The sequence below is a fragment of the Castor canadensis genome, chromosome X (assembly GCF_047511655.1).
Source record: "Castor canadensis chromosome X, mCasCan1.hap1v2, whole genome shotgun sequence".
NCBI classification, from domain to species: domain Eukaryota; kingdom Metazoa; phylum Chordata; class Mammalia; order Rodentia; family Castoridae; genus Castor; species Castor canadensis.
Window position 1 is genome coordinate 11,976,931 of NC_133405.1, and position 144,179 is coordinate 12,121,109.

At 35.0% G+C, this 144,179-nt stretch overlaps 1 non-coding gene across 1 annotated transcript; it reads left to right on the forward strand.

Annotated features, from left to right (window-relative positions):
- The first annotated feature begins 96,957 nt into the window (after positions 1-96,957).
- Positions 96,958-97,121, forward strand: LOC141419943 (U1 spliceosomal RNA). Its single transcript, XR_012444667.1, has one exon. It is a non-coding gene; the product is annotated as a U1 spliceosomal RNA (small nuclear RNA).
- The last annotated feature ends 47,058 nt before the right edge of the window (positions 97,122-144,179 follow it).

Sequence of the window (144,179 nt, forward strand, 5' to 3'; positions counted from 1 at the left end):
ATGTATTTTAAAGGGTGGTGTTGGCATACCAATTTAAGCCCTAAACTTGAATTTGGAAAATAGCCCTTACATAAATGAGACTCTCATTTGCTGGAAGCAATTTTTTATGGCTTATTTTATTGGTGTATTGAAATAAATTAAAGAAAACCAGCATTTCTCATAGAGGAGAAATTAAGAGCATGACCTAGAGTGAGCTAAGAATCAATTTCAATAACTTGGGAATTTGGCAAAATTATTTATTTAAATTTGCTTTATCTTAAGTTTCTTATTGGTAAAATAGAAATATCAATAGTACCTACATCCATGGGTTATTTGAAATTTAAATTATGCAATGTGTGAAAATATTTTATATGGTATTTGGTAATAGTAGTCACTCAATATTTAAATGAAATTTGAAGATTTATCATTTCATATAATAATACTTTATCACTTATATCTATTAGGTACTTTAGCTTTGCATTCTATATTCATTATATTCTCCTTTGCCTCAACCTGAAACCAGTTACAGTGTTTAAAAATGGGAAAGTGGGAGAAAAGAAAGAGTAACAGAGGGTGATTTTGATCAAAGTATATTATATGCATGTATGGGATGCATGAAATCCTTTTGTATAGTTAATATTTAAATATGTGTGTACATGTGTACATATTCAAAATGATTTTTATTCAGTAAGTTAAGAAGTATGTAAGGGTGTGTACATAATGAGTGCATTTGTGTATGCCTATATACACATATGAGCATTTTTCAGATTTATATAAGCAAAATGACATTATGGAAGTTTACATAAAAATAATTAAGGTGTTATATCAAATGTGGAAAACAGAAGCAACAAGCGATTATTTGAATTGTTTATAACATTTGAATCATTTTATATTTGAGTGTTTTTAGAAATTAAAATAACTGATATAAAAATAAAAAGAAATTAATTGAAAGTGAAATAAAACTATAAATTGAAATGAACTCTTTTTAAAAGCTGAGCTGTTATTACTAGTATTCATTACTGGAGGATTTCCTGAAAACTTACATTCTTACAGTCCTATAAGCTAATTATTTTAAGTTGTTTTCAAGAAGAAAGAACATCATGTGTTGTAAAATGAAATCATATGGAAGACCTATTATTTATGTAAATAGAAGTAGCAGTAGTGTTTTTAAAGTAGAAGTAGGGGTGCAGACCCCTAAAATGTCTTTTGCCCTGTTACCTCCAAAGGAACTCTGGTACTTAGAAATGTGAAATTTAAGAGTTTTAATGTAACTGCTGCAGCTATTCTGAAGCCATTCCCTGAATCAAGCCAGGCTTCAGAGGGTGGAGAACTCGATCACATTTATCTGGCCCCTATTGAATTGCTATTACAGACCCATGCATTGCTGTCATGCACTTCTAATACTTCGAAGGTGGACATTCAATACAGTGGTACGAAATTCATCAAGGTATTTAGTGTATGAGTGCTGCGAAGAATTGTATCCACCACACACAGTGACCTTATCAAGTGGTATCAAGTGACCTTATGTACAGAGGTTTTCCCAGACCTCAGTGCCAGGAAGTTATGTTTCACCTGAGAAGCTGCTATATATTATTTCTTGTTTTGATCATGCAAGTCTTTCTTTTTCTCTAAATCTTGGAATGTTGAACAGCAAATTTGTAACTTATCTTTAGCAATTTTATGTAATTTTCAGCTATGCTCTTTTATTTTCTTAATATATATTTCATCCTAAATGGCATTTTTTTCTTTCTAATTTTTCTTTTTCTTTTTTTTATTCATATGTGCATACAATGTTTGGGTCATTTCTCCCCCCTTCCTAGATCTCCTCCCTTACCCCCCAACCCCCTCTCTCTCCCCCCCAACCCACTCGATACCGGGCAGAAACTATTTTGCCCTTATCTCCAATTTTGTTGAAAAGAGAGTATAAGCAATAATAGGAAGGACCAAGGGGTTTTGCTACTTGAGATAAGGATAGCTATACAGGGAGTTGACTCGCATTGATTTCCTGGGCATGTGTGTTACCTTCTAAGTTAATTCTTCTTGAACTAACCTTTTCTCTAGTTCCTGGTCCCTTTCTCCTATTGGCTTCTGTTGCTTTAAAGTATCTGCTTTAGTTTCTCTGCGTTGAGGGCAACAAATGCTAACTAGTTTTTTAGGTGTCTTACCTACCCTCACCCCTCCCTTGTGTGCTCTCGCTTTTATCATGTGCTCAAAGTCCAATCCCTTTGTTGTGTTTGCCCTTGATCTAATGTCCACATATGAGGGAGAACATACGATTTTTGGTCTTTTGGACCAGGCTAACCTCATTCAGAATGATGTTCTCCAATTCCACCCATTTACCATAGAATGATAACATTTCGTTCTTCTTCATGGCTGCATAAAATTCCATTGTGTATAGATGCCACATTTTCTTGATCCATTTGTAAGTAGTGGGGCATCTTGGCTGTTTCCATAACTTGGATATTGTGAATAGTGCTGCAATAAACAGGGGTGTGCAGGTGCCTCTGGAATAACCTGTGTCACAGTCTTTTGGGTATATCCCCAAGAGTGGTATTGCTGGATCATATGGTAGATCAATGTTTAGCTTTTTAAGTAGCCTCCAAATTTTTTTCCAGAGTGATTTTCCTAGTTTACATTCCCACCAGCAGTGTAAGAGGGTTCCTTTTTCCCATATCCTCGCTAACACCTGTTGTTAGTGGTGTTGCTAATGATGGCTATTCTAACAGGGGTGAGGTGGAATCTTAGTGTGGTTTTAATTTGCATTTCCTTTGTTGCTAGAGATGGTGAGCATTTTTTCTGTATTTTTTGGCCCTAAATGGCATTTTATTTGCTACTCTTATTACCTGTTTGTCCTGAACTATAATTTTCATAATTTTGTCAGTATATGCATTTTCTTTAGCTGTCTCAAATTCTTACATACACTAAACTATGTCCCACCACCTCATGGTATGAAAAGAGCTTAAAGTAGGAGAAAAAGGGCTGATTTGTCTTCAGTAAGAATGTTTCAAATAGGGTTTGGTGTTGTGTTCAAGTGGTAAAGCACCTGCCTAGGGGGCATCAGGCCATGAGTTTAAATCTTGGTACTTACATAAACAAAACAAAATAAAAAAAAAAGAGAGAGAATGGTTATGATGGATTTTGGATGAGAAAAAATGTGAGGGAAGGGTATCCCCAGGAGGAGAGGACAATGTGAGTATAGGAACTGGAAAAGACAGAACATGAAATTCATGCAGGAGATAATAATACTTGAACAGTCTTAGAAGAGCCAACTAAACTCTCCTGAACATATTTAAAAACAGAAGCAAGTAAAAATTCCTTTAAAGGGACAATGTGTGTGGACATGATGTACTTAACTCAGAGAATATTCCTTAAGAAATTTTACCTTCTATTTTCCAAGAGGTACAAATATCTATCTCTAAACAGCACATTAAATTAGACAAATATTTCTGCCTTGCTATCTTTTATAATCTCCTGAAAGGGAGGAAAAGAAAATGTTTAATCAATCCATGCATTTTAGACTAGGTAAACATTTTCCCACTGCCCACTTATTGGCCAAGTAAAGTAGTCTAATTTCCATAGTTCCAACTCCTTCCAGGCAGATGAAGTTGTTGAGCATTCACTTTGGAGACAGAACAATATGAGAGACAGTGTTCTCTGAGGTTTAGGAAACTTTGCACAGAGTTTACAATAAATCTAAGATGATATCAATATCAGACATTAAGGATTCTGTGGAACAACATGTCAACAAATTTGATTCAATATAGGGGAAGAAACTCTGCATTACTTAGTGCTGAGTGAACACTTTAGCTAAACTTACATTCCTCTATAAAAAGCTTTTACATTACATATTAAAGTCTTTAGCTCACTGGGAATCTTGCCAGAAGCTTCCATATCTGGTAACCTCTAAAAAATGGCAATGAGAATAATGAACGTTGAATGCCAGCTTCTTACAAATAAAGTAGCTGTGTTGCTAATAAATACTGAGTTTCATACACTCATGCAAAAGATTTCTCTATTAATATACTTGATTTTTATTTTCTGTAACTGTTTCTTAAGAAGTGAAAAATACTAAGAGATTCCACACAGGAGCTCAGTTACAGTATTTTGACCAGTTGCCTTGAAGCAGGATGTAACATTAAGTCTACATAGAAAATAATCTGTAATAATTGAGACTAATATTTCAGTGCTTACTCCCTGAGTTATGTACCTTTAGTGACTCTTCATTGCCTTGAGCACACTGTCTAAATATCTTCGCAGGACAAACTTAACCCTCCTTGATCTAATCTTTGTTTAGCTGTGCAAGCTGAGAAGGAAGGGTGGAATACCAAAGAACTTAGCTACATTTGTTAGTGAAAACAGACAGCTAGATGTAGGACCTCTCTATGACCTTAGAGACAGGTAAGTCTTCCTGTTTCTTCCTTGATGTCTCTCACAAACCAACCTTTATGTTCCTAGTTCTCATAACTACAACCTCGTGTTTTCTACCTGCATCAACCTTCCACTTTCTGCTCAACCTGAATTTTGGCCTCTTCTTTAAAGTTCTGTCTCTATTTCTTCAATAAACTATTTCCATCCTATTAATCCATTTATTCAAACTGAGAATCTAAATTTTAACAATTTTATTTCCCTTCATAGGTAACTACTTAGCTATAATCCTTCCCTTTGATTCCTAACTCCACTATAGTATCTCCTGTGTCTTTACTGAAACTTGATAACATTCAATTACTTGATGGCCTTAATGGAATAGCCAGGGTAATCTAGGAAGCTGAGAAATGTTCATAAGATTGTTCCTAATGAAACAATCCTTCTGCTTTCAGATAACCAGTTACTTCTAGGAAAATAGGTCTTCTGTTTCCAGATAACCCATTAAGATACAACATACTTTCAGAATAAAAGTTTTTCATAAATTAGGGATATTTGTAATAAAATGATGATGATAATGATAACTGAACATTACTATGTACTTGTTCTTTGGAAGGCACTCTGCAAAATATTCTAAATGAATTGTTATTTAGTACGCACAACAACTGTACAAGACAAATACCATTATCATTTCTATTTTGAGGTTGTGTGATTTTACAAATCATATGAATGGGAAGTTTTCAGATTGCAGTTAGAACACAGACATATCTTGTAGCTATAATCACCCTTGAGTAGTACAAATTATCTGGGAAAATTCTAGTCTGATTTATAGATATCTGTAGAAAGAATGAATTAAAGAATGTATTGATGCCTGGTAACGAGGGGGTGGGGGGGGACAGGGAGATGGCGGGGGGGGGAAGGGAGAGGGCAGGGGGAAGGGGGGAGAAATGACCCAAACATTGTGTACATATATGAATAAAAGAAATTAAAAAAAGATTATATGAAATAATGAATGAATATTTTTAAAAGATGAAGATATCAAATTTCTCCATTTTTCCTTTTGTCATAAATGAAGTAATGTGGCAAAATTTTGAGTTTATTAAATATGGGTGTTGCATATATATTAATTATTTGATTTTCTGTGTTTTTGCATGTTTGAAATATTTTGCAATTAAAATGATCAAAATGGAAAAAAAGAATGTATTGAATGATTAATGTAAGAATGGATGAATAAAATAAACTGAGCATTGTATAACATATTCTAAGAATATAAAAATGTATTGTTTCAAAGGTTATAGTAACTCCCTGTCCTTTCATGATGAGGTAAATAAAATCCTGCCCCAAATGCAGTGGCCATTAAAATAGAAGTTACTCATGATCTTAAAATATCATTTTACCAGCTATAGTACCTGACTTCCTGTATACAATAGAGATATTTTGTTCACAAGTATCATATCTGCTTTTTAAATTATTGAAGCAGTGTATTTAAATAATATTTTGTATTATTTGTGCATGGTTTTAGAGTTTTCTCTATTTGAAGAAAGTTCCAAATTCTAGCATTTTCTGGTTGTACCAGTGCCAGTTAGATCATTAGAAATTCAGTGTTCTTATCTGTAGAATAGAATTTGTATCACAGGATTTGTTTTAGTTTTGTTTTCCTTCCCTTCCCTTCCATTCTTTTTCCTCTCTTTTTGGTGATGTGGTCTCACTATGTGGTCCCAGTTGGCCCAAAAAATCAGGATTCTCCTACCTCAGGCTCCACAGTGCTGGGACTACATAAGCCACTACACCCTGCCCATAGGGTTTTATTTTGTATCTTTAAATTTTTTAATTTAAAAATATTTTCATGTTACTGTACTGAGTGTACATTATGACATTTACATAAGTTTTTACAATATATCATTGCTGAATTCACCTCCTCCATCACTCTCCTTTATCCCCCTGTATCTTTTATTTCTATTTTTCAGCTTATAACAGTATTTGGTTAATGCATGCTTAAATTAAAATTTTAATTTACATTGTGACATACTTTTCAAAATGTTTTCACTAAAATTATGTTAACTGATCATTTAAGAAGTCTAGATATAAGACTTAAATATAGCAAATTTGATCTTAGGAAATTTTTAATGCATGTCAAGCTCTACATTGCTTCTTCTAATTCTTAACACAAACATGGCATGGAGGTACTAGCATACAGGTGAGGAAAATGAATTTCACCAATATTATGTAACTTACTCAAAAGTATTCAGTGAGTCAGTAGTAGAACTGTGAATCAAGTGCACTTTGTGTTGTTTTCCAATCTTGTCTGCAGTGCTTCCCAACTTTGATCATGTGGTTACTTAGCTCATTTTTGATAATACAGTAGACCTTATTGCCTTCAGAGCCAGCTTGTATGGGTCCAAATTCTGGCTCATTTACTTACCAGCTGTCTGAAATTAGGCCTCAGTTTTTTCATGTATAAATAATGATGACTCCCTGGCATTTACTTCATGGGAATGTACTAAATATCAAATGTAATATATATACAGCATTTTAAATAGTTTGTGCTACAAATTCATCACTCGTAAATATTAGCAAGTATTTTCTGGTGTAAACGTTAGACATTTTGGTTTACTTATATATGACAATTTTAACTCATTACTAATTTATATAGCTTGTTTTGTGACTTAGTGGAACAAAAATAATTTACAAAACCAAGTTCTGTAAGAAGAGAATTGACTGATGCAATATCCTTGCACTACCATCTACTTCTAAATAATATTTTAGTCAGAGGTCTGAAGTTTCCTTTTTCGGAATTAAGAGACTTAGTTACTCACAGAGTAAATGCTACTCAGTAAACAACTCAGAAGACAATTTACCACTGTACCAGACTCCAGTTTCACAATTGGAGTAGTATTGATTTTTAGATTAATAATTCCGTACACACATTGATGGATGCTCCCTATTGCCTTCAACGTAAGTGTGGGCACTTGATTCCAAAAGTACTTATGTTCTTCACATCTATTGATTTCTATGAGATTTTCTGACTTATCAATTAATATGAGTACTAATTAAAATAATAGTAACTACCACTTCATAAGTATCTACAATGTTCCCAGGTATGATTTACAACCTTTATATAATGATATAAAATAAAAATAAAAATAATCTAAACCTAAGTATAGACACAATAGAACTTACTTTTTATTTATATGACTTAACCTAATTAATTTTTGTATCCCATACCTACCACTTAAAGTATCAGAATGCTTGAGAGGCAAAAACTGAATCACTGTTATTACCTATAATGACACTCTCTCAGCCTCATATCTGAGTTCAGATCTTAGAAAGTGCCAACGAGTTGGCTGAGAATAGCATCACTGAGTAGAGTGCTGATACATCTGTTTTTTAGAGCCAATAGTCCACTTAAGCAATATGATTCTTGCAGGAAGCTATTGAGACATCCCTTATTTCTCCTTGTAAGCACTTCCAGTATGACTCTTGGTACTATTTCTGCAGCATACTCTAAAATTTGGAAATGCTTCTGCTGTTTGCCATGTCACATTGGGGCTGGATAATCACTGCTGAACTGTTTATGCTCCATTTATTGAGACACAATAGAAAATCATTTTATTTCTGAAATCTTGCTGTCTTCTTAAGTCATCACAAAGTAATAAGGTACAAATGTTTTTAATGATTAGACATCTCCAGCATTCATCTCCTGCTTTGTTTACAGCCACATGAGGTCCCTTGATCCAACAGATAACCAGCTCACAGACTCTGTGATGTAATGCATGTTTATTGTTTGAAGCTGCTAAGATTGTGGGAGTTGTTTTTATGTAGAAACAGATAACCAATGAGGATAAAATGAAAATTGGTTTCTTTTCTCAATGTTTTTCTCATTTCCTATAGACTGGATTTGGAAAGCAAAGCCAGGAATTCTTCCCTTCTTGAAGGAGCTTTCTGTCCTTTTACAGATACAAAATAGATCAGAATACTTGTGAAATACTTATAAATCAGAGGAGAAAACAGTTACTATTTCAAAATTACCATCCCATATCATACTACTTTCCTACTGATTGTTTGATATTATACCCATTTGTAGGTAAGAAAATCAAAGTTTCAGAGATGTCAAGTAATTTTTCAAACGTCACACAATTAAGTCTAAAGTCAGTCATGATTTTTCATTATCACTAGAAAAAAGGATGAACCAGTATTATGAAAGAAGAAAAATAATTAGCCTTGCAATTCTTATGGGGCATGCAATTTGTGTTTGTATGAAGAAATACACTAAAAAAGAATGGTTACTTTAGAATAATTTGAAATAATACTATAATGAGTATACAATTTGACATTAGACTTGCTTGAATCTGCCTCCTTATGAAAATCCTAAATGGAACACAGTAATTTCCATAAACTATGTTGGAGTAATTAGGAAAACTTCAGACAAAAGACCAACATTTTCAGCTTCTTAGCTTTTCATACTTATTCAATTTCTAAATTTCTACCCTATATTGTTCTTTGGAAAAACATGATTTAATATTGCTTTCACTTATGAAACTGTTCATAGCATTAGGTCCTTATCACATTTTTCATATGTAATGAGTATTCATGATGGTGTTTCTCTTCATTGCACTTGCAGAATTGAAATCAAAGCCAGGAAAATATATTATGTTCATTCTAACTTGATATGTTGATTCTATGTACATTTAGTAATGCAACAAAATTTGGGCACCGTGTATGTAAATATTTCTTCATACAGTATTTCAATATTAAACACTGATTATTTGTATGCCTTATCTATTTCATAATGTGGAAAATTTTAGTTGTACCTTTCTTCTCTATAAGCTTCAGAGCCCTGTATGTTCTAATTGGACCTTGTTTAAATAGGGTGGAAAGAAAGGGAAGGGTGTAGTTAGTTACTTCTGAGTTCTCTATCAAAGGAGGCCTTCAAAAGTCTTAAAAATATTTGTTATATTTATTTAACAAGTTCATGGCACATTTAACTTCTACATGGCACAATCCAAAAACTTCACAAGTATCATGACAAACACAAAAACATATTCTATTTCATTTGTAGAGTTGAGGAAAAGAAGACATAGGAAGGTTGAATTGTCCAAGGTTGAATAGATACTAGCAGCCAAACTGGCACTCCAAAATGTGTGCACACTGGAAGGTCCATAGCCTTAATACTGCACTGTGCCATATGGGGAAAATGAGTCATTTTAAAGATGTTTCAGAACTTACATTCATTCCTCTAATAGTATATTGCTAAAAATTCATACATATTTGATATCCACATATATTATTCACACACTATGCACTTGTGGCTAATGCTACTGAATAACCTCAATGATCCTTCTCTTATTTAAGAGTGCATTGATACATAATATCTCCTGCAAACAAAATGCACAAAAGCATGGCATTAAGCTACATGGGTGGTGGTGGACAGAGGATGACAATTTCAAGGCCAGCAGAGGCTAAATTAGTCATCACCTTAATTCAGAAACAAAATCCAAAGAAGTAATCTTGAGCAATAGCTATAGCCATCTTAATTTTAACGAAGGTGCCAAAAACATTCTTGGGAGAAAAATTGTCTTCAATGAATGGTTTTAGGAAAACCAGATAAATACAAGTAAAAAACTGAAGCTAGACTCCTATCTAAAAACACTGTACAAAAATTAATTCAAAATGTGTCAAAGACATTAAAATAATACCTTAAACTTTAAAGTAATAGAGGAAAACATAGGGGAAATCTTTGAAGATGTAAGTCCAGGTAACACTTTTCTGAATAGGACTCCAATTGTAAAGGAAATAAAAGCAAGAATTCACAAATGTTATTGCATCAAATTAAAAAGCTTCTTTCTGTAGATTAAAGGAAACAATTACCAAAATCAAGAGACAATGTACAAAATGGGGCAAAATCTTTGCCAGCTGTTGATTGGACAAAGAATTAATATCCAGAATATAGAAAGAACATAAAAAATTAAACATGAAAAAAATCCATTTAATAAATGGCCAAATGAATTGAATGGACTGTTCTCAAAAGAAGAAGTACAATGGGCCAATAAGCACACAAAGAAATGTTCAATACAGTTAACTATCAAAGAAATGCAAAAAAAATGACACTGAGATTCCATTTCACCCAAGTCAGAATGGCTATCATAAAGAAACCAAACAAAAACAAATACTGGTCAAGACAAGGGGAAAAGTAAATACATATACATGTTATGTGGGAGTGTAAATTAGTGTGATATCTATGGAAATCAGTATAGAAATTCCTCAAAACACTAAAAATATAACTACACTATTCTTGGTCATGTATCTGAAGGAACATAAGTTAGCATACAGCAGAGACACCTGCACATCCTTATTTACAGCGGTATTATTCACAAGAGGTGAGCTACGGAATCAGACCAGCACACCATCCAATGAATAAGTAAGTAATATGGTATATACACACTACTGAATATTATTTTACCATACTAATTTCATCTAAGAAAATGGATGGAACTGGAGAATACAATGTTAAGAGAAATATACCATGCTGATAAATTAAAATATTTCATGTTCTCTCCCATATGTGGAAATTGAATGTAAAAAAGATGAATGAAAGGTATATAAAATGGGGGAAATGTTTAGGGATAGGAACCAGCTTGTGGGGTGAAGAAGAAAGGAGAGGGTATTGTGATAGTGTGATTAATATGATTGAAGTACTTTATACACATGTATGAAAATAGAATAATGGAGCCTAATAAAATTGTTTTAAAAATAGAGGATGAGTAGACTCGCAAATGACGACTAGGAAAAAAATCAAACACTACAAAACAGCAATATAACAGAAAATATTACATACTCTTCAATATTAACACTGAATGAAATAATGTTCAGTCTCCAACCAAAAGATAAAGAATGGTGGGTTGGATCAAAAAGCAAAATTTGACAATTTGTTCTCTACAAGACACTTCTCACTGACAAGATAAACATTGGCTTTATTTGAAAGGATGAAAAATATTTCGCAGAAAATGGACCTGAAAACAAGTAGAAGTATCAGACAAAGCAAACTGCAAACCAAAATTAGTCAGAAGAGACAAAGAAAGTCATATCATGTTAGTAAAGGGAACATTCCATCAATAGGAGATAATTATTAACATATATACCCCAAATGTTGGTGCACCCAGTTTCATTAAACAAACACTACTGGACTTATAAGTGGAAATAGACCCTCAAAACAATAATAGTAGGAGATTTTACTATTTTACTCTCACCAACTGTCTGGTCATCTAGACAAAAGATCAAGAAATAAACTTCAGAGTTATTGAGCACCATGGACCAAAGTCTGATAACAGACTTAACAGACATCCACAGAATATTTTATCCAGCATCTGCACAATACATATTCTTCTCAGCAGCACATGAAACATTATCAAAAATATATCATAATTTGAGATGTAAAGCAGTCTTAGCAAATACAAGAAAATTGAAATAACACCCTGTACTCTAACAGAATGCAATAGAATAAAGCTACAACTAAACAGTAAAAGAAGCTGTGCAAAAATTTCCAAATACAGGGAGGTTGAATAACACATTGTTGAATGACCACTGGGTTATTAAAGAAATAAGGGAAAAATTTTAAAAGATTCCATAATTGAGTGAAAATGAAAACACAACCTGTCAGGACTTTGGGATACAGCAAAGGCAGTATTAAGAGGAAAGTTTACAGCTATGAGTGCCTACATAAAAGAAAAAAACAGTTTGTTCATTGTTGGTATATCGAAAAGCTAATGATTCTTGTAGGTTGATTTTTGTATCCTGCCACCTTACTGTAGCTGTCATGGTGTCTAAGAGTCTTTGGGTAGAGGTTTTGGTTCTTTAAGGTATAGGATCATATCGCCTGCAAATAAGGATATTTTGACGGTTTCTTTACCTAATTGTATTCCTTTTATTTCTTCTTCTTGCTTAATTGCTTTGGGTAGAAATTCCAGTACTATGTTGAAAAGTGTTGAAAAGGAGTGGGGATAGTGGACATAACACATGGGTACATGAGAGCAATAGTAGGAATCTTTCTGTATAGCTATCATTAACTCAACCAGCAAAAACACTTTGTCTTATCTCTTTTCTTAAACAAAATCAGTCACAAGGGCAGAACGGGACCTGCCTGAAACTGAGGAGGGGAGGGGGGCAGGGTGGAGAAATGATCCAAACAATGTATGCATGTAATAAAAAAGACAAAAACAGCAACATCTCAAACGAAGAGTCTTATGATGTACTTCAAGTTCCTAGAAAAGCAAAACCAAATGAAACACCAAATTAGCAGATAAAAAGAAATAATGAAGACTGGGTCAAAAAATAGTGAAATGAAGACTAGGAAAACATACCAATATCAATGAAACAAAAATTTGGTTGTTTTCAAAGAAAAATAAGTTTGATAAAACCTTAACCAATCTGATTAAAAGGAAGAGGGAAAAGGCTCAAATGAATACAACTATAATGAAAAAGAAATATAACAAATTCCAATGAAATCCCAAGCATTCACAAGGAACATTATTAAAACCAATATGAAATTACATGGGAAATCTAGAAGAAATAGTTAAATTTCTACATGCATCTGTCCTACCAAAATTGAATCAATAGACTATAAACAACTTAATATAATCATTAACAAACTTGAAGCAATAATAAAGAGTCTTCCAATAAGAAAAGCCCAGAATCTACTGGATTCACTTTTGATTTCTAACAGATCTGAAAAGAACAAATAGTCCTCAAATTTTCTTTCATATTAGTTTTATACTGATACCAAAACCGGACAAGGACACAATGAAAGAGAGAGCTATAGACCAAGTTCATTGATGAATTGGATGTGAAAATTCTCAATAAAATGTTTGCAAATTGAATTCTCCAGCAGATTACAAAGACAATAAACCATGATCAAGTTGGCTCCATTGCAGGGATGCAAGTGTAGTTCAACATATTTATATCAATAGATATAATAAAATACATAAACAGAATCAAGAATAAAAATCACATGATCATCTAAATTGATGTAGAAAAGGCCTTTGACAAAATCCTACATACTTTTATAATTAAAGCTCTGAAGAAACTAAGAATAGAAGGAATATAGCTCAATATAATAAACATAATAAAGTAAAATATATGCAAACATATAGCCAGTATCAAACTAAATGGGGGAAAACTGAAATCTTTCCTCTAAATTAACAACAAGTAAGGATGTTCCCTGTCCCCACTACACAAAAAATTAGTAGCATTTCTATATGCCAATAATGAACAGGCTGAGAAAGAAATAAGTAAAACAATACCATGCACTATGGCCTCAGAAAAAACTACCATAAATTTAACAGAGATGAAAGATCTCTACATTGAAGACTATAAAACCCCAAAGACACCTGAATATGGAAACACCTCCAATGTTCGTGGATTAGCAGAATTAATATTGTAGAAAAGGCTATACTACCAAAAGCAATATACAGATTCAATGCAATGCTCAAGAAAGTACCAATGTCATTCTTTGCAGAAATAGAAAGATCAAGTCAAAAATTCACATGGAAACATAAAAGACACTGAATAGTAAAAGTAATCCTGAGCAAAAAGAGCAATGCTGGAGGTATCACAATACAAAAATCTAAATTATACCACAAGGCTATAATATCAGAAACATCATGATATTGGTACAATAATTTACCTGAAGACCAATGGAACAGAATAGAATATGCAAAAATAAACAGACACAGCTACAGCCATCTAATTTTTGTCTAAGACTCCAAAAACATACACTAGAAAAAAAGTATCATCTCCAACAAATGGTGCTAGAAAAACTGCTTATCTACTTGCAGAAGACAAAAATCAACACAAAATGGGTCAAAGATCTTAATATAATGGATGGAAATACTACAGGAAAACAATGGAAGTTAGAGTCAAAAATTATTTTCTGAGTAGCACTACAAATGTTCAGAAAATAAGAGCAAATATTGACAAATTAAACAATATCAAGTTAAGATTTTTTTAATCAAAAGGAAGAATTACCAGAATCAATAGACAACCAACATATTGAGAGAAAATCTTTGCACCTATTCAATGTATAAACAATTAATATCCAGAATATATAAAGAGCTCAAAACTTAAATAGCAAGCAAGTAAATAAGTCAATTAATAAGTGAGAAAATGAATGGAACAGACTATTCTCAGAAGAATTTCAAAATGTTGATAAATACATAAAGAAATCTTCAACATCCTTAGCTATAAAAAAAATAGAAATCAAAACTACACTGAGATTCCATTCCACCCCAGTCAGATTGCCTATCATCAAGAAAACAACAACAAATGTTAGCAAGGTTGCCAGAGAAAGAAGCCTCATATACTGTTGGTGGGAATGTAAAGTGGTGCAACCACTATTGGAATCAGTATGGAGGTTTCTCAGTACACTAAAAATAGTCCTACTAATGACCCCAACATACCCCTCTTGGGCGTATAGCTGATGAATTATGAATCAGTTTTCAAGAGAGATACCTGCATGCCCATGTTTGTGGTAGCTCTGTTCACAATAGTCAAACTGTGGAACAACCTAGATGCCCAACACGATGGATTACACCATATTGTATATGTCTATATTTATATGTATATATAATATTATACAAAACAGTATATATAGCATATTTACTGCATATAGTATTATTCAGTCATAAAGAAAAATGAAATTATGTCATTTGCAAGACAATGGATGGAACAGGAAATCATGATGTGGAGGGAGACAAGGAAAGTTCAAAAAGGCAAATATCACTTGTACTTACTCATCTATGGAATCTAGATGCAAAATGATAATGAGGATGATGATTATGATGGTGATAATAGGACATGAATGTAAAAGGTGGACTGTTGGGGGTGGAAATAGGAGGGTCTGGGAGAATGTAAAGGATAAAAACTTAATTCCATCATCTCAGAACCTCACAGGCTTGTGAACAAGCTTTTAATACATTGGTTTTGGGGTGTCACTTATCCCAAAAGTAATTCTCTCTCCTCCAGCACCCTACTTTATTTACTCCTTATCTCCTTCCCTGCTTTGTAAAAAGGTGGGGAGAATTAAGAAAAGAGAGGAAGAATGTAATCAAAGTACATTATATGCATATACACAAATATTAGAATGAAATGCGTTTGTACAATTAATATATGCTAATAAAAATGTAAACAAAAGGGCTGGGTGTTTGTCTCAAGACATAGAGTGATGGAGGTCCTGGTTTTTAATCCCACTACCACACATAAATAAATAAATAAATAAACAAACACAACATTGCTTTATTATCAGAAAATATTCTTTTGAGTTTCGACTCTTCCCTTAAATATGTCTTCAAAATGATAGACTACTGGATACCAACATTTATTTGTGTCTTACTAGCTATTGTATCCTCATCTTCTTGAACAGTGTGACTTGAGGAAATTAAGTTCTCAAGAATTCTTTTTGTGGAACTGAATTAATAATGAGTACTGCTGTGTTACATAGGAATTATCTGTTACATCACCAGATGAGTTATGTAACCAAGCACGTATGTTCCCCATGTTTAACACAGAATTAGATATAACTTGCTTCATATGAATTATTAGAAACAATGCATGGCACAAAGAAAATAGAAAAAAGAAACAAGTTTTCCAGTAACATCATATGCATACCAAGTCATAGATTAGAATTTTTACACATTATTTCTTGGTTTTGGTACATTGTACTATACTATTCAGTCATGAGGATAAAGTATTATCTAAAAACCTAGGAAGCTGAAAATTTAAATAGGATCAACAACAAAGTGAGTCCCACTTGAAAAATTTGAAAACTTATCCTATAGTTCCAAAATACTTTCCTATGAATGAAGTCCAGTTTTTTTCATTTTCATCAAATAATCAGAGAGACCCAAAATGATCTTATCATTCCCCACATCAGATGTTTGTATTTTTGTTCTTTCCATTGCAGATGTTATTAGGCACAATTGTATGTATTTCTTTTGGCACCACCATTTGTTGAAAAATAATTATTTAAGTGTCCTTTATTTTTTAATTAAAACAGAGATGCTTTCATGGCAACACAGCCATATTCTTATCCTTTATGACCCTCTGACACTTCTCCTTCTCCTCCTCCTTCTTTTCAAATAAGTATGTAAAAAAAGAACAATAATAACTTGCAATTTTTGTAGCATTTTTAAATTGCATTGTCTTACAAAACATTTGAATGCTCATTGCTGGTCATTAGAACTTCTTATATTTAGCATTATTTTATCATATTATATATTATTGGTTCCATTCATTAAAAAGTGCATGTCGTTCAAGTTCTCAAAAATTTGGAGTTCTTCTCCTTCCCTAAATAGTTTTGATGTGGTTTAGAAGACTGGGCTGACTTGGATTTGTTTCTTTGATAATTGATCAAAGTAATGGAAAAATTGCCCTCAACCTTATTTTCCTCCTCTTCAAATTAGAATTCTGTTAAAAACTCAAGGTTGTTCAAACCTCTAACAATCTCAGTAGAGTTGGTAAAGTTTCCAAGACTCTAAATTATTCATTTCTAAATAAACATCTACACTATAGGAAGTATAGCCAATACAAGAAAACTGAAAAAAGTCCTTTGGGATTTTTCCATATTTCTCAAAAGTTTTAGGTGACTTTTCATACTCTCATTTATTACTCATATAAATATTCTTAGTAGTAAGGGATTCTTTTCTCTTCAGAAGGGGAGAAAATTGGGAAGGAATTCTACAGGTGACTTAGTTGAAGTTCTTAGTTCATTCATGTATGGATAAAATGAAAATATTAGAACAAAGATTGTCTTATTCTCAATGTCTTTCTTTATGGTAAATCTAAGCAAATGTGAGATAGATTTCCCTGTGGGGAGACTGCAAACAAAGACATACTTTCCCCTGAGATGTTTTCTCTTTTTACTTAAATAAATGATCAAAATTTACCTGAATTTTTCTATTTAAAATGCTGTGTATAGTGGCTCAGTTGAAAAGATAATGGGTTTTATTTTCTCCTGTTTCATCATGTTTGTCAGTGCTACTGTCAATACATTTCATTGGAAATGTATTGGATTAAATACCCAAATAGCTGATGATATGAACATTTCTCTGCTTAGCAAAATGGCCTTTAATTTTCATGAAAATATAGAAATCAAGTAAAACATTAATAATATTTTAGGACCAAATTTTAAATTATTTTATTGTGGTAAAAGTACCTGTAAATAAACTAGTGATGTGGTATATATTGTGACATCATTTCAAATGACCACCTCCAAAATAGTGAATGTGTTTTGAAATGAATTTTGAGAGAAATATTTGTTAATCATATATTTAATGAGGGGTTAATATTCAGAACATACAAATAACACAATCAATTCAACAATAACAAAAACCAAATTGAGAAATGGGTACAGGACTTAAAGAGGCATTTCTATGAAAAAGATTTACAAGTGGACAATAAAAGATGTTAAGCATCATTAATCATCAGGGAAATGTAAATCCAAACCTTAGCAAAAACTACCCCATAGACATTAGGATGGCTATTATCAAAAAATATAAAATAGAAGTTGACAAGATATAGACAAATTATACACTCTTATGAATGTAAAACAGTGCATTCATTCTGGAAAGCAATATATAATGGTTCTTTAAAAAATTAAAACCTCTGCATATGTAGCCAAAAGAATTGAAAGCAAAGACTCAAATAGTTATTTGTATATTCATGTTTATGGCACCTTATTCACAATAGCCAAAAGGCAAAAGCACCCAATTGTCCGTTGACAGAATACATAAATAAAATGTGGCTTATATGTCAAATGTAATAGTACTTATATGTAAAAAAGAAAAAAATACTGACATATACTACACCATGGATGAACCTTGAAGACATTAAGCTAAGTTAAATAAACTTACAATGAAGGACAAATACTCTATGATTCTAATTATATGAGATACCTAGAATAGTCAAATTCATAGTGATAAAAAGTAGCATAGTAGTTGACAGGGGTTGGAGTGGACGAAGCTAGAAAATTATTGCTTAATGGGTACCCAGTTCATGTTATTGAAGTAGAGTGAAGTTCTCAAGATTGATGGGTATAGTGGTTGCAGTGCAATATGTATATACTAATAAAGGATATATGCAAGTAGTTTAAGTTGAGCTTATTCATAAGTAAAATGCCCCTTAATATTTAGAGAAAAATATAAAAGGATATGAAAAATCAAATGAATAGATACAAGGATGAATAAATGAATAGCTGAGCAGGCAAAACTGAACTGTGTATATGTCTGTGTCCACGTGGATCAATTGTACTTATACAGTCAATAAAATATTAGTCTCAAACTTGTTATATCAAAATATTAGTCATAATAACAAGGTTTAAGGAGATTAGTCAACTTGAACAGGTTCAGCATTGCAAGTAAGATTAAAGATATTATATAAACCAGGATATGCTAACTACTATAACCATTAAAATTATAATGTACTTTAGATCTGTAGACTCATTCATCCTATAACTGCAACTTTATACCCTATGATCTACATTTCTCCATTTTCCACACATCCTTCCCTGGTAACTTCCAGTCTACTCTCTGTTTTTTATGCATTCTATTTCTTCATAAGTAAAATTATGTAGTATGTTTCTTTCTGTGCCTGGCTTATTTCATGTAGCACAAAAAAGAGAACAAGCAACAAAATGGCAGCTTACAGAATGAGAAAATGTTTGAAAACCATTTATCTTATAAGACTGTAATATACAAAATATGCCAGAAGAATGCCTTAAGTGGCAGAGCACCTGCCTAGCAAGTGCAAAGCCTTTCATTCAAACCCTAGTCAAAAAATATATATATATACAAAATATAAAAGGAATTCATAAGTAACAAAACTAGAAATTGGCAAAAGTCTTGAATAGAAATGTTTTTCAAAAGAAGATAAATTAACAATGGGTATGTTTAAAGATGCTCAACATTCACTAACATCAAGGAAATGCAAATCATACCTCACATCTGCTAGCATGTGCATCATAAAGCCAAAGGATAATGTGTTACTGAGAGTATAAAGCAAAGGAAGACTTTGCACTGTGTTTGTAGGAGTATGAACTGGCAAAGGCATTACATGAAATAGTATAGAGGCACCTCAAAAGTTAAAAATATATTACTATAGGATCCAACCATTCCTTTTCTGAGTGCAAAACCAAATGAAATGAAATCAACACCCTGTATAAATGTTTGCACTCTCATGTTCATTTCAACATCATTTATAATAGACAATGTATGGAAACAATCCTAAGTATAAGTAATTAAGAAACCATAAGAAATAAAAATTGTAGCATACACATATATGTGAGTACATACATATATATTATTCTTCCTTTAAAAAGAACACACTGTCATTTGCAATAACATGGACAAACCAGAATACATTATTTTATTTTTCTCAATTAATTATTTGCACTGATTAGCTTAGAAAAAAATTGTCATTTGAATGGAAAAATATCCAGATATTTTATTTACTAGTAGCCTCATGGATTAAGGCACCCATGTAGGTGCCTTAAGGATTGAGGACATAGAGATACTGCTAATAATGGGATATACCTGTCCAGAAATATCTACTTTTTTTACTTTTATTTTTTTATTCATTTATTCACATGTGTATACATTGTTTATGCCATTTCTCCTCCCTACCCCCCACCCCCTTTCTCTCTCCCCTATTCCCCTCACTTCCCAGCAGAATCTGTTCTGCCCTTATCTCTAATTTTGTTGAAAAGAAAGTATAAGCAATAATAAGAAAGACATAATTCCAAATTGTAAATGTGGAAAGGTTAAGGGAAATAGAAAATCACCATTAGAATATTAAAGTATAATTTTTGCAAGAAAAACACACCAATGACCCTTGATGCTCACTAAAGTTACTGAGCAAAACTTTTGGGAGAAATGGATTATACTCATATTCTCAAACTGTTTGTAATTGTATGGTAAGAAACCCATCAGATGCTCTCTTAACAAAGTGTTCAGTGTTTGCATCATCAGAAATAAGAAATAGCCACCTCACAAAACACTTGATAAGTTGCACTAAAAAGGTCATCTCACCTCTGTAGCATTTTTCACCAAAATCTATAATCGCAGTTTAATCATGTTTGAACTTTAGTTATCCAAATAGAGGGAAATTGTACAAACAACTAACTAGTACTTTTCAAAACTATTATGGGTAATAAAAATAAGGAAGTATTTAGGATTCTCATAGAGTTCAGACTAAGGAGAAATGACAAATAAAAATGAAGTGCTGCATTGGATCTAGGACTTGGGAAAGGTTATTAAGGGAAAACCTAGTGAAAACCAAAGAAACTGTAAAGGTTATTTTATAGCAATGTTCGAATGTTAATTTCTTGGTTTTTATAAATGTACAGTGGTTAAATAAGGTATTAACTTTAGGGAAAACTGAAGCAAGGGCAGTTCACAAAACTTTTGCAACTTTATTATAATTCTAAAAGTATTTCAAAATAAAGTTACAAAAATAAACATACACAATTGGTCTAAAATTGCATCGGTTTGGGCATGGTGCTTTTCCAAGTGAAAATTTGAAGTGATTCCATAACTTTATTTGTGTTATTTCTTTCATGCTGTCTTTGATTCCATTCATCTGTTCATCACTTTGCAAGTACATGTGAAGAGAATTTTTCTCATCTTACAAAACATTAAAGTAAATACAATGAATAATTTGTTTACCTAAAATATGTGAAAATCAGCCTTCCTTCTATATGTCTCAGAATTACTGGTTTTCTATTTTGATTATAAGAAGTATTTATTGAAGATGAAGTTGGGTAACATGGGACATTATTGAAATTCAGCTTTCATTTCACTGAGTACTTTAAAAGCAGCAATATATTTATCTCTTAAACACTTTAAAAATTAGCCTCTGTAATGTACAATGAAAGGACTAAATCTGATAAAATTGCATTGTATTTGGGATTTTTGTTAAATAAGCAGATTTTAACTGTTCTTCATCAAAAAAGTAATTATGTGAGATGATAGATATATTAAACAGCTTCACTAAAATAACCATTTTATTATTTATATGTATGAATAACGTCATGATGTAAACTTCACATAAACACAAATATGATTCTTTTGTAAATTGGCTGCTTCAGAGTGTTCACATTTAGTGTTTTGATCACAAGAGGCAGTTCTGACACAGAAGTTTTAAATAATAATGATGAAAATAGTGGTGGCAAACATTTAGCGTGCTAGGTGGTGTGACAAATAGCCTGCATGTGTTACCAAATGTATTAGGAATTATTATAAATTATGTGTTGCTAATATGTATTGAGAGTATCATTATTTATCAGATTCTGAAAAATATTGTGGAAAATTTATTTAATTTGAGTCTGATTACAAATCTTAAATAGGTAACCTAGACCTTCTTCTTATACAGATTGAAAAAAAATTGAAGCTTAGTGATGCTAAATAATTTTCTTAAATAGAGGCATACATGATAGAATAGACAGGAAGCTCCAACTTAGGCAATCAGCATTTAGAGTTTTCACTCTTAAAATATTATAAAATGCTGTTTCCATAAATTTAACAATGCTTATCAGTGAGTGGGGAGGTTATCTAAGAAATTCTTTAATTCTAGAACAGAAGATCACAAACTTGGCTGTTCACTATAATCATCTGGGGGAGCTTTTACATCTCCAGATTCCAGGCTGAAGCACATATCAATAATATCACAATTTTCTGGTTTAATGTTTGATTGCTTCCCTGAGGAATGCCAATGTAACTCCAACTTTGAAAACCCATGCTCCAGAAATTACTGCATGATTTTAGAAAATGCCAGTGAGAGAGGACATAGGTAAGATAAGGACACAATATAGAATTCAGAAGCTAACAATATATTTGCTATTGAAGAGACTAATAATTAATGAAAGAAAAGTTTTCCCAATATTTCAATAAGAATATATTTCTCTGATAAATGGATTATGTGTTCCATTATGACAACGTTTTCTATAGACTTTTTGCAATGAGATATAATTATAAACTTAAATAATAATTGGTGGCTCAAGCAATAAAGTACCTGTTTTGCAAGAACTAAGTCCTAAGTTGAAACCCTACTCCCAATAGAAAAGCTGAGAAGGAAGAATTACTCAAGGGGATAACCATGCACAAAGTTGGTTTTCCCCCAAATATGATTTATATCTTTTTATTTCACCATTTGGCAATTAGCAAATGGAATTGCGTTATTATTCTCTCCACATGTGTTTTCCTCTAATGTATCTAAACACCAGTAAATAAATTATGGTGATATTTTCTCTTTTTCCTCATTTCTAATGTTCTTTCATTATTTGTTGCATGCCTATGACATTATCACTAATTTATTCTTATTATTTTTAAATATAGATGTTCTATTTCTGTACAATTTAGTGAGAAGGTGAAGCCATTATCTAAATCATTCATGCAAATAAAGAGCAATTTTAAACAAAATTCCCTGTGTTCCACCAGGGCATCAGAATTCTGGAAATAAATTCCCTCAAATTTCTAATTAATGTATATATAGAGAAAGAGCATGCATCATTCTGCTAATGCCTATGACAACTATGTCCTTTATGGCTTTTACTAAAAACATTCGTGTTGATGGAGATAGGAAATGCAGATATTAAATGCTCTTGTTTGGTTGCAAAAAATGTTGTGATAAAAGAGATTTGAAAAAAATGAAGGCACAATGTTACAGAGTAAATCTTGGAGATCTTGACCTTGAGCAGTGTCATTTCAAGGCCCTGATGATTAAATGAGACAACTAAGGAAAGGACCAAACTATCTAGCTCTGCAGGGAGTCTGATGCCATTCAAGCACCCTATGACACTGGTGTAAAGAATTCTTACTACAGATGATAGTAGTCTCTCAAAAGGCACTTTGGAAGCAGAAATAGTGATCTTCCTTTTGGAGTTGTCCTGAACAGAGGTCACTGGCTAAGAGCCATGAGAATAAGAGAGGGAGTGAAAGACCATCTCAGGTCAGTTGTGAACATATACACAACAGTTCTTTGTTGTTCCCTAGAAATAATTGAGTCTACTTGGTTTGGAAGAGTTTTATATTCCAGTCAATAGAGGCTTGAGCTGTTGTAAATTAGACATTAAAATTTAATAAGTAAAGAAAGTCAATGTGACCTCATTTTATACTCACAGCATAGTGAAACTTGCCTATGCAAATTACAGACATAAAGCAAATCCAGTGAATGCACATGGGTATATTGTGTTGATTAAACCACTCAACCCACTACTAGTGCCCCCAATCTCTACCAAATAAAGCAATAGCCTCATATCTTCATGGAAATTTTAGAGAACAAACAAGTTCAAATCTGTTCAGCAAATATTTGTGGAATAAGTATTGTTTATAAGGTATTTTTAGAAAGATAATACAGAATTGTTCATGGTGCAGTCTGCCATAAATTAAGGTGAATAATCTAAAAGTGAGGTTTTAAAATGTTTCTGTTTTTTACCAAATATTATGCTCTCATTAAATCTTGAGTATGTTTCACACATTGTGTGTGAGGGTAGAAGCAGAAAATATTCAAAGTGCAGCTAGTGATGAAGAGATAGAGCTCCATTACCTCAGAACAACACATAAGCAACCCCTACCTCTATTGCTACTGAGCAATTTGGCCATAGAAGGAAGAAATAAGTGCAAAGGGGAATGACATCATTAAGAAGTAAGAGTTTATCCTAAGTGATTAAACCTTGAACTAAGCAGTAATAGAAGGTAACATTATTTGATTTTCACTTACAAACTACTGAATTATATTGAGTATGGTAGAAAGGAAAAAGTGTGTCTATTTGCTCCATGCAGATGTGGCACTTGAGAGCCATATTGATTTGTACTATCTGTAATATAGACACACTTCTACATGCCCAAATTTGTGACTATAGGATTTATGTTTAACCACATTACTTTCAAAATAGCAAGTTATTTCACTAAATTCACTTATATCTAGCTGGGTTTGTTGAAATGCCAAGAGTATATAATATGGTGTATGTAAGTAGAATCTGGCCAAACTGGCATATTAGTCCCAGAAACAATGCATTAGAATATAAATAAAGAGGTGCTATTCAGTGGATATGAAGCTTAACTGATGCAAGATGAGTAAGTCCTAGAGATCAACTATACAAAATTTTGTCTACAGTCATAAACTGTAACATGTAGTTAAACATTTACTAATGAGGAGATCCAAGATGCAGGTTAGAGTACAGAATCAGAATTCCTGAGCTCTGTGACTCTAGAAACCACCTCAAGATGTGAGAGCTACACTTTGATAATTCTGATTGCTTTGAGCTAAAATAATAACTGCCGACACATTAGGTGCACATAAAATTCAAGGACTAACCTTTAAAACAGACTTTAATTGCACCTAACAGCTAGAAAATCCCAGTGTGGCACAGTCAACAGGTTGTGTATGCCTTGGGAAAAGAGCCCCTTGGCTGTTTCTCTCCCCTTTTTTTCCTCTTTCAATAAGCAGAAGATACAGCATCAAACAGAATCAAACTCTGAGACATCCTGGACTCCAACACCATGGAAAACATCCCTATGCCATTCCACACTGAACCCAGTTCCAGCGAGTGTCTGCCTTGAGAAAAGCTGTACACAATTTCACCCCACTGGCCGGTTTCAAAGCTGCCTGTGTTAACCTGCAGAATCAACAGGTGAGCAACATGCACTATACGAAAATCCCCTACCCACCCTACAGGAACATAACAGTGTAGCCCCTGAGCAGATTGAACCCCCACCAACAAAACTGAAAAACATAAGTAGTAAAATGTAATCTAACACCAGTAGTGGGGTTTGGGGGGATCACTTAACCTGCCCCAGAGAATGGGGGTGGGACAAGGTTCCAAACTCTCAGTGATCACAGGAAGGAAAAGTAACAAAGCCTGAGAGTGGGAGTGAGGTATCAAGCCAACCTCCAAAGTGAGGCTGTGGTGGATCTCTGAAGTACTCACATGGGACTTAGGGTGATACTCAAAAGTGAATTGCCCCACCTTGCTGGGGGAGGACCTGATCAGCCAGAGTTGCAGCTGTAGGATAACACAGCTTCTGCCTGGCAAAAACAGAATCAGATCTGACAGCCTTTCATGAACTGGCATTGAGTTACCTCAAGTCTGAATTGCAACCTTCCCTGTGGACAGAAGGAACCAAATACTTCTCACAAGCCAGTCACCTGGTAAGACCACTTCAGAGCTTCTTCTTGTAATGGATCACCCATAAGACCAAGGAGAGTAGGAAAAAGAAAAGAAAAAAACCCTCCAGCCATCTCCACAACAATCTGTCTGACAAGAGGGGCAGCACCCTTCCCCACAAAGCACAGAATACCAAGCACCAATACCAGGAATGGATGCCAAAGAAATAAGAACAGAACTTTTTACTATTGCTGTACCTGTTTTTTTCTGTATTATTAACTTCACCATCACTATTTTCTTATCTCTATTCATACTCCCTTCACATTCTCTCCTTTTCTTGTGCTAAAATCCATTGCTCTCCCTCTCAACTACTTCTGGCCCTTCTTTTTCCCATTCTCACCTTGCTTTCCTATCCTTCCCCAACCTGTAACCACACTACTCCTCCCTGCTACACACTCACCACCTGGTGACTAGCCTACTGTGCCAAGTATACACACCTTCAGTGAAGGACTGAAGGACAGACTGCAGGAGGTCCCAAAAGATGATAAGTGGTCAGGGAGACATTTCTCCTGCCTAGGAAATGCCTGTTTGCATCTGAAAGGCATCTCCAGCCATCAGGCAATGCAAAAATAGGCTATAAAACCCCACTCCCTACCCTGGCCCATGGGATCACTGGTTTCCTGGCCCCCTGGATTCCCAATATGCAGTCTTTCTCTTCTCTTTTCTCCAACTAAATTCTCTACAAATAAAATCTTTCCGACCTCTACTGTTGGAGTCTGTCTGTTCTTTTATCCTCAGAGCAGGCTCAAGAACCCTGAGCACCTGAAATTCCTGCGCATGCATCATATTTAGCGATGCGCGAAGGGACCAGCCATCACCTGAGGTCAGTGTAGGTTGTGCCAAACTGGGAAAGACAGCCTAAGAATGTGACCATGAGCATCTGGCACTCCACTGGAGTCTGTTTTCAAGGAGAGACTGCCCACCACGGCCTAGCTAAGGTAGAACTATCAGGTTGACCTTTTCTCCCTCTCTCTCTGTCATGTTAAGGAGGGTTTCTTCCTTGGGAAACTGAGCAAAAGGTCCAAGCCCACTACAGCTGTATGGCAGGCAATCTGAGGAAACTCAGAGGCCAGGCAAGGGTTTATACTGCACTGCCAATGCTACCTGGGAAGAACTCGACTTCAGTGCACCAAGGCTTTTTCTTTTTTCCTCTCCTTAAACACTGACACTCTCTTTCAAGATATGACCAGCTTAAGGGGAGGTCTGAAAACAGTCGGTGGAAAGGAAAGTTTGTCTTCAAGCCACAAAAGGTGTTCTGGCCCAGGCACTCCCAGGTGTCACCCAAAGGCTGGAGATGCAACTTCCTGACCCGCTCTGAGGCCCCAAAGGTGGCTAATTCTTGGACCCCTCCAGCCATGTCTGTGGCAAACAGACAATCAGGTCTCTCATGCTTTCTTCATTGTTTCCGTGGCCCGAGAGTGGAGGTCACCTCTTGCTTCCAGTGCTCCAGTACTGCCTTTGGCAGGATTGACCTGGACAGCAGGGATGATCAATAATCCCTCATGTGTTGAGCCTGGAAACTCTCTTTTTCCCCAACCCTCAGCCTCTCCTTCCCCTTTCCCAAGCAGTTCAGGATGAGTGTCCCCCTCCCCACCTTTACTGTAAATAGCAGTGAGCTTCTTTCTTCAGGGAGTTTGGGAAAAATCCCTAAAGGCATCAGAAAGTGATAGTCTCCAATTTAGGTTTAACTGTCTTTGTCAAGCATCAGGTTAACTGGTTAAACAGGTTCCGCAGCCTGCCCTCAGGGAAAGAAAAAAAAACAGTTAAAGGGCAAAAACCTCAGGTCTCTGCTTTTTTGGCCCTTACAGGAGCAAAAGCCTCCAGATGCTCTCTCTCTCTCTCTCTCTCTCTCTCTCTCTCTCTCTCTCTCTCTCTCTCTCTTTCTTTCTCTCTCTCTCTCTTCATAAAAAGCATATATGCCTCACAGGATATATAGGGGGAACAAAAGTCTATTTCATCAAGAGTCCCCACCCATGCCTCTAAAGGGGTCCTCCTTCTGGCCATGCAAGCCCTCTTGGTTACTTTGATAGAGTTACTTTTTAATTACAAGCATTCAGCTGATAGAGGAGAACTAGGGCTACCTGGGTCTTGGGGCAAACAGGCAAGTCAAAATAGATGAGAGATTGGTCAAAGATCATCTCGGGGGGGTGGGTACAACTGAGATATCTATCTGTAAATCCTCCAAGGCTTTACCCACAAGGGGCACCTGAAGGAGCAAGGGAGAGCTGGATGCCATCTCCCACTAGAGTTTCTCCTCATCTGGGGATGCTTAGATAAAAGGAGAAACCTCTGTTAAGGTGACCAATTTTCCCTTGTTTCCCTTTTTAGATGGGAAATCAAGCCTCAAGGATCCAGGAAGGATCCCCCCTTGCCTGCTTATTAAAACAGTGGAAAGATCTTGATCCAGAAAGTCTTCAGCAAAAGCCACTCAAGTTTTACTGCACCCAGGCTTGGCCACAATATCCTCTGGGAGATGAGGAAAGATGGCCAGAAGGAGGGAGCATTAATTATAATACCATTCTTCAATTAGATATGTTCTGTAAAAAGGAAGGAAAGTGGATAGAAGTTCCATGCTAGATACCCAGACCATGGTAACCCTTAGCAAAAAGCTTCAAAACTCCCTTGAACAAAAAAACCCATCTAATGCTCCACCAGCTCTCCCTCTTCCCCCTTACCCAGCTACCTCACACACCTGACATCATCCCACAGAACTCTACCCCCTCCAGTTAATTCCTGGGGGGGGACAGAGCTCATGTTCCTTTTATAATGAGTGAACTTAAAGAAATAAAAAAGGATTTAGGAAATTACACAGAAAACCCAGATCAGTACATCCAGGCATTTAGAGAAGTCAGCCAAAACTTTGAACTGAGCTGGAAAGATGTAATGCTATTGCTATCTCAGACCCTCACTTCTCTGGAGAGACAGTGGGTTCTAGATCAGGCAGTCACAGCTGGAGACAATTATCACTTAGATAAAAGCAGCCCTACAGGCCTATCTCATACTAGGCCCTCACAGGAGGAGGAGGGGGAGGAAGAAGAAAGACAAAGACATTGGATACCTAGAAGGGAGCCTCAATTCCCAATTCCAACAAGACATCGGGCAGTGCCTAGGTATGACCCTAAGTGAGACCCTGAAAATGACAAAGATGAATAGAGTCATAACCATTTGGAAGGACTGAAGGACAGACTTCGGGAAGTCCCAAAAGGGCGATATGTGGTCAAGGAGACACTTCTCCTCCCTAGAAAATGCCTGTTTGCATTTGAAAGGCATCTCCACCCTCAGGCAATGCAAACTAGGCTATAAGTAAAACCCACTCCCCACCCTGACTGACAGGATCACCAGTTTCCGGGTCCCCCTGCATTCTCCAACATACAGTCTTTCTCTTCTCTTTTCTCCAACTAAATTCTCAATAAATAAAATCTTTCCAACCTCTGCTGTTGGAGTCTGTCTGTTCTTTCATCCTCAGAGCAGGCTCAAGAACCCTGAGCACCTGAAATTCCTGTGCATGCATCATATTTGGCGATGCACGAAGGGACCAATTTTCACCTGAGGTTGGTATAGGTTGTGCCAAACTGGGAAAGACTGCCTAAGAATGCGACCATGAGTGTCTGGTACTCCGGTGGAGTCTGTTTTCCAGGAGAGACCCCCCCACCACGGCCTAGCTATGGTGGAACTCTCAGGTCGACCTTTTCTCCCTCTCTCTCTGTCTTGTTAAGGAGGGTTTCTTCCTTGGGAAACTGAGGGAAAGATCCGAGCTCACTACAGCTGTACGGCAGGCAATCTAAGGAAACTCAAAGGCTGGGCAGGGGTTTGTACTGCACTGCCAATGCTACCTGGGCGGAACTTGACTTCAGTGCACCAAGGCTTTTTCTTTTTTTTCCTCTCCTTAAATGCTAACACTCTCTTTCAAGATCTGACCAGCTTAAGGGGAGGTCCGAAAACAGCCAGTGGAAAGGAAAGTTTGTCTTCAACCACAAAAGGTGTTCTGGTCTAGGCACTCCCCGGTGTCACTCAAAGCCTGGAGATGCAACTTCCTGACCCGCCCTGAGGCCCCAAAAGCGGCTAAGTCTTGGACCTCCCCAGCCATGTCCGTGGCAAACAGACAATCAGATCTCTCATGCTTTCTTCATGGTTTCCGTGGCCCAAGAGTGGAGGTCACCTCTTGCTTCCAGTGCTCCAGTACTGCTTTTGGGCAGGATCGACCTGGACAGCAGAGATGATCAATAATCCCTCATGTGTTGAGCCTGGGAACTCTCTTTTTCCTCAACCCTCAGCCTCTCCTTCTCCTTTCCCAGGCAGTTCAGGATGAGTGTCCCCCTCCCCACCTTTGCTGTAAATAGCAGTGAGCTTCTTTCTTCAGGGAGTTTGGGAAAAATCCCTAAAGGCATCAGAAAGTGATAGTCTCCAATTTAGGCTTAACTGTCTTTGTCAAGCATCAGATTAGTTAAACAGATTCCACAGCCTGCCCTCAGGGAAAGGAAAAAAAAAAACAGTTCAAAGGCAAAAACCTCAGGTCTCCGTTTTTGCCCCTTACCAGAGCAAAAGCCTCCAGATGCTCTCTCTCCTTTCATAGAACACATATATGCCTCACAGTATATATAGGAGAACAAAAGTCTACTTCATCAAGAATCCCCATCCATGCCTCTAAAGGGGTCCTCCTTCTGGCCATGCAAGCCCTCTTCGTTACTTTGATAGAGTTACTTTTTAATTACAAGCGTTCAGCTGGTGGAGGAGAACTAGGGCTACCTGGGTCTTGGGGCAAACAGGCAAGTCAGAATAGATGAGAGATTGGTCAAAGATCATCTCAGGGGGATGAGTGCAACTGAGATATCTATCTGTAAATCCTCCACAACTCTATCCATGAGTGGCAGTGGAAGGAGCAAGGGAGAACAGGACGCCCTCCCCCACTAGAATTTCTCCTCATCTGGGGACACTTAGATAAAAGGAGAAACCTCTGTTAAGGTGACCAATTTTCCCTTGTTTCCCTTTTTAGATGGGAAATCAAGCCTCAAGGATCCAGGAAGGATCCCCCCTTGCCTGCTTATTAAAACAGTGGAAAGATCTTGATCCAGAATGTCTTCAGCAAAAGCGACTCAAGTTTTACTGCACCCAGGCTTGGCCACAGTATCCTCTAGGAGATGAGGAAAGATGGCCAGAAGGAGGGAGCATTAACTATAATACCATTCTTCAATTAGATATGTTCTGTAAAAAGGAGGGAAAATGGACCAAAGTTCCATAAGTTCAATTGTTTTTTTTTCCTAAGACCACCCAGAATGGCTAAACAAATGCAGGCTACATACCCAGACCATGGTAACCCTTTGCAAAAAGCCCCCAAACTCCCTTGAGCAAAAAACAAACCCATCTAATGCTCCACCAGCTCTCCCTCTTCCCCCTTACCCAGCTACCTCACACACTAGACGCTGTCCCACAGGACTCTACCCCCTCCAGTTAATTCCTGGAGGGGACAGAGCTCATGTTCCTTTTATAGTGAGTGAACTTAAAGAAATAAAAAAGGATTTAGGAAATTACACAGAAAACGCAGGTCAGTACATCTAGGCATTTAGAGAAGTCAGCCAAAACTTTGAACTGAGCTGGAAAGATGTAATGCTATTGCTATCTCAGACCCTCACTTCTCTGGAGAAACAGTGGGTTCTAGAATAGGCAGTCACAGCTGGAGACAATTATCACTTAGATAAAAGCAGGCCCAACAGGCCTATTTCATACTGGGCCCTCACAGGAGGAGGAGGAGGGAGAGGAAAAAGAAAGACAAAGACATTGAATACCTAGAAGGGAGCTTTGATTCCCAATTCCAACAGGAGATCAGGCAGTGCCTAGGTATGACCCTAAGTGGGACCCTGAAAATGACAAGGATGAATGGAGCCATAACCATTTCATCCACTACATTCTTGGACTAAGGAGAGCCAAGGTAAAACCTCTTAATTACTCCCAAGTCACAGCTGTACAGCAAGGGCCCTTAGAAACTTCAGTAGCTTTCCTACAGAGACTTAAGGATGCTTTACAAAAGCATACCAACATTATGCCAGAGTCACAGGAAAAGGAAATCATCCTAAAAGATAAATTTCTAACACAGTCAGCACCAGATATCGTAAAAAGCTTCAGAAATTGGTGGACTGAAGGGAGCAGAGATCTGGACCAATTGGTCCATGTAGCCACATCTGTATACTATAACAGGGACTTAGAAAAAGAAAGGAAGGACCTGGAAAGGGAAAAGAGAAAGGATAAGCGGCAGGAGGCTCTGATCACAGCGCTCAGAGGCTCCCCTGGGGTGAAGTCCAAACCCAAGGACATGCTTTCAATGTGGATAGGCCGGCCATTTTAGGAGGGAGTGCCCCTGGAGAAAGCTACCTCCCGGACCCTGCCCCATTTGTCAGGGAAAACATTGGAAGGCACACTGTCCCCGGTTCTCAGGGGAACCGAGGTCAGAGCCTCCCACCCAATGATGGGTCCCGGGGCCTCCCATACAGGCTTCTGTAACCACTGTTAAAGCAGCAGAGCCCCAAATTAAGCACAAGGTCAGCCTCCTTATCGATACTGGAGCCAGCATCTCAGCTATTCCTTTCTCTCCCGGACCCAGGTCCTCCAAGAAAATTACTGTTCGAGGCATATCAGGCCAGCCTCTAGAGCGTTATTTCACTCAGCCTTTAGCCTGCTCCTGGGGAGATTTCCATTTCTGTCACTCCTTTTTAATTGTCCCAGAAACCCCTACTCCTCTACTAGGGTGAGACCTTCTATCCAAATTGGGGGTACAGCTACTTTTACCCCCAAGAGAGTACTTTTGCTTGCCCCTAATAGAGGAACAAGTAGACCCCACGGTGTGGACGGATGGACACACTGTGGGATGGGCATGAACAGCTGCCCCTGTCCTAATTCATCTCAAGGACCCCTCCTGGTTTCCCCATCAAAAACAATATCCTTTAAAGCCAGAAGTTAAGGAGGGGCTAATTCCCATAATCAAAGACTTAAAGAGACAGGGACTGCTAATAGAATGCTCCAGCCCATGTAGTACTCCTATTCTCGGTGTCAGGAAGGGACCTAACAAATGGAAGCTAGTCCAGGATCTCCACCTGATCAACAAAGCAGTAGTGCCTCTCCACCCTGTAGTTCCAAATCCCTATAATCTTTTAGCCCAAATACCTCCGGGTACTGCTTACTACTCTGTCCTGGATTTAAAAGATGCCTTCTTTTGCATTGCCTTACACCCTAAAAGTCAGCCTATCTTTGCCTTTGAGGACCCCACAAGAAAGTCTGGAAAGGTCACTTGGACTGTCCTCCACCAGGAATTCAGAGACAGCCCCTACCTCTTTGGGTTAGCTCTAACCCATGACTTGGCAGAATGGCAATATCCACAAGCTACTCTGATACAATATTTAGATGACCTCCTGCTCTGTGGACCAAATGAGCCTGTCATTTCAAGAGCCACTGAGTCCTTACTAAACTTCTTGGCAGATAGAGGTTATAAAATCTCTTATGAAAAAGCCCAATTGTGTCAGTCTAAGTTTATATATTTAGGTCTTGTCCTGGAGAAAGAAATGAGGTCTCTAGGAGAAGACAGAATCCGTCCAATCCTGACATTTCCTCTACCTAAAACTCTAAAGCAATTGAGGGCCTTTTTGGGGGTCACAGGATACTGTAGAATTTGGATCCTGAGATATGCAGACCTAGACAGGCCTTTATATCAAATCCTTAAGGAAGCACAGGAGGATACCCAGCCCTTTATTGAGTGGGATGACAAGTCAGAAAGTGCATTCCACAGGTTAAAGAAGGCTCTTATGACAGCTCCTGCCATGGGTCTCCCAATACAAGACAAGTTTCAATTACATGTCTATGAAAAGGGAGGACTGGCCTTGGGTGTGGTGACTCAGCTCTGGGGCATCACTCTCCAGCCAGTAGGCTACTTAAGCAAAGAGTTAGATCAGGTAGCCAAGGAATGGCCAGGATGCCTTAGAGCAATGGCCACAGTAAGCCTTCTAGTGCTTGAAGCTCAGAAACTTATCCTAAACCATCCCATAATGGTTTATACCCCACACGAACTAAGGGGAATTGTAAAAGAGAACTTTGGTTATCTGACAACCATCTACTTAAATACTAGACCCAGCTTCTGGGAGGGACAGAAATAACTTTAAGGACCTGTCAGAGCCTAAATCGTGCATCCCTTCTACCAGAGGCAGAGGGAAATCCTGAACACTTGTGTGAGGAGGTACTTATGGAAAATTATGTTGCCCGACCTGACTTAACTGATCAGCCCTTAAAAAACCCATATCTAGAATTGTACACTGATGGTAGTTCCTTTGTCAAGAGTGGTGTCAGACATACAGAGTTTACAGTTGTGACATAATTTGGCATCCTCAAATCAGGTCCTCTTCCTCCTAAGAGAAGTGCTCAACTGGCAGAATTAGTGGCCCTAACAGAAGCCCTAATTCTGTCAAAAGAACAGAGAGTCAACGTCTATACAGATTCTAAGTATGCCTTCCTGATCCTGCATGCTCATGCAGCCATTTGGAAGAAAAGAAATGCTAACTACAATAGAAACAGCTTCCCATACAAAAAAGGGAGGTTACTCTAACAGTTTTAGGGAGAACAGCATTACTTGCAGCCTTTGCTGGAATCAGTTATGGGGTGATTGCCAATCATGTAACTGCAAAAAACCTAACCAAAGTGGTAGAGGACACCTCAGACCAGGTAAGCCTTGCCATTAAGGACATGCAAAGGTCTTTGTCATCCCTTGCCTGTATGGTAACAGACCACTGCCTGGCCCTATATTTTCTTTTGGCTAAACAAGTGGGGGTATGTGCCATCGCCAATACCTCCGTTACACATATATAAACACTTCAGGCATTGTAGAGGAACATGCAGATTACATTCTCCAACAGGCTAAATGGCTCTGGGAGCAATCTCTTGAAACTCAGGTTTCTACTCAGGTATGGGAACAAATAAAATCCTGGCTCCCCTCCAGGACTTGGTTCCTACCCTTTCTGGGGCCTATAGTTGCCCTTGTCCTCTTGCTTGGGTTTGGGCCTTGCATTTTAAACATACTTGTCAAGTTTGTTTCTTCTCGCCTAGAATCCATCAAACTACAAATGCCTCTGGTGGATATGAAAACTACTTACTACCGCAGTCCCCTTGACAACCCTGCTCGTGGTCAGCCCTGACGCTGTGGGCCCCTTCATCCTCCCTCTGTTAGCAGGAAGCAGTTACTAAACAGACTTTCCTTGTCCCTATCCTTAACAACAGTTAGGGTGACCATTGAGAGTGGGGAATGAAAGACTGAAGGACGGACTGCAGGAGGTCCCAAAAGGTGATAAGTGGTCAAGGAGATACTTCTCCTCCTTAGGAAATGCCTGTTTGCATCTGAAAGGCATGCAAAAATAGGCGATAAAACCCCACTCCCTACCCTGGCCCATGGGATCACCGGTTTCCGGGTTCCCCTGCATTCCCCAATATGCAGTCTTTCTCTTCTCTTTTCTCCAACTAAATTCTCTACAAATAAAATCTTTCCTGTCTCTGCTGTTGGTGTCCGCCTATGCTTTCATCCTCAGAGCAGTCTCAAGAACCCTGAGCACCTGAAATTCCTGCGCATGTCATCCATGCATCATCTGCCCTCTGCAATCCCTGACACAAGCACCCTTCACAACAGTCCAACTACAATGAAACACACACAAGGGCCACAAAACCCAACAGCACCCATGTCACTTCCCCCACCCACCTAACTCCAATTTCTGCCCCCCTTTTAGTGCCACCTTTACCAAGTATCCAAGTTTCTATCTCTAGCTAAACAAACATTATCACCCAACTCCCACTGTTTATAGATATTATCTCCTAGGGTTTTCTACATAATAGATAAACAACTGGTCTGGCATTGAAACTGTGAATCTGATACTGATAATTTACATCTCCAGGCCAGGAAAAGAAATAGCACATCAACCTAGCCAACAAATAAGACAGAAACAACACAAAAATTAAATCAAGGAAGGAAGACAGGCAATTACAACCACCAACTTGCCAATCAAGAACATTGTTGCACAGCACCAACTGAAGTGACAGGAAGAAGAGGAAGGGAAAGAAACTATACTCCTCAAAAAAAATAATATAATGGAGGATTTAGTGGGAAATGAAGAAAATGGATGCCCAATTCCTGACCCCAACAAAACAATGATAAATGTCACTAAGGACCCCAATGATGCCCACAAAAAAATCCCTTGATGAGGAAACCTTGGGGAAAATCTGAGAATTTTATGGAGAAGATACTAGACATGGTTAACCAGAATGTATAAGAGTCGCTTAAGAAATTTCAAGATACCAAAAATAAAGAACATGAGAAGACATGAAATCAAATAATTGAACTCAGAGAGAATTTCAACAAACACCAAAGTGAAACAAAGGGCACTACAAAAAGATATATTTATATGAAATAAAGAAGACAATACAAGATATAGAAGAGAAGTTGAACAAAGATATGGAAAACCTCAGAAAAAAGAATCAAACAGAAATCCTGGAAATAAAAGTTCATTTTGTCAAACAGAAAACACAGTGGAAGGCCACTCCAGCATACTGCAACAAGTGGAAGACAGAAACTCAAAGCTCAAAGATAAAATATAAATTAAAGAAAAAACAGAAAAACCCTTGGTCAATCAACTCAAGAGCTGTGAAAGGAATATGAAAGAAATAAATGACTCCATCAAAAGACCAAACCTACAAATCATGGGCATTAAAGAAGGAGAAGAGGTGCAAGCCAAAGAGAAATGTAATATAGTTAATAGTTATAATAGTTAATAAAATAATAACAGAAAATTTCCTAAATCTTGAGAAAGATTTGCCCATTCAGGCACAGGAAGCCTCCAGTACACTAAACAGACTTGACCAAAATATAACCTCTCCACAGCATATTATCGTTAAAACAATTAGCACAGAAAACAGAGAAAGAATATTGAAGGCTGTAAGAGAGAAAAAAACAAATGAAGTATAAAGGTAAACCCATCAAAATAACAGCAGATTTCTCAAGAGAAACCTTAAAAGCAAGAGGGATGTGGAGTGAGGTATTCCAGGCACTGAATAAGAATAATTTCAGCCCTGAGATACTCTACCCAACAGAACTATCATTCAAAATTGAAGGAAGAATAAAAGTTTTCCACAATAATCAGAAATTAAAACAATATGTGGCCACCAAGCCAACACTACAGAAGATTCTACAAGAAATTCTGCACACAGATGATGAAAGTGAACAAAACCACAAGAGGATGGGAAGTATTAAACCACAGGAGAAGAAAAGACAAGTAAACAGAGAGTAGTAGCATTGATTCAGCAGCACACTGTCAAATCCTTAAACAATGAAAAGAACTAAATGGCAGGATTCATCACGTACCTATCAATATTAACAACTAATGTCAATGGACTCAACTCCCTTATCAAAAGACACTGTTTGGCAAACTGGATTAAAAAGGAAGATACATCAATCTGTTGTTTACCAGAAACCCATCTTATTGACAGAATTAAATGCTTTCACAGGGTGAAAGGCTGGAAGAAGATTTACCAGGCCAATAGCCCCTCAAAACAGTAAGAATTTGTGATACTCATATCAGACAAAGTAGACTTCAAATTTGGGCAAACAAAACAAAGAAGATCACGTCATACTAATAAAAGGTGCAATACATCAAAAGGAAATAACAACTATCAACCTATATGTACCCAATGTTAGTGTACCCAACTTTATCAAACATACACTAAAGGACTTAAAAGCACATATGGACTCCAACACAGTGGTAATGGGAGACTTTAATACCCCTTTATCACCATTAGATATATTATCCAGACAAAAAAATCAACAAAGAAATCCTAGACCTACATGATATCATAGACCAAATGGACCTAACTGATGTCAATAAAATATTTCATCTGGCAGCAAAACAATATACATTTTTCTCAGCAGTCCATGGAACTTTCTCCAAATCAGGTAATATCTTAGGACACAAAGCAAGCATCACCAAATACAAGAAAACAGAAATAACCCTCTGCATTGTATCTGATCACATTGCATTAAAACTAGAACTCAACAATAAAAACAAAAGCAGGAAAATATGCAAATAATTGGAGGTTGAATACAACATTGCTCAAGGATCAGTGGAGCATAGTCGAAATAAGATAACACCACCTTCATCAATATAGCAGGATACCAACTCAACTTACAAAAATCATTAGCCTTTCTATAGACCAACAATGAACAAATTGAGAAAGAATATAGGGAAAAAATTCCATTTAAAATAGCCTCAAAAAATCAAATACCTAGGAATAAACTTAACAAAGGATTTAAATGACCTCTAAAAGGAGAACTACAAACCATTGAAGAAAGAGATCAAAGAAAACTACAGAAGGTGGAGAGATCTCCCATGCTCATGGATTGGCAGAATCAACATAGTAAAAATGGCTATACTACAAAAAGCAATCTACATGATCATTGCCATTCCCACAAAAATACCAAAGAAATTCATCACAGAAATTGAAAAATCTACCCTAAAGTTCATCTGGAAACACAAAAGACTGCAAATAGCCAAGGCAATACTGAGCAAAAAGAGCGATGCTGGAGGTATCACAATACCCAACTTCAAACTGTACTACAGAACCAGAGCAATAAAAACAGCATGGCACTGGCACAAAAACAGACATGAAGACCAGTAGAATAGAATAGAGGACCTGTATATGAATTCATGCATCTATGCCCATTTAATTTATGACAAAGATACCAAAAATATGTGATGAAGAAAACAGCCTATTCAACAAATGCTGCTGGGAAAACTGGATATCTGCCAGCAGAAAATTTAAATTAGGTCCATGTTTTTCATGCTGTACTACTATCAACTCAAACTTAATATCAGATCTGAAATATTAAAGCTAGTACAGGAAAAAGCAGGGAATAAATTGGAAGCAATAGGTATAAGCAAGGACTTGCTTAGTAGAACTCAAGTGGCTCAGCAACTAAGAGAAAGGATGGACAAGTGAGAATACATGAAATTAAAAACTTCTGCACAAGTAGAGAAATTGTCTGTAAATTTGAGAGGCCACCCACACAATGAGAGAAAATCCAGAAAAGACTGATAACCAGAATATAAAGGAAGTTCATAATCTGAACTCTTCCAAAATCGATGAACCAATAAAAAAGTGGGCAACTGAACTAAACAGAACTTTTTCAAAGGAAGAAGTCCAAATGGCCAAAAAACACATGAAAAATGCTCATAAACCCTGACTATAAAGGAAATGCAAATCAAAACCACACTAAGATTCCACCTCACCCGTGTTAGAATAGCCATCATCAAAAACACCACCAACAATAAATCTTTGCAAGGATGCAGGGAAAAATGAACACTCATACACTGATGGTGGGAATATAAACTAGTGCAACCACTATGGAAAATCGCATGGATGTTCCTTGAAAAACTAAAAATAGATTTGCCATATGATCCAGCAATGTCACTCCTGGGGAAATACCTGAAGGAATATGGGTCAGGTTACAACAAAGGTATCTGCACGCCCATGTTTACTGCAGCACTATTCACAATAGCAAAGCTGTGGAAATAGCCAAATGCCCCACTACTAATGAATGGATTAAGAGAATGTAGTATTTATACACAATGGAATTTTACTCATTCACAAAGACGAATGAAATTTTATCATTCACAAGTACATGGATGGAACTGGAGAACATCATCTTAAGTGACGTTAGCCAGGCTCAGAAGGCCAAAAATCGCATGTTCTCCCTCATATGTGGACTTTAGATCTAGGGCAAATGCAGTAATATTATTGGACATGGGTCATACACTAAGGAGAGAACATGCATGGGAGGAATAGAGAAAGGAAAGGAAACCTGAAACCTGAATGTGGTTTGACGTGCTCACAATATAGGAGCGAATAAAGTCATCTTAAACTGGTAGATGCCACTATGGGAAGAGGACCAGGAAGTAGTGAAGATGTCAAGTAGAGATGAATTAATTTGGGTTGTAATACACGTATGCATGGAGAAAACACAAGGAATCTTCTTGTATAGCTACCTTTACCTCAAATGAGCAAAAATGCCATGTTTTTCATATTATGTTTTATGTTTATTCTTCAACAAAATTGAGAACAAGAAGGTGGAACAGGTTCTTCCCAGAGGCTGTGGGGGTGGTGATGGAGGGAGAATGTGGCCCAAATAATGTATATATATGTAAGTAAATCTAAAAATGATAAAATAAAAATTTAAAAACTTACTGACAAGGGGGCTAGGACTATAGCTTAGTGGTAGAACACTGCCTATCATGCACAAGGCCCTGGCTTTGATCACAGGCCCCAGGGAAAAAGAGTTACTAAAAGTATAAGCCTCATTTTTTTCTTACCACAATTTAAAAGTCTGGCAGAAATAATATAAGTAGGCACCTCAGAGGCTCCTCTCCTGCCCATAGCAGTGTCCTATCTAGTTCCTTTACCTCTATTTCATCCATTTCCAATTGTTTGCCACAAGTATTTATCATCTAGTGCACACACACACACAGAATGACACATACACTAATCTTTGCCTCTCATCTGCCTCCTTAAATTCACCCACAGATTTCCATTACTTTTCTAATAAAATCACAATTTCTAACTTTAATCTATTCTTAGATTTTATGTAAACAGAGGTAATGCCCCTCCCTTTCTCTATATCATATTCTTCATTGTTCCTTTAATTCAGCTCTGCTGGTTTTATTTCATTTTTTCACTGGTAACATTCCTTGCACCTGTAAAGCTTTCTGCAATAACTTCCTCCTTTTAATCAACATGCCACATTATGGTTTATTTAATTGACATCCTTTGCTCAGATTTCAGTCGCTAACTTTGCAGAGTCAATTGGGTTCTCCTATGTAGACTTACATACATAGCATTTATCACAGTGTGTAATTACAATTATATGCTTAAGTGAATCTATGTTACATCTATGTTGTTCACTATAACATTCCTTTTTTGCAATATTGGAAATTGAACCCAGGGCCTTACACGTTTCTACCACTTGAGCTATATCTCTAAACCTTTTGTTTTTTGTTTTGTTTTGTTTTTGTGATAACATCATACTAACTTTGCCTGGGCTTGCCTCAAATTCACTATTCTCCTACATTCTCGTTTTGAGTAGCTGATAGGCATGTGCCACTACACCTGGCTCAGTATCATCTTCCTAAAGACTAGCATGCTGCCTACTCATAAAACATCTCAAATAATTATTATTTGAATGAATGAATTAATGTATGAATTATGGCTCAGAGAAAATAGTAAGTCAGTCCAGAGAAGAACTCAAATGAAAAATTAGCAAGGACAAATTACAATGAAAGGTACTAGAGAGAGCACTGTGATTCAGTGCATGACCTCTGCTTCACTAATCAGTTTGACCATCTACTAGAGGTTAACTTTTGATATTTATGTTGCAATTTCCTTATTGTAAGAATAGAGACAAGAATAATTACCTACTTCACAGGGTTATGGAATGATTAGATTAAATTAGATATTATATATGCAGTTTTTAGTACAGTTCCTATTTCTTAATAAGTGCTCAAAATAAGAATAACTACTATCCTTGTTCCTATAATGTATACTTACATACATTATGTATATAATGCACAAACATGTTAAGTTTCATTAAGGAATGTTTTGAGAAACTGTCATCTGTCCTAGTGGGAGTACTTAACCAGAGACCACCAATTCTAAGGATGACAAATTATGTCATAAAACTAAAATATAAATTTCAAGGGGAGGTTTAAATTTAGTACCTACCTACAAACTAAGAATTGAGTGATGGGCTAATGTCCTGGTAGTATGCAGCTAGTGAACATGAAATTTATAAAGCAATGATCCTCATATTTCACTCAGTAATCTTTGATATACTGAGAATTTTGAAACAGAAACTTTAGGAATGTAAAACCAGCCAAGAACCCAATCCCTGTTGATAATATTCTTATGCTTACAGTAGAGATGCTGTTGATACTATTGAAGAGTGTCTTCTTTACAGGGCCCCTTACAAGGTTTGTCCCAGTCCTAGAAAAAATATCAATTATGCCTCTTTGGGAAATGAATTATATAATCAATCATATGTATTTGTTGTTTTGGCTTCCAGGAAGCTCAGCAACAATTACTTGGTCCAATAAAAGCAAAGTGTGGTCTGCAATTAATAAGTCAACAAATAACATAGCTTTTGAAAGAAATAAGCTAATTGTGTTATAATATGTTTGCATAATTACAAGTTCTTCCACAGTATTTGCTACATATGTACATTTTCATCATTATCTGACTAATATTTGCCTCCATACTGGAGAGTAAATTTTATGAGGAGGAAAAGTATTTAATGTCTATTTCTAAACCCATAGCTTCTGATACAATTTCTAGCAAATGGTATATACAAAAAGTATTTGTCAAAGAATGCAAGTTCACAGAAACTTGTATAGATATACATATGCATAAATATATAGATAGACAGACACACTTCTCTCTCTCTCTCTCTCTAAGAAACTTTTACTGTGCTGTCCACTTTGGGAAAAAGTAAACTAAATTAACATATTGAATTGGCATTGTATAGAAATTAATAGCCATATCAGTCTAGAATTCTTAGATTTTTTTCATTTGTACAGAGTAGCACTATATATTAAATATGCAAGATCTTAACAACATGGCTTTTATTATAGAAACTAATAAAGTATTTTTTATTTTATTTTTTTTTTCATTTTTCTTTTATTATTCATATGTGCATACAAGGCTTGGTTGATTTCTCCCCTCTGCCCCCACCCCCTCCCTTACCACCCACTCCACCCCCTCCCCCTCCCACCCCTCAATACCCAGCAGAAACTATTTTGCCCTTATCTCTAATTTTGTTGTAGAGAGAGTATCAGCAATAATAGGAAGGAACAAGGGGTTTTGCTGGTTGAGATAAGGATAGCTATACAGGGCATTGACTCACATTGATTTCCTGTGCGTGGGTGTTACCTTCTAGGTTAATTCTTTTTGATCTAACCTTTTCTCTAGTTCCTGGTCCCCTTTTCCTATTGGCCTCAGTTGCTTTAAGGTATCTGCTTTAGTTTCTCTGCATTAAAGGCAACAAATGCTAGCTAGTTTTTTAGGTGTCTTACCTATCCTCACCCCTCCCTTGTGTGCTCTCGCTTTTATCATGTGCTCATAGTCCAATCCACTTGTTGTGTTTGCCCTTGATCTAATGTCCACATATGAGGGAGAACATACGATTTTGGGTCTTTTGAGCCAGGCTAACCTCACTCAGAATGATGTTCTCCAATTCCATCCATTTACCAGCGAATGATAACATTTCGTTCTTCTTCATGGCTGCATAAAATTCCATTGTGTATAGATACCACATTTTCTTAATCCATTCGTCAGTGCTGGGGCATCTTGGCTGTTTCCATAACTTGGCTATTGTGAATAGTGCCGCAATAAACATGGATGTGCAGGTGCCTCTGGAGTAACAGTCTTTTGGGTATATCCCCAAGAGTGGTATTGCTGGATCAAATGGTAGATCGATGTCCAGCTTTTTAAGTAGCCTCCAAATTTTTTTCCAGAGTGGTTGTACTAGTCTACATTCCCACCAAGAGGCCACGAATAAAGTATTTTTTAAATAAGGAAAAGAATTAAAGTTCACAGTAACTTTTTGACTTTATTATGTGTACTAAAATTATCCCATTTCTGGCTTCATCTTACCTTTTCTTCATTAATTTTATTTTAATTTTTTTACTTCTTTTTAAAAATCAGTTATTTTTCATCCTTATAAAAGTGACAACTACAGCAGAATAAAACATTGTAAAATGTAGGACAATATGTATAAATTAATTCATAATCCCTCTAACCAAAGACAACTTCTAATGTGGTTTACACTTTCTAGAACACTGACTAAATGTATTTTATACATACACACAAGTATACACAGACATCTAGGGATGAATGTGTATATGATTCATGCAACACATGTTCCAACTATTTTACCTGCTATGAAAACTTTCCCATCCATTAAACATTGAGAAGAAATTATTAATTAATTTGTGAGTTTAATTTTTTGGTTTATATGGACTTTTGTGGAATTTAATAAATTATTTTTGGAACAAGGATATGTATAACTAAGTACATCAGAGACTGAACTGAGAAGGTCAGTGTAGGGCAGATGAAAAATGGATTAAACCCTTATGTATGAGGCTTCCAAAACTAGATCCTTTTTATGTCTTCAACCTAAGCCCAGGGTCAATCAATGAATCTGGGCAACAATCTTGGAGTAAAATAGGCTCAACTAGGCTGATGGTGTGGCTCAAAGTTAAAGTGCCTACCAAGTGTGAGGCTCTGGTTCAAATCCCAGTACTGCCAGAAATAATAAACAAATAGATAGATAGATAGATAGATAGGTAGATAGATAATATAGGCTTAACTGGCAAGGGAACCACCCTGTATTTTCTGTGCTAATTAGCAGGTCATAGATGACCATGAGAGACATCTTAGGTGACACACTGATACTAGGATTTCTTGCCATGATTACAGTCTATCTTTCCCAACACCTCACCAACGCAGTTGTGAAATCACATTATTTTAAGTCAGAGAAACTGATATCAGTCAGTTTGTGTAATACGAGGTCCCCAACTTCAGTCTCCCTTTTGAGAAGACTAATGTCCAATTAATACTTATCTGCACAATAGAACAGGTGAAAATCTTAAGACTTGGGAGTGAGGCTCAGTTATTCTTTTGGCCAAAGAACAAACCAAAAGAAACAGCATTAGAAGGTAAAGAGAATTAGGTTCACTTTGATCGTGGTACCCCTTCATGCTGTTATGGTGCCACAATGAAAGGAATCCTTTGGCCTACAGGTTCTATAATGGTGAAAGGAGTGTGTGATGGGTAAATAACTTCTCTGGTATTCTAGTCAAACTTAGTAGGAGGCCCACTTCTATCCCATCTTATGGGCAACCCCAGAAATATTATAAGGGCTAGACCGACTAACTGAGGTCAACTAGAAATAAACCAAGTTAGCATTACCCTAACAGCAAAGCCAGACAGGATACTACAACAAAATGAAATTAAAGCCTAATTACCATGGTGAACATGATTTCAAAAAACAACAGCAAAGTACCAGAAAACCAAATTCAACAACATGATAAAAGGATCATTCATCTCAATCAGGTGGGATATACTTCTAGGATGCAAGGATATTTCAATATATGAATATCAATAAAATCCATGTACCACATTAACTGAATGAGAGATAAAAACCATATGATCATTTGTAAAGATTTAGAAGAAACCATTTGACAAGATTCAATGTGCTTTGATTATAAAACCTCTCAATAAAGTATGTATAGAAGAAATGTATCTCAACACAATAAAGAATATATGACAAGACCACAGCCAATGTCATATTGCAAAGTGAAAAATTGAAGGTTTTTCCTTTATATCAGGAACAGACATTTTCATATCTTCTACTCAACATAGTATTCCTAACCAGACAAATTAGTCAAGAAAAATAAGTAAAAGTCAACTAAATGGGAGAGTTGGGTATAAGTGAAATTGTCTACTTGCTGATATAATTGTATATAGAAAGAACTGTAAAAATTCCATAAAAAGCTATTAGACTTTATAAATTCAACAAAGTTTAAGGATAAAACTAAACATTAAAAATCAATAGTATTTCTACCTGGGCATGGGGATCATGTCTACAATCTAAGATTGTTTAGTTTTATCCTTCAACTTTGTTGAGGAAGGAGAATCAGGAGTTGTAGCTGGCCTGGGCTACATAATAAGACCCTATCTCCAGAAAAAATAGTATGTCATGAGTTTAAAAATCAATAGCATTTTTATACCCTGAGAAGTAATGATATGAAAAAGAAATAAAAAAAAATACCATTTACAATAGCATGAAATGCTTATGCATAAATTTAGAGACAGATTGGAAGAGTCCATACAAGGAGAAGTATAAAGTTTAGGTGAAAGCAATTGAATTGGATGCAAATAAATAGAAGGATATTTCATATCTTGAATTGGAAGGTTAACATTGGTAATACTATCCAAAGCAATACACTGATTTCATTTAGTCATTTTTCATAGACATAAAAAAAGCAATTTTAAAAAACTGTGTGGAAGTAAAAATACTCTGAATAGCTAAAATAATCTTGAGCAAAAAGAACAAAGTCAGAGGCATCAGTACACCTCTTTTAAAAATCTGTTACAAAGCTGTAGTAATCAAAGTAGCATGGCATTGTCCTGAAAACAGAAATATTGACCAATAGAACAAGACATATATCCCCGAAACAAGCCCATATATTTAATCACTTCAGGATATGTATGCTAAGTGAAATAAACCAGATAATGGAGGACAAATAATGCACAATAGAATGCTGGTTATTAGAAGCTAAAAGGTAGGGAACCGAAGGCATTTCTCAAAAGATACAAAGTTTGTTACACAAGAGTAGCAAGTTTTAGAAATCTATTGCCCAGCAAAGTTTTATTATATTTAACAAAAATGTATTACACATTTCAAAATTGCTAAAGCAGTAGATTTTAACTGTTTTCACAACAAAAACACTTTGTATAATGAATATATTAATTAGCTTGATTTACCTTTTCTGTATTGCTCACATAGATAAAAATTACATTACACCTCATAACTCTATGCAATTTTTGTCAATTTTAAAATATGTCAGCAGAAACACTGTGTAGTTTTATTTTTATGTTTCTGTATAACCTCCCTCTAGATACAGCTCCTCCATTAACTATGGGGTTGCACTTTGAGAATGTTTCTTTGTCATTTATGCATGGTATTTATTATTTACCACATGGAAATCATATGATTTATATTTAAAAGTTAAACACCAGCATTAATACCACCAAAGAGCTGGTATTCCATTCCTTACAAATGTCATAACATGCTACAAATAAAACTGCAACAGGTAATGAGAGGGGAATGTAGGAAAAACATGTAGGTGGGTGAATATGTTTCAAATACTGTGTATACATGTATTTAAATGGATAAGTAAGACTTGTTAAAACTATTTCAGAAGGGATAAAAGAAAATAATGGAGGGTGCTAATTCAACTATGATGTATTTGATATATTGTAAGCACGTTTGTAAATAGTACAATGTACCCCCAGCAAAACATAAAAAGAAAGAAAATTGGCTTTGAGGCTGTAAACATCTTGACATATTCCCAGAGTGCTCTTCCTGAAGCACAAAGTTTTTTACATTGTCTGCTGTTGAAGAATGTCAAGGAACAATTGCCTAAGATATAAATAAATAAATCATTACAGTATCTCAATTTTTTATTATGACCCAAGTCTATGTCATCCCTACTTCTTTACTTGGTAGCCAGGCAGTCTTTAGGTAGTGATTAGAATTTAGTATAAGGTAACAATGCAGTTAGGTAGAAATGATACACTGGAGATCCTGCAGCTTTTGTTCTGGAATCTGGAAAGCCTGTAATTTTTCCATTCTATTCTGGAAAATCAACACTTTCACACACACACACACACACACACACACACACACACACACAGAGGCATAGACATACCCATACACAAACACAGAAAGAAATTGGCCATCATGTGATTTCCATGTCTAACTGCTTGTAAAAATTATCTCATGAAACAAATGAATCTTTTATAAAGTACTTCTCTCCACCTCTTCTCTAGTGACCATTTTGGAGACAATTTAATAACTTGTGCAAATATTCCAAGCTTTTCTCAGAATGCTGAATGATGTGCCAGTTTCTCAGCAACAAAGACGAATGGAGAAAAGAGCTGAGCTAGGACTCCAAGGTCATGAGAAGTTAGAGAATAATAGTAAGAATTGGAGGTGAGGGGAATACCCCAGCCGTAAACCTTGAAGTCTAGATTTGAAGTCAGGGTCTCCAGGCCCAATTATAAAGTGTGAAAATAGGTATTATTATCTGGTACCAATGAGCCAAGTTGAAACTCCTGAGGATGTGAACAACATTCTTTGTAACTTGTCACCTGCCTACTACTGAGGTCATCCCTGACATTTCATCTCCAAATAATACAGGTTTCAAGAATTTTCTGACTCTCTTATTCAGGGTCTGTGCTGTTTGTCTCATCTAACATACCTTTCACATTCCCTGCTTATCTAAACAAGCTCTATGTAATGTTTAGACTCTGTAAGAGTGTTTCCTGATGTAGGGAAAGCTTCCTAACACTCCCAGCAACCTGCTGAGTTGCCTTGCTTCTTTAATTTGACAATAGATGTGCATTTCCTTCTCCATAGATAGGAGACTATGAACTTTTATGCATGTGTATACCCTGGTCTTAGCATAATAGACAGTTGGTTACATGGATGCTTAGGGTAAGTCAATACAGTCAAGTCAAAGTTTTTATTGTTTATAATCAGTCTATTTGGAGCAGTATCCCCAAGAAATAATTAATGAAATGGAGACTAAGACCTGCTATGTTGGTCAGGTATTTGTCTACCTGAAGGACACAGTTTAAAGGAGGAAAGATTTATTATGGTTAATGGTTTCAAAGTTTTCAGTCCATGGTAGGATCATTCTATCATTATGGGCTTGAACTGTATACATATATACTTGTATACAAGTATACTTATATACTTGTATACATATATACTTGTATACAAGACTATGGACTGTGTGGAGGAGGAAAATGCCATTCACCTCATGGTGGAAAGGAAGAAGAGCATACAAGATAGTGCCAGAGCAAGATACACCATTCAAAAAGAAATGCCATCTGTGACCTACTTCCTCCAACTAGGTGCCACCTTCCACCTCTCAATTATCTGTTGACATACTGACTCCATCAATTGATTGACCCACTGATGAAAGAGTTCTCATGATCTGATCACTTGCCAAAATTCACATCTCTGATCATTGTTTGCATTGAGAACCAAGCTTTCAATATGTGAGCCCTTTGGTTGGGGCACTTCGTGTACAATTTACAATAACAGACAAAAGAGATAGATAAGAATTAGCTAGGATCTACAAGGCTGGTTAATTTAGAATAAGACTTTAACTAGGAATCCAGTTTTTCAAACTAGTCCAACCAAAGGAAGGCTATAAGAGAAATTACCAGCTTGATGAGAAAATGAGGTTTGACATTGGCCAGGGTCACGTGAGAGCACAATCAGTTTCAGACACTCCTTGCTGTTAGGTTCAAGGACTTAAAGATTCTGAAAAGGATAGGAAGGGCACTTGAAAACTGGTGGAACTAAACTTATAGGCCAGGACTTAGGGACTTTGGATGACAAAGGAAGCAAAACAGACAATGTAGGCTAGTGCCTCAGCAAGAGCAGCTCAGGAAACAGCCTTCAGAGAAAACCTACTAGCTCAAAAAAGCAAGTTCTGTTCTTTGAGCTTTACTTTCTTCTTCAGCAAAATGGGAATAAAAGATCAGTTCATGGGTCTATTTGTTTATACTAATTAATATGTATATAGATAGTTAGCATAGTCCTCAGTGCCCAGTAAGCAGTGAAATGTTATTTTCCTTTATTTCTTTTTCTCCTCTCTATTTAAATCAAATCCATCTACTTTAAGTCCTGAGTTAACCCAGTATTTGACATTTTCAACATTCAAAACAGTTTTTATAGATTCTAGAATGAAAACGGGATATTTCTCTTAGCATAAATGTTAAGATTTCTCTAAGTGATAGTGACTGTGTGAATAAAGGTAGCTTTAGTCTCTTATTTTAATACAGCAAAAGCCTAAAATAAATAATATTTTCAAAGAAAAAGTATACTTATATTTATTTCCTATGGCCTTGAGTGAATAAGTAGGGTTTGTGTGTAGAGGTCACAGAGAAATAGAATTTGATTTAATATAAGAAAATCTTCCTAACAGAGAGTTGACTAATGATGAAATGTGCTCTTTTAAGAGCTAGCAAGTTATTAGTTCCTGCATGTCATCACGAAGCACCCATGTGTTGGGGATGTAGCTCAGTGGTATAGTGCTTGCCCAGCATGTACAAGGCCTTGATTTCCCTTACTGCAAAATAAAAGAAAACAACAAAACAAAAAATAATATTAAGGGGTTATCAAAAATGGTAAATCAACCATTTATCTGGGGGTGGTAGCACGCATTTGTAATTGCAGCATGGCTGAGGCAGGAGGATCACAAGTACAAGGCCAGCCTCGGTTACATAGTGAGATATTCTCTCAAAAAACCTAATTAAAAAAAAAAGAAGAAACACCCATGTGCATACTCCTATGGACTATTTCAGAAAGGTGCCTTACATACATTCTAAAAGTTCTTCCTGATATTACATGGTATGAATGTATAAATGTTATATATATTAATAAGTAAATATATTATACATTATATTAATCAGTTATAAAGAATACAGTCACAAAACTCTGGATTATATATTGCTTAAATTGAACAGTTTTCAGGTCTTTCAAAGTATCATTTCATATTTATCTTTGTCTGACATTTGCAAAACACCAATGAGAGACTATTAAAATGATTGACTCTTCATAGTATTATTTTTATTTTTACACTTTCAAGAGCATACCTTCTATTCTTTTAGGAACATAAGTAGATCAAAAATGAGTTGGTTCCACAAAACCATGTTCTTTGCATTAAGAAATGCTTAAATATTTATGCCCCATAATCTGTACTTATAGAAACCCAAAGTATTTTTATTAATAATAATTCTAAAAACATAAATAAACCAAGATTGAATATTGCATTTGCAAGGCCAACCTTTGGACAAATGTGAACTTGTTTATACATGCATAACTACATACATATATATATGCATTTATAGAAAGACAACTATATTGTCTGTAAAAAATTTGTAAGTAGAAAAATAGAGTAAAATATCCTGTCACAAATATCTTCACTCTATGATAATAAATTTCTGATAGTTTTATAGGAAAAGGTAAGATTTCAGTTTGAAAAGGTACCAAATACACAAAGATATCAACAAATGAAGGATATTCACAAAAGACAGTCTCATCATTTTTATCTGATATAGTTACTGAAAATGTAGCACTGATTATTTCCTTCAATAAAATTTCCAAATGGCTAAACCAGGAAGATGCATGTAGAAAGCACTGAAGGAAACTGATTGACATTCTCTGTCATTCTTCTAGAATTAAGAGAAATAGAACTGGATGGAATAAAAATAATTTTGTAGTAACCATCTGGTAGCAAAAGCAAGCATGCTCACATTTTTGCTTCCTGGAAAAATTTCACTGAGAAAGACAAAGGATTATCAGTTAGTCTGAAGGGAGGAATAAGATGATCATATTTTATATATAAATATATATACATATATATTTTTCATAAGTGTTGTGCATTTCTTATCAAGTGACTTCTTGGAGTCTCTTCAAGCACATATTCTTTAAATAATCAAAATAGTCTACTGAGAAAGTCTCAAATAAATGCAACACATTTTGGGCATTCCACTAAGCAGGGACTTGTAATATCTTTGTTCTTTAATTAATTTTTTAATTTAAAAATGTGAAAATAGGCTTTCTTCTATAAAGTCCAAATGAAAAACTAAACTCCCAAAGCACAAGGTCCATTTTCAGCTTCATCAGCTGTAGAACATGAGAAAAAGTTCTATTATGAATAGGGAATACAGAAATAATTCACTATGTAAACTATTGAAAAGTGCCTCTGGTGTTAGGAAATAGCCTTTGATGTTCAGAAATGGCCATTGAGTCACACACAACTGCAGTGCTTTATTTTTCAATGCAGTCTAGTTTGATATTATAACAGAGCATTCACACATTAAAAATATTCTCTCAGATCATCGCTGTTTCAATATTTTTGAGAAAATGTACCGGCTGTTAAAGATAACCCATAATCTGCTTTTTGATAGCACTGATTAGTAGTATCTCTTCTAGAATTTTTAAACATGGGACCTTGCATTGTGAACATTTTTGTAGCTGAAGATTTTCCCTTGGAAAATTATTGACATTCATCAATGTAAATGTGTGTCAATGGTTTGTTCCTTTTATTCTTTCTTTCTTTTTGCTCCTAGTACTCGTATATTTGCTTACACAAATACACCAGAAATCTTCACTTATTCATCTTTTAATGGTAATGGACATTAAAGTTGCTTCCAGATTCTGCCATTTTAACTAAAAATGTTGTAGAAATGCATTTTGCCTTTTCTCTTCAGAAACTATTTTAATAGTGGAGTGGATGGATAATGTTTTATGATTATTTTCAAATTTGTTGAAATTGCCAAACTATTTGCAAAAGTGGTTGTGTAATTTAACATTTCCACTAATATTTTATTCCTCAATGTTATTTATTATTTTTACTCTTTAATTTTTAGTCATCCAAGTGAGTGTGTATTAGTGAATTAGTATGATTATAATCTACATTTCCCTGATAGTGTTTAGTACTTTAATCATCTGTGTCTCTTTTTGAAAACATTCTGCTTAAATCTTTGCCAATAATTTTAGATTGCATTTCTAATTAATTTTAATTGTTATAAAGCTTCACCGATTTCTTTTAAAATTTTAAGATTATTTTAAACTCACATATAAAGTCAAAAAATGTACATATTACTACATGTTGTGATATTTTGTCACATGTACACTGTGATGTTTAAATAAGATTAAACATATCTATTCTCTCAAACGTTTTTCAATGTGGATATAACTCTATTTTCATATATATGTGTATATATGTATATATATATGTTGCTCAATTTTCTCTGATTCTGTGATTTTTCTTTTCATGTTCTTAACTGTTTCTTCAGAAGAAATTTAAATTTTGACCCAGTACAATTTATTCTTTTTTTAAAATTAGTGTTTTCTTATTCTTGAGAAATTTTTGGCCTAATCATGTTCTAAAGAACTTTTTATTATTTTTAAATAAAATTTATCATACATATTTGATGTTTTCAGAAGTACACTTATTTCAAATTTTTTCTTTCTTTGATTTATAATAAATATTGATGTTCATCTTTTCATATAGATATTCAGTTGTCCTAGAAAAAATTGTTCAACATGACTATCCTTTCCATACTGAATGGCCTTGATCTATTCATAAACAAAAACATCAACTGTCTATACATTCATAGATTTCTTTGTGGAGAAGTCCACAAAGATGGCGTTTATTTATTGTTGTGTGGGGTAGGAGTATATTGTGGCATTTACAAAAGTTCTTACAATATAACATAGTTGAATTCGCCCCTTCCATCATTCTCCTTTATCCCCCTTCCCCCATTCCTGGAACAGTTTCAACAGGCATCATTTTTCCATTTACATACATGTGTACACAGTGTTCACACCATATTCTCCCTCCTTTACCATATCCCACCTCCTCCCCCCTCTCTCTGATATCAACCCTCCCCCAGGCAGGACCTATTCCACCCTTCTGTTCTCTGATTTTGTAAAAGAAAAAAAAATGGTATTTTTGTTTGTTCAAGATAGCTACACAGAGAGTTTCCTTGTGACATTTCCATGTTTTATGACCTGAATTGGTTCATCACCTCTGTTTCTCTTCATTCTACCTTAGTCCCTTCATTATGATGGTTTCAGCCAGTTTAAAAATTCTATATTTATTCTTGTATAGAGAGCATATCAACCATGCTCACCTTCTTAACTTCTTCTTTTACAGCCCCCCATGTTACCTGTTTTTTATCCATATGTTTTAAATCTAGGTTTTTCCAGAAAACTCTTATAGCATAACTTGAAATATGACTGGCCAAGTTTGATCATCTTTTCTGTACTATTTTATTTTTTTTCCATTTCAACATAAAATTTAGTACCCACATCTCTGCAAAGTTATCTTCTGGAATTTATAACATAATTTTAAAGAATTGTTATATAACTATGGAGAGGATTGAAATTTTAACAACAATCAAATACATCAATTTGTTATAACTGTGGGAAGGTATTTAATTTTTATTAGCAATATTTTCTGTTTTACAATATAGAATTATCCACATATTTCATTAAATGTACCTCTATCACACTTCATGCTTGTGGGTATAATAAATTATTATTCAAATTTTTATTTTCCAATTGCTATGACTACTACACAGAAAAATGATTGATTTTTGCTTCAGTGTAAACCTTGATAAGCTTATTTATTTCTTTTAGTATTTTGGGTTTTTGTGAATATTTCCAGGAATTTTACATGTTACATACTCATGATGTTACAAAATATAGGTAGCATTGCTTCTTACCTTCTAGTTTGTAAGCTATTTATTTGCATAATTTTGACTAAGTGACTAAGCTCTCTGATGAAATGTTGAGTAAAATTTGTGAGAAGAAATGTGTTTATTTGCCTTTTCCATTTTTACAGGGAGAAAACTTTAATTCACTATTAGTTATGACATTAATTTCAGAGTTTTCATTGATGCACTCTATCAGATTGTAATTTTCTATGGTGGTTTGCTGAAACTTTTCTTTCTTTTTGTGGGAGGAGTGGGACTGGGGTTTGAACTCAGGATTTTTGCTTGCAAAGCCAGAACTCTACAAACCTCCAGTCAGGTTTGCTACAAGTTTTTATCATAAATGATTATTGTGCTTGTTCAAAGGATTTCTCTGCATCAATGTAGATTATTATATAGCTTTAAATTCTTTGTTAATATACATGAATTACATTCATTGAGTTTAGAAACATATTCCTGGGAGATATTCAATTTGATCATAATATATTTTATTATCACATATATTTAAGAAATCAGTTTGCTATTATTTTTATTGTTATTCATGTTCATGTTAATGAATAATATCAGTTACTAGTTTTATTATACTATCTTTGTATGATTTTGATATGTGAAATTTTTCATTAAATACATTGGCAAGTATATTAGTTTGGATTGACTGACAGCAGATGCCAAGACACAAATAATTATTCAGTGGCTATATTGGAAAAATATCTGTGAAGAATAAGGGAAAAGAGAGGTGAAAAGGTCAGCGAAAGAGTTTGGGTGAATACTTGTAACAACTTTGAATAAAGAGTGGGAAATAATTATATAAGAAGATCCTCAGATCACAGCACCATTCTGGAAAGTTTTAGTCAAATAACATATGTTTTTTTGTTTGTTTTTAAATTATTCATTTATTCACATGTGCATATATTATTTGGGTCATTTCTCCCCCCTGGCCTCCTCACACACCCTCTCCCCCCCGCAACATCCATGGCTTCCAGGTTGAACCTGTTCTGCCCTTATCTCTACATTTGTTGAAGAAAAGACATAAGCAATAATAAGAAAGACAAAGCAATTTTGCTAGTTGAGTTAAGAACAGCTATACAGAGAAATTCCAAGCATTGCTTTCATGTACAAATGTATTACAACCCAGGTTGATTCCTCTCTACCTGCACTTTTCACTAGTTCCTGATCCCCTTCCCATATTGACCTCTGTCGCTTTAAGGATTCTGTATTAATTCCTCTGGAGTACAGGCATCAAATGCTTTCATGTTTTCGATTTTCTATCTAACCCCTTACCTCTCGTATATGTTCTCCCTTTGTCATGTCAAGTCCTACAGCATAATGTTGATATTTTAATAGCAGATATAGCACTGAATAATATCAGGGAAAACATTCCTGATTCCCTTTAACACTGCACAGGTTCTCTACCACTTGAGTCCAGGACTTAAACCTGAGGAGACTGATATGGTTATACCATGAAAATATCTCTGTTTAGATTTTTAAGAAGGCTCCAAATTTTTTCCCGAGTGGTTGCAACAGCTTGCATTCCCAAGCAGTGTAAAAGGGTTCCTTTTTCCCCACATCCTCACCAACACTTGTTGTGTGGTTTTGATTTATATTTCCTTTATGGGTAGAGATGGTGAGCATTTTTTCATGTGTTTTTTGGCCATTTGAATTTCTTCTTTTGAGAAAGTTCTGTTTAGTTCACTTGCCCACTTTTTTATTGGTTCATTAATTTTGGGAGAGTTTAGTTTCTTAAGTTCCCTATAAATTCTGGTTATCAGTCCTTTGTCTGATGTGTAGCTGGCAAATATTTTCTCCCACTCTGTGGGTGGTCTCTTCAGTTTAAAGACCATTTCTTTTGTTGAGCAGAAGCTTTATAGTTTTATAAAGTCCCATTTGTCCATCCTTTCTCTTAGTTGCTGAGTTGCTGGGGTTCTATTGAACAATTCCTTGCCAATACCTATTACTTCCAGAGTGTTTCCTTCTCCTTCTGTACCAGCTTCAGAGTTTCAGGTCTGATATTAAAGTCATTCATCCATTTTGAGTTTATATTAGTATAGGGTAAGAGACATGGATCTAGTTTCAGTTTCTTGCAGATGGATAACCACTTTTCCCAGCAACATTTGTTGAAGAGGCTGTCTTTTCTCCATTGCATATTTTTGGAAACTGTCAAAAATGAGGTGAGTATAGTAGTGTGGGTTCATATCTTGGTCCTCTATTCTGTTCCACTGGTCTTCATGTCTGTTTTTGTGCCAGTACCGTTCTGTTATTATTGCAATTGCTTTGTAATATAGTTTGAAGTCAGGTATTGTGATACCTCCAGTATTGCTCTTTTTGCTGAGTATTGCCTTGGCTATTTGTGGTCTTTTGTATTTCCAAATGAATTTTTAACTAGAATTTTCAATCTCTGTGATGAATGCCTTTGGGATTTTGATGGGAATTACATTAAAGCTGTAGATTGCTTTTGGTAGTATAGCCATTTTTACTAGGTTGATTCTACCAAACCATGAGCATGGGAGATCTTTCCATCTTCTGTTGTCTTCCTCGATCTCTTTCTTCAGGGTTTGTAGTTCTTCTTGTGGAGGTCATTCACATCTTTTGTTAAGTTTACTCTTAGGTATTTGATTTTTTTGAGGCTATGGTAAATGAAATTGTTTCCATATATTCCTTCTCAGTTTGTTTGTTAGTTGGTATATAGAAAAGCTAATTATTTTTGTGAGTTGATTTTGTATTCTTCCACCTTGTTATACCTGTTTATGGTGTCTAGGAGTTTCTGGGTAGAGTTTTTTTGGGTCTTTAAGGTATAGGATGATATCATCTGCAAATAGAGATATTTTGACAATTTCTTTACCTATTTGTATTCTTTTTATTTCTTCTTCTTGTCTAATTGCTCTGGCTAGGAATTCCAGTACTATGTTGAATAACAGTGGGAATAGTGGCCACCCTTGTCTCATTCCTGATTTTAGGGAAAATGATTTCAGTTTTTCATAGTTAAGTATGATGTTGGCTATAGGTTTGTCATATATACCCTTTACAATGTTGAGGTACTTTCCTTCTATTCCTAGTTCTCTTAGAACTTTTATCATTAAATGCTGTAGGATGTTGTCGAAATCTTTTTCTGCATCTATTGAGATGATCAAGTGGTTTTTGTCTTTGCTTCTACTAATGTGTTGTATTAAATTTATAGATTTGCATATGTTGAAACACTCCTGCACCCCTGGGATGAAGCAGACTTGGTCATGGTGGATAATCTTTGTGATGTGTTGTTGGATTTTGTTTGCCATTTTTTTAATATGCATTTTTGTGTCATTACTCATTAAAGAAATTGGCCTATAGTTCTACTTTTTGGAGTTGTCTTTGTCTGGTTTAGGGATGAGAGTAATATTGGCTTCATAGAATGAGTTAGGCAGTGTTCCTTCCCTTTCTATTTTGTGGAATGATTTAAGGAGGGTTGGTATTAGTTCTTCTTTAAACGTCTGATAGAATTCAGAAGTGAATCCATCAAGTCCTGGACTTTTCTTTTTTGGAAGATTCTGAATTGCTGCTTCAATTATGTTTTCTGTTATAGATCTCTTCAGGTAGTTAATATCCTCTTGGTTCAGTTTTGGATGGTCATAAGTATATAAAATCTTTCTATTTTTTCAAATGTTCAAATTTATTAGAATATAGGCTCTCAAGGTAGTGTCTGATGATTTCATGGATTTCTGTGGTACTTCTTGTTATTTCACCTTTTGCGTTTCTGATTTTACTGATTTGGGTTTTTTTTCTCCTCATTTTAGTCAGCTTTGGCAGGGGTCTGTCAATCTTTTTTTTCTTTTTTCAAAGAACCAGCTTTTTGTTTCATTGATTCTTTATATTTTTTTCTTTGTTTGTTTCTATTTCATTGATTCCAGCCTTTATTTTTATTATTTCTCTCCTTCTGCTTGTTTTGGGATTTGCTTGTTCTTGTTTTTCAAAGAGTTTGAGATGTAGCATTGGGTCATTGATTTGAGATCTTTCTGATTTTTTAATATATGCACTCAAGGCTCTAAGCTTTCATCTTAGGACTGCCTTTGCTGTGTTCTATATGTTCTAGTTAGTCATGTTTTCATTTTCATTAACTTCCAGGAACCTTTTAATTTCCTCTTTTATTTCATCAATGACCCATTGAATATTGAGCAATGTGTTGTTCAGCTTCCAATTGCTTGCATATTTTTTACTGTTGTTTTTGTTGTTGTGTTCTAGTTTTAATGTATTGTGATCAGATAGAATGCATGGGATTATTTCTATTTTCTTATATTTGCTGCAGATTGCTTTGTGGCCTAAAATATGGTTAACTTTGGAGAAGGCTCCATGAGCTGCTGAGAAGAATGTATATTGTGCAGAAGTTGTATAAAATATTCTGTAGACATCGACTAGGTTCATTTGCTCTATGGTATGATTTAGGTCTAGAATTTTTTTATTAACTTTTTGTTAGGGATGACCTATCTATTGGTGATGGGAGGATATTAAAGTCTCCCACTACCACTGTGCTGGATTCTATATATGTTTTTAGGTCCTTCACAGTATTTTTGATGAAATTGGGGGCATTGAAGTTAGTTGCATATAGTTTGATAATTGTTATTTCCTTTTGGTGTATTTCCCTTTTTATTAGTATAGAGTATCCTTCTTTATCTTGTTTGATCAATGTAAGTTTGAAGTTTACTTTGTGAGAGATAAGTGTTGTTACTCCTGCCTGTTTACAGGGACCCTTGGCTTGGTACATCTTCATCCATCCTTTCACCCTCAGTCAGTGCTTGTTTCTGTCAATGAGATGGGTATCCTGTAGGCAGCAGATTGTTGGATCTTTCTTTTTAATCCAGTTTGCAAAATGGTGTCTTTTGATGGGGGAATTAAGTCCATTAACATTCAGTGTCAGTATTGATAGGTATGTGCTGATTCCTTTCAATTAGTTGTCTTCACTGTTTAAGGGATTGATTGTGTGCAATGGAATCAATGTTACTCTCTACTTTCTTGCCTTTTCTTCTTCTGTGGTTTGGTACTGCTTTTCCTTTCATGGTTTTGTTTGCTTTTACTTTATGTGTGCAGAATTCCTTGAAGAATCTTTTGTAGTGGTGGCTTGATGGTCATATATTGTTTTAGTTTCTGCTTATCATGGAAAACTTTTATTGTTCTCTCTTTTTTGAATGATAGTTTTGCTAGGTAGAGTATCCTAGGCTTGAAATTATTTTCATTCAGTGCCCGGAATACCTCACTCCATTCTCTTCTTGCTTTTAAGGATTCCATTGAGAAAGGGTTTACCTTTGTATGTTATTTGTTTTTTCTCTCTTATAGACTTCAATACTATATCGTGTGGTAGTTCTATTTTAGTCAAGTCTGTTTGTTATCCTGGATCCTTCCTGTATGTGAATGGGCATAGTTTTCTCTATATTTTGGAAATTTTCTGTTATTATTTTGTTGACTATATTACACATTCCTTTTGCTTGCACCTCTTCTCCTTCATCTATTCCTATGATTCTCAGGTTTGGTCTTTTGATGGAGTTGGTGAGTTCTTGCATATTCCTTTCACAGGTCTTGAGTTGTTTTACTAATAGATCTTCAGTTTTTCCTTTAATTTCCATTTCATCTTAAAGTTCTGACATTCTGTCTTTGTCTCATTCTAGTTTGCTGGGGTGGCCTTCCATTGTGTTTGCTATTTCTGTTTCATTTTTTTCTGAGGTTTTCTGTATCATGGGTCACTTCCTCTTTAATTTTGTCAATTTTTTACCTTAATTCATTTATCTCTCTATTTATGATGTTCTCTGTTTCACTTTGGTGTTTATTTAGGTCTCCTATGGTTTCATATATTTGTTTCTGTGTTTTCTCATATTCTTTATTTTTGCTGTTTTGGAATTTCTTGAGTGCCTCCTGTACATTTTGGTTGGCCATGTTTAGTAACATTTCTATGAAATCCTCATTGATTACATGCAGTATTTCCTCTTTCAGTTTGTTCTTGTGGGTTTCGTTGTGTTCCTTGGTATAGTTTATCTTTGTTTTGTTGGAGTCTGGATCTGGGTATCCATTTTCTTCATTTTGCTCTAAGTCATGTAGTATTTTATTTTTGGAGAGAGATGGTTTCCATCCCTTTTTTGTCTTCCTGTTGTTCCACTTGGTACTGTTTCTGTCCCTGGACTGTGTGTAATTTAGTATTAGCTGAGTTACAATAGTAAAACTAACAAAACCAAGAAAAAAGGAGAAAAAAGAAAAAGAAAGAGGAAAAAAGAAAAAAAATGGAGAACCAAAGAAATCAATAAGGAGAGATGGTGGATGAGCAAATAGTGAACAAGACAACCAAACTCTTAAAGAAAGGAAGGAAAAAATCACTGGTTCAGGAACAGTAGCATTACAGTCTTAGTTGTTCTGGTGTTACTTCTTTAGCATCCAGTCTTATTTGTCTGTGTCTCCTAGGCAGGTTTGGAGCTGGCATCTGGTAGTGTTGGAGCCCTCATGTGGCAAGCAGTGGGTCGACGGTGGCCTGGCAGGCATGCTTGGCAGCGGCCTTTGGGATGGGAGCCTGGTGGGCCTGCTGGGTAGTGTCTCAGTTGAACAGAGGCTCAGCAGTCCTTTGGGGCAGAGGCCTATTGGGCCTGCTGCATGGAGGCCTGGCAAAGTGGTGTCTTGGTGGGTAACAAATGTTTTAATGAATATTATCTCTTCAAGGATTCTCATGATGGACAGGAATGTATAGTCTTGTTTAACAGCCAAGGTGTGCTGCCTGGCTGAAAGCTTCCCACAAGAAATGCACCCCATTTTGGGTAAAGCATAAAATAAACAGAGGTGCTGGAGGCTTAATCTGCTAGGTTTCCCACTAGCTGATTATTTAAATAGAAAATTCAGTGCGACGCTTTCATGGCTGTCCCAGATAGTGATATGAACTGGAACTATATTTGTGGTTTTTGTTTCATTTTCAGGAGATGATTGATTTGAATTCATACTTATTTGTTTATTAGATGTGGTTATATTCAGATTCTCTGTCATTAATTTGTGTTGTAATTTGTCCATGACATGAATGTTTTCAAATTTGTTGCCATAAATGTGCACATGATGTTCTGTTACATTCATTTTAAAGTGTGTTGAATCTATTGTGATATCTGTTTTTCCTTTTTATAATTGAAAATCTTTCTGCAATTTTTTTAGTATTACTAGAAATTTATCAATTTTTCAAAGAAGCAGATTTTGATTTTATTGATCATTTTGCTATTTTCCTTTTATTGATTCTCATGCTTATATTTCTTATGTAATTCCTTCTGCTTACACTGGCTGCAATTTGCTCTTATTTTCCAGATTCATAGGTGGGAAATTCATTTTGTCTTTGCATCATTCCTCATGTAAATATTGTAAATATTTATATTTTCCTTCAAATATTACTTTAGTCTCATTGCACAAATATGAATATATTCTCTTTTCATATACCCAAGAGAGAAATGGTAAAAATGAGCACAGACTTCTCAGAAAGAAGGCAAGTTGGGACTCTGTAAAGAGACACAAATCTTTAAAGGGATAAATAAAAAATCTGGGGAAATAGCCACTAAAATATACTGTAAAAATGAGTTTCAATGACCTGAAGTCATTGTCTGAAATAATGTCCAGGCCTTTTTATAATTCTCTCAGACATGATTTTATTATCCTACATTTTGTCAAATACCTGAAAATCATTGTTCCATGTATTTAATCCATTTTTCATACACTTACTATATAGTACAGCAAGTTTAGTACCCTTTATATTGTTAGGAATAGAAGTGTAATTTCTATCAGACTTTATTGCAACATGTATACATAACAATGTCTTATTTTTGTAATTAGCAAAGTAGTACATTTATGACTTATTTGTGAAAATAAAGTGGTATAACTAATAATGAAATTGGCATTTATTCCTGGCCCCATCAATTAAAGCCAAAGAACTAGTATATAGTTCTATTACATATGCATATATATTCTATATATTATCTTTAATTAAGTAGAAAATTCATTACATATAAAACAATGCATGTCCATATAAATATTTTATTGATATGAACATTTCATATACTTAGATTTTTGTCAGTATATTTCAATGATGGTAATAGTAAATAAGTTATTTATGCATGATTTATGTCAAAAAGAAATAGTTGTTACTGAAAATGGTCTTATTTGGGATGTTATAAGCATAAATTCTCATCTTGGTTATGCATCTTTGGCCAAACAAGCTAGACAGGTTATTCAATCTCTATGATCATTGTTTTTTAAATACATGCTCTGTTCATAAATATACTACTTCATAGCATTGGATTGTAAAATTTAATAAAGCAAATTATGGTTGGCAATGCCTAAAATACAGTAAAAATCTTCAAGTTTTAGTGAGTTAGTATTTAGCCATTTGGTCACTCAATTATTTAGATATCTTTGGCTTTTTCTTACTAAAAAGACTGTAGAGATGTTCTCCTGGAGAATGCATGGTCCTTTGGGCTTCAAGAAAACTTCCAAAAATGAACTTGAAAGGGTCAATACATCTGAACAATTTTAATGTTCTGAGCAATAGTTTCAAATTAATTCCCAGGAAATCTGAGCCACTTTGCATTTGCATTACCAAATATTCAATATCAGTTTAGGACAAAAGAGAAGAAATCTCACTGTTTCCATTGAAATGTTTATATTGTGCAATACAAAATTCATGAAAACTTTAACACAATTCAAAGTTACATCACATTTATAAAAAGACATAAAACCATATCTATGTGGTTATAAATTTAAGAGTTAGGATCCTCAAATATTAAACTGTCATACAGTGTACTGATTTTGGAATCAAAACTAAATTTTTTATATTTTATTATATAGAAATAACTCAGAATAACATCTACAATTAACTAATAAAAGAGAATAACAGTTGGAGTATATAAAGGGAAATTGAATTGAATATTAAAAGGGCTGATGGAGTGACTAAATTGGTAGAACTCCTGCCTAGCAAGTGTAAGACCCTAATTTCAAACCCCAGTACTGTCAAAAGAAGTTAAAATTTGCTACATATGAAACAATGGATATATAGAAAGAGTATAAAGACATTTTGTAAAATGTTAGATTAGATCACTGCTATTTTTATATGATAATACAAATAATCTGAAAATACTTGTAAAAAATGCCTATTCCTAGCCAGGCCCTGGGGTTTATGCCTGTCACTCTGGCTAATTGGGAGGCTGAGTTTGGCAAGATTTAAGTTCAAAATAGTTGGTTTGGAGTGTGCATACTCTTCATACCAGCTATGGCTGGAAGCCTAAAATAGGAAGCCCAGGCTGGCCTGAGGAAAATAATCTACACCCAAACATTCCATTTCTATGTAATATGTCCAACAGAAAGTACCATTGACCACCAGAAAGAATATAAAAGCAAATTCATAGATGCCTAGGTCATAAGCCCTCTCAAACATAATATATATATATATATGCATATGCATATGCAGACAATGGGATGTTACAAAGTGATGAGAATAGATGACCTATAGTTAAATAAAACAACATGGATGAATCTCAGACATTATGAGCAAGAGACATCAAGCACACATCATTCCATTTATTAAAACTTGTGATACAAACCTGTGCTCTTAAGAGTCAGCATATTGGTTTACCTAGGGAATGAGATAAGATGGACAGGGACCAGAGTAGTAGTTCACAAAGAGAATCACTTGGATTCTGGTAAGGCTGTTTTAAAATCTGAGTCCTGGTTACACAGATATGGTCATTTTGCAATGCATTATAAACCTGTGTCAATGAGAGTTGTGTATCTTTTGTTATATATATATATATATATATACACACATATATATGTGTATATATATATATATATATATATAGAGAGAGAGAGAGAGAGAGAGAGAGAGATTCCGCCTACTTTTTGTAGGTGGAATATTTACCGAGTTACCACATAAAATCTTTTTATTTATCACCATTGTAGTGGTAAATGCAAGTTTATCCCAAAAGCAGTTCTATGGATTTCCAGCCAAGCATTTTAAAACACATCTGCTACTGTGCTGACCGTAATTTCTCATTTTAAATATATTTTGGAACATCATTCTTTTTCCAATTTGAGCTGAAATATTTGGTTGAGATTACAATGTGAATTATTCCCATAATGGGGTACATATGGGTGTTTCATAAAATGGACATTTAATGATCTGTTTCTTAAAAAATTGAAATTGACAAATTATACAAAAAAAGTATTTTGATAAACATTTCAACTTTCATTTTTCCCAAGCAAGAGAAAAATTTGCAATTGTTGACTGGTTGTGGGTTCTGTTAAATTTAAGTAATCACAAGAGCAAACATTTTTAAACATAATTCAGGAAAAAGAAATACAGTTTTTGAGTAAACAATATCTATCTATTTATCTATCTGTCTATCTATCTGTCTATCTATCATCTATATATTATCTACCTACAATTGCCATATCCATTGAGATGAGGGGAAGATATCAGGTAAGAGACAAACTCACTAAAATTCTGGATGTATTTATTATGTCCATCATAGCAATGCCCCACCATTCCATAATCTATACAATAGTGCCATGTATTAAATTACAATTTTCCTCACTTTATAGGTAAAGAAATAAAAGTAAGAAAGCTCTAAAACAAAAGGAATACAGTGAAGTAGAACAATATAGGCATAATAGCTGCTGGTTCCTAAGTAAGTCATTAAAATTTCCTAATTCTCAGAAACTTCAAGTACAAAATTGAGATGATACTTCTTAAAGTTGTGAGCATTTGATGAATGAACACATACAGAGTGTTTTGTGCACTCCCTGATATTCCCCAAATAGTCAACAATAGTGATTTTCTGCCCATCCTTAATTATAAACAAAGTGATAATTAGAATGATAGATATGTTGTAGAACAAAAAGAGAGAGCTGTTGAAGTTTTAGATCATATATCACAGATAGGGAAAGCTCTTATCCTAAACTCATCTTTAGTCCCTACCTAACTATTCAATGGCATATTTACTTCCTTTGTCATATCTTGTTCTTGCTTTTGTGATAGAGTCTTAGTATGAACATTTTATTATTTCATAACGGCACTATTACAATATTAGTCAACATCCAGGAAGACTCAATTATTGATCAAAGATATAACAAAAATTAAAATAATAAAGTCATGAAGTGCTGGTCTCCCAGTGGAATAATAGAATTTGTGGAATGACCAAAGTCTTTTAAAATTGGTCATAATTATTCTTTCTTATTAGTGTGTATTAATTATACAATATAACAAATTTCAGTGAATAGCATTCCTATGTCAAATTTATATGGGCTATTTGAGGAAAATACCTGAGTTTGTCAGCAAATTAAATTAATGTTTTTCATTATTTATGACAGCTTTTTTGGAAAAATATCAAAGAAATAATGACTAAAGTTGAGATATTATAAATTTTAATCTCTGAATTTAATTATTATCATGGCAGCCATGGAATCATTTTTGAAAAAATAGATTAAAATTAATTTATTAAATACACATTTGTCAGGGAACTCAAAAAACTAAACACTGCCAAAATCAATGAACCAATAAAAAAATGTGCAACTGAACTAAACAGAACTTTCTCAAAAGAAGAAATTCAAATGGCAAAAAAACACATGAAAAAGTGCTCACCATCTCTAGCCATAAAGGAAATGCAAATCTAAATCACATAAAGATTCCACCTCACCCCTGTTAGAATAGCCATCATTAAACACACCACCAACAACAGATGTTGGTGAGGATGTGGGGAAGAAGGAACCCTCGTACTCTGCTGGTGGGAATGCAAACTAGTGAAACCACTCTGGAAAAAAATTTGGAGGCTTCTTAAAAATCTAATCATAGATCTGCCGTATGATCCAGCAATCCCACTCCTGGAGATATACCTAAAGGAATGCTACACAGAATAAATACACAATTGTCATATTAGAAACTGGTTTTATCCTTTCTTATTTTTGTTGCTGTTCATGTGAATTTACTTTTTTATTAATAATTATTTCCATCATTTAGAATCTATGGACTCTTGTAGGAAATTTATTAATTAGTGCTATGCTTTATATATGGCTTGAGTGTATTCTTCAAGGATTCTCGTGCTGAAGGCTTGGTCCTCAGTTGATGATGCGAGAGGTGATAGCATATTTATGGGTTGAAACCCAGTGTGAGATAATTATGAAGTAATTTTTGGTGACTTAGGAGTGATTAAGGTTAATCTAAAATAGTTGATTTTGTGAGAGTGGGTTATTCTAAATACAGCAAGATTGTTCCCTCCCTAGTCTCTGTCTTCCTCCAAGTTCTCCCTCTGGCTTGTGCTCCCACCATGATGCCATCTGTTATATTGTGAAGCAGTCAAGAAGGTCATCACCAGAGCCTCTGACATATTGTTTGGACTGTCAGCTTCCAAAACTGTAGGCTAAATAAATCTTTTTTACTTTATACAGATGCACATCAACAGTATAGATTCAGATTTCAATTTCACTTTGTTTCTAGTCCAAGGGGAACATGTTAAGTTTTACTTCATTAAGAATGATTTAAATGCTAGTTTTGTGTTTGTTTTTGTAGATGATATTTCTCAGGCTCAGTTAATTCCTTCCTCTTATTATTTGGCTGAATGGTTTTTTTATCAAAAACAGAGCTTAAATTAGTCAAAAACTTGCATCTACATACATAGGCAAATGATTTTTCTCCTTTATTCAACTTGGGCTACCATGAAAAAGTGCCATAGTCCAGATGTTTTAAACACCAGTAATTTATCTCTCTCAATTCTGGAGACAGAGAAGTCCAAGATCAATATTCCAGCCAAGTCCTTCCTGAAGAGGAAGGACTTCCTGGTTTACAAAAAAGTATTCAAGTTCTCACATGGGATTTCTGACCTCTTGTCCTTTTCTGGAAAGGGTACTTATCCAATAATGGAGGCTCTACCTACATGAACTTACCTATGCCTTATACCGTCTAAAGGCCCTACCTCTAAATGCTATCACATTGGAGTTTAAGGCCTCAAGAAAATAATTTTGAGCATACATAAACATTCAAATCCATAGGATATTAATGACACTGATTGACTTTCTATTATGAAACCAGTTGTTCGTTACTTGGATAATGCATACTTGTTAATAATTTACTATCAATTTAATACATTACTGGATTTGATTTGCTCCTTTCTTGTCTTTGTTCTGTTTTTCCCTTCCATATAAAGATTACATTAATTGATGACTTTCTCTCATCTAATTTTATTTTGTAAACCACTTAATATGATATCTACCCTTTAATAAAGTTTGAAATGTACAACAAAGTATTATTGACTAAGGCACAATATAATACAGGTGAAATCTGCAACTTATGTATCCTATTTATTTAAAATGCCCTTTGATTAATAAGTCCAGGGCCCTCTGTACTGAGTACCTGACAACCCATGCTACTCTTCAACTTTGTAAATTTGGTTATTTTAGATACAGCAGAAAAGAAGACTCTCACAGTGTTAGTCTTTGTGTGATTGGTTTATTTTACTTAGTATTGTCCCCTGAAGATTTATTCTTATTGCAACATAGTGCAGATAGCCTTTTAAAATGCTGAATGATATTCCACTGTATATACGTTGTGATTCTTTAACCATTTGTGTGTTGATGAACATTTAGACTGTTTCTATGTCTTGGTTATTGTGCTAATATTTTCTCAATATCCTGATTTCAATTATTTTGGACACATACCTACAAGTGGGATTGCCAGATCATATGATACCTTATTTTTAATATTTGTAGGGAAGTCTACATTTCTTTTAATAAGACCTGCACTATTTTGCATTCCCAAAAACAGTGCGTTAGTTGGAAACAAGAATTTTAAGTTCATATCCTATTTTTTTGTTGAATCAAGTTTTTCTTATATATTTTGGAAATTGATTTCTTGTCAGGTAGAGTGTTTCTAAGATTTTCTTTTCATTTGATAGGTTGCCTTCTCATTCTGTTGATGATTACCTTTGATATACCAGAGAAGGTTTTCTAAATTGTTGTACTGGGAGAACATTGTGACATTTACCAAAGTTCTTACAATATATCATAGTTGAATTCACCCCCTCCATCATTCTCCTTTATCTCCCCTCCCCGTTCCTGGACTATGTAGACCTGCTTGTCTATTTTTGTTTTTGTTACCTATGTTATTGGTGTCATGTTCAAGAAATCATGGAGCTTTCCCCTCTTTGTTCATCTTGGACTTGACTTAGCTTCAAGTCTTACATTTAATTTAACACATTAATACGTAGTTGATATTTGTTCATGTTTTGAGTTCAAGGTCCAAATTTATTCTTTCATAAGTGTGTGTCCAGTTTTCCAACACCATTCACTATAGAGACAATCTTCCTTCTTTTGTATATTCTTTTCTTCAATAAAGATACATACATTTATTTTTGATCTACCTATTCTTTCCATTGGTCTCTCTATATTTTTTTATGCTGGTACTCCACTCTTTTGATTAAAGTAGCATTTTTATATATTTTGAGATAAGGATATACAATTTATTCATGTTTCATTTGATTGAAGCATTTTTTGATTCCATGAGATTGTAGAATTATTTTTCCATTTCTGCAAAAAATGCTTTTTTGATTTTGATAGGGATTGCAATATATATATATATATAATATATATATATATATATATATATAATAATAATATATATATATATATTATTTGGAACTTAAGAACAACTGCCTAGAAAAAAATTCTCTTCTTAAACTTCCCACATTTCATATTATTTTTATTTCAACTTAAATCTTTTTATAATATGTCATTAAATATACTTTGATTCAGTTATTTTTAATCCTTTTGTGCTTTGATTTTTATACAGGAGTAAATGTTCTTTACCCATGACTGTTACAGTATTAGAGTACTCTGAATTTGATAATGGCTTTTTACCTGCAGCCTTTGTTTTTCCTGAGAAAGTATTTTTCTTACTCATTTTGAAAAATAGTTTTGTCAGATACATGTTCTTTTTAATAGTTTCTTTTCTCTGTGTACTTTTAACTTTTTATGTCTTCTCAGTTCTTTTTGGCTTGCAAATTTTATGTTAAGAAATCTTCTGAAAGTCTCGTTGCTGTTCTCTTGTATGTGAAAAATTACTTTTCTTTTGTTGTTTCTAAAATTTTCTTTTCCTTTTAAATTTGCACCTTGATTGAATTGTGTCTCATTGTGAATTTCTTTGGGTTTCTCTTATTTGGTGCACTTTGGATCTGAATTTTCATTTTCTTTCCCAGATTTGAGAAATTTTCACCCATTATTATTTTATGAAGCATTGAAATTCTTTCTCTTTCACTTCTCCAATGGAGTCTTCAATGATCTGTACATTAGTGGTAGAACACTTGATAATTCCTTATATACCATATATGTTCTATTATTCCTTTTTATTCTTTTTCTATAACTAGCCTGCTGTTGAACTCAAGTAAACTTTTTAGTCCAGTCATTGTCTACTTCAGTTTTGGTTACTGTGTTTGTTACTCCCTTGTCTTTTCTGTCTCACTGTTGAAATCTTTACATTCCTTATGTTATTTTCTTTTTTTCAAAGAACATTTTATTTTAAATTCTTTGTCAGGTAAGATTATGTAATTCTGCTTCACTCATATCAGTTTCTAGAGATTTATCTGCTTTCATTGGAATATATTTGCCTTATTCATTGTTTTAACTCTCCTTATTAAAATATGCTCATTATAAAAAGCTGGCAATTCTCCCATTCTTTAGAGCACAGACTCATACAGGACAAGAAATCTGCCAATCAGTTCAATCAGAGATTCTGAAGGAGTCTATAAACTCTTGACAACCCCAGGTACAGTCAAGAACCTGTGGTTTTTATCCATTTGTTCTGAGGCATGCTATGGGAAAGAGTTATGAAATCTACCAGTGCAAGCCATGTTTTCCATTTTCTCATATGGCTAGACAGTAATGGACCTATCAGAGCTGGAAGACTAGTAAGACAGAAGCCAGTTCTCAGAGTAGGTCCTTGAAATACTTGGGTGCAAGAAATGTCAAATTCTTTTCTTTCTTCTAGCAAACTTGGGAGCTAGGGAGTGTTTTCTTGATCATATAACAATGTCTATAACATAGGAATTCTGTCAAAAGATTTTATCTTATTTCCTTGCTGGTTTCAGTGAGTCATGTTTCATAATCACCTATACAGGAGCCTTTCAAGTAGTTTGTGGACTACTTACAAAGGAAAAATGTGAATTTTTTCTGAGTCAGTGTTTGAGGAAAAGAGGGTCATGGACTTCCTACTCTGTAATCTTACCCTAATTTTCTTTGATTTTAATTTTTCTCATATTTGCTGTGAGGGTTATTACTGGCCTTGTAAAAAAGGTGGTAAGCAGTTCCTCTTCATTTTATGAATGTGTGTGTATGTGAGTTCAGTATTGTTTTTTCCAATATTTTTTACAATTCAAGACTGAAACCCGTGGAGCCTCTAAGTGCTTTTTGTGGGAAGATTTATCTTACATTTAATTGAAATAAGGTCATAAAAGTTTTCTACACAATTTGTACCCATTTTAAAAATTTTTAAAGTTTTGATGTATCACTTGCTGTCAAACTAATCTTATGAATTGTTTTTAAATTTCTTTATTTTTTAATGTGAACAATCCATAACATTTTCTCCTTCTCTCCAGATGTTAGAGGTGATTTTTTCTTTCTTTGTGCTCAATTTTGATTTTATTGAAGCATTAATTTTTGCCTTTGTTACTATATTTCTTTTTAAAATACTTTTTTCTTCATTATTTATTTCCCCTATTTAAGATTAACTTGTTCTGCTTTACTTATATTCTTATGGTGAAAATCTAGATATTTGACTTGTTTCTAATGAAGGAACTTCCTTATGGTGTTTCCATACATACAAATAATACAGTTTGATTATATGCACTCCCTCTATTAATTTAAAGATTTAAAAAAAATCTTTAAACATAATTGTGGATAAGTCTTTTTGCCCTTTATTTCTGTCATGCTGTTTTATGTATTCTGAGTTCTTTAGCATGAAGACATAAATTTAGTATTGTTGTATCTTGCTGATGAATAAAAAATAATATTTTGAAACTTTGTTGCCCTATGTGGCCTAAGCTGACTTTGAACTCATGATCCTCCTGCTTCAGTCTCCAGAGTGCTAAAATACAGGCAAGTACCATCACAGCCAGATGTTGAAATAATATTTTTATCATCATAAAATTTCTTTTTTGGTTTGTTTGCCATTGTTTTTATTTCTTTAGTTTTGTTTTGTGTGTGTTAGTACTTCCTGTATTGAAGTCTGCATTGTCATGTATGCATAAAATCACTCAGTATCTCATTTCATGTTCATACTTTAGACATAGTAAAATATTTTTACTTTGGAAATATGTTTAGTAGTTTATATTTGTTCTCCATTTCTGGTTAAAAACTGAAAGTGAGTTTGCTCTTTTAACCATTCTGAGAATCTTTCTGAATTTTAATTGGAATGTTAGTATATTTACTCTCCCTATCTTTATTTCTGGCTATATTTCTGACTACCAATCTACTGGTTGTCATGTGTGGTAAATTTCCTGTTTCCCTAGCCTGTCTCTTGTTGGGTTAAATAAATGGATACATATGTACTAAATATGTATCTACACAAATTATGTGTTATTTTTACTTTCTCACACTTACAAAAGCATTGTAATTTCCATATAAAGTCTTAACATGTATGCACCATTAATGTTTTCCAACGTTAACATATTGCAAATATTCAGTATACTTACCAAAATCAGAAATCTCCTATTTTTGTTATGCTGTAGTTTAACCTAAGGACATTATTCAAAGCTCACTATCCAAATATCTTTTTTCTAGTCCAGTTCAAGTCAGCATTTAATACTGAATTTAGTCACCATATTTTCCTAGTTTTCTTAGTGTCCTTTCACCTAGAAAAAGTCCTCAGTTTTTCTTTGTATTTAATGACTTAAACATATTTGAACACTACCAAGTATTTTGCAAAATGTCCCCCATTTTGGGTTTGTCTGAGCTTTCCTCATGTTTTGTCATCTTTTGAATTCTTTTCAGAAGTACCAGGTAAGGGATATTTTGTACATTTTAGTACACGAGAGCTACCATATGAACAGTGCTGTTGAATTTGATCATTTAGTGAAGGCAGTGCCTAGAAGGTTTCCCTATTGTAACATTACTATTTTTAATTTTACACTTAAAAAGCATCTTGGGAAAGACCATCTGAGGCTGTTTTATGTTATATGATACCTCATTGATTTACTGCTTATAGGGAATTTTGTCACTCAAATAGTCTCAAATTTCACCAATAAGAACTCCTTCAAGTAGGTTCCACTGTCCTTTTGGCTTGTCCTCTTCATTTTTTGAACATTTATTTATTATGTGCTACCACAAGATTTTTAGCATAAATTTTTTGCTCAAGCCCTAGAATCAACTGTTACTACATGGATCCCTGGTTCGTTTTCATGGTTAGTAGTAATTAAAAGTTAAGACTTCAACACTATTTATATTATTTGATAGTTGTGTACCATGGTTAGTAGGATATCTAAGCAGTTAGTGCTAGGATATATATTCATTTATACATTCACAGGTTGATCTATTACTACATTTCTATATATTCATCAAATAATATGAGATCATACTGAAATTATGTTTAGTGAAATATCACAGGATTTTCTAGTTATCTGTTTACAATTCTTTTACATTTTAGTGAAAAATACTACTATTTATGTACAATACATTTACTTAGATGCTCAGTTCTAGAATACATACAAGTTAATTTGAAAATTGATAACACATACTCCTATGAAAAACAAACCTATGGCAAGAATAAAATGTTCATTAATGTTTATTTTTTGGTTTTACTACTAGGGGATATAGTCATACCATTTTATTAATAAATTATCCAGGCTGATTTTCACCTCCCCTTCAGTATAGTTATGTCACTCATTTATAACACAGCTGTATTTATTTGATTCTGCTTGTAGTTGTTTATGGATTCCCTTCCTTATCTTTGTGTGTTTTTATTGTTAATGTTATTGAGTTAGAGAAGTGTTTTTAAAAAGCTAAATAATCAGGTATCTCACAAAAGTAAACTTGAAGAAATATCATCCCATATAACTTGTCCCCAATTCTAAAGGTGCTGAAGTTTTCAATATGTTCTAATCTACTCACTATTACTAAATAATGTCATTAGTTTCAGATTATTGTCCCTGTGTTCCTTTTTGTGAAATGAGTGTTTACATATCATTTTTCCTATCCATTCCTCTTTCTTCTACAAAACAGAATGTTAGGGATAATCTTTTTACTTTATATTTTTGGTTTCCTTCTGTATATTTTTAAATTTTTTTTTATTGTTGTGCTGGGTGAGGGTCCAATGTGGAATTCACAAAAGTTCTTACAATATATCAAAGATATCATATTTGAATTCACCCCATCCATCATTCTCTGATGCCTTGTTCTGCCATTGCTGCAATAGCTCAAACAGGTAACATTTTTCCATTTACATATACCTATATCCAGTATTTGCACTATATTGTACCTTTCAAACACATTCCCCACCTCTTGCCCCCACCCAGTGGTACCAACCACCCCCCCCGAATTGACCTGTTCTGCCCTCCTGTTCTCTGACTTTCAAAAAGAAAACAAATGAAATTTTTGTTTGTTTTAGATACCTACACAGGGAAGATCCAAAATGGCAGCTAGGGTAGAGAGTCAAAAATCCTAAGGTCCATGACACTAGAAACCTCCTTGAAATGTCTGAGTTACACTTGGGTAATTTTGACTGCTCCTAGACAAAATAATAATCTCCATCAGATTAGACACAGGTAGGATGCAAAGACTGACCCTTAAGTCAGTCTTTATTTGCACCTAAGAACAGTGAAAATCCTGCACAGCACAACCTGTAATATGTGTCCAACACTGGGGGAAAAAAAGGCCCTTGGAAGTTTCTCCTTTTTTTGGTCTACACTTTTTTCTTTATTCTCTCTCTTTCTTTTCTTCTTCAAACAAGCAGAAGACAGAGCATTGATCAGAATCAATCTCTGTGACATCCTGGATTACAAGACTGTGGAAAGCCTCTCTATGCCATGCCACACTGAAAAAAATCAGGGCAATTTCTTCCTGACAGCTGGCTCCAGAGCTGCTTGCATGAAACTGCAGAATGAAAAGGTGACCATTACACAACATGCATGACTCCCATACTCACTCAATGGGAAAATAACCCAGTGCAGCTCCTGGAGAGACTGAACCCCTCTCCCAGCAAAACTGAAAAACATGAACAGCTAACTGTAATCTAATACCAACAATGGAGGTGGGAGTGGAAAGTTGAACTTGATCTGGAGAAGGGAAGTGGAACATGGAGCCAGACTCTCAGCTCTGAACTCTCAGTCAATTAAAGCAGGTAAAGCAGTAAAGGCTAAGAGCAGGGGCAGCCAACATCATACTTAATGTGGAAAAACTGAAACCATTTCCCATAAAGTAAAAATGAGACAAGAATGCCCATTCTCCCTACTCCTATTCAACATAGTTCTGAAATTCTTAGCCAGAGCAATAAGAAGAAACAAAAGGAATACAAATAGGCAAACAAAATATCCTTATTTACAAATTAAATGATCCTATACCTAAAACACCCCAAAAAAGACCTCCTAAACAACATAAAAACCATCAGCAAAGTAGCAGGATACCAAATGAACTTACAAAAATCAGTAGTCTTTCCATACACCAACAATGAGAAACTTTAGATAGAATATAGAAAAAATTTCCATTTACAATAGCCTCAAAACACCCAAATACCTAGTAATAAACTTCACAAAGGATGTGAATGACATCTACAAAGAGAACTACAAACCCCTGAAGAAAGAGATCAAGGAAGACTACAGAAGATGGAAAGATTTCCTGTGCTCGTGGATTTGCAGAATCAATATAGTAAAAATGGCTATACTACCAAAATCAATTTACATGTTCAATGCAATTCCCATCAAAATACCAATGACCTTCATCACAGAGGTTGAAAAATCTATCCTAAAGTTCATTTGGAAACACAAGAGACCTCAAATAGCCAAGGCAATTCTCAGCAAAAAGAGCAATAATGGAGGAATTACAATACCCGACTTCAAACTATATTACAAAGCAATAACAATAAAACCAGCATGGTACTGGCACAACAAAGATATGAAGACCACTGGAACAGAATAGAGGACCCAGATATGAATCCACACGGGTATGCTTACCTTATTTTTGACAAAGGTGCAAGAACATATTATAGAGAAAAGACAGTCTCTTCAACAAATGTTGCTGAGAAATGTGGTTATCTGCCTGTGGCAAACTGAAACTAGATCCATGATTGTCATCATGTACTAGTATTAACTCAAAGTGGATTATGGATCTTAATATCAGACAAAAAACCTTGCAATTAGTGCAGGAAAGACCAGGGAATAGTCTGGAACAATAGGTCTCAGCAAGGACTTCCTCAGAAGAACTACAGCAGCCCAGCAGCTAAGAGAAAGGAGGGACAAATGAAACAACATGACTCAGAATACATAGGGAGATCAAAAACTAAACTCCCTAAAAATTAATGAACCAATCATGAAGTAAGCAACTGAACTAAACAGAACTTTTTTAAAAGAGAAAGTCCAAATGGCCAAAAAGCACACGACAAAATGCTTACCATCTCTGGCCATAAAGGAAATGCAAATCAAAACCTCACAAAGATTCTACCTCTCTCCTGTTAAAATAGCAAGCATTGAGAACATCAACAACAACAAACGTTGGTGAGGATGCAGGGAAAAAGGAATACAATGCTGGTGGGAATGTAAGCTAGCATAACACTTTGTATAGCACTATGGAGGCTTAAAAACTAAGCATAGATCTGCCATATGATCCAGCAATCCCACTCCTAAAGGTATACATGAAGGAATGCTACTCAGGATATTACAAAGGCACCTGCACACCCATGATTATTGAAGCACTATTTACAATAGTGCAGCTATGGAAATAGCCAAGATGCCTTACTACCGACAAATGGATTAAGAAAATGTGTTATTTGTTAACAATGGAATTTTACTCAGCCACAAAGGAGAATGAAATTTTGTCATTTACAAGTAAATGGATGGATCTGGAGATCATCTTAAGTGAAGTTAACCAGGCTCAGAAAGGCAAAAGTCTCATGTTCTCCCTCATATGCAGATTATAGACCTAAAACAAATGCAGTAATATTATTGGACATGCACCACATGCTAAGGGAAGTATTGCACAGGAGGACTAGGGAAAGGGAAGGAAACCTAAAACTTGAATATGGTTGATATGCTCACTGTAGAAGAGTAAATAAAGTAATCTTAAATTGGCAGAGGCCACTATGGGAAGGGGACTAGGAAATATTAAGAGGTCTTGTAGAGATAAACCAATGTGGGTTGCATTGAAGCAACTCTAGGAATATCTCTGTATAGCTATCTTTATCTCAAACTAGCAAAAACTCCATGTCTTTCTTATTATCTCCTGTTTTCTCTTCAACAAAATTAGAAACAAGAGGGCGGAACAGGTTCTGCAAGGAAGCGGGTTGGGGGTGGAGTTGCAGGTGGGTGGAGGTGGCCCAAACAATGTATAAACATGTAAGTAAATGTAAAAATGATAAAATAAAACAAGGGAAAAAAGATACCTACACTGGGACATTTCCATGTATATATGTATTATAACCCAAATTTGTTCATTCCCTCTATTTTTCTTCTTTGTAACTTAGTCCCCTTCTTATGGTGATTTCAACAGGTTTAAAAATCTATATTCATTCTTGTATATAGAGTACATTACCCATATTTACCTTCCTATCTTCATTCTTTAAACCCTCCTTCTCTCATTTGCGACCTCCCATTAGCCTGACCTGATATTCATAATATTGCTGTATTTGTATTAGACCTATATACCACATTTGAGAAAAACCCTGTGGATTTCTTAAGTGAAGAAACTTAAGATGATATTCCCCAGTTCCATTCATTTACCTGCAAATGACAAAATTTCCTTTTTCTGTACGGTTGAATAAAATTCCATTGTATGTAAATACAACACTGTTTTAATCCATTCATCAGTAATGGGGCATGTTGGCTGTTTCCATAGCTTAACTCTTGTGAATAATGCTGCAATAAACATGGCGTGCAGGTGCCTTTATTGTAAACTGACTTACATTCCTTCCAGGTAGTAGGAATATGTACTCATTTACTTTTTGTATCTTTGCAATAATCATCCTTATTCCTTCTTACAGCAGTGTAATGTTACAATGTATGGGTTGCTACAGGTTATCAAATTGCTTTCATGTCTGGGCTTTGAGGTTGTTTTCAATATATTTTAATTACAAATAATGGTGTCATAAATTGTTTATATACACAATTATATCCCCATGCATACATACATGGTCATCTCTTGGCATATGTGAGGATTTGTTCCATCACATCCTGTGGATATCCAAATTTGAAGATGCTCAAGTCCCTTGTAGAAAGTAAAGTATTATTTTCATAAAAGCAATGCACATGCTCCTGTATGTTTAAGATCATGTCTATATTACCTACAAACCTGATACAATAAAATTACTATATAAATACTTGCTAGATTGCATTGTTTTTAAAATTTGCATTGTAATTACTGCTGCTAGTTTTGTTGCTTGTTCCAAGCACAGGTGGTTGAACCCAAGGATATATATATATATCATATGTAAATACAGACATATGTTATTGCTGGAGATGTATTTTCTTCATGGAATGTAACTATCCTAAGTAAGAATGTTATGTCAAATGGCAACTGCAAATGCATTTTTCAAAACTTTATTTGCATGTGAAAGTTATACAGGGGGATACATTGTGATATTTACATATTTGCTTCATATATCATTGTTGAATTTATCCCCTCCATCATTGTCCCTCTTCCCAACATCCCCCCTTTTTGACTAATTTAAGTAGGTTTCATTCTTCAATTTTCATATGTGGATATAAAATACACCTACCATATACACCTTCAATCCTTATTTCCTTGTGCCCACCCCTCTCCCACTTGTACCCACCCCTGGAAAATATTTATTTTTCTCTCCTACATTTCATTTTTATAATTAAGTGTATGCAGATTGATAGTCCAAGGGGTTTTGCCTTGGTACTTCAGGTCTTTATATATTGTGCTTTAGTAAAATAAACTCTCTCCTCCCTGTTACTTATTCATTCTCTGTTGTCATGCTCGCCTAATATTCAGTAGCTTATTGCACAGTGCAATATATTATATTCATATATGGAAGACTCGTTTCAATATTTTTCATTCTCTAACATTTGCTTTATCTCTCCTGCCTCCTGTAGCCTCCTCAGATGAACTCAGTAGTACCATTTTATTCTCTCTCTGACTATATATATATATATATATATATATATATATATATGAGACTATATATAGTATCTGAATACACACACACACACACACACACATATGTATATATACTTCACCTTCCTACCTACCTTACCGATCACCTCCCCCATCTACTAGTGCCAGCCTTCCTCCCAGGAAGGACTTGTTCTGCCCTCATGTTCTCTGATTTTGTAGAAGATAAAAGGAGGAAGAATATGTGCAAATAATGTATACACATATATGTAAATACAAAAATGATACCTGTTGAAACTGTTACAGGAATCAGGGGAGGGACCATGAAAAAGACCAGTGGTTGGAATGAATTCAAATGTGATATATTTGATACATTGTAAGAAACTTTGTAAATGTTACAATGAACCCCCAGCCAGCACAATAAACAGGTAGCTTCCTTCTGATATTTCCATGTATGTATTACAACACCAAGTGGTCTATCACCTCTAATTTTCTTCATTGTACTTAGCTACATTTTTATGGTAGTTTCAGTCAGTTTAAGATTTCTATATTCATTCATGTATAAAGAGTATATCAACCATATTCAAGTTCTTAGCTTCCTTACCCTTCTTGTGCATGATATCAGAGCTTAGTGTGACAAGTGTTTTATAATATCAATTTAGGTCTGTATTCCACAAATGAAAGAGAACATGAAGCTTTGGCCTTCTGAGACTGACTAGCTTCACTTAAGATGATGTTCTCCAGTTCCATCCTTTTATCTGCTATTGACAAAATTTCATTCTTCTTTGTGACTAAATAAAATTCCATTGTGTACAGACACCATGTTTTCTTAATCTATTCATCAGTAGTGGCATATCTCTGTTGTTTCCATAACTTAGCTATTGTGAATAGTGCTGAAATAAGCATGGGTGTGTGGGTGTTTTGTTATAAACTGACTCACAATCCTTTTGGTATGTTCCTAAGAGTGGGATTGCTGCCTTGTGTGGCAGGTCTACTTTTAGTTTTTTAAAGAGCCTCCATACTGTTTTCCATAGTGGTTGTACTAGCTTACATTCCCAGCAGCAGTGTATGAGGGGTCCTTTTTCCCCACATCCTTGCCAACATTTGTTGTCGTTTGTGTTTATGGCCAGGGATGCTGAGCATTTTTTCATGTGTTTTTTAGCCATTTGGAGTTCTTCCTTTGAAAAGGCTCTGTTCAATTCTTTTGCCCATTTCTTCAATGAGTGACTGATTTTGGGGAGTTTTATGTTCTGGTTATCAGTCCCTTGTCTGATATATAGCTGGCAAATATTTTCTCCCATTCTGTGAATGCCTCTTCAACTTAGAGACCATTTCTTTTGTTGTGCAGAAGCTTTTTAATTTCAAGTAGTCTCATTTGTTGATTCTTTCTCTTAGTTGCTGAGCCAAGTAAATTCTACTGAAGAAGTCCTTTCCTATGCCTATTGTTCCTGTGTATTCCCTGTTTTTTCCTATACTAGCTTCAAAGTTTCAGGTCTTATATTAATGTCTTTAATCCATTTTGAGTTGATACTTGTACAAGGTGTCAGAAATGGATCTAGCTTCAGTTTTCTGTATGCAGATATCCAGTTTTCCCAGCAACATTTGTTAAAGACTCTGTCTTTTCTCTATGATATGTTTTTAGTGCATAGTCAAAAACCAGGTAGGCATAGGTATGTGGTATCATAACTGGGTCTTCTATTTTGTTCCACTGGTCTTATCTGTTTATGTGCCAGTACCATGCTGTTTTAATTGCTATGTCTCTGTAGTATAATTTGAACTCAGGTATGTGATACCTCTGGCATTGCTTTTTGTTGCTCTGTATTGTCTTAGCTATTCACAATCTTTTGTGCTTCTAGATGAACATTAGGGTTGATTTTCCAATCTCTCTGATGAATGTCATTGGGATTTTGATGGGAATTGCATTGAATATGTAGATTGCTTTTGGTAGTATAGGTATTTTTACTATGTTGATTGTACCAATCCATGAGCATGGGAAGTCTTTGCATTTTCTTTGAGTTCCTTCTTCAATGGTTTGTATCTTTTCTTATTGAGGTTATTCACATCCATTGTTTTTTGCTAGTTACTTGATTTTATTCGAGGCTATGGTGTTATTGTTTTCTAATATTCTTTCTCAGTCTGTTCATTGTGGGTGTACAGAACGGGTACTGATTTTTATAACTTGATTTTGTATCCTGACAATTTGCTGATGCTGTTTATGGTGTCTAGGAGGTTTTTGGTGAATTTTTCCATGTCTTTTAGGTGTCACATCACGTTGTATACAAAAAGGGATAGTTTGACTTCTTCCTTACTTATTTATATTCCTTTCATTTTTTTCTTCCTGCCTTATTGCTCTGCTAGGCATTCCTAGACTATGTTGAATAAGAGTGGAGAGAGTGGGGTTGATTGTCTTATTCCTGACATTAGGGGAAATACTTTCAGTTTTTTCCTATTATGTATGATGTTGGCTATAGGTTTGACATACATGGCCTTTGTTATTATTGAGGTACATTCATTTTATTCCTAATTTCATCAGAGCTTTTATCATGAATTAGTGTTGACCTTTATTGAAGGCTTTTTCTGCATCTATTGAGATGATCATGTGGTTTTTTGTCTCTGCTTCTGTTAATATGTTGCACTACATATAATGATTTGCATATGTTAAACATTTCATTCATCCCTGGAATGAAGCTGACTTGGTCATGATGTATGATCTTTCTGATAAGCTGTTGAATACTATTTGCCATTATTTCATTGAGGATTTTTTTTAAAGGTTCATTAAAGAGATTTTCCTATAGTTCTTTTTCTGATGTGTCCTTTTTCAGCTTGCAATGAGTGTAATACTGGCTTTGTAAAATGGATTAGACAGTGATCCTTCTCTTTCTATTTCATGGAAAAGTTTAAGGAGTTGTTCTTCCTTAAAGGTCTGGTAGAATTTACACAGAATCATGTCTTGGACTTATCTTTTTTGGTGAAACTCTTTATGGCTGCCTTAATTTCCCTGCATGTTATAGATCTTTTAAGGTGATTAATATCCTCTTCGTTCAATTTTGGAGAGTCATATGTGTCTAGAAATTCATCCATTTCTTCTATATTTTCCAATTTATTTGAATTATAGATTCTCAAAGTAGTCCCTGATGATTCCCTGAATTTCCTTGGTATTTGTTGTTATCTCCCCTCTAATGTTTCTAATTTTATTAATGTGGATCTTTTCCCTCTTCATTTTAGCCATATTTGCCAGGGATTTTTCAATCTTGTTCATTTTTTCAAAGAACCAACTTTTTGTTTCTTTGACCCTTTGTAATTTTTTTTTGGTGTCTATTTCTTTGATTTTTGCACTTATTTTTATCATTTCTCTCCTTCTATTTGTCTTGGGTTTACCTTGTTCTTGTTTTTCTATGAGTTTCAAATGTAACATTAGATTGCTTATTTGAGATCTTTGTTTGATTTTAGTATAGGCACTCATGGCTATAAACTTTCCTCTTAGGACTTCCTTTGCTGTATCCCATAGGTTCTGATAGGATATGTTTTCATTTTCATTAAATTCCAGGAACTTTTTGATTTCCTCTCTTATTTCTTCAGTTGCCTAGTGATAATATAGCAAATAAAATTAAGAAAATATATGAGTGTCCATCTCACCACAGAAGAAATAAATATTACAAACATTTAAGAAGATATTCCATATTCACCCATTAGGCAATTGTGAATTTACAAAATGAGATTCCAGTGCACACTTATTGGAAATACACTAAAACCAAAAATCCTGATGACACCAAATGTTGGCAAGGATGTGAATCAACAGGATCCCATTTGTTGCTGGTGGGAATGCAAAGAGATAAACCACATTAAGATGTGGTTGGCAACTTCTTATTAAGCTAAGCAGTCTTATACAATCCAGCAATCACAGTCCTTGATATTTACTCAGAGTGAAAAACATGTCCACATAAAACCATTTAGAAGAATATTTATAGCTTTATAACTTCCTTAGGTATAATTGTCAAGAATTGAGAGTTATGAAGGTAATCCTTAGTTCATGATTGAGTAATCAAAATATAGTACTTAAATATAGTTGAATATTATTCATCTCCTAGAACAAGTGAGCTATAAAGACACAAAATAACACAGAGGAACCTTCAATATATAGTCCAACTTTTTTTTTGTTTTCATTTTTCTTTTATTATTCATATGTGCATACAAGGCTTGGTTCATTTCTCCCCCCTGCCCCCACCCCCTCCCTTACCACCCACTCCGCCCCCTCCCTCTCTCCCCCCTCAATACCCAGCAGAAACTATTTTGCCCTTATTTCTAATTTTGTTGTAGAGAGAATATAAGCAATAATAGGAAGAAACAAGGGTTTTTGCTGGTTGAGATAAGGATAGCTATACAGGACATTGACTCACATTGATTTCCTGTGCGTGTGTGTTACCTTCTAGGTTAATTCTTTTTGATCTAACCTTTTCTCTAGTACCTGTTTCATGACATTCTGGAAACAGCAAAAGTGTAGAGATGGTTTAAAAATATGCTTCTCTGGAGTTTGGGTGAACATCATGAGATGAATTAGTGGAGCATAGTATACTTTTAGCATGGTGAAATTATTCTGAATAATCCTGTAATAGTGGATATAAAACATTATTCTTTGTTAAAACCTGTAGAATTATACTACTGAAAGAGTGAAGACTAATGCAAGCTTTGGACTTTTGTTAGAAATAATGCTTCAATATCAGTTAATGAATTGTCCTAAATGTTTCACATAAATATAACATGTTAATAAAAGGAAAAACTAGGGGAGAAAAATGGCATATTGGAACTTGTATTGTTACATCATTTTTTCACACAACTGATACTGCTTAAAACATAAAAAAAACATTCTCATACAGTATAATTTCTTTACAAATGAGTGAGGAGTACCACTGGGAATTTAATGGAAATGAGACACTATTATTATTCATCACCATTCTATGCAAGGAAATATTTTTCTCTGGTGCTCTACCTAAGTCCCAATGATTTCTGAATAACAATAGCTAGATCTTTCAATTCAATTCATATTTACATGACACTTATTGCTTTAATCCTGAAAGGCTAAAGAAAAAAGTTAACACAATACACAACTGAATGAAGCAAAGCTATTGTTTTGATTTGGGAAGACTTATGGGCATGAACAAAAGAATGGGTGGAAATCTGCCATTGGCATGTGAACAGAAATAAGGATACTGTCTGCTGAATATTACTACATACATGAAATAAAAGTGTAAATGTTTCTTTTTTCTTCTGATATCAGTCAAATTCTCAGTATTTAGAGGAAGTGTATGTATACAATATTTTATTGAACCCATCAACGATTTGGTAAAATTCAGAATTTTATGCAAATATCAGAGTGAAAGCAGGAATCTTGTGAGGAAGAAGAGTCTCAAAACATCATAGCAACATTTTTTTGGTGAGACTGGGATTTGAATTCAGGGCTTCATGCTTGCAAAGCAGTTGGTTTACTGCTTGAGATACAACTTCAGTCTATTTTTCTCTGGTTAGTTTTGAGATGAGCTCTCATGAACTATTTGCCCAGGCTGGAATCAAAATAAAATCCTCCATCTCTCAAGCTCCCAAGTAGCTAGGATTACATGTGTGAGCCACTGGATCCTGGATTTACAGCCACATTTTTTTATTGTGCTGGGGGTACATTGTGGCATTTATTAAATTCTTACAATATATCAAATATATCATACTTGAATTTGCTCCCTCTATCATTCACCTTTATTATAGACACATTTTTAAATAGCAACATTATGGATGTACAATTCATATGTCACACTATTTTATCCACTTACATCGTACTGTTCAGTAGATTTAAAATGTATCTACACTTTTTCCACTACATGGAACTATGGAAAAGATTATCTTGGTGAACATAGTAAGCCATCACATATATTTGCATCCTGTTTCATGATGATCATGACCCAGAGAATATCAAATTATTAATTTGCATAAGACACTGCCAGGATTATCACTGCTGTCAGGATATAAGAATTATAGATACAGAGATTTTTTCTAGAACAAAGTTCTTTAATCCTGGATCTCAAGAAATTTTCATATTACTTTTTTATTTGTGCTTATCAAATTGCCACAAATCCAGGATCCTAAAAGAACACAATTTTTTTCAAAACTATAGATTATGTAAAGTTCAAAGAGTCCAGTTGTTTACAGACACATAAACATACACATAAACACCTGTATGTGTTATATATTTCACAGTCTAACACTATTCTTACTGAACTTCATTGTTCTTCTTCAACAAGTCTTCCAAATCTCCACATTTTCTTCTCAATATTATCTTCCTTCTCCTTATTCTATTTATAGGAACCTTGTGATTATAGTAAGCCCACCCAAATGATTCAAGACAATATACCTATTGAAGGCTACCTTATTTTCAACTTTAATTTCATTTTCAATCTTAATTTCCCTTTTCCACATAACTAACATTGTCACATATTCCAGTGTTTAGGATGTGGACAACTTTGAGTATGGAGCATTTTTCTGATTACCATAATTCCTAATATCCATAATTATTTTTCAATGTCAATGAGTATTACAGTTTAGAATAAAGTAACATAGAGTAATGTACATAAGAATAAACATACACAGGTAAATCAACAAAATTCCTATTTAACATAGTTTTTAAAGTAGTTAATATTAAGAATAAATTTGAATGAATTAGATTTATATTATTGCACACCTTCACAAAAGGCACAATATGTTCTTATATGATGAGTATAATTTAATAATTTGCCTACTATAGTCAATTTGGGCAACAGCACTGGATGATTTTTTCTTCCCAAAGGCCAGGCACAAAATCAACAGCCTGGCAAAACCTTTAGTGATCTTTTTTTGTACTTTGAAAATAGTTCAGTCACTTGATCATGACATTCAAGGCCTTCAGTCAAATTTGATGTCAATATTTTTTTTGGCCTAAAGGATTTTTATTTATTTTTTTATTCATTTATTCACATGTGCATACATTGTTTGGGTCATTTCTCCCCTCCAGCCCCCCACTCCCACCTTCTCACCCCCCACCCCACCTTCCTTTCAGGCAGAACCTGTTCTTTCCTTATCTATAATTTTGTTGAAGACAAGATATAAGCATAATAATAAAGACAAAGTGTTTTTGGTACTTGAGTTAAGGATAGCTATATAGATTCCTAGCATTGCTTCCATGCACAAATGTGTTACAACCCAAGTTGATTCATATCTAACTGATATTTACACTGGTTACTGATCCCCTTCTCGTGTTGACCTCTGTTGTTTTAAGATTTCTGTATTAGTTCCTCTGGACTGGGGACATCAAATGCTTTCATGTTTTGGGTTTTATACCTATTTTCATATCTTCCGTATGTGCTCTCCCCTTATCATGTGATCCAAGTCTAACCACATTGCTGTATTTCCCCTAGATCTAAAGTCTGCATATGAGGGAAAGCATATGATTTTTGGTCTTCTGAGCCTGGCTAACCTCGCTCAGAATGATGTTCTCCAGCTCCATTCATTTACCTGCAAATGATAAGATTTAATTCTTTTTCATGGCTGAGTAAAATGCCATTGCATATAAATACCACATTTTCTTGATCCATTCATCAGTAATCAGGCATCTTGGTTGTTTCCATAACTTGGCTATTGTGAACAGTGCTACAATAAATATGGGTGTGCAGGTACCTTTGGAGTAACCTGTGTTGCATTCCTTTGGGTTTATCCCCAGGAGTGGGGTTGCTGGATCGTATGGCAGATCTATGCTTAGATTTTTAAGAAGCCTCCAAATTTTCTTCCAGAGTGGTTACACTAGCTTGCATTCCCAATACCAGTGTACGAGGGTTTTTTTTCCCCACATCCTCAACAACACCTGTTGTTGGTGGTGTTTTTGATGATGGCTATTCTAACAGGGGTGATGTGGGATCATAGTGTGGTTTTGTTTTGCATTTCCTTTATGGCTAGAGATGGTGAGCATATTTTCATGTGTTTTTTGCCATTTGAATTTCTTCTTTTGAGAAAGTTTTGTTTAGTTCAGTTTCCCATTTCTTTATTGGTTCACTGATGTCAAATTGATTGAGAATTTAACCTTATCTCCCTGTACCACCTTCAGACAGTGCACAACATTTAGACACTGAAATAAAATATGTTAAATTAACTTGAATAGTGATTAAACATCTGTCTCAGGTTTTACTTGTTCTTAGTTTTGTGCCCAAGCACATAATATATAATGACCATTTCTATCAGTTCAACTCCAACATCATGTACTCATTCTAATTACAAAGCCATGACATGGATCCTTGTTAGGGGATGATGCTTGGGAGATAAGTATAGTTATTTTCTCTAGACAGGAACTATCATTTTCAGTGAAGATAGTAGTGAGAGACATCTAAGCTCTATAGAGAGTGATTACCAAGTATGAGTGAAATTAAAAAGAACAACCAAAGCAAAAACCATAGTTGATTAGAATGTGACATGATGCTGATGAAAATTTGATTATTATTGTTTATTTTATGAAACTAAAATAATACTATATGAGAAAACATTCTGGTTGATTATTTTTATTGTATTCATGTGTAGGTGACTAATATCCTATATAATTTAGAAAATTATGTTGCTTTTTAAATAGCACATTTTAATTTAATCTATTTCTGATACTAATTATTATAACAAATGAATATAGGGCTAAAGTAATTTAAATTTATTATCAAATAGACATGAAATATAGTAATTTTTAATGCTACTATGAATCAATTTTCTACAATAAAGTCTTCAATAAGTCTTAATTATATTAAATGTTTTATCTTCTTGAGGATAATGAAATCTTTGTTTCTTGCCCTTGGTTTAAAACAACTTAAAATCTGAGAATCTTGCTGCAAAACAGATTTAAAGAAAGAAATGCAGCTGTCTTAATAAATAAAGTTCATTGTGACTGATCCCTGTTGAGAGCAACTGTTTTTTAAATTCCTTGCTTTTCTAACAAATCTATTTGCTAAATGGTTTTCAGTCATGATATGCTTGATATATTTTTAAACTTAAAACATAGTTCAGAATTAGCAAACATTTTGAACATTGATTATTTTATGAGGAGTAGCAGTGTGAATATTATCCAAAGATGATCTTTGAGGAAGCAATATTTTTGTTTGTGTTTTGGAATGCACAATGAAGAAAATCTAATTCAGTATTAAGAAAGTATCTCTTGGTGACATTGAAGATATGCTGTTGAATATTAATTTCTTACAGAGAAATCCAAATACTCTTTTCAGCATGGTTGGTTACTGCTTCCCCTCCCCTCTGTCCAAGTTCCTCACACATTCAATAAGTATCCAATGATGTGCCAATCCAGAATCTACAAAACTGATTATGTACTGATCTCTTTCTCAAAGAGAGAATGGTCTAGGGACATGGTTACCAATCTTAACTATACATTAAAACATCAAGGAAGGACTGTTTGTATGACTAAAGTGGGAAAACACCTGTCTAGCAAGTGCAAGATCATGAGTTCAAATACTAGTACCACAAAATAAACTTCTTTTAAAAATATGGGAAACTTTTAAAATCCTTAATGTCAAACCACACTCCACAACAATTATATTATATTATTTGGATAGAGTAACCTCAACATGATTATTTCCATCAGTTGTCACCAGCTTTTTTTCTTTTTGCCAAAGTTGAGTAGTACTAACTGTAATAGTTGCTCTCATCTTTCATTGTGTGTTTGGGTCATCTACAATACTTGTTTGAACAGAAATTACTGATTAATACCAAGAAGTTCCTGACTCAAGAGGTCTTGAATGAGCCTCAGAAATTTGCATTTTTAGCAGTTTCCTAAGTCATTAATCAGCAAGTTTCCTAAGTGATCAATCAGCAAGTTTCAATCATAAAGGAACATTGCAAAAAAAGACAAAATAACAACACTAAAATGCTCCAATATCTATGTTCTACCCACAGAGATTCTGGTTTAAATGGATTGAGGCTGAATCCAAGCACTAATATTTTAAGACATCCCCGAGATGATTCTAATGTGCCTCTAAGTATGAGAATGAGTGCTCTAAGTAAATCAAAGGTTCTCAAACTCTAACTGAAAATTTTAGTTACCTTATAAAATATTCAAAGATTTAAAGTTTTGGTCACACTTCGGACAAATTCACTTGTAAAATTTTGTGGTAAGACTTAGGCATCATTGTTTAAATGGTTCCCTAAGTGATTCTAATATACAGCTAAGGTGAGGAATACAGTAAGTTAGAGGACAGAGAATTATACATACATAAAACGATGCATCAACCAGGTCCCTACGGCTCATGTCTGTAATCATAGCTACTCAGGAGGCTGAGATCAGGAGGACTGCAGTTCAAAGCCAGTTCCCTGGGCAAGTGGTTTGTGGGAAAAAAAAAACAAAAAAATCACAGATAAAGGGCTGGCAGAGAGGTTGAAGTGATAAGAGTGCCTGCACAACAAGTGTGAGACCCTGAGTTCAAACCCCAGTCCTGAAAAAATGATGTAACAGAGTGTACCAAAGCAAATTGTAGCACACACAAATTGGTTGAATTGACACATCAAGGTTAAAATGTCTCTGCAAAAGAAGAGACTCTTTCAATTTATCTTGACTCAGATAGCTGGATAAATAAGGAAAACTGGTCCATTCACTATAAAACACTTATTTGCCCAAATTACTTTAGGTGTTTCTTTAGATTCATTAAATTAAAATTTCATTGAGTACTTACTTTTCTATTTCTCTCATTATGTAGATAGTGGAAAAAATTTATATATTTTTAGAATACCTTTTCCCAGATTTTTAAAAATACAGGAAGTAGCAAGTAATCAAGACATATTAAGTTGCCACATCCCAACCCTTCTAAAATCCAAAATGAAGTATAATATATAGTGATCCTCTCTGGATTTAGGTGATGGTATGTAGGTTTGTACCTCAGAAGGATTAATTATTCTTTCCCATTTATGAAGTTATTCAAAATCTTCTAATGAATGAAATTATGCCATTTTTAGGAAAACAGATAGAACAAGAGATCATCATGTTAAACAAAATAAGTCAAACTTTGAAAGACAAATTTCACACTTTGGCTTACATGTGGAATCTAGAGTAGAAAGCAAAATCCATTAATGTGTAAGGGAGATTATTTGCGAACAGTGAGGGTTCAGTGGGAGAGGGAGGGGGAAAAAGAGAGTGTAATGGTGGGTTGAATATTATCCAAGCACATTACATACCTTTATGAAAACCTTATAGTTAAACCCATCAAAATACACAAAAGATATCATCTAGTTTGAGTCTGAGTCAGAAAAAGAGAAGGTCCTGCAGAAGGTCAAAATTGCTGTACAAATTTTTATGCTAGTTGGTCCATATGATCAAACAGACATAAACATGTTTGACCTGGCAGTTTTAGGCAAACCCTCATGAGTGATTCATAGAGTGGGATGAAAAAATATTTTGGTTAATAACCCTGCAGTCCTCTGAAGATCACTACTCTCCTTTTGACAAACATCTCTTGGTCTACTACTAGGTTTGAATTGACAATGAATACTTAACCAGGAGCTCCAGTTATCATTGGACTTGTGTAGCCTATTAAGAACTACATGTCACCTCACCACTAAGTCAAAAATTTGAAGGATGGGAGTACTAACTCCTATCATATGAATGTGTGTGTGTGTATGTGTGTGTGTGTATGTGTGTAACCCAAACAGCCCATGCATAAATACGTTACAAGAAAACATGGCCCAAATATTAATGGTTCTGGATTCTTCTATACTAACCTCCTTCTCTCCTATGTCCTTATGACAAGTTCACTAAGATTACTTAAGGAAATAGAAAAGATATGTTTGATTTATAAATTTTGCTGTAATATCTAGACACTACCTAATAGTTGAAAACTGCAATACTACAGCCTTTTGGGGGGGCTGTCTCTGAAGCACAATAGTGAAGGAACCATCCTCTCAGTAGGTAGAACTTTGAGCTGGTTAACTGACTTTTCACTTTGCTTGGAAAGAGAAATGGCTAGATGTGAGATTACATGCCAACTCAAAGGCTTTGGACAATGTTCTGGCTATATGGTCAGGGACTTGAAAGGAACTTGATAACAGTGAAAATTTTCAGGAGCAAGTTCATTGATTAACATCTTTGAATAAGCAAAATATGAATGTATTTATGTCACATGTGAATGCTCATCACAGGGTGAATTTAGCAGAGAAGAATTTTAGTAATCAAGTGGATAAGATGCTGAGAGGGGTCAGTAAATGTACACTAGTTAACTAAAAAAAAGTGAATAAAATGACCCATTTTGTGCATAGCAGTTAGCATCCTGTCAACACACAATGGACTCATTAATAAAGCAGTCAGGGATGCAGGTAATATAGCAACATGAACTTCAGCCCACTAAAACCAACACCATTAGAGTTATGCTGAATGCCCAATCTACCAGCAAGTATAACCACCACTGAGTTTCCATGATGAAAACATTTCTTAGGGTGAATTAGCCAACTACCAATTGGCAGGGTGGTTATACTATACTGCTTACATCATGAAATGGTCACTATTTTATTCAGAATGGAATAGATATTTACTATGGGTATGGATTTGCCTTCCCCATATACCATGCTTTTGCCAATCTCCACACTTATATAATCCTCATGACTATTGAAATATTCTATACAGCATTGCTTCTATTGAAAGAACTTACTTAATAGCCAAAAATGTACAGTAAAAGGCCCAAGCTCATGGAACTGATTGGTATTATCATATACTCCAACATCCTGAAGTAGCTGGCTTGATAGCAATGTAGAATGGCCTTTTGAAGAAACAGATAAACAGTGCCAGGAGGCAATAAATTTCAGGTCCAGAAGAAAGTTCTCTAGAAGTTCATATGTGCTCTGAATTAGCATCCTGTATATTATCCTCTTTATCCTATAGCCAGGAATCATGAATACAGTAATCAAGGGGTGGAAATCAGAGTGATGCCATTGATTATAAGTCCTAGTGTCTCAATAGCAATTGTTTTACACTCTGTTCCTATGTCTTTATAGTCTTCTGAAGAGGACTTAATTCCAAAGAGATGGATGCTTCCACCAAGAGACACAATAATGATTCTACTGAATTACAAATCAAATGTGCCATCCAGAGAGTTTAGGTTACTATACTACTAAATCAACAGGCAAAGAGAGGAATTACTCTACTGCCTGGGTTGAGTGATTCTGATAGTACCTAAATTACCATGGGAAAATTAGCCATGTTTATCTGTTTCTTCAAAAGGCCATTCTATATTGCTTATCACAGTAGAGATAATGAAGAGTTTATATGATATACAGGAGCTATCTCATGAATCTTTTGATCTTCATCAAATTCAATGGAAAAATATAAGAAATCAGTTAAAGGAGAACTAATAATGGCTCAGACCCTTTAGAAATATCAACTTGGGTAACCTCAAAAAGTATGAAATCATGACTAGCTGAGGCACATGCTAAAGACAATGAGAATAAAGAGTGGGTAGTTGCACAAAGAGTAATAAATACTATGGCCATGTGACTAGTTACAAAAACAAGAACTGTAATGGTCATGGAATTTCCTCCTCATTTTATATGAATATGTTTATGTGTTACCTTTGTTCCATTCCTTTTTCACATAACACAAGATATATTCACTTTATATCATAACATCAAACATTATGAACTTTACATCATGGTATATAAATTATGATATAAACAGGGAAAGAGTAAACATCACTCCATACTTTATCTATTCTTTGGGGCATAGGATTAGTGGATTTTGGGATTGCATGGAGGTAATTCTGTCATGTTGGAACAATTAAGACCTTGCTATTTTCTTCATCTAAAGGTTAAATACTGTTTTGGTAAATGTGTGTTGGTGTCAAACTGATTAGAATGTAGACTTCTAATGGGTAGTTTTGGGGTTCATTTGACTAGTCCATGAGGTGACCAGATATTTGACAAACATAATTCTATGAGTGTCTCTGGGCACGCTCTTGGATAAAATTAACATTTAACTCAATGGACTGAATAATGCAAATTGCCCTGCATAACATGAGCGGCCTTCATCCAATGAGTCCAAAGCCTGAAAACAACTGAAAGACTGGTCCTCCCACAAGTAAGAACTGCTCTTGCCTGACTACTTTGAAATGAAAAATTAGTCTTCAGAAATTCTGTCTTCAGAAGCAAGGTGAATCATTTATTCTTCTTGTAAATCTAACCAGCTATCTTTTGTACTGGAGTTTATACTACCTTCATAAAGTCAAGCTCTCTCAGGCCTTTGTACTAGAACTGGAATGCTACCATCATTTCATCTGGGTCTTAAGCTGGCCAAGTATAGGTCCTGGTACTTCTCATTCTTCATAATCATGTCAGTCAATTCCTTAAAATAAATCAATACCTAGATATAGACATAGATAAAGATATAGATACAGATATAGATATATCCTAATTGTTCTCATTTATGGAGAACTTAAGCAATCAAAAATTATCATAAATTAAAAGGTTGATTAAAAACCAAATCATTAAGTATTTTACTTGCATTTCCTGCACAGGGAGCAGGAAATGTTTCTCTTTCTTTGCCCCACTTATCTTTATTTATCCTGTTATACTAAAATAAATCCTTGCTAAAACTCATTAAAAAAAACCAAATCATTGCTAAAATATGAGAGGGAAGTCAGCAGATATTGTAATAAAATATATGGCTGGAAATATTGCTAAGTGGTAGAGGACTTTCTCAGCATGCACAAGGTCCTGCGTTCCATCCTTAGCACTACATAGAAATGCAAATATTAATAAATTTGTTGAAACAATAAAAACTATTCATTGAAAATAAAGTGCTATTTTCATAAAAAGTGAAGTGAAAAATTCAGTACCATTATAATAGAAAGCATGACAGTATTCCCTGTAGGGGATTTATTATTATTGTTACTATTTAAAAGAGTGAGTGCACAAATAAGCTCACATGAGAAAGGACTGCTTTAAATATTGACAAATGAGAGATTAAATCATTTCTCCTATATACTCTCACTAGAGTATCTCTAACCACCTTCTAAACCTGAAGACCTTTTTATGACTGCCTACTTAAGATTTAAAATAATATAATTTTCCTATTTAGTTAAAATTAAGTTCATGTGTATGTACTTAATAGAATGGTCACTAACAAAATGTTCATGATAATTTTCTTATAGTGATAAAAATTTCTAGTAAATTTTACTTTCTTAATCATATTTTTGTTCCTGTTTTATGACAGTACTGAGGTTTAAACTCACTGCTTTATGATTGCAAGACAAGCACTCTATCTTGTGAGCCAGACCCTCAGCCCTGTATGCTCTGGTTATTTTTCAGATAGCATCTTGTGCTTTTGCTTAGAGACAACTTTGGATTATGATCCTCCTATCTATGCTGCCTATGAAGTGCCACAGTGCTTGGCTTGTTGGCTGAGATAAGTTCTCACTAACACTGTTTGCCTGGGCTAGCCTCAAACCATGATTGTCCCAATCTCTGCCTGGGATTATATGCATGTTCAACCAGGCCTAGCTCAATATTAGTTTTTTCAATAATTTGTATACATTATAGATATACTTATGAAAACAAAGGTAAATGAGGGAAAATGTAAGTTTTCAGGATTGTTATAACAAGTTTAAAACACAGTGCTGTCTGAATACATAGCTAATTGTATCTCTAAACATTCTATTCCCACATCCAGAAATAACCAATGTTGCTAGTTTTGTTCATAATCATAAAAGCATAAACAATGAACATTGATATGTTCTTTTTGTTTTACAAATGCACAAAATATTACTCAAACATTGTTTGATTTCATATATCCAGGATGCCCCTCCATGTGTCTGATACATTCTTTCTAATAACATGTATATAAAATATTTACTCAACTATTGGTCTATACATAGATATATGGATTTATCCCTTTTTTTATCACGGAAGACACAGTTGTGACTTTTTCTGTCTTGTAATTTATTTCAAATTGTAGGTAAGAAAACATCTTTGTGACCAATCTTGTTTCAAAATATAAATTTTTTAAAAACCCTCTTTTTGATGTAAGCATGTAAAAGTATTTCTTAATACTGGGTATGGAGGATTTTATCTGTAATCTCAGCAACTCTAATGGCAGAGATCTGAAGAATAACATTCCAAGTTCATCCTGGGCAAAACGTTAGCTAGACCCCATCTCCATTCATAGACAGGGCTTGGTGGTTCATGCCTGTTGTTCCAGCTATACTGGAAGGCATACACAGGAAGATTATAGTCTGAGTCTTCAGTGGGCAAAAAGATGAAATCTTACATGAAAAAGAAACTAAAGCAAAAAATGGCTGGGGATATGGCTCAAGGGGTAGATTGTCTGCATAGGAAGTGTGAAGCCCTGAGTTCAAACTTGAGTAATGCAAAATCAAAAAAGTACTTCTTAAGATACAGTCATTAAACATATAGTAAAGTATTTTAAATGTGAGTCTACTGAAATGGGAAAGTTCTACACATCAAATAAATCATATAAAAGTAGTGAAAATGCTAGCTACCAATTGTGAAAAATGTACTCTTCACAAATATAAATGCCAAAGGTTTAGCATTTAAAAATATACAAGAAATTAAAGTAGCAAGCATAAAAACAGAAACAAACAGAAAAATTGTCAAAAACCAAGAAAGACATTTTCTTGCAAATGTCAATGATACATGAAAATTACCCTGAATTATCACTATGGAAACAAAATAGTGACCACACTTACATAATTCATACAACATATTAGATGGGCAACAGGTGAAATATATTCCACAAAGTTTTAAAGAGGATGTGAATAAGCACAAACAGTGCTAAGAGGAATCCACCAAGATATAACAATGTCAATAACAGCATTATCTGGAAAATTAAATTTTTTAATATAAATATTCATTTTTTTTATTATTCATTTATTCACATTTGAGTACATTTTTTGGGTCATTTCTCCCCCTTTACCTCTCTCCCCCCTCCCCCTCCTCCCCTCACTTCCATGCAGAACCTATTCTGCCCTTATCTCTAATTTTGTTGAAGAGAAGACATAAGCATAATAAGGAAGACAAAGCATTTTTGCTAGTTGAGTTAAGGATAGCTATACAGAGAGATTCCTAGCATTGCTTCCATGTACAAATGTGTTACATCCAAAGTTGATTCATCTCTAACTGATCTTTATACTGGTTCCTGATCCCCGTCTCATGTTGACCTCTGTTGCTTTAAGGTTTCTGGATTAGTTCCTCTGGAGTGGGGACATCAAAAACTTTTATGTTTTGGGTTTTTGCCTATTCCCATATCTCCCATGTGTGCTCTCCCTTTGTCATGTGACCCAAGTTCAACCACTAGATTTAAAGTCTGCATATGAGAGAGAACATACGATTTTTGGTCTTCTGTGGAAAACTAAATTTTTATTAACAGAAAAGTGGATTAATAAATTGTACCTTCAAACAATGAAAAGTTGTTTGACTGAAAAAATGGTTTGACTACAGCTATATGGAAGAATATGAATGGAACATAATAAATAATTAATATTTAGTAGATTTAGTCAAAAAGGGGATCATTCAAGTACATGTATGAAATGGTATAATTTTATACCATGAAAATTATTAGGCTTCATGAAGACCGATTTGATGAAATTTTTTAAGAAATTGAGTGAATGATAAAAGCTTTTCAGTGTAGTGGGGTGGAAGGAAGTGAGTTACAAAGGTCAAAATTGTTGATGTTAATTTTATACTCCATAACACATGTACACTTCACTTATATTTTCTTAGTATTTAAAATGGCACAGTATATATCATTGGAAAGGAGAAAAATAACTGCCTGTGACCTGCGTGGGTATGCTGCGTGAATCTGACTAGGAGTGGCAGGGAATGAGAAATAAGATACACACAGACATACAGACATAAATAGAAAAGCAAGGGACGAGAGGGCTGCACGTTCCTGATGGGAAATGTGAGTGCCTACCTGAGCCAGAGTGTATATTTTATAGGTCAGTACAAAGAAAAGACTCAGGTAAAAATCAAGCTTCAACAATTCTTTGATTTAAGGTAAAAGGAATGAAATTTGGTGGGCTGATTTTCCTAAGGCTATAGAAGCTTAATTAGAACACATCAGTTCTGGAATCATCAAGGCACTCAGGACAATTTATCTAAGGTATTGATTAATATGGCACCAGGGAGTCTCCAAATAGTTCTGGCACTTTTTCTAGTTTTGTATCAGAGGGCTGGTATGAGGACACAGCAGGTTTTATTCTTCAAGGAGATGTGAAAACAAAGGTCAAGACACCAGGTGCTGGGAAAAATATGGTAGAATAGGCTGTACAAACTTCTACCATGGAAAGGCTGTGCAAACTCCATTATATCCCAATCTAGAGTTCATGACTGGTCTCCAACAAATAACATACCAAGAAAATTCTACAATAAAATCAAAAGAAACCAAATGTGTTAATAAAACCAAATATATCTTAAAGAAGAATCATTAACTAAGACCAAAAGTGATATTTATATTTATAGGATTTAAAATCTAATGATGGAATAACAACTATGAATGTTCATATATATAAATTATGTACAGACTATGACATTTAATAATGATGGCAAAGAGAGAAAATTGCTGTCACAAAAATTATGTAGGAAGAAGTGAGTATACTAATGATTCATATAGCACAATGAAAATATTTACTGTTATATATTCTATTAAAAATTAGTTACCCCTTTTAAAGTATTTTATAACAATTATAAAAATTGACCCTGTTCTGGACTATAAGATAGTTCTCATTAAATTCTTTAATATAGAACTACTGCAGACAACTCCTGATAAGCAAAATATGATAAAGATATTATAACCAAAGAAGTGTGAAAAAAATCAGATGTTTAGCCATTTGTAAGAACATCTGCAGTGAACAGTTATTATTTTTTTTCACAACAAATCCTTCATCAGATGCGCTAAGGTTAGAAACCTTCATAAAATACTTACCTGGCAGGGGAGATACCATGATCACGAAGGTGGTTTTCCCAGGGCGAGGCTTATCTATTGCACTCCGGATGTGCTGACCCCTGCGATTTCCCCAAATGTGGGAAACTCGACTGCATAATTTGTGGTAGTGGGGGACTGCGTTCGCGCTCTCCCCTAAGTAAAAAAAAAAAAAAAAGAAAAAAAAGAAACCTTCATAAATCTGACATTACCCATCAATTTCCCTGGAATTTTTAAACATGAATACAGACATGATGGACCAGAAGATGGGTTGAGCAAAATTTCCATGGGCAGCACTTTAAGCAGGTCATTCTAAAACATATGAATCCTTAAATCACATTCCAGATCCATTGATTCAGATTCTGCAGGGAGGATTCTTAGGACATATTGCAAGATAGCTATGAACTCCTGTGACTGGTATCCCCAGAGCTGCTCTAGATTTTGAATTAATGCAGCCTTGATTGTTCTACTTTCTTTCAAGTATTTGAACTACTCCTGATTTCCAATAAATTATTTTGTTCTTTTAAAATTTACCAGAACTAATGTGTATTACTCAATATCATATCTCTAAGAAACAGACCCTCAAGAAAATATGTTTGAAATATTATTTGGAGCAAAGACAAGGTGAAAGTCAGAAAGATGCCCGTTTGAACACCATAAGGGTAGCAGACTACATGAATTATGTAAGAACCACTGAAGTGTGCTTGAGGAATTCTGGGGCAATAAGTCCACTGAAGGCAAAGATCTAGGAATCTAGGTAATTTCTGAGACATCTTCATTATAAAAGAGATTGTCTCAGATGATTTTTATGACAGTACTGAGGTTTAAACTCAGGGTCTCACATTCACACTTGCTAAGCAGGTATTCCACCACTTGAGCCATCCCACCAGCTCCATGATTTTTTAATATTATCAGTTAAAATTCAAATTTCAATTTATTTTCTCAAGACATAATGAAGCTCAGCAATGAGGCAGAGATAAGAAGGATTGTAGTTCAATGCTGGCTGAGGCCAAAAGCAAGATCTTATCTCAAAAATAGCCAACACAAAAAGTGCTGGCAGAGTGCCTGCCTAACACTCCAGTACCACCAAAATTTTTCTTTTTAAATCACTCAAGGCTTTTATCTTAGGACTTTGGAAAGCTAAGATTTCTGATTAAACAAATTCAAAGAAGGATGCAGAGTTTGAATTATAACTATTAGAGTGGCATTTAAGTGATTTATCACAGTTGTTTATAAAAAGTAAAACATAACACTTTCAATGAGTGTTAGTTGCAGCAGAGTATAGGGATTACACCAAAGGGCTCAGAAATTTCCACAAGCATGCCTTACTTACATGAGAAGTTTTGAGAAAAACTTACTGTTCCTAAATATCTTCCACCTCATTATTAGGCATGTATTGCAGGTTGTATTCTTCAGGATGGTTACTTTGACATGGAGCTTAATATGGAATGTGGTAAAGAATGACGTTGAATCAACACCTAAGGAAAAGTAAGGAAGGAAGTAGTATTAGGCAGCAGGAGAAGTCAAGCTGTGTTACAAGCTGAACTTCAGCCAATCTGAATAGGCATTCAGATTGTCCCACTTTGTGCCAAAATGACCAGATCCTTATACTTCTACATCAATCATTCATTGAATATAAGCTACCCTGGGGAAGGAGCACGGCCTTGGCAATGTGGGTCTCTGTAGCCAAAGAAACCATGAAGGATGCTTGCAGAAACTCCCAAGGGCTGGGTCAAGAAGTTTTCCTTCAAAGGGGGTATCTGGAAAGTGCATCTATATGTCCAACCCTTGTGTTGTTTAGATTCACTTGATACACATATTAGTTCCAAGAGTATATCCCTTAGGATTCTGGTGGATATCACTTCCTGTAGGAAGCTTAGAAGATAAAAGTCCCTGGGACTGAACCACACTCCAACTAATCCAGCTGGCCTCTGACTGATAGATAATACTGTTTCCCCTCCTGCACATTCCATTCTAGGCTTCCTTCATGCTAACATTGAAACTCCTGATATTGAAAATCTGTCGAGTGACATGATACAGACCAAAATTCATGTGGGTGTGAGCCCCTTGTCAATATATCATCCTTAGGCCTGGATTTCTGCATTTATTATCACATTGGAGAAAGTGACTACAAAGAAGCACTTTAGAGCCTCACCTGAGGACACACATAATTCTTTTCTGTCCACATAGTATAACAGTATCTGTATGTGCTACTGATGATCAAAGTCAATAGTCCCTGACAGAATGATAACTTCTTTTCTTTTTTCAGTACAGACTGAGTTTATTCTTATTAAAAATTTTTTATTATATTTGTATGTGCATACAATGTTTGGGTCATTTCTCCTTCCTTCCCCCACCCCTCCATTACACTCCCACTCCCTTCCTTACCCCCCCCTTACCCCTTGTTACCAGGCAGAAACTATTTTGCCCTTATCTCTAGTTTTGTTGAAGAGAGAGTATAAGCAATAATAAGAAGGAACAAGGGTTTTTGTTAGTTGAGATAAGGGTAGCTATACAGGGAGCTGAGGGAGCTGACATGCATTGATTTCCTGTACATGTGTCTTACCTTCTACGTTAATTCTTCTTGAACTAACTTTTTCTCTAGTTCCTGGTCCCCTTCTCCTATTGGCCTCAGTTGCTTTAAAGTATCTGCTTTAGTTTCTCTGTGTTGAGGGCAACAAATGCTATATAGTTTTTTGGGTGTTTTACCTATCCTCACACCTTCCTTGTGTGCTCCAGATTTATCATGTGATCAAAGTCCAATCCCCTTGTTGTGTTTGCCCTTGATCTAATGTCCACATATGAAGGAGAACATATGATTTTTAGTCTTTTGGTCCAGGCTAACCACACTCAGAATGTTGTTCTCCAATTCCATCCATTTACCAGCAAATGATAACATTTCATTCTCCTTCATGGCTGCATAAAATTCCATTGTGTATAGATACCACATTTTCTTAATCCATTCATCAGTAGTGGGGCATCTTGGCTGTTTCCATAACTTGGTTATTGTGACTAGTGCCGCAATAAGCATGGCTGTGCAGGTTCCTCTGGAGTAACCTGTGTCACATTCTTTTGGGTATATCCTCAAGAGTAATATTGCTGCATCATATAGTAGATCAATGTTTAGATTTTTAAGAAGCCTCCAATTTTTTTCCAGAGTGGTTGTACTAGTTTATATTCTTACCAGCAGTGTAAGAGGGTTCCTTTTTCCCCACCTCCTCATCAACACCTGTTGTTAGTCCTGTTGCTAATGATGGTTATTCTAATGGGGGTGAGGTGGAATCATAGTGTGGTTTTAATTTGCATTTCCTTTATTGCTAGGGACGGTGAGCATTTTTCCATGTGTTTTTGGCCATTTGAACTTCTTCTTTTGAGAAACTTCTGCTTAGTTCAATTGCCCATTTCTTTATTGGTTCATTAATTTGGGGAGATTTTGGTTTTTTTAGTTCCCTATATATTCTGGTTATCAGTTATATGTCTGATGTATAGCTGGCAAATATTATCTCACACTCTGTGGGTGGTCTTTTCAGTTTAGAGAAAATTTCTTTTGTTGAGCAGAAGATTTTTAGTTTCATGAAGTTCCATTTATCTATGCTATCTCTTAGTTGCTGAGCTGCTGGGGTTCCATTGAGAAAGTTCTTTCCTATACCTATTAATTCCAAGGTATTTCCTACATTTTCCTACACCAACTTTAGCATTTGGGGTCTTTTATTAAGATCCTTGATCCATTTTGAGTTAATATTGGTATAGGGTGATAAACATGTATCTAGTTTCAGTTTTTCTCCGTTAAGTTTAATGCTGGCTGTAGGTTTGTCATATATAGCTTTTATAATGTTGAGGTACTTTCCTTCTAGTTCTTGTTTTCTTAGAGCTGTTATCATGAAATGGTGTTGGATCTTATCAGAGGCTTTTTCTGCATCTATTGAGATGATCAAGTGGTTTTTGTCCTTGCTTCTGTTAATGTGGTTTATTACGTTTATTGATTTTCATATGTTGAACCACCCCTGCATTCCTGCGATGAAGCCTACTTGGTAGTGGTGAATGATCTTTTTGATCTGTTGTTGAATTCGGTTTGCCATTATTTTATTGAGGATTTTTGCATCAATGTTCATTAAAGAGATTCACCTATAGTTCTCCTTTTTGGAGGTGTCTTTGCCTGGTTTTAGGATAAGTGCAATACTGGCTTCATAAAATGTGTTAGGTAGTTTTCCTTCCCTTTCTGTTTTGTGGAACAGTTTAAGGATGGATGGTATCAGTTCTTCTTTAAAGGTCTGATAGAATTCAGCAGAGAATCCATCAGGTCCTGAACTTTTCTTTTTAGGGAGACTCTTCATTTCTTCTTCAATTTCATTTTGTGCTATTGATCTATTCAGGTGATTAATGTTCTCTTGGTTCAGTTTTGGATGATCATAATTATCTAAAAATCTGTCCATTTCTTTAAGATTTGGAATTTGTTTGAGTATAGGTTCTCAAAGAAGTCTCTGATGATTTTCTGGACTTCCATGGTGTTTGTTGTTATCTCCCCTTTTGCATTACTGATTTTACTAATTTGGGTTTTTTCTCTCCTCATTTTAGTCAAGATTTTATAAATCTTGTTTATTTTTTCAAAGAACTAGCTTTTTGTTTCATTAATGTTTTGTATAGTTTTTTTGGTTTCTATTTCATTGATTTCATTTCTTATTTTTATTATTTCTCTCCTTCAATTTTTTTGTTCTTGTTTTTCCAGGTGTTTGAGATGTAGCATTAGGTCATTGTTTTGAGATCTTTCAGTCTTTTTAATATATGCACTCATGGCTATAAACTTTCCTCTCAGGACTGCCTTTGCTGAGTCCCAAAGGTTCCGGTAGGTTGTGTTTTCATTTTCATTGACTTCCAGGAATTTTTAATTTCCTCTTTTATTTCATCAATGACCCATTGTTCATTAAGCAATGAAGTATTCTGTTTCCAGCTGTTTGCATGGTTTTTGTCTTTATTTCTGTTGTTCAGTTCTAGTTTTATTGCACTGTGATCATATAGAATGCATGGTATGATTTCTATTTTCCTATATTTGCTGAGGCTTGTTTTCTGCCTTACAATATGATCTTTTTTGGAGAAGGTTCTGTGGGCTGCTGAGAAGAATGTATATTGTGTAGAAGTTAGGTGATATGTTCTGTAGACATCAACTACGTCCCTTTTGATCTGTGGTATATTTTAGATCTAGGATTTCTTTATTGATTTTTTGTTTGGGTGACCTATCTATTGATGATAATGGGGTGTTAAAGTCTCCCATGACCAATGTGTTGGAGTTAATATATGCTTTTAGGTACTTCAGGGTATGTTTGATGAAATTGGGTGCAATGACATTAGGTGCATATAGGTTGATAATTGTTATTTCCTTTTGGTCTATTTCCCCTTTTATTAGTATGGAATGTCCTTCTTTATCTTGTTTGATCAATGTAAGTTTGAAGTCTACTTTGTCAGAGATAAGTATTGCTACTCTTGCCTGTTTTGAGGGTGCCATTGGCTTGGTAAATCATCTTCCAGCCTTTCATCCTGAGCCTATGCTTATTTCTATTGGTGAGATGGGTCTCCTGTAAGCAACAAATTGTTGGATCTTCTTTTTTTCATCTAGTTCATCAAACAGTGCCTTTTGATGGGGGAGTTAAGTCTAGTAACATTAAGTGTTAATACTGATAGGTATGTGGTGATTCCTGTCTTTTAGTTATCTTAGTTGTTTGAAGATTGGATTGTGTGTACCTAAATCAAGATTACTCTCTATTTTCTTCCTTTTTCTTATTATGTACTTTGGTACTGCCTGCCTTTTCATGGTTATGTTGGGTTTCACTTTCTGTGTGCAGAATCCCTTGAAGAATCTTTTGTAGTGGTGGCTTTGTGGTCACATATTGTTTTAGTTTCTGCTTATCATGGAAGACTTTTATTGCTCCATCTATTTTGAATGATAGTTTTGCTGGGTAGAGTATCCTAGGGTTGAAGTTATTTTCATTCAGTGCCCGGAAGACCTCACCCTAAGCTCTTCTTGCTTTTAATGATTCTGTTGAGATGTCTGCTGTGATTTTGATGGGTCTACCTTTGTATGTTATTTGTTTTTTCTCTCTTACAGCCTTCAATATTCTTTCTCTAATCTCTGTTCTTGTTGTTTTAATGATAATATGCCATGGGGTTGTTCTATTTTGGTCAGGTCTGTTTGATGTTCTGGAGTCCTCTACACCTCGTACAATGTCGTACACATATATGGGTATAAGTTTCTCTAGGTTTGGGAAATTTTCTGTAATTATTTTGTTGAATATATTGCACATTCCCTTTGCTTGCACCTCTTCTCCTTCTTCAATGCCCATGATTCTCAGGTTTGGTCTTTTGATGGAGTCAGCGAGTTCTTGCATTTTCTTTTCACAGGCCTTGAGTTGTTTAATAGTTCTTTGGTTTATTCCTTTAATTACCATTTCATCTTTGAGTTCTCAGATTCTGTCTTCTGCTTGTTTTATTCTGCTGGATTGGCCTTCCATTTTGTTTTGAATTTCTGTTTCATTCCTTTTTCTGAGGTTTTCCATATCCTGAGTCACTTAATCTTTAATATTGTCTATTTTCACCCTGAGTTCATTTATCTCTTTATTAATCGTGTTCTTTGTTTCACTTTGGTGTTCATACAGTGCTTCTATTGTTTCTTTTATTTGTTCTGGTGCTTTCTCAAATTCTCTATTTTTCTTGAGTGTCTCCTGTATATTCTGGTTGACCATCTCCAGTATCATCTTTACAAAATTCTCATTGATTACTTTCAGGATTTCTTCTTTCAGATTGTTCTTGTGGGCTTCATTTGGTTCTTTGGCATAGTTTTTCTTTGTTTTGTTGGAGTCTGGATCTGAGTATCTGTTTTCTTGATTTCCCTCTGGTTACTGTGCTAATTTATTCCTGGGGGGAAACTGGTTTCCCTCTTTTTTCTGTGTTCCCATCATTGCCCTTCCTATTGTTACTGTCCCTGTACTGTGTGCAATTAAGTGTTCTCTAGCTTGAAATAATAGCAATGGTGATATATAGAATGGAAGGTTGAAAGGAGAAAAAGCAAAGAAGGTAAAGAAAAAGGAAAAAACAAACACACAAGTAAAAAAACAAAACAAACATGCAATAAAAAAAACAGTGTCAAAGAAATAAACAGGGAGAGATAGTATACTAATCAACAGTAAGCTAAACAGGCATTAGAGAGACAGGAAGAGGAAAAAAAATCCCCATGTTCAAATGCAGTAAAATTTCAGTCTTAATAATTTTTTTGTTAGTCCCTCAGCCTCCAATCCAGAAGATGATATCTCAGAAGTAGTTCTGTCATTGTCTTATCAAAGGAGAAAAAAAACAAAAAACCAAAACAAACAGAGAAAACAAAACACAACAAAATATCCCAAGTTCAAATGCAGTACAGTTTCAGTAAGTCTTTCAGCATGAGGTTGTAGTTCAGTCCTTGTCTCATCAAAGGAAGGGAAAAGGAAAAAAGAAAAGCAAAGGGTCTTTAGATAGTTCCGTGAATATCTACCTAAGACTGCAGCTCACCTGCCTGTTACTTTCAGCCAGCTGTTGCTGGAGGTTTTATTGATTGCAGATCTCAGGAGTGAGCTTAACACTCACCTAGCCCTGCAGGATTTGTTTCTTTAGAGTTCTCCTCAGTGCAACCACCACTGTTACAAGTTTTCCCCTCTCCAAGCACACTGGGGTAGGTGGCACTATACCCACCTTCTCTGGCCGGTGTGTTTATTTACAGTTCACGTGGGAAGTGTCCCTTCCCCCCTCTCCAGTGGGGCTTTCCTCACATAGCCACTTTTGCAAGCTTTCCTGCTCCATGGTTGCTGGGCAGGTTCTGCCACTCCTGCCTTCTCTGGTTGGCTTGTTTATTTACAGTTTCATGAAGGATTGCCCCTTCCCCCTTCTTTGGCACTCAGGCCGCCCTGCCCTCTTTGCTATGTGTCTTTTTTGTTGTTGTCATTGTTTATTCAGTTTGGTTTTTTTTTCTTTTTTTTCCCAGGGTGGGGGTCAGTCTGTCCAGGAGGCTGTGCTGATCTGGCCCAGGGCTGTTTGTGGGAGTACTGTGTGCCACTTAGCTCACCTGGTGGTCTGCGTCTCTCAAGCTGGTAGGAGATGCCATCTGGTGGAGTGGGAGTCCTCCTGGTTTCTCTGTTTAACGTGGAGTGGGGATGCTATGCGCAGGCTGGGGGTGAGGAGGTTTTACCTGTTCTCAGTGGTTTTCCTGTAAGGTGTATCTCCAGTGTCTCTCCAACATTTTACTTTAGGAAGTATGCTTCCTGCTTCCTCCCTCTATTCGCCATCTTGGAATCTCTCCAGTAACTTCTCTTTTTGCATGCTTGTCCTTTTGTATAAGGAGCTTTGAGTACTGAAATCTCATTTACAGCCTACAACTTAATGATAATATCTTTTGCATACCTTGACAGAAATGTTTGGAATTGAGGAGCTCAAACCTGAAAATTCCAGAGTTAAAAAGATGTACATTGTTTACAACTTAATCAGTAGAATTAATAAGACTCCTCAATTTCTAGACCTATGTAGTCTATTGACACCCAGTATAGTGATGTCTTTTAAATCAAGGTATAAACTATGTTTTAAAGGATGGTCAACAGTCATTTGATATATCATTTCTGAATTGTCATTTAAGTTGTGTTTCTGTAAGGCCACCAGTTTTTGAAACATGAGAAATCCTTTTTTCTTTTCCATAAAGCAAACCCTCTGTTTGGACACAACACTATGTGGAATCCCATGCAGCTAAATCAAACAATCATAATCCCTTAAATTGTGAGGACTTCTACAGTGAAATTCTTTCAGAATTTCTGTGAGTCTGACTTGGGATTTTCCCTCTGGACCTATCAACAAACTCCACATGATATCTTTTTACTAAGAATAATCCAATTCCATATGGTCTGGCAGATCATATGCACTAAGTGGTTCATGTGGGTGACCACAACTTAGATCTGCTCTGTGACTAACTCAAAACTAACTCTCTTTAACACCACCAGGTATATTTAATTTTACCAATGCAGAATATACACTGAGAAAAGCCAAATAGGACTGTCAGGCATTCTACTTTCTTAGTGAAAGGGATAATACTCTGCACTATTTTTACCTTTATTTTAGATGGCATTTAGTTTGGTAGGGCTGCCATAACAAGATACAACAGGTTAGTCAACTTAAATGACAGAAATTCTTTTTGACCCATTTCTAGAAGCTATAACTCAATGATTAGGGTGTCATCACTTATCTTTTCCTGAGGCCTGTCTACTTGGCTTGCAAGTAGTCACCTCCTCATTATGTACTCACATTGGTCCTTCCTCTATGTGTATCTACAATTTTCCTCTCTGTTTCAAAATTTCTTCTTCTTAGAAAAACAACTGCCAGATTTTATTATGGAAAGAACTCAAGGATTTATTTCAAATTAATCATCTCTTTAAAAGACAAATGCAATCACATTCCCACAACAGATGGTATATACAGGTGGTTCTAGCTCCCAAAAGTTCATGGAGATATATATATATATATAGATAGATAGATATATAGATAGATAGATAGATAGATAGATAGATAGATATATAATATAGATAGATAGATAGATAGATATAGAATTATATATATAATTCTCCCACTTTGTAGATAGCATTAAAAAAATCTAGATTTTTGAATGTACTATTGATTTACACAATAAGCCTACTTATTTCTCTTATTTGGTCAGTAAGTAGTCCATAAGGTCTTGGGGAATGTTATTGTAGAATAGTAAATTTATTCAATAGAAAATCTCTCTGGCTGCAGTTCAATGTTTGGCCTGTTATTGGAACAAATGATAACTCCTAATTACACAAGGTACATTTTTGTAATTGGGTGGAAACATTTTTCTTATTTTTTATAATTAAAGAATGCCATAAACAGATTTTACTTGGAGTATCAGTGCACCTTTACAATTGGAATCAAGCATAACTATACTGAGTTTCTTTATGCTTACTGTATAAAGAAACCTAATTGCCTTATCATGCTGTATGATATTCTTATTGATTTGATGATATATTGTTGAGAATTACAGAATAGAACAGTTTCCCTGGATGCCTTGGAATAATATGTAAATACGTGGAAAATAAATCTCAAGAAATAGGGCATACTTTCTAAGAAATAATTTATCTGAATGGAGTAAAAAGAACTTATGCCTTAAGAAAGAGGTACAGCAATGCATGAGTCTCTTCATTGTTTGAGGGTTAGTCACAATTTTATGATGCTGTGTAGGGGAAGAGAAGGGAAGGCTCACCAACTTCTTCCAATTGCTCCTATGATGTTACAGATCCAAATATGATTAAAGTGTTACTAGTATATAAGAATGCTTTAGGGAGCATATTGTGAACTCATATATGAAATATTATATTGGACCCTTGGACCCACTAATGTTATGACATAAATTCATATAACTTCTCTAAAACAACTTTTTTTTCATTCCTTACCAGTTGAAAAATAGAGCATGAAACAGTAGGTAAAGATGATATCCAAATGTCCATCATAAATTGGATTTATCTGTAACAAATAAACATAAAGTCAGTCATGTCAAAGTGTTTTATCATTAAGTTGTAATGGCAGATGTTACAAGCAAAAAAAACCTTTCATAAGTGTACTGTATGTGTCCCAGTGACCTTAATCATAGTGCAATTATGTCTCTCCTTAACAGGCAAACATGGTCTCCAGAAATGTGACAAAATGAATTTCTCTTATTTAAAACAACCAGTCCATAGGATTTTGTTACTGCAATCCTAGTAGACTAAGACACACAGAAAGATGAAGGATGGATGTGATAACAAATACTAAGTAAAATATTATCTATGTGTGGACAAACTGTTGTCCTCTATAAAACTGAAAGAACATAAATAAGAATAAGAATAACAAATTAGAAGCAGTTTCATTTCAAAATTAGATTCTCTTTACAATATTAATAAAAAATAAATTACCAATGATGGAATTAACAAAACATTTATACAACAGGTTTCTGGACAGAATCTTTAAAAGAAAGAAAAATGTGATACAAGGCAATTGGAGCACTGAACAAAAACAGTTTCATTCCTGTTACTCTACCCAGCAACACTGTTCAAAATCGAAGCAGGAATAAAAATATTCTATGATTTACAGAAATGAAAACCACTAAATCACCACTGCAAAAGATTCTGAAAGGAATCCTACTCACTGAAGATAAAAGCAAACATATTCATGAAAGCATGCAAATTATTAAACCTCAAGAGAAGAGAATAGAAGTAAACAGAGAGTAGCATAGAATTAGCTGTGCATACACAAACCCTTACACAAGAAAAGCAACTAAATGGCAGGAATCACCACATAACTCTCAATATTAACACTGAATGTTCATGGACTAAACTTCCCTATCAAAAGACACGTATGGCAAACTGGATTAAAAAGAAACACTCCTTCTGTTTAGAGACCATTTCTTTTGATGAACAGAAACTGAAGAGAATGCTCACAGAGTGGCAGAAAATATTTGCTAGCTACACATCAAAGGACTGATAACCAGAATATACAGGGAACTTAAAAAACTAAATTCTCCCAAAACTAATGAACCAATAAAGAAATGGGCAAGTGAACTAAACAGAACTTTCTCAAAAGAAAAAATTCAAATGGCCAAAAAACACATGAAAAAATGCTCACCATCTCTAGCAATAAAGGACAGGCAAATTAAAACCACACTAAGATTCCACCTCACCCCTGTTAGAATAGCCATCATTAGCAACACCATGAACAACAGGTGTTGGTGAGGATGCGGGAAAAAGGAACCCTCTTACACTGTTGGTGGGAATGTAAACTAGTACAACCACTCTGGAAAAAAATTTGGAGGCTACTTAAAAAGCTAGACATTGATCTACCACTTCATCCAGCAATACCACTCTTGGGGATATACCCAAAAGACTGTGACACAGGTTACTCCAGAGGCACCTGCACACCCATGTTTATTGCGGCACTATTCACAATAGCCAAGTTATGGAAACAGCCAAGATGCCCCACCACTGACGAATGGATCAAGAAAATGTGGTATCTATACACAATGGAATTTTATGCAGCCATGAAGAAGAACGAAATATAATCATTTGCTGGTAAATGGATGGAATTGGAGAACATCATTCTGAGTGAGGATAGCCTGGCCCAAAAGACCAAAAATCATATGTTCTCCCTCATATGTGGTCGGTCATTAGATCAAGAGCAAACACAATAATGGGATTGGACTTTGAGCACATAATAAAAGCGAGAGCACACAAGGGAGGGGTGAGGATAGGTAAGACACCTAAAAAATTAGTTAGCATTTGTTGCCCTTAACGCAGAGAAACTAAAGCAGATACCTTAAAAGCAACTGAGGCCAATAAGAGAAGGAGACCAGGAACTAGAGAAAAGGTTAGATCAAAAAGAATTAACCTAGAAGGTAACACACACACACAGGAATTTTTTTTTTAACTTGACCATGATCTTCCTGTAATATTTAATATGTACTGACTGGGTAGCAGAGTTCAATGGGAGGCTGAACACCACAGTTTCAGACAGTTCTGGCCCTGACAGTCAGTTCAAGGATTCCTGGATCACAAAAGGAGCTCAAGTCCAAACAGGGAAGAACAGTGAGGACAAGGCTAATTCTGTGTGCATTCTGAAACCTCTTCTTAGACCTTGGAAGGGAAAAGTCACTTGACACCATGCTAAGACACCAAAACCACTTCTGAAATCCATTAGAACCTGGATGCCCTATGATTCAGCAGGTCAACTGGCAATATTCTTTGAGAACTATGTGGGCTGAGTAGATCTTTGGCATCTGGAGGCAGCTGACTCAGTCCAATATGTTGCATAGGATCCACAGCCACTCTACTGCTCCAGACTTCATCACAGCTGAAAGAGAAAGTGGTGAGTGCCAACCCTGCATCAGTGGTGCTGAGAGGGAGCACTTGACCCTGAGTTCACCTCTCATAGTCACTGCTTACCAAGCAACATGATGTATGTTCTACTCAGAGCTGGTCTAGATTCCTCCAAGTGGGTACTCCATGCTGTCTCTTTTCATGTTTTCCAGCCATATAGCTGTACCTCAGTGTATTGAAAGCTCCAGGGAATTTGGGCTGACTGCTATTTTATAGGGAAGTTGCTTCTCATTGGAATATCTGTCCAGGGAAGTTGGACTGAAAGTGATGTCATGAAAAGTCACATCTGATTGATCCTCTGACCAGGTGCTTCTTCTGCAGCAAAATGGTTCTCAGCTTTTAGCAACCTGGATGGCAGACACTTTGTGCCATTGTCTGGCCAGAGGAAAATCATTCTCCAGTTTCCCTGGTGAGTTTCCTAGTACCACATTGATATGTACACAGAACTCCAGGATCCAGGGTATGACAGTCACCCTTAATGTCATATCACAGGAGACACTGAAACTTGATATCTTTTTTTTTTTTTTTTTAGAAAATCACATCTGTGGTTTTAGCCCAGTGCCTGAGCTGTTTTGTTACAGATACTAGGGTTTTCAATTGCTTTTTTTCTTTTCTTTTTTTTTCTTTTATTATTCATATGTGCATACAAGGCTTGGGTCATTTCTCCACCCTGCCGCCACCCCCTCCCATAAGTGGTAACACCCACTCCACTCCCTCCATCTCCCCCCAACCCCCTCAATACCCAGCAGAAACTATTTTGCCCTTATTTCTAATTTTGCTGTAGAGAGAGCATAAGCTATAATAGGAAGGAACAAGGGTTTTTGCTGGTTGAGATAAGGATAGCTTATACAGGGCATTGACTCACATTGATTTCCTGTGCGTGTGTGTTACCTTCTAGGTTAATTCTTTTTGATGTAACCTTTTCTCTAGTTCCTGGTCCCCTTTTTCTATTGGCCTCAGTTGCTTTTAAGGTATCTGCTTTAGTTTCTCTGCATTAAGGGCAACAAATGCTAACTAATTTTTTAGGTGTCTTACCTATCCTCACCCCTCCCTTGTGTGCTAAAGCTTTTATCATGTGCTCATAGTCCAATCCCATTGTTGTGTTTGCCCTTGATCTAATGTCCACATATGAGGGAGAACATACGATTTTTGGACTTTTGGGCCAGGCTAACCTCACTCAGAATGATGTTCTGCAATTCCATCCATTTACCAGCGAATGATAACATTTCGTTCTTCTTCATGGCTGCATAAAATTCCATTGTGTACAGATACCACATTTTCTTAATCTATTCGTCAGTGGTGGGGCATCTTGGCTGTTTCCATAACTTGGCTATTGTGAATAGTGCCGCAATAAACATGGGTGTGCAGGTGCCTCTGGAGTAACTTGTGTCACAGTCTTTTGGGTATATCCCCAAGAGTGGTATTGCTGGATCAAATGGTAGATCAATGTTTAGCTTTTTAAGTAGCCTCCAAATTTTTTTCCAGAGTGGTTGTACTAGTTTACATTCCCACCAACAGTGTAAGAGGGTTCCTTTTTCCCGCATCCTCACCAACACCTGTTGTTGGTGGTGTTGCTGATGATGGCTATTCTAACAGGGGTGAGGTGGAATCTTAGTGTGGTTTTAATTTGCTTGTCCTTTATTGCTAGAGATGGTGAGCATTTTTTCATGTGTTTTTTGGCCATTTGAATTTCTTCTTTTGAGAAAGTTCTGTTTAGTTCACTTGCCCATTTCTTTATTGGTTCATTAGTTTTGGGAGAATTTAGTTTTTTAAGTTCCCTATATATTCTGGTTATCAGTCCTTTGTCTCATGTATAGCTGGCAAATGTTTTCTCCCACTCTGTAGATGTTTTCTTCAGTTTAGAGACCTTTTCTTTTGATGAACAGAAGCTTTTTAGTTTTATGAGGTCCCATTTATCTATGCTATCTCTTAGTTGCTGTGCTGCTGGGGTTTCATTGAGAAAGTTCTTACCTATACCTACTAATTCCAGAGTATTTCCTACTCTTTCCTGTATCAACTTTAGAGTTTGTGGTCTGATATTAAGATCCTTGATCCATTTTGATTTAATCTTGCTATAGGGTGATATACATGGATCTAGTTTCAGTTTTTTGCAGACTGCTAACCAGTTTTCCTAGCAGTTTTTGTTGAAGAGGCTGCTATTTCTCCATCATATATTTTTAGCTCCTTTGTCAAAGACATTGGTTATAGTTGTCTAGCTTCATATCTGTGTCCTCTATTCTGTTCCACTGGTCTTCATGTCTGTTTTTGTGCCAGTACCATGCTGTTTTTATTGTTATTGCTTTGTATTATAGTTTAAAGTCAGGTATTGTGATGCCTCCAGCATTGTTCTTTTGACTGAGTATTGCCTTGGCTATTTGTGGCTTCCTGTGTTTCCATATAAATTTCATAGTAGATTTTTCAGTCTCTTTAATGAATGTCATTGGAATTTTGATGGGAATTGCATTAAACATGTAGATTACTTTTGGGAGTATAGCCATTTTTACTATGTTGATTCTACCAATCCATGAGCATGGGAGATCTCTCCACTTTCTATAGTCTTCCTCAATCTCTTTCTTCAGAAGTGTATAGTTTTCCTTGTAGAGGTCGTTCACATCTTTTGTTAAGTTTACACCTAGGTATTTGATTCTTTTCGAGGCTACTGTAAATGGAATTGTTTTCACACATTCTTTTTCAGTTTGCTCACTGTTAGTGTTTAGAAATGCTAATGATTTTTCTATGTTGATTTTATATCCTGCTACCTTGCTATACACACACAGGAAATTAATGTGAGTCAACTCCCTATATCACTAACCTTATGTCAACCAGCAAAAACCCGTATTCCTTCCTATTATTACTTATACTCTCTCTTCAACAAAATTAGCGACAAGGGCAAAATAGTTTCTGCTGGGTATTGAGGGGGTCGGGGGGAGAGGGAGGGGGTAGAGTGGTTGGTAAGGGAGAGGGTGGGGGCAGGGAGGAGAAATGACCCAAGCCTTTTATGCACATATGAATAATAAAACAATAAAAAAAAGAAACTCCCCACAATATGTTGTTTAAAACGAACTCACCTTACAGACAGAAATAAACATTGCCTTAGGGTGAAAGGGTTAAAGAAGACTTACCAAAAAATGGCCTCCAAAAACAGGAAAAAATAGCAGCACTTACATCAGATAAAGTAAACTTCAAAGCTAAATTAGTCAGAAGAGGTAACAGTCACTTCATAGAAATAAAAGAAGGAAAACATCATGAGAAAATAATAGTTGTTAACTTACAGTGCCAAATGATGTCTACATAGTATTCCATCCTGAAAGAGCACAAAATATATTCTTCTCAGCAGCCAAATGGAAACTTTATCTGAAATAGACCATATTTTATGTCACAAAGCAAGTCTTAACAAAACTGAAATAACCACCTGCATACTGTCTAACTACAATATAACAAAACTAGAATTCAACAAGAAAAGAAACAGCAGAAAATAATCAAAAGAATTGCAGACTAAACTACACTTTGCTCTGTGATCACAAGGTCTTTGAGAAATAAAGGATGGAATCAAAATGTTCCTTGAATTTAGTGAGAATGAGAACATAACCTATCAGAACTGATGGGATACTGCAAAGGCAGTCATAAAGGGAAAGTTTGTAGCCATGAGTGCATGTATTAAAAACACAGAAAAATCTCAAATAAATGATGTAATGTTGCATCTCAAACTCCTAGAAAGACAAGAACAAGTTAAACCCCAAACCAGTAGAAGGTAAGAAATGCTTTAAAAGGGGGGGGGGGCAAAAATCAAAGAAATAGGGACCAAAAATGGAAAAAAAATACAAAGAATCAATGAAACAAAAAGCTAGTTCTTTGAAAAGATAAACAAGATCAACAAATCCCTGGCAAATATGACTAAAATGAGGAGGGAAAAGACCCAAATTAATAAAATTAGAAATAAAAAGAGAGATGCCAACAAACACCAGGGATTCGTCAGCTAAGCCAACATAATTTTTTTGAAAGGCACCAAAAACATATGATGTAGAAAAGACAGCCTCTTCAACCAATGTTGCTGGGAAACTGGATATTTACATGCAGAAAACTAAAACTAAATCTATGTTTGTCACCTTGTACAAATATCAACTCAAAGAGAACTAGGGACCTTAATATAAGACCTGAAACCTTGAAGCTAGTACCAGAAAGAGCAGGGAATACACTGGAATTAATTGGCATAGGCAAGGACTTCCTCAATAGAACTCAAAAACTCAGCAACTAAGAGAAAAGATTGACAAAAAGGAGTATATGAAATTAAAAAGCTTCTGCATAACAAAATAAATGGTCTTTAAACTGAACAGGCTGCCAACAGAATGGGAGAAAATCTTTCCCAGCTATATATCAGAAGACGGATTGAGAAACAGTCAAAATCAAAACTCCCAAGAATTCAATGACCCAATGAAGAAATGGACAAATGAGCTGAACAGAGTTTCTTCAAAGGAAGAAGTAAGTAGCTAAAAAAACACACGAAGAATGTGTTATCATCAAGAACACAAACAACAATAAATCTTGGTGAGAATTTGAGGGAAAAGAAACCACTATATATTGCTGGTGGAAATGTAAATTTGTATAAACACTATGAAAACAGTTTGGAGGCTCCTCAAATACTAAAAATAAAACTGCCATATGATACAGTAATACTACTTCTAAGGATATTCCCAAAGGTATGTAAGTCAGTTTACAAGACAGACACCTGCAAACCTATGTTTATTGCAGCATTATTTACAAGATCAAACTTATGGAAAAAGCCAAAATGCCTCACTACTGATGAATGGATTTATACACAATGGAATTTTATTCAACCACAACAAAGAATGTGATTTTGTCATTTGTAGGTAAATGGATATAACTGGAGAACATCAGCCTACATGAAGTTAGACAGGTTCAGAAAACCATAAGCTGTATATTTTCTCTCATATGTGGAATATGCACCTAATAGAAATACAGCAGTATCATGAAAAACAGCTTATGCTAAGGGGAGGTCGTATATGAGAGGGGGAGGTTAAAAGAAAAGAGTTAAAAAAGTGAATAGGGTTGATGTATTTTCTATATAAGATAGAATACAGAATTTTTAAAACAGTCAAAACCACCATAAGAAGGGGAGTAAGGTAGAAAGAAGAATAGAGGAGATGAACCAAATCTCGCTATGATGCATATATACATGGAACTGCCACCAGGAAGCTTTCTGTATAGCTACCTTAAACAAGCAAAATTATGATTTTTTTTCTACCTTTTTGTTATACAAAATTAGAGAACAGGAGAGCCAAACAGGTCCTGCCTGGGGGTTGGTATCAGTTAGAGGGGAGAAGAGGTGGGAAATGGTGTAGGAGGGTGAATATGGAGTCAATACTGCATACACATGCACGTAAATGGAAAAACTATACATGTTGAAACTATTCCAGGAGTGGGGGGAGAAGGGAATGAAGGAGAATATTAGAGAAAGTGAATTCAAGAATGATATATTTGATATATTGTAGAACTGTTGTAAATGCCACCATGTACATCAGGCAGAATTAAATAAGTAAACAAATAATTTTTTTTGCAATATTAACACAACATGACCACCCTTAATGAAATTTTACATGTAGAATGCACTATTGGTAACCTCAGAGAGAGAGTGTTGGATGACATACTTGTACTACTTATTTATCTTTAGAAATTGAAACTTTATGGCTATTTATTAATAAGTTCTGATCTTCTGCTTCTTTGCAAAGTCTGGTAGCTCCTATTATACTCTCTGATTCTATGAGCTTGACTATTAGATTCTTCATATAAGTGGAACCATGGTGTGCAGTATCTGTCATTTTTTTCCTGAATTAACAAAACATCTTCAAGGTTTATCCATTATGTTACATAATATAGATTTTCTTTTTTAAGGTTGAGTACTATTCCATCATGTGATTACCTCATTTTTTTTTAGTTCTGTTCATTTTATTTTATTTTTATTCTTTTTTTTTCTTTTACATTTACTCACATGTGTATACATTGGACCAACTCACTGCCCCTCCCAACTCTCCCCCCAGGCAGAAGCTTGTTCTGTAATTTTTTGAAAAGAAAACTTTATAAGATATAATAAAAAAGATGTAGAGTTTTTGCTAGTTTGAGATAAAGATAGTTATACAGAGAGTTTCCTAGCATTATACTTATGTATTGCAACCCACATTGGTTCATTGCCACCAGACCTCTTCACTACTTCCTGGTCAGTGGCCTCTGACAGTTTAAGATTACTTCACTCCTCAACAGTGAGCATGTCAATCACATTCAAGTTTTTGGTTTCCTTCCCTTTCCTTATTCATCCACTGTATGTCCTTCCCTTTGTGTGGGACCCATGTCTAATAATATTACTGCATTTATTTTGGGTCTATAATCCACATATGAAAAAGAACATGTGATTTTTGGCCTTCTGAGCCTAGCTAACTTTGCTTCAGATGATGTTCTCCACTTCCATCTTTTTACCTGTGAATGACAAAATTTCATTATTCTTTGTGGCCAAATAAAATTCCATTGTGTAAAAATACCACATTTTCTTAATCCATTTATCAGTAGTGGGACATCTTGGCTGTTTTGATAGCTTGGCTATTGTAAATAGTGCTGAAATAAACATGGGTGTGAAGATGCCTTTGTAATAACCTGAGTTGCATTACTTCAGGTATATCCCTAGGAGTGATATTGCTGGATCATATGGCAGATTTATGTTTAGGTTTTTAAGGAGCCTCCATACTGTTTTCCAAAGTGGTTGTATTAGCTTACATTCCCACAAGTACTATATATGGGTTCCTTTTTCCCAACATCCTCACCAACATTTGTTGTTGGTGATGTTCTTGATGGTAGCTATTCTAACAGGAGTGAGGTGGAATCCTAGTGTGTGCTTGATTTGTATTTCCTTTATAGCCAGGGATGGTTAATATTTCTTCATGTGTTTTTAGCCATTTGGACTTCTTCATTTGAAAAAGTTCTGTATAGTTCAGTTGCCCACTTCTACATTGGTTCATTAATTTGGGGGAAGTTTAGTTTTTTGAGCTCCCTTTATATTCTGGTCATAAGTCCTTTGATGTATAGCTAGAAAATATTTTCTCCCACTCTGTGAGTGGTCTCTTCAATTTAAAGACCATTTGTTTTGTTGTGCAGAAGCTTTTTAATTTCATGTACTCCCATTTATCCATCCTTTATCTTAGTTGCTGAGTCTTTTGGGTTCTATTGAGGAAGTCCTTGCCCATGCCCATTAATTCCAGTGCATTCTCTGCTCTTTCTTGTATGAGCTTCAAGGTCAGGTCTTATATTAAGTTACTTAATTGTCTTTGAGTTGATACTTGTACAAGGTGACAAGTATCTTTCTGATATGTTGCTGGATTTGGTTTGCCATTATTTTATTGAGGAATTTTGCACCAATGTTGATTAAAAGATTGGCCTGTAGTTCTTCTTTTTGGATGTGTCTATGTCAGGTTTGGGGATGAGTGTAATACTGGCTTCATAGAATGAGTTAGACAGTATTCCTTCCCTTTCTATTTCATGGAAAAGTTTAAGGAGTGTTGGTATTAGTTCTTCTTTAAAAGTCTATTAGAGTTCAGCAGAGAATCTGTCATGTCCTGGACTATTATTTTTTGGGAGACTCTTTATTGCTTATTCAATTTCATTACATGTTATAGATCTGTTTAAGTTGTTAATATCCTTGTTGTTTAGTTTTAGATAGTTATAAGTATCTAGAAATTTGTCCATTACTTCAAGACTTTCCAATTTATTAGAGTATAGATGCTCAAAGTAGTCTCTGATGATTCCCTGGATTTCCTTGGTGTTTGTTGTTATCTCCCCTTTTAACTAACAGGGTTAGTTGCAATTGTGAGGTGAGGTAAGTCTGCCAGATTGTGCAGGGTGGTCAGAGCTGTTGTTTTTTCAGAAGGTGGCAGTTGCAATGCCCTTCAGCTGCAGCTCTGTTTGGTCAATTCATCCCCCTGCAAGGTGGGGCAATTCAGTTTTGAATGTTGTCTTCTGTGTCACAAGATCTGCTTCTGAATTCACCACTTGACCCTCTTTGGAAGGTTGGCCTATCGCCTAACCCCTGCTCTCAGCCTTTGTGACTCTCCCAACATCTATGTGTATTCTAGAGGTTCCTGTGGGAGGCTGACATTTCACCCCACCACCATTCTGAACCTTTGTGCTTCTCTCCCCCTTTGCTGGGTGCTAGCAGCACCTCTTGGAAGTTGGCTTGTCACCCTGCCCCTGCTCTCAGACTTTGTACCCCACCCAACCACTGCTGAGTACTAGTGGCACCTCTGGGAGGTTGACTTGTCACCCACTCCTGCTTATTTACCAACATTGCTGAGAGTTTGGCATCTTGCCCCTCCCCTGTTCTCTGGGGCAGGTTCAGCATTCCTCTCCCACATCCATTGTCAGTGTTAGATTACAGTTCACTGTATATGTTTTTCAGTTTTGTTATGGGGTGGTTCAGTCTGCCCATGGTCTGTGCTGGATTAAGTTCCCAGGGGTACGTAGGTGAGTCATGCATTGTGCATGACTCTGCAGATTCAAGCAGGCAGCTTTGGAGTTAGCCAGTGTGGAGAAATGGCACTACTTTTCTCAGTGCAGTGCATTCCATGGAGACTTTCCATAGGCTAGGGGTCTAGGACATCACAGAATTTGATTATGATTGATGCTCTGTCTTCTGCTTTTTGAGAGAAAAAAAAGAGAAACAGCTATTTGTTTTGTTTTGTTTTGTTTTTTCCCCCAGGACCAGACACACCTTGCTGAATGTGCCAAGCAGGATTTTTGCACTTTTAAGATACAAGTTAAGAATGATTTAAGTCAGTATTTGAATGTTTTCTTCACCTAATGTAATGGCAGTTATCATTTTGGCTAGAAACAATCAGAATAACCCAAGTGTAGCTCCGATATCTCAAGATGGTTTCTGGATTCATGAACAGGATTTTTGATTCCCTACCCTAGCCACCATCTTGGATCCTTCTTATCTCATATTTTCTTTTTTCATTGGTGGACATTTAGCTTGGCTCCCCAACTTTTCTATTGTGTAGTGTGCCACCAAGAACACTGGGGTACTCACACTTCTTTAAGATCTTCATTCATATTCCTTTCATATTCTATTTTTAAATTGTTGAGGAACCATCACATAATTTGTCATAATTTCACTGCTACCAGTAGTGAACACAATTTTAAATTTCTCCATGTGCTCACACATCTTTTTTATCAGCCAACATAATAAGAGTGAAGTGACATTTCACTGTGATATTCATATGAATTTCCCTCTTAATTACCAACACTGTGCTCCTTTTCATATACCCATTGGCATTTGTGTATCTTCATTGTAGAAATAGAGAATATAAAAATAATACACAAAATCAACAAAACTAAGATTTTGCTAAAATATAAAAAGCTGATGAGTCCATAGCTAATCTCAGAAAAAAGCAGAGAAGACAAATAAAATTATGTATTAAAGAGAACTGGTTATAGCAAAATCAGACCACAAGAGATTACTGTGAACCTTTAAATGGCAAGAAAGTAGATATCTTAGAAGATATTGATAAATTGTTAGAATCATACAAAGTACTAAAATTAAATCATGAAGAAATATAATGTTTAGACATAGCAACAATTTGTAACCTGATTGAATCAAAGAAAACTCTTCCATCAATAAATTATACTAAATGTTTAAAGAGTAATTAATTCCATTCCTTCTCAAATTTCTAAAAATCAAAGAGGAAGGTAATCTTCCAAAATTATTTTTGAAGCTAGTATAACCCTGATGCCAAAGAAAGACAAAAGAAATCACAAGAAAGCTACATACTGAAAGCATTTAATACAAAATCAAGAACAAGAAATGGATGCTCAGTCTGGCTATTTTTGTACAGTATACTTTTGTAAGTCCTAGCCAAAACATTTATGCAAGTAAAAATGTCCAAATCAAAAGATCAGAAGCAAGATTTAGTTTACAGATGGTATTATCACAATATAAAAAGTGCTAATGACTACACAAAAAACTTTGTTAGAATTAGTAAAAACATTCAATAGTGTCAGGATATAAAAAAGCAGTTGGGTTTCTCTACACTAACAGTGTCCTATTCAAAAGAAAATCAAGAATCAATCTAAAATATAATCAAAAATAAGCTTCAAAAATAAGATACTTATTATGTTATATATTATATATTATATTAATATTTATGATTAAAGAAATTAAAGAAAACACCAGTAAATGGAAGAATAAAATGTGTTCATGTATTGGAAAATTTAGTATTGTTAAACTGCTCAAAACAATCTCTATATTGAAGGTAATTGTTGATATAGTCCCAAATGCATTTTTTCCCAGAAAAGTACAAATTATTCATATGCAAGCAACACAAAAGACCCTGAATGGCTAAGAACATCCTGAGGTTTAACAAAGTGAGATCATCACATTCTCTGTATATCCTCATATAAAATGCATCACAAAGCAGTACTAATTGCCACAATATGTTACTTGCATAATGACAGATATGCAGACTATTGAAACAGAAGAGAAAGCCAAGAAATAAATTCACACATATAAGATCAACTCATCTTTGACAAGGGTGTCAGCAATATGCAACAGTGTCTCTTCAACAAAGGGCATTGGGAAAACTGAATAGCTATATGCAAAATAACTAATTTGAAGCCAGGTCTTACACAGCACTTAAAAATACACTCAAAATGGAGTAAAGATTTAAGCATAGAATTCGAAACTATAAATCTTGCAGGAGAATGTGTATGGGCAAACTTTCACGACATTGGTTTTGTCTATTATTTCATTATTATTGAAAGTATAGACAAAAAGATCAAAGATAAATGAGTGGGATTAACTAAAATGTTTATGCATACCAACGGAGAAAAGAAAATAGTGAAAAGGCGGACTACAGCATGAAAGAAATATTTTCAACCAATATATAAGAGATTTGTTGCCAAAATATATAAAAAACTCCTATAACAATAACACACACTCTCCTAATAACTCAATTAACATATGGCCTAAATAATGAAATGTTTTTGAAGACTTCATTCTTTTGATAAATGTGCAGTGATTTTTTTTCTGTTTGTTAAGTGATATTTTACTTTTATATAACATATTACTTGTATTACAATTATTTTGCTATATGAGGTAAAGTTTGTCAATTTAGATTTAGACAGTTGCTTTATGGATTTTCTGATTTTGGCTTTACATAGAAACACTCTAACATTGTTTAATTATTTAAATAATTATTACATCTCATCTGATCTATGATGGTTTTCATTTTTATTTCAAAACATTTGATGCATCTCAAATTCTGATAAAGTAATGTAGGATATACATAGGTGACTAGCCAGTTTTCCAGAAACCATTCAATAAATAAACACAATGAATTTAAAACATCATATTTGCTGTAATTTATACTTTATTTGAGTGTATGTGGATATAGTTTCTTCATTTGTTCTGTCAATTTAAAAGTGCATATGTGACTATAAGGTTAAATTATTACATTTTTGTAATCTTTTATATTTTTAGGGTTCATCCTATTTCATTGTTTTTCAAACTTTAGATGAAAGTTCCAGTGGTTTATTTTTTATGTGAACATTAGAGTAGCTTGTTATTTCTACCATCTCATTATAATATCAAATGACAAAGTATATTACTTTATTTATTCAAGTATGTTCTATATACATTTCATATTATCTTACAGTTTTTCACAAAATTTCTGAACATTTTAAGTTTAAATGTTTTGTATTTCCATTTTAAATGAACTCTTTTCTTATATTTATATGCTTTTAATATCTTCCAAAGTTTTTATTTCTTAATATATAAATTTTTAATGAGCCATGTTATAGAATCTTTTTATGACTTTTTATTAATTGTTATATCTTTTTCCATTTTTAACTATGAAGTACATGCAAATGGGAAAAAGGTTCAAATTTATAAAACTCTTTCTTAGTATCATCATAAGTGACCATCCTCTCAATCATCCCCAAGTTCCTGCTTTCCCTGTCTTAAGGCAAACATTTTGATCAGTTGCAAGTTACTACTTGTACATATATTCTATGAGATTTAAAGAATGTATATACATGAATTCTTATATGTGTATATTTTACAGATAAAAAATGATGAGGAGAATGTGTTTTCACTTTAAAAACTTTTCCTCTATGGATACATATAGTGATTATTCATTCCTTTATACAGATATACCATCATTTATTTAATTATTTCCCAATTTCTAGTCATTAGCACTATTTTCTAATGTAAAAATATTTATCCATATATGATCACACACTCCTTGAACTGTATTTATAAGACAAATTTCTAGAAAATGACTTGCCTCATCAAAGGGATACACACACACACACACACACACACACACACACACACTATTTTTTCTTGGTACTCGTATTTGAAGTCAAAGCCTTGTGCTTGCTCTGTATGTACTCTACCACTTGAGTCATGCTCTGAGCCCTTTTTGCTTTTGTTATTTTGGGAATAGGGTCTTGCTTTTTTATTTTATCTTTTCTTTTTATTTTTATTTTATCTTTTTTATTGGTTTGTTCAGTGTGGGTATATTTTGGCATTTACACTATATCATACTTGAACTCACCCCTTTCATCATTTTCCTTTTTCTCCCCTCCACCACTCCTGGAATAGATTCAACAGTCATCATTTTCTCAATTACATACATTTGTACACAGCATTTGTACTATATTCAACCTCCCTCATCCTTTTTCAACCTCCTCCCCCTCACAGTAGTATCATACCCCAAGACACAATCTGTTATGCCTTCCTGTTCTCCAATTTTGTAAAAGACAAAAATGACATTTTCATTTGTTTAATATAGCTGTACACTGGTTTTCTTGTGACATTTCCAAGTATATATGTATTATAACCTGAATTGTTTCATCTCTAGCTTTCTCCTTTCTGACTTAGTCCCCTTCTTATGGTGATTCCAACAGGTTTAAGAATTCTATATTCACTTTTGTATAGATAGTACATCAAGTATAGTCATCTTCTTAACTTTGTTCTTTTACCCGCCCTCTCTTGTATGTGATCCCCCATCCTTAGCCTGACCTGTTTTTCATAATATTGTTTATATTTGTTTTGGGTCTATATTCCACATATGAGAGAAAATGTGAATTTTGGCTTTCTGATACTGGCTAACTTCACTTAAGATAATATTCTTCAGTTCTACCCACTTACCTGCAAATGACAAAATTTCATTCTTCTTTATAGCTGAGTAATTTTCCACTGTATATAAATTTATTGTTTATGAATACTACAGTGTCTTTTTTTTATGACTGGGCTTTCCTGGAGTACATTTCTCCCAACTGCACTTCCCAAGTAGCTGGGATGACAGGTATCACTATGACAGCCAGATTTTTATTGGTTGACAAGGGGGAGTCTTCCCAACTATTTGCCAGGACTGGCCTTGAACCATGATCCTCCTAATCTCCGCCTATAGAGTAGCTAGGACTATAGGTGTGAACCACTGCATCTGGCTCACACTTATCTTCATGTGAGACCATATTCCATGCAAGAAGCCAGAATTCTCCAATGATTCAAAGTTGTATTTATGAGTCAGTTTTTAGGTCTTTTCACCCCCCTCCCTATTCTCTGTAACAGCATCATAGGCCACCCAAGTGAAGGCTGTCTCTTCCACTAGGCATAACCAACAGACTTACTATCTGTACTTGTCAAAATTTTTGTCAAGCTGAATTAAGACTAGTTTTCTCTGTCAGCCTTGATGCTTGTTACTTGTTACTTATTCATATCATCAGTAAGTGTTGTTCTTTCCTTAGTGCCAGTCACTTAGAATAGTGTGTACCACTAGCTTAAGATCTTCAGTTAGGAGAGTCCTACCTCAGTGTCTTCTGATATCTGTTTGGCCTTCATTCCATTTGGATACCTTTTCTCATACATTTCTATTTGAGGTTATAGAAGACTCCAAATTTTGGTGAAAATGAAATTTCTATGACATTTTAATCATTCTCATTATTGATTTAAAGAGTAGGATCACTTGAAAAAATGAAATAAATTATTTCTTTTGTTAAGGAAGTGTCAAATAGCTTTCCATTGATTCTCTTTGGTATTTAATGAGTATAACATTGCTATAAACAAATAATAATTTGCTTTCCTGTTTTGGATTCTTACACCCCCCCATTTTCTTTCTTTGAGTCATTGTATTGACTACTATATCAAGAGCACATGTTAATCAAATTTATAGGGATATTATTCACTTGTTTTGGAATTTAGTAGAGCCTAGGGTTGCAGGAGATAGTCTGTGATAGGGCTAAACTAAAGCCTGAAGTAGATATGAGTCAGAAGAGTTGGGCCTAAGACTTTGGACCATTGGGGCAACTTAACTCTCAGACCTTGGAATCCAAGTCTGGAATTCAGACTCCAGGCAATCGCCTAGAGTTGCTATCTGTGAGTGTTGGCCTGGTGCTGATGACACCAGAACTTGAAACATGGGCTGCAGAGTCAGGCCTGGTAGTGGGACTGATCTGGAGTCTGGGGATCTGGAGGATGACCTGGCACTGGGTTTCACTGGGGTATGTCTGGTGCTGGCATATGAGGCAAACTCTTGCTCACTTCAAACACTTTTCCCCAGTTGTAGCTTAATTGTCTCTGATTGTGCTGCTAAGGTGTAGGGGAAACTTTACACAGGGTAAATGTGAGCCTGCCCTTCCAACTCCTTTCAATGCATTTTTCTTATGCCTTTCCAATATCCTAGTGCTGTAATCTCTCGCCTAGTTTCCCTCATTCTTGAGAAGATAGTTTATTTTCACCTCATTTTTCCAAGTTAAAAATCTATTAAAGAAACATTTTAGCCTTTTTTCAAAACATTGAAGCAATTCTACAGGAAATGTGATTTTTTATCTGTTAAAATGTTGAAGTAGTATTAACAGATATATTAATATTATTTTTCCAAAATCTGATATGAACCTGATTGTTGTGATCTATCTCTCAGAAGAGAGTGTGGTTCAATCCTTAACATTTTAAACCATAGAACAGACTTTTTGTGCTTGAGTTATGGTATCACTTAATGACTTACTGATTTACCTCACCTTTCTGCTTCAATTTCTTGATGTATTAAATAGAAATTATAATGCTTCATAGAGCTGTGGGGAAAATTAAGTGTGTAAATACATCTAAAGCTCTTAGAAAATTGCTTGTCAGATCATAAGCATTGAATAAATGTTAGGTGTTATTCTGTCCCTCTTTACTGCTCAACCACCATAAAGAAAGCAGTATCCTCTTCACTATGTTCCTGTCACCATGTTGTTCTTCCTCATACAGGCCCACAGAAAAGGACACAGCCAATCATGGACTGAAACACCTGAAATTGTGAGTCAAAATTAATTTTTCCTAACTTAGGCTGTTTTATCTCAGGTATTTTGTCACAATAATGCAAAATTAACACAGCTGGCTTTTCAGTCCCCTGCCTTCCTGCCTACCCTTTGTCTTTTCTATCCTATTCTCTTGGTCAACGAACAGTTCAATGGCCTTAGAACTTGCCATTATTAAACAACCAAAAATCTTTGAGCACTTAAATGGTCAATCACCCTACTCTCTCACACCTCATCTCATCTTTGCAATTCAGTTTTTCTAGCTCCTCAACTGTAACAATTCCTGGATCCCTTAAAACCTACAACTCAAAGATCCTACCATATTTAATTGTTCCTCACCTTCTTCATCTCCTTCCTTTCTTTCTTACCTAGTTTACCTGCACTTGCATCTGTGCAGTTGAATTTATCCAGATACAGCTCTCTTGACTTTGCTAGCTATTCTCATATCAATTTTATGACTAAAAACTTCAAGAAGACACTTAGAATAACCTCAACTTGGTCTTCAAGTTGAGTCTACAAAGCATACCATTTTCCTAGTCCATTCTTTTACTATCTCATACCTTTTCCTCTTGTAATTCCACTCTTCCCATTCTCCCTTCAGCTGGTAACATTGCTTCTTATTTCATTAGGATGGTAAAACTAATCATAGATCTTCCTACGGTGTGTATGTTCTTTCCTTGTTACTGTTTCTGTGGATTAACCCTTTATTTTACCAGTGCATGTGTAGCCTGACCTGATACTGATGGACTTCTTCATATAATTAACTTTTCAGTACAACCACAAGAACCTATTAAGGTACAATCCAAAAACACTTACTCCTCCATTTTAAACTCACTCAGAGCAAAATTCAATATCCTTACAGTGGACTGCAAGGCTTTCCACATCTTGTCAGGGCTTGTTCACTTTCTGACCTCTATACTGCTTTCTGTCCTCTCCAAATACACTAAAGTGTGCTATTTTTCCAACATGTGGGGCTCATAGTCTCTCTAGATTATGCTTTGGTATTTCTGCCCAGAATATCCTTTCTTGTTTCTCTTAGATCTTTCAGTCTCACCTCAAGTGGTGCTTTCTTAGTATGGCTATCCCTCTTTAATACCTTTTTTCTTAACTCTATTGAACTGTACAGGAACCCTGACATACTGAGAAACAGTTAAGAAATCTTTCCCACCCGTTTGTGCCCCAGGACAAAGCTCACTGCAAATATTCATCCAATACCATATGATGAAGTTAAGACTCAAGGGTATACCAAAGATAAGATGAATGACAGATTCAACATGTTTCCATAAACTATTAGCTGGTGTCTATTTTCAACTGTCAAATCTGGACAAAGTACCTGACCTTACCAAATTTAGTAAATTTTCTCTCCTTCCACTAGACCCCTGAACTTTTAAGTACTCTCAGCCTGAGTCAGAAGACACCTGCTAACTACCTCTCCCAAGAAGAGACTGACAATAAAGCAAGATGTTCCCTAAAATATAAGTCCATCACACCACACATTTCCTCATAGCTAGATTTTTCTAGTTTTCTTTACTCATAACTGAAAGAACAAAATCTTTTTCTACCTGATTTTTCAGATGCTTTCAGTTTTTACCTTATAAACTTTCTTTATGTCATGATAGTTTACCTCCTCTCATTGCAATAATCATTTCCAACAAAGTCTTTCCTTACCTAAATTTAGATTTGTTTTAATTAGACACTACATATTACTCCCTACCTGCCTTAATGTTCTCCAAGGAACTTATCACCCCCTGAAATAGTATGCATTTCCATGTATATTTATATGTTGTTTGCTTTCACTAGACTATAAGCTATGTAAAGGAAGGCATTTTTAATTTCTCTTGGTCCCTGTTATATTCCCAGCATCTATAAATATGCATGTTGCAAAGCACATGTTCAACCAACATTTATTGACTGAACAAATTAATGGAAAGCAGATGCCATCCGACCTCTGATGCATATTTCATCATTATTTTCTTATTTGTAAATAAAACAAAATACAGATGTTGAAATTTTATATAGCCCTTCTCAAGAGATACATTTATCTATTCTTTATATCTTTTCCACTCAGTTTCTCAGAACCCTGTCAATATTTCTACTGTCTTTAAAATTTTATAGACTATATGTATTATTGTCTATATTATCATTATATATTATGAGATGTGATTTTAAATCATATGTGATTTTAAATATCAAGAAAATATACCTTCTTGAATTTATGATCATCTCTCTTATCTCAGTACAAGGTTTTACAGTTTTTTATCTGTCAATCTGTATAACTGTGTGTCTGTGGATATACTTACACAATTTATTCCTTTTGGCTGATATGTAGCATTCTATACTGTAAACATAAATTAACTTATGTTTTTCTATTGATCATATATTAATATTTTTCCATTATTTTGATATTGAAAAATTCCCATAAATTTCTTTTTGCAAACATGTATAAAAATTTCATAGACTGCATACCAGAAATAGATTTGATGAATTATAGGCTATAATGCTTAGTTTTATTTCTCATCTTTGGCTGGGCTATACTGCTCTGTAATTTAATCTAACACTAATTCAAGTGTTTCTGTGATAGTATTTTGTTGATGTTTTTGATACCTAAACTAGCCAAATTTTAGTAAAGAAAGTTATCTTCAAGAATATGGGTGGGTCTCATCCAATTAGTTAAAAGGATTTGTAGCACAAACTGAGGTTTCAAGACAAAGAAATCCATGTATATGCCATTGGATCTGTTTCTGTGAGGAAATCTGATAAACAGGTACAAATAATTTAGTTACAGATAAATTTGTTTCTGAGGTGTTTGAATTTACCACTTATAAAACAGCATAATAAGATATGGTAATTCTTTACATCTTTGCCACTTTCTACTATTAACTGTAAATTTTATTTTTTGAAAACCTGAATATGAAATACTGGTACACTAATTTAATTTTTGCATCTCTAAGGTGAAGATCTTTTCACAGAAATATTAAACATTTATTTTGTTTTCCAGAATCTATTTTCATTATTTTTGCTCATTTTTATAAACTGACCATTTGTTGCACTTTAAAAATTATTTATACATTCTGAATAGTAATGTTTTTCTTCTGTTATTTATATTACAAAGAACCTCGCATAGTCTATCAGTCTATTTTAAACTATTATCCTCATAAAATTTAATTTAATCTATTTAATTGTATATATTTTATATTTTTTATTTGTATATTGATTTAGTATGTAAAATAGCCATCATTAGCAACACCACTAACAACAGGTGTTGGCGAGGATGTGGGGAAAAAGGAACCCTCTTACACTGCTGGTGGGAATTTAAACTAGTACAAACACTCTGGAAAAAAATTTGGAGGCTTCTTAAAACTCTGAACATTGATCTACCATATGATCCAGCAATATCACTCTTGGGGATATACCCAGAAAATGTGACACAGGTTACTCCAGAGGCACTTGCACACCCATGTTTATTGCAGCAGTATTCACAATAGCCATGTTATGGAAACAGCCAAGATGCCCCACTACTGACGAATGGATTAAGAAAATGTGGTATTCATACACAATGAAATTTTATGTAGCCTTGAAGAAAAATGAAATGCTATCACTTGCAAATAAATAGATGGAACTGGAGAACATCATTTTGAGTGAGGTTGGCCTGGCCCAAAAGACCAAAAATCATGTATTCTCCCTCATATGCAGACATTAGATCAAGGGCAAACACAACTAGGGGATTGGACTTTGATCAGATGATAAAGTGAGAACACATAAGGAAGGTATGAAGATAGGTAAAACACCCAAAAAACTATACAGAATTTGTTGCCTTCAATGCAGAGAAACTAAAGCAGATACTTTAAAGCAACTGAGGCCAATAGGAGAATGGGACCAGGAACTAGAGAAAAAGTTAGATCAAGAAGAATTAACCTAGAAGGTAACACACATGCACAGGAAATTAATGTGAATCAACTCCCTGTATAGCTATCCTTATCTCAACTAGCAAAAACCCTTGGTTCTTCCTATTATTGCTTATACTCTCTCTTCAACAAAACTGGAGATAAGGACAAAATAGTTTCTGACTGGTAGCAAGGGGTAAGGGGGTGTAAGGGAGGGAGCAGGGGTATAAAGGAGGGGGCGGGGGAAAGGGGGTAGAAATGACCCAAACATTGTATGCACATATGAATAAAATAAAAAAAGAAAATATATAAATAAAAATTCTTCTCTCACCATAAACTGATTAAAAACAAATCTATCACAGCACATTAATAACTTAAAATTTTATCACATTTATCTAAAAAACTCATTTGTAATTTTTTTGTGCAGAGAGGAGGTAACTATACATTTTTCTCATATAATAACACACTTTTACCAAAACTATTTATTGAATAGTACATTTTTTCTGCTCTAGGTTGTAATGTGAATGCACTTGTGTCTTATCATCCCTTACCTGCATGAATTTAGACTCTCAATCTCTTCAATTTTTAAAATCTGTCTGCACAAATACAAGATTAAATAAGTTTTGAAGGTTGATACAATAATGATTCCATCTTTCTTCATATTTTCAGAAGTGTTTTGCTTATTATTTGACCCTTATACTTAGGTGTTGTTACAGGAGATGGATGACAAATTTTTGGTCTCACTAAAGAAATAATTCAGGGACAGACATACAAAGGAGTCTTTCACAGAGCAGGTTTATTTAAACAAAAACTTGATTTTGTTAAAGCATATTTGATAAAGCAGTAGCACACTTGCAATGGAAAATATGGTCAGACATCATGATCAGGCAGTCAACTTCGCTGAAGCTTTAGTCTTAGGCACTTTTATAGTTAATATTTAATGATCATGCTAGTGACTATACTCTAAGTGTGTACAAAATTGTGGAGTTTTCCAGGAAATCAAAGTGTATTTCCAAGAACCAAGGAACATGGAATAGTTTACCTAATAAGGTATCTGCAGAACCAATATGGTAATTTGAGGGGAGGTGCATGTATGAAGCCACATCTATGATGAGATGTAAATGAGGTCTCTGGCTAATATCTAAAATTGAGAAATTTCCTTTCAGGGTCACTGTTGGAGATCATTGGCCATCATACTAGTAACCTCAACTGTAGTCAATTGTTGCTCCAGAAAAATGGTGGAGGAGGATTGTCAGCAAAATGCACCAGGATACAGTGCTGTATCTATTCTCTGGCTTTTTGTACAAATGTTATTCTAGTTCTAGCTGCCTAACCCAAATCATTCTGATATATAAATCTGTTTTTCAATACCCATTTATAATATAATGCATTTCATTGATAGAATTTCTGATTTTCAGGCATCCTTGCTTTGGTTGTATTTATTTTAGTTTGAAAATGCTAGATTTGTTTTGCTACAACTTAATTTAGAATGTTTACATCTGCATTCATAAGCAATTTCAGACTTGAAATTTCTGTTATTTTATTATTCAGAACTTATTTTGCAAACTAGTTATGTTTGTCTCTTAGATTGAGATAGGTAGTTTTTCTTCTTTTTCTTTTCTCTAAAATATTTTTGAGGATTTGGGTTCTACGTTCCTAAAATAATGTATAAAATTTCTTTGTGAAAACATCTAAACTTGGTAACATTGTAGAGAGAAACAAAGAGATAAGTTCATTTTGTAATTAATGCATTGTATTTAATTATTATTGCTTCTTCAAAAACTTTAATTTTATATTTATTCAGTAAGAGAGACATCTTTTTTCTAGAAATTTTCTCACTTTACCTAAGTTTATGAATGCATCAGCACTATGTCTTTCTTTTCTCTTGACTGCTCTTTCTCCCCACAGCCATCCAAATCACTATTACCCCTTGTTACAATAACCCCCCAACTTGTGGCTGTACTTCTACAATTGTGTTTTTTCACCCATTCTCTATATCACAGTGTGAATAATATTTTCTTAATATTAATAATGTTATACTATTGCCCTCCTTACATCATGTGAAGTATATATTGCACATAAACTAAAATTCATATTTTTGCCATGCTCACTTTTGCTGTCTGGGCCTCTATGTGTATCCTTTATCATCATTATCCTTGCTTCCTTAATTCCAATCACACTGGTTTTCTTCTACTCATCAAATTTCTGTCATATACTTATTTTATAATCTTGTAAGTTATTATTCCCATTGTCATAATGAATCCACTGCAAAGTTTTCTAGATTAATGTACTTTCTAGGAATTCATGTTCCACTTCATAGCTAAGTTATCCTCTGAGTAAAAGTCTCTGATTATATTTTTTATAAAGACCTTCCCCAATAGAAATGAAACAATGTGGGTTGCAATACATACATGTGCATGGAAGAAATGCTAAGAATCTCTCTGTATAGCTATCTTTATCCCAAACTAGCAAAAACATTATGCCTTTCTTAAAATCTCTTATGTTTTCTCTTCAACAAAATCAGAGAATACGGCAAAACAGGATCTTCCTGGAAACAAGGGGTGGGGAGGAATGGGGGCAAGGTAGCACAAACAATGTATACACATGTAAGTAAATGGAAAAAATGATGAAATAAAAGGAGAAAGGAAAAAAATGGTAAGTACAACAACAAAAAGACCTTCCCAAAGTTTAATATACACAAACACACACACACACACACACATATTCAGACACTTGCATGTGCACATGATGTCATCTACTCCATTTTATTTTCTCCAAAGCACTTTCCTGGAAGTGTTTCTTTAATTGTTAGTCTATGAGATCATAAAAACTAGAACCATTAGAATTTATTCCTCATATTTTCCTTATTGTCTCCAGCACCTAGAATAGTGTCTCATACAAGGTCAGAGCTATCTATACAGAAGAGGATGTGAGCCATTTGCATTTTCACTAAGTACATATTTTTGAAGTGGCAAAAAGAAAGATGACATGTGAAGGATATACCCAGGAATGTTTGACCAAATAAATAATTCTCTTATCTCAATGGCATTTTCCCCTAAAACCAAGATGAATAGTGAATGGTAATAAACAGGGAAAATAAATATATCTTGCTCAATATTCTCATTTTATTACTGAAATTATTGCTTGTACTATCCTACAGCATAAAGTAGATTAGTAATCCTTTGACTTCAAGCAAACTTAAGAGGCTTAAATATTTTGGATTAAAATGAAAGTCACGTATGTCAAAATCATTGGGGAAATAGAGTGATGTCTATAGAAGCCATGAAGTTATGTGCTGCTATAGGTTACTATAGTTCCTACTAATAATTATTAGTTTAAACTAAAACAAATAAAACTTTCTTCCCATTAAACAGTTGATGTGCACTATGGATCAACATATCCCTTTGGTGTAATTAGATATTGCAATCAGAGTTTATTTTCCACAAACTTAATATTTTAAAAAATGTGTCAGAGTATAATTTAGTTTCATTTATCTTTAGATAACCCATCATAAACATAATTTTACTCAAACTCTGTAGATATTTAGAAGTAAAAGTTAAGGCTGAAGGAGTTGCTCAGACAATGCAGTTGGTTTTAGAGAAACACAAATTCATTATCCCATATGTTTGATATGAAGCAAAGAAAACTATCTGCATCATCCCTCTAGTAAACAGCAGTATTGAAATTAAGGTCTAGAATTGATTTATCACAACTGTGATTACCAATGGAGATAAATTTGAATAAAAATGAAGTGGTCAGAACTTTCAAATTCTACAGTAAATTTAAGTCAAATAAAATGTGTGATTAAGGATCCTGGTTTGTCCATAATATTTGTGATACCATATTCAAATCATATCATAATCTTGAGCTTCATTATATCACCTTTAAGAGGACAGAAAATTGTACAATACCTTTTCTCCAAAGTTATTTTAAGAGTAATGCACATAATGTTTTGCATGTATTATCATGGAGGTTTATTTCCATTAAGCTTTTTTTTTGTATAAGAAACCACCCTAAAATATTGTTGCTTAGAAAAAACAATTTATGAAATCATGCTTTCATAAGTCAGAAACTTGGCGTGGCCTGAGTTGGACGACTTTTCTGCTGATTTCACTTGGGTTCCCTGATTTAGCTGCAGTGAGTTGAGAGACCAGCAGGGAATGGATTCTGTAAGATGGGCTCACATGTTTTGTGGTAGTGCCATAGGATATCTTGGTTTACTTCTCTTTGATTTTCCCATCAAGTTAGTTCAACATACAAAAAGGGAAAGAATTGTAGTGGCAAAGATCTCACGAGGTTTTAGCTCAGAGATAGCTCATCATTTATGCTTCATTTTATTAGTCAAAGCAAATCATATTACCAGCAAAAATTGAAGAAATAGGAAAAACTCCATCATTTAGCCTGTCATAGTCAACTTAGTCAAGTAATGTTAGTGAACTGATGAATCAAAGGGTTTATCTTCTAATTAATTGCAGAGAATAAATTGAAATAAAACCACCAAACTGCATTTATAGACACTTCCAAAAATGTTATGTGAAGAAGAGAATAGAAGTGTATGACTAAAAGATAGGAGAACAGAGTGTTTTTAATGCTTAGAGAGACATAAGAGTATTAATAGGCCAAGGAAAAATTGCAGATCATGGAGGATACAGTAAACAGTGGATAGAAGATGAGTAAGAGAATAAATTTCTGAAGGGATGGGATCCACAACTATCCAGAAGGAAGAGGAACCTTTAAGACCAAAGGGAAGTGGTAAACTATATATACTACTGGCATGAATATATTTCTATAAAGCATATGAGATATTACAAGAGATTTTTATAAAGACTCTTCTTGGTGGAATAGTAGCCATGCTGATTTTGAGATGATTTTGTAGCTTGCTAATTAGTAGAGATTAAAAAGTACAGTAGAGTGTAACATTCACTAGCATTTTTCAGTAGCAAGTTATAAAAGTTAAATTTTCATAGTTCAATTGAATTAGAGATTAGATTCTTTATTATAATTGTGGGTGAAGAACAAGTGGTGAAAAGAGTTTAGTTTTTTGAAGAAAAAAATTTTAATAGAATACGGAGTATAGTTTTTATGTGTAATTTAAATGGTGATTGATTGAGAGACTTTTATATAGTGGGAGATGTCTGTAAGGGTTAAACCCTATAGCAGTAATAGAAAAAATGAGAAAAGCAAATATGGAAAGGGATATGAAGACAAAGCAACATGTGATTATATCCAGTATGCATAGAACAGTCCTGGTATGGTTCATAACATACTGACACTTGCATTCTCAAAAGTAAACTTTGAACACAAATATATATTGTCACTTGCCACTTTAGATTTTAGGACATGGGTGTGTTTCTGGGTATGACAGCAATGAGGATGGTTCTCTTAGACTTTATCCTGCTATGAAAAAATAACTGATCAAAGTCCCTATCTCTGACTATATTTTGAAATCTATTTCAATTTTGTGACTAGCCCATATCACCCAGATGCTGTTTTCTACCAATAACTAGCAGAAGCTAATGAGACACATTCCTGGGAATGATGGGACACTTTTGTTACTACATTTGGTTCAGGTGTCACCTATGGCTTTCCTTCATCTTTCTAGTCTGCAGTCTAGGTTGTTTATATCTTCTCTCTGGATAAAATGTACTTGTAGATTTGACAGTTCCCCCAGCTTCCTCAAAATTCTCCATATGCCCTTGTACATAAATATTTACCCCAAAAACATGCACCTTCAAACCTGTGTATGCTTCTTGAGTAGAATCCAGCTAAAATAAGTGGTACCCAGAGACCTAGAGTGTTCCAAAAATTTGTAACAATAAAAGGATTTCAGATGGGTTCACTTACCATTCCTTCTTCACCCACTCCATCCCCAATCTCAAGGTGAAGAGGACACAATCTGAAGTGGTACCATGGATAATGTGCTCTACAAAATAATTATAACACTAAAAGATAAATATTTCACTGTGGTGACCCTGGAAAATATCTTAGTGGAGGGGAATTTTATAGCAGGTGCAAAGTAGCAGTCATTTGGAATATACAAAAAAAATGCATGCAAAGATGGAGGAGTTGGCTAGTTAATACTGCATATAGATAATGAGAAACTTGAAGTTGTTGGCAAGAAGTTAATAACTATGTGCAAGAACTTGGGAGTCTCGATGGTAGAATACAAAGAAGCCATTGTCATTGTATCAGAAAGCCAAACACAATTAACCAGCAGGCTGAAGATCTAATTGTGAAAGTTGTAGAGCTCCAGGGACAACAAAGTGGGTCTTTAATGGGAAGGTGAGGACCCAAGTAGGGAAAGCCTTATATCATGAAAACTTGAAGGAGTAGAATGGTAGAATAGAAAATAAAAAGGTTTAGGCAAGTGTGCATCTTAAAATGCAAACATTAAGTCTAAAGACCCACAGCAGAATTATTTTCCCCAAGAAGAATCAGAGCATATACTACTCATGAAGGCCATAAAGATTTATTGTTGACAGGGGCACAGTCATTACTAAGAAGTTCAGCATGATCTCTCTTTAACCTGTGATTATTATTAAGAAAAGCACCATGCTTGTAATCCTAACTATGCGGGAGTCATAGTTAGGAAGATTGTGGTCCAAGGCTGGACCTCAGAAAAATGCTTAAGACCACATCTAAAAAGTAATGACAATCAGTATGGAGGTTCCTCAAAAAACTAAAATTAGAGTTAGCTTATGACCTCACCATAATAATCTTGGGCATATATCCAAAAGGATGTAAATTGATATACAAGAGCAGTTTCTGCATGTCTTACTTTATTGCAACTCTCCTCTCAATAACCAAACTATGAAACTGTGGAATCAGACAAGATGCCCAACCATGAATGAATGAATAAATATATATATATATATATATATATAGTCATAAAGAAAATGAAATTATATCATTTGCAGAAAAAATGGATAGAACTGAGGATCTTAATGTCAAGTGAAGTAAGCCAAGCTCAAAAAGGCAAATATTTCATTTACTCACTTATTTATGGAACCTAGAGCTAAAATGATGGTGATGATTATAATGATAATAGGTCAGGAATCTAAAAGGGGGGTTGTTTGGGGGAATGTAGTGGGAAAGGAAGGGGAATAAGGAAAGGAATCTGAGGGATTAAGAAGTTTGGAGGATATGAAGTATATTTGCCTTAGACAGCATACTGTAACTCATCAAACACTCTTTGAAAAACAAGAGAGGAGAGGCCGAACTTGTTCAAGGTACATTGTACACATCATATGGAATTATCACAAAATTTCCTCATATTATTAAGGCATGCTAATTCAAAATTAAGTTAAATTTAAAATAAATAAAATGATAATTAAGAGAAAATAAGGGCTGGGTCATGACTAAAGAAGAATGTCTACTAAGCACAATACCCGTACTTAAAACCCTAATATTTCTTCTTCAAAAAAATAAAAGAGAAAAGAAAAGAGAAGTAGCCATGGAGGTGGACTCACGAGTGACCATACTGATAATGGAGCAAAAGTATAATAGCAACCAAGTGACAAACTGCCAGATGTCAAAAAGTCACATTTACTACAATGATCAGCAGTTTGAAGACAAAATAAAAGGTGTGCAGTACAGGAGCTATGTAGATTTATACATGATATAACTGGAAGCAAAATAAATGGTGGACATCAAGTATACTGCTTAATAGCTAAAACCATTAAAAGTCAAGAGTGAGCCCAGTGCCAGTGGTTCATACCTGTAATCCTAGCTACCTAGGACAATTCAAATTTTAAGCCAGCCTGGGCAAATAGTTTGTGAAACCCTATCTCCAAACAACCCTTCACTAAAAAGAACTGGTAAAGTGGCTCATGGAAGAGGCCCTAAATTCAAACTCCAGTACCACAAAAAAAAAGAAAAGGCAAGAGAGGAGAGTGGAAATCTGAAGGCTTTCATCTAATAAAAATTCACAATTATTTTACAGTTATCAGTTCAGTTCTAGGACTTGGTGATTTAAGAGGTAACTGAGTCTCTTAAGGGAAAGGACCTCTTAAAAGTACAGCAAATATGTACCATGACAATCCATCTAGTCTCTGCCTAAAAGGACCTATAGTCACTTAGTCAATGAACTGATAAACCAGGAATAGCCAGACATTTCAAGAACTATTAGACACAGGTCTGTGTTGTAACAGAGACCTAAAAATATCATTATAGCTCTACTATGCGACAAAGAACTATGAAAGGCAGGTAATAAATGGAGTTCTGTTAAAATCTAGCTCATAGTGATCATTTATTCAGATACTAAGTACATGATAAAAATGGACATACTTTACAATTTGAATAATCCTTAGTTCGTTGGCTTTTGGGATAAGTAATAAAGAAGGGATAACCAAATGGTAACTAATTCAAATATTCTCCACTCAGACAAAATATTGAATTTCAAACATCACTGTAATGGGGATGGACTTCAGGGCAATCATTAAGGCCTAAGAGATTTTGGGGTAATGGTCCATATCATATTTACTATTAATTCATAACTCTGCTTCTCACTGTAAAAGAACCCATCCTTGGTTCCCACAGGAATAGACATTTATCCAGGCTTACTTTTCCCTTTTTCCTTGTGAAGTATCAGCTAGAACTACTATCTGTGATTTCATGTAATTCTTGATTCATAGGCCTGGTATCCCATACAACATAGGATCCCACCAGATCATCCCCTTACAGCAAAGCAGATATGGGAGTATGTCAAATAACATGGGCTCCACTGACCATATTTCATATTACACTATCATGAAGCAAATGATTTCATCTAGTAGTGGAACAGCCTTCTAATGGTACAGGTGAAGTGTCAGCTCAGAAGAAGCACTATGAAAATGTGGAACTAACATTTGAAGTGTAGTGTGTTCATTAAATCAGGGATCTCTATATGGTGATGTGCTCCAAAATTAGAGATATGTGAGTTCAAGACCCAAGGGTTAGGAGCAATAGTGACCCAAAACACTATCACTCCCAGTGACTCACTAGGGAATTTACTCTGTCAGCTCAACTCTGGAATTTGCAGAGCTGATGATCCTATTTCCCTGAGGAAGAACTACAAATCAGATTGGATTTCTGAGCATGTTGTGTCCCTTATGCCCAGGAACCAAGCAAGTGATAAGAGTGAACATACCGGCAAGGGTTTTCAGGAGGAAGCAAAAATGCTTTCATACAATTTCCATACACCTTGGTATTACCCATTCCATCCTTGCCACATAATATCTGTGAGTGGAGAAATGGTCTCAGACCACTCAACAGTAAAGATTTAGGTAACATGACTATTTAAGTCACTAAGACATACTAAAAAAATACCTAAGAAAGAAGCAAGATTAGGATAGATAGGGGAGAGTCAGGATGAGGACTGTTGTGGCACTAAGAATAACTGCAATGACTAAGATTAGTCTAGTTCAATAACTGCCTTTTCTGACCTTTCCTTCAGAAAGGTCAACCAGGTGGAAGAAGGAGTTTTTCCACAAACTTGTGTGAAGCATATCTGTACAGTCAAAGGGATAGATGGTGGCAGCTGTGACACAGAATGTCACAGACCTCTTCTTACAGTAAATATAATTGACCAAGGACCTCAGTCAGCACTCATTTTTGATGGACTGCTGCCAGAGTTTGAATAATGAGGGAAATGCTTAAGTAGACTGATTTCTGGAAGCTTTAATGTTCCTGTGTCAGCAGACTTTGGTTCAAGGACTTCTCCTTCAGCTTTGCCAAATCTTCATTAATTTTCATGTCACTCAGTTGAACAAGATTCACCTGATCTTTCATCCCTGCAACATCCACTTGGGTAAGATTCACTAGCCAATTTGACAACTTGCACAAACTCCTCATCACCTTCATATTTACATTCACACAGGTATTTCTGCTTAGAAAAATTTCCATGTTCTATTAATTATTAGCATCTACATCTTACAGAATCTCAGCTAATGCAATGGGTGAATAAAAAATGTACAATATAAAACTGGGAGTGGATAAAATTACAAGGGGTCAATGGAATTTGAGAGAAGAGATTAAGTTTTCTGTATGGGTCATTCAAGCTAGCTAGTGACAGTGCTGTACATGATGCCACTGGAGACAGTTGTAAAGTAATTTATTGCTGACATTTTCAATGAATGTGAAATGAATTTCCTGAAAAAATGTTTGCAAGTAACAAAATTGTAGAGGCTAAACTATAGTACAGCAATAGTATACTAAACCAAATATACTGCTAAGAAAATGTTTTACACAAAAAAGGTTAATCACTGACCTGAAACTAGAAACAGAAAGTGAAGACCACACTACTGAGAGAGAAAGAGAAAAGAAAGGAGAGAGAGCAGTGGGAAAGAGGGAAGGAGGGAGGGACATATATATGTATATATATATATATATATATATATATATATATATATATATATATATATATATATATAAATAGAGAGAGAGAGTACTTGATTAACAGACACTGATATTAAGGATTGATACATTTTGCTATATACTACCCAGTTAGACACCTTTGGTCTTTTCTTCATATTTCAAATTGAGTTGACAAAACCCATTTTTACAATATTAATTATTGGTGTATTTATTCCTGTTAAAAAGAATTCAGGGGACATCCAAGATGGTGACTGGGACACAGCCACAGACTGCATGAGTTCTGTGAACCAGGGACTTTGCTGAGATGCTGGAGACACACTTGGCTGAGGTAAAGCACCAGGGAGACCCAAAACATCAGCACTCTGAACCCCTAGCTCTTGGAAGGCTTCTCCACACCACAATTTACTAACAGCACAGTTGGCACTGCATGCCAAGCCCTGCCCCATAGGCACAAGGAGCCGCTGCTCCACAGGCCACGGGATCTCCACTCCTCTGGCACCTGCTACTCAGCCCCTCCAGGCCTAAACTCCACAGACCTACATGATCTCCGCTGTGTCTGCACCCCCCAGACCCTCCAGGTGCATGCTCCACAGGCCTGCCAGATCTCCACAGGGCCCTCACTCCTCAGCCACACCAGACCAGCACTCCACAGGACTGCATGATCTCCACCAGGCCAACGCCCCTCAGGCCTGCCAGGCCTGTGCTCCACAAGCTTACAAGATCACCACAACAACAGGCCTGCAACAACAACAACCTGCAGGCCCATGGGGCTCTGCCCACCTGCCATCTGCCACAGGACAGCTCCAGACTTGCTTAGGAGACACAGATAGACAGGTCTAGATGCTAAAGGAGTAACACCAGAACTACTAAGACTGAAATTCTACTGTTCCTGAGTTGGAGATTTTTTTTTGCCTTCCTTTAAAGGTTTGTCTGATTTGCTGTATGATTGTCCACCATATCTCCCTTCTGTTTTCCTTGGTTCTCCTGTTATTTATTTATTTATTTTTTGGTTTCATTTTCTTCTACTTTGCTTTCTTTTTCTCTTTTCTCCTTCTTCCTTGGTTTTGTTAGTTATACCATTGTAACTCAACTAACACTAAATTACACATAGTCCAGGGACAGAAATGATACCAAGTGGAAATATGGGAAGACAAAAAAGGGATGGAAACCATTCTTGCCCCCAAAACAAATAACTACATGATTCAGAGGGAAATGAAAAAAACAGAAACACGGATCCAAACTCCAACAAAACAAAGATAAACTATACCAAAGCACCCAATGAAGCCCACAAGAAAAATCTGAAAGAAGAAATCCTGCAACTAATCACTGAGAACTTCATGGACATGTTACTAGACATGGTGAACCAAAATGTACAAAGGTAATCAAGAAATCCAAGACAACAAAAATAAAGAATATGAAAAAACACAAAAATAAATAAATGAAATCATACAACCCTAAATAAACACCAAAAAGGAACAGAGAACACCATAAATAGAGAGATAAATGAATTAAGGATGAAAATTGACAACATTAAAGAGGACGTGACCCACAATATGGAATACATCAAAAAAAGAATGAAACAGAAATACAAAAAACATGGAACACCATTCCAGCATAAAACATACTGAAGACAGAATCTCAGAACTTGAAGAAGAAATGGTAATTAAAGGAAAAACTGAAGAACTATTAGTCAAACAAATCAAGACCTGTGAAAGCAATATGCAAGAATTCAGACTCCAATAAAAGACAAAACCTGAGAATCATGGGTATTGAAGAAGGAGAAGAGGTGTAAGCAAAAGGAAGACATAATATATTCAACAAAATAATAACAGAAAATTTCCCAAATTTAGAGAAATCAATGCCCATCCAGGTACAAGATGCCTCCAGAACACCAAACAGATGTGAACAAAATAGAACTACCCCATGACATATTATTATTAAAATAACAAGCACAGAGACTAGAGAAAGAATATTGAAGGCCATAAGATAGAAAAAACAAATAACATACAAAGGTAAACCCATCAAAATCACAGCACATTTCTCCATGGAAACCTTAAAAGCAAGAAGAGCAGGAAGTGAGGTTTTGTGGGCACTAAGTGAAAATAACTTCAACCATAGGATATTCTACACAGCAAAACTGTCATTCAAAATAGATGAAGCAATAAAAGTCTTCCATGGTAGACTGATCTAAAACAATATATGACCATCAAGCCTCCACTACAAAAGATTGTCCAAGGAATTATGCACAGAGAAAGTGAATGCAAACAAAACCAGGAAAGGGGAGGCAATACCAAACCACCAGAGAAAAAAGTAGAGAGTAACATTGATTCAGCTACACACAATCAAACCCTTAAACAACAAAATCAAATAAATGACAAGAATCACCACATACCTATCAATACTAACACTAAAGATTAATGGATTTAATTCCCCCATCAAAAGATACTGCTTGGCAAACTGGATTACAAAACAAGATTCAACAATCTACTGCCTACAGAAGACACAGCTCATCAACAGAAACAAGCACTGGCTAAGAGTGGAAGAATATTTAACAAACCAGTGGCCCCCATAGAAAGGCAGGGTTAGCAATACTGATGTTGGATAAAGTAGACTTCAAACTTACATTGATCAAACGAGATAAAGAAGAACACTCCATACTAATAAAAGGTGAAATACACCAAAAGGAAATAACAATTATCAACCTATATGTACCCAACATCTGTACACCCAATTTCAACATACTCTGAAGGACCTAAAAGCATATATAGACAACACAGTGGTAATGGGAGACTTTAATATCCCCCTATGACCAATAGATAGGTCAAACAAACAAAAAATCAATAAAGAAATCTAGAAGTAACTCACACCATAGATCAAATGGACCTAGATGATGACTACAGAATATTTCACCCAACTGCTTCACAATATACAGTCTTCTCAGCAGCTCATTGAACTTTGTCCAAAATTGACCATATCTTAGGGCATAAAGCAAGCCTCAGCATATATAAGAAAATAAAAATAATCCCATGCATTCTATAGGAACACAATGCATTAAAATTAGAAATCAACAACACAAACAACAGTAAAAACCATGCAAACAATTGGAAGCTGAACAATACATTGCTAAATGATCAGTGGGTAATTGATGAAATAAAAGAGGAAATTAAAAGGTTTCTGGAAGTTAATGAAATGAAAACACGACCTACCAGAACTTATGGGACAAAGCGAAGGCAGTCCTAAGAGGAAAGTTTATAGCCATGAGTGCATATATTAAAAGGACAGAAAGATCTCAAATCAATGACCTAATACTACAGCTCCAACTCCTAGAAAAACAAGAACAAGCAAAAACCAAAACAAGCAGAAGGAGAGAAATAATTTAAAAATGGGCTGAAATCAATGAAATAGAAACAAAAAAAAAACACACACAAAGAATTAATGAAACAAAAAGCTGGTTCTTTGATAAAATAAGTAAGATTGACAGACCCCTGGCAAACCTGACTAAAATGAGCAAAGAAAAAACCCAAATAGGTAAAATCAGAAATACAAAATGGGAGATAACAGCAAATACCACAGACATCCAGGAAATCATCAGAGGTAACTTTGAGAGCCTATACTCTAATAAATATGAAAATTTTGAAGAAATGGACAGATTTCTAGATACTCAGCAAAAAGAGCAATGTTGGTGGTATCAGAATACCCAACTTCAAACTATATTACAAAGCCATAGCAATAAAAACAGCATGGTACTGGCACAAAAACAGACATGAAGACCAGAGGAACAGAAGACCCGGATATGAATCCACACAGCTATGCCCACCTCATTTTTGACAAAGGATCAAAAAATATACCATGGAGAAAAGACAGCTTCTTCAACAAATGTTGCTGGGAAAAGTTGTTATCTGCCTGCAAGAAACTAAAACTAGATCCATGTCTATCACCCTGTACTAGTATCAACTCAAAATGGATCAAGGGCCTTAAATATCAGACCAGAAACTCTGAAGTTAATACAGGAAGGAGTAAGAGACACTCTGGAACTGGAGAACATCATTCTGAGTGAGGTTAGCCAGACTCAGAAGACCAAAAATCGTATGTTCTCCCTTAAATGCTATCTTTAGATCTGGGGCAAATACAGCAATGTGGTTGGACTTTGTTCAAATGACAAGGGGAGAACACATTCGGGAGGTATGGGGATAAGTAAAAAACCCTAAACATGAAAGCACTTGATGTCCCCAATCCAGAGGAACTAATACAGAAACCTTAAAGCCACAGAGGTCAATATGGGAAGGGGATCAGAAACTAGTGAAAAGGTCAGGTAGAGATGAATCAACCTCGGTTGTAACACATTTGTACACGAAAGCAATGCTAGGAATCTCTCAGTATAGCTGTCCTTATCTCAATAGCAAAAACGCTATGTCTTTCTTATTATTGCTTATTTCTAGTCTTCAGTGGAACTGGAGAAAAGCACAGAACAGGTTTGGCCTGGAAATGAGGGGGGAGGGGGAGTGGCTTGGGGCAGGGAGTAGAAGGGAGAAATGACCCAAACAATGTATGCACATGTGAATAAATGAATAATAAAAAAAATTCACAAAAAAATTCAGTTTTCCTTATTCATTTTATTCCTCTACATGTAAGATTTTAACATTTATCATCTAACTCATGGGACAACAAACTCACCATATCAATCATGTCTTAAA